The sequence below is a fragment of the Equus caballus genome, chromosome 15, assembly GCF_041296265.1.
Source record: "Equus caballus isolate H_3958 breed thoroughbred chromosome 15, TB-T2T, whole genome shotgun sequence".
Taxonomy (NCBI): Eukaryota; Metazoa; Chordata; class Mammalia; order Perissodactyla; family Equidae; genus Equus; species Equus caballus.
The window spans coordinates 29,185,409-29,304,857 of NC_091698.1; the positions used below are offsets into that span (position 1 = coordinate 29,185,409).

A 119,449-nucleotide genomic window follows, 5' to 3' on the forward strand; every position below is an offset into this window, starting at 1 on the left:
CAATACCTCAGTCTTATCACGGCGTTCTGTCGGGGTACTCGATGTTAACGGCATTTGTTTTCTGATGCCAGTTTTGCTAAACTAATCATAAGATACAATTTAAGCATCTTAAACTCTTTCGTTAACTGCAAGGATAGCTTTCCTATATGGCCTTCATGGGATGAGACACGGTTTTGCTGCATACTCATGTCAAAAGGCAGCTTTTCATTCTTTGCTATTTGGGGTATTGCTGAAGTTTCATTTCATTCTATTTTTGCATGTTGTCCATCCTGAATTCTGTGAGGATGGTGATTCTGTCTGTTATACAGAAAGTCTGTCAGCAAATAATTATGATCCCCGTTTTACACCGACTCACAGGGAGACTGTAATAACATTTCACCAAGTAGGACGGGATCCTTTAAATCCGGTTCCCAAACTCTCCACTACACCAAATAAGGAGGATGATCTGAGCTCACTTTCCAATTGATGAACTTCACTAATGTAAATGAATGTTCTTCAGTACAACACATAAGTTGGTTCCACAGGCCCAGCTGCCTTACTGTTCATTTATGTACTTTTTTCTTCAAGTATAATATAGAATGACAAACCACAAGTGTCCACCTCACTGTATTTTCAGTGAACACCCTCCCACCCCCATATAACATGGCCCAGATTCGGATACAGAACATTACCAGCACCCTAGTGGTCTTCCTCTCCTTCTAGACCCTACCCAGTTCCACCCTCTACACCAAAGTAACCACTATCCTAACTTCTAGCAGCAAAAACTTGTTTCGCCTCTTTTAAAACTACAGAATGAGATCACACAGTGTGTGTCAGCATCTTGTCAGGCTTCTTTCACTCAACATCACGTTTGTGAGATGCACTTTATCATCGTGTGTAGTTGTAGTTTGTTTATTCTCATTGCTCTCTGATACTTCAATTTTATGATATTCCCTAATACACTCACTCATTCTACTGTTTCTGGGCATGGCACATGGGTAGTTTCCAGTTCAGGGCTATTGTAAATAGTGCTGCTGTTTACAGATATACATACTATGAACATATGTGCCCAGTGCTGGGCAACCAGGCATCTTTCTGTATTCAGCTTTAGTAGATACTGCCCAGTTTCCCAGAGTTGCACTAATTTACAGTATACCGGAAGTGTGAGTTTTTGTTCTTCGTATACTTGACACTTGGTATTGTATGCTTTTTTGTAGCTTATGTCTTTATTTTGAATTAATTTCTCCTTTATGGCTCATGATACTTAAAAGTTCAGTTAAATAGCCAGACATCGTATTTCCATTAGAAATGTTAAGAACAAAAGAGAAAAATAATGAGCGCTATAAAATACTTTTAAATGGATTAATAAATCAGTACTTCTAAGTCATCTTCTAAGAAGCAAAAAAGAAAAAAAGGCACTGAAGACAATCCATCATTTATGACATTCTTATTTATTTTAAATTAAATATATGTCCATAAATAAATTAGGAAAAATATTCTGTATCTGGTTTATAGGCATTTCCATATTTTAAATGGAAAAGTTACAGGGTCATAAATATAGCGTAACTCTGTGTTGGTAAAAAATAAACTAATAACCCCCCTATGTACGTGAATACGTATGAGCAATGAAGAAGGATGCAAAAAGGTTTATTATTCTTGTTCATCTCAGGTGGAAAGATGACTTTGACTTTATACATTTTTCTACCTTATTCACAGTTAGAAGCATTTATTCCTGTGAGTCCTGGATCAGCATCAACATCACCTGGGAGCTTGTTCGAAATGCACATTTTCAGGCCCCACCACAAGCCTACAGAATCAGAATCTATAGTTTTAATAATACCCCAGTGTTTCACGTGCACATTCAAGTTTAAGAAATACTACTTAGGTATTCACTGGGCTAAACGGGATGAGATTACTGACTGCCTCCTTTTTCATTAATTTACATTTCTTTGACTTCTTGTAGTGCTCAGCATAGTCACCTTAATGCTAGTCATTGCTTCTCTGTTGTCATCCCTTGATGCCATTATGAAAATCAAAGCAACTTAAAACAAGAAAGCTTTGCAGTGAGGTAGCCAAAAGAAACCAAAGCAAACCACGGTCAATGTTTCTCTTGAGATGAAGCTATTTCATAAAACTTATGATTTCCTTCATCAGCGTGTTAAAATGACTATCAACTTTGTATTGCTTCCTCACAGGGGACACTGAAAAAGAATTTAAGGGCTTCCAAGAGATTCCTAATGTAGAACTAGTAGAACAAGGTGGCTAGGACCCAACTCATGGGAGATTGTTTACAGCACAGAGAATAGAGAAAGTTTGCCATTTCAGGGTCCTAGAGTGAAGAAAACAATCTACTTCAAATAAAAGTGACAAATATTTATGAGCACTGTTGCAAAGCACTGGGTGGATATGTGGTACAAGATATTTATGGCACTGACCTCAAAGAGCTTACAAGCTAGCATATCAGACTAGAAACATGAAGTTGTATTACTACAAAAAAAATTGTCACAGAAGTGTCACCTGGTGTACAGAATTTCCTGCCAAGTGAACTATAGACAACTGGACACATTGCATTTGAGCTCTAGAGTAAAGTCATTCAACAAAGATGTCCACCAGGCAGATGAAAGTGCGAAGCTGGAATTAAAAGACCAGGTGGGGCAGTAAGATCTCAGAGGGAGTCTGCTTGGATGTGATAGTTAAGCCTAGAGAACGGCTGGGTAGCCAAAGGAAAGGTCAGAGCAGAGGACCAAGGACTGAAGTTTGAGGAACTTGGAAAAGGCATGAATAGTCAAAGTTCGGAAACTCAGGAAAGTTCTGGATTATTAGGGAGGTGAGGGAAGGAGAGTTTCAAGGGAGAAACTGGTATTATCAAATACTCTGGAGGTGAAAGGTAAGGATTCAGAACTAGCTATTAGGTATCAATGGCTCTGGAGGGTGCAAAGGGCAGACTGAAGCAGCTTAACGGGCAAAACATTTAGGAAGAAAGTGACGGTGGACGACTTTTTCTAATTAACAAATGATGGGGTCAACTAAAGGGATTTTTTTTAAGTCAAGATCTGTGCATGTTTGCAGAGGGAAAGCAAAAACGCTAGAAAGAGATGGTATACTATAGAACAAAGGAGGTCCTAGGGGGAGATGCAGAATTCAGCGGAGGCCAGAGAGGAGTCAGCCTTGGAAGGGTCCGGTGCATTGTCTCTTCTGAGAAAGGAAAGCTAATGAGACAGAGCCTGAAAACCAGAGGTTTTCAACCTCAGCTGAGCATCACCATCACCCGGAAAGCTTTAAAAATCCTAATGCCCAGGAACACCCCCAAACTACATAAATCAAAACCTGAGGGAAATGACACGCAGGGGTTCGTATTTTTAAAGCTCCCTAGATGATTATAATGTGTGACCCTGTTGAAAGCCACTGCTCTTGACAGAACTAGTTAGAGGAAGTGGAGAGATGAGGGAGCGCCCACTGAACAGCCTTAATCTCCTCATATGGTTGAGAGCGATCTTCTAACAATGAAAAGTTGTAAATGGTGAGTTCCAGGAATGTGGAGAAACTGCGGAGAAACAAGAATGGTGCAGTCACAATTAGAATGCATTTGTGGTAGCCAAGGGAGAAAGGCAAAGGGTCTCTCCGCTAAGTTTGGTGGCCCAAAGAGAGAGCAAAAGCAGTGGTGAAGGGTAAGTGTATAACAGGGATGGAATCTAAGCCAACCAGGGAGCCAGAAATGAATGACGAGGTGAACTGGCAGGGTGGGACAACCAGTGGTCTCAAGAGTGGGCAGTTCTGAGTGCAGAGAGGCAGATGTGGAAGATACGAGCTGTCTTCAGAGGAAGGTTTACCAGCTGAAACTCAAAGGCCACGTATGACGTGATGATGAGGTCCAAGCCTGTGACAAGGTCCAGGGTATGGCTGAAGCAATGTGGAATGGAGCAGGAAGTCTGAGGAACCCAATGTGGAGCAGAAAGGGAGGCAGGGGAGGGAAGTAAAAATGGGCCAGTATAGGCAGCTGCTGTGATTAAAACAGTGACAAATGGCAGAAGGGAGGCGTGTGAGACACGTATTTCAAGTCAACAGTGTCATTCCCAGGCTACATGACTGGCATCATCATCCGTCTCCCAGTGTCCTCATTGCCAATTCTGGCTAACATGGAAAAAGTAACATCTCCACGTGAGGCAGTATTTTCAGGGGAAACAACAAACACATTTAAGCAGGGTGAGGGGAGACGGCTAGAAACAGCAACAGAGGCAATGTCAAGGGGAATTGCCTGCCACAGGGCAGGGAGCACACAAGCAGTGTAAAGAGGTAGTAGGCAAAAAAGGGGCAAGATTAAGAATGGCACGGGGTGGCTGAAAACCACCTAAGAACCTAGATGGGACTCCAGGGGCAGAGGGGCAGAGATGACACAACACTGAGGTGAGACAGGAGATGAAGGTGAGTGTGTCAGGGTGCACACATAAGGGAAAGGAATCAGCACTGGCATGACCAGGTCCACCAGGAACATGGCACATAAATAGGCCCAAACACGCAGACCTTAACCGGACACATACCAACAGTGGGGCGGCAACATGTGCCCTAAGAAACCCACTTTGTCTCCAACAGCCTCAACTCTTTGAACCTCAATGAGGAAGGTGACTAGGACACTTCAGCAAACCGCAGCGCAGATGGGATGGAGGCCTAAGAACCAATATTTCAGTCCTGGAGTACTGCACTCACAGATGAAAATAAAGTTGGAAGTAATAAAGCATTTGGGCCTCAGTAAAATGGAAAAAAAAAAAAATCCCAGCTTTCTGTGGAACAACTTTTCTGAATTTTCTTACATTAATATGGAGCTGCTGTTAAATTTCCTGAGACACAAAATTAATCTTTATAGGGATGAGCAGGGTAGTGTTTTAGAAAACATCTTTTACAAATCAAAAGTAACCAGGGACTTGGTCACTCACTCTTGATTTTTAAATATAGTTGGGATTTATCACTAAACTCTATTCAAGAGGGTTTCTCCTTCGCATGTGTATTCCATAACGACATAAATGAAATTTTTGCCAATAAAAATGTATACTCTGTACTTGGAGTATGTTGTGACTCTTGGAAGTGCAAAGATCTTACATATATGTTATTACCTCAGTTATTTTTACACAGCCTCTTACTTCTCTGAATAGGTCCAGTAACACAGCTGACTAAAAGGACTCATAATGGTCCCTAGGCCAACTCTGCTTTGCCATTGTACCAAAGAACTAGCAGAGATTCCTTAAGAAATAAGACATCTGCTCAAAAACACTAACATATCGGCTCTGAGAATCCAGATCTCTTGATGTAATAAACTGCATGGCAGGCAAGATACTGTTTTTCCTTTTAATAAAAGGTTCAAAGATGTTTAAAATATTTTTATTTTAAAAATAAAATTGATTCATAAAGTGCAAGGAAAAATAATTCTGTCCAGTGTTCTTTATGCATCTTCGACAAGCTGTTGGAAAAAAACAAAGAGGGGAAAAAAAATTAGAAGTACGTAGTGGTTAATTTCAAATTATCCTATGAACTGTAAAATCCGGTGTTACAGGTAAGAAAATAGACCCTGAAAATTCGCACAGCTCTGATGATAAAGCCAGGACTAGATGCACGGGGTCCTGACTTCCAGGCCCTGCTCTTTCCACTTTACCAGGCTGCCGGTAACCTAAGAATTCAGGTTGGAGATTACAAAACGTGAATGCAAAGACGTAGCATGCTGCTACCAAAGATACTACTGAAAAGAATGATAAGGGGAAAAAAGGGTGGCAGAACACCTTCACGGTTCGTTCTTTCTAGTATTTTCCATTTTGAAGTTTACTGTCAAGGTGCAGCGACACTACACGTGGTAAGACATTCCCATTAAACAAGCAGTGAACTGACCTACGACACCAAAGTGCTAATTATTAAGAAAAATAAAACAACTTCCTTCTTCTGGGGTCTGTGGGCGCAAGTCACCTCCTGCGAGCTATCCAACGTCCCCCCACCCCCACGCCGCAAGATGCCCGCCCGACTCTGAAATCTGCCCGTAGTGCGCCCCTTAAGTACTGCTCACCCACACTGCGGCAGGAGCCCGGCTCGACGGGCGGAGGTGGGAGGCGAGCCTGGCTGGTACCTGCGCCGGACCTAGCCCCCGCGTGGGCGAGGCGAGGCGGCCGCGCGGGGGCCGGCGGCGCGGGGTCTCAGGTCAGGTCCAGCTTCTTCTGCGTCACCGCCAGTTTGTCCTGCAGTCTCCGCTTCCTCCAGTCCAGGTAGCGCCTCCGCAGCCGGTTCGCCTGCCAGCCCACAAGCACTCCGGAGGCGAAGGCCAACAGCACGGACAGCTGCAGCGTCCTCTCTGACACGTCCGCCATCACGCCCGCCCGGCGTGCAGCGCGGCCTACGGCGCGGCGGCGGGGTCAAACGGCGCAGCGCGTTCACGCAGGAGGCCGAGGGGGTGGGGCGTGCCCGGCGCGTCCCGCGGCGCGTCCGCTCGAAACTTGACAGGTGCGTTGGTCTCGCCTGGTCCCGAAGACTCGCCCAGGCTTGGATGTCCCCGCCTTTCCATGCTCTGGGCGTCTACACTACTTTCGGTTTGACGTTAATCAGCTATTGCCTTGCATTATTAGCTGCCCTGGGTGGTGCGTCTTTGTATTTTTTCTCAGCAGCAGAATGCGAGCCCCATGTGTAACTTTAAATTTTCTGGCACCCATTAGAAAAAATTAAACAAATAGGAACAGATGAAATTACTTTTAATAATATTTTTAGCCCACTATACACACGATGTTATCATTTCACCATGTAATCGGTATAAACATTATTAGTAAGATTTTTTTTTTTTAGACTAAGACGTTGAATTTTGGTGTAGGTTTTTTAATTAACAGCGTATCTCCATTTGAACAGTAAATTTTCAGTGGAGATACTTGATCAGTATCTAGATTTCATCAAATTTAGTTGAAAAATTGGATTCATGTAGCCACATTGTTCCAAAGACGCATAAAAATTTGTCCATAACTTAGTTGAGCATCGATTTTTAAATTAAAATTAAACTCGTCAAATTTTTTTTAAAAATTCAAAATTCACTTCCTCAGTCACACTTGTCACATATGGGGTTCGTGGGTACCATTTTGGACAGCACAGATTTAGGGGGCCATACTATGCCAGGACTAACACTGAGTGGCCTCTAGGAGCAGGATGCCTCCAGCCAACAGCCAACAAAAAGCTACAACCCTCGTTCTACAACAACAAGGAAGTTGACTGCCCACACCCTGAATAAGCTTGGAAGCTGAATACTCCCCAGTCCAGCCGCCAGATGAGAACACAGCCTGGCTGATGCCTTGATTGTAGTCTTGTGAGAACCTAGCAGAGGACCCATGTGCCTGAACTGCTAAGCCCTGGAAAGCTGATATGATAAATGTGTGTTATTTTTAGTTGCTAAATTTATGGTAATTTGTTACACAGCAATAGAAAACTAATACAGCCATGAAAGGGAGACCAGCATGTGGAGCCTGAACTCTCTTAGATTGGGGACCTGACCTTGCCTCTCTACAGACATCAGCAAATGGACTTTCTTTTCTTTCTTTTTTTTTTTTTATATATCATTTAATTATTTATAAGGTAGGGCTTTTAGTTTCAAGGGCGTCACCCAACCCAAAGTGGCCTAAGCGAAAGGAACCCATGGGCTCACACACCTGAAAATCCGGGGACAGGGTGACTTCAGGTATCACTTATTATGGAAACTCAGATCTTGCTGGCAGGACTCTGTTCTCTCTCCGTATCTCAGTACTGCTTCCTCTGAGTTAGCAAATGGACTTTCAGACTTGAGGCAAAACATATCTTGGTAGGAAGCTGATAAAGACAGTTTGGGGTCTGATGTGAATCCATATCTGCCATGCTTAATGTTCATTTATTCAGCAAATACGTATTGAATGCTGCAGTAGGCATTGGGAATGTCGAGGTGAATACAGCACCACATCTGCCCTCAGCCAGGTAGTGCAGAATGAATGAAATGGAAAAAACAGAATTATGACCCATTCTGATGAATTGGGATATGTGGTTAAGAGCATAGCTTAGACTTAAAAAAAAGGAAAAACCCTCAGAAACATTCTCTCTTTCTCTTATACTCCATCCACTCTATCAACCAATACTGTTGGTTCTCTTTTCAAAATATGGCCAGAATTAAACCACTTCTCATGACTTTTCACTTTACTGCTGCCATTATGCCTAAGCTGCGTTTATCTCTTACCTGAGCTACTGCAATAGCCGCTATCAGGTTTCCATGCTTCTCTATGTGTCCACCGCATGCTGTTCTCGGTATGGCAACCAGCGTGGGCCTTTGAAATCAGGAATCGGATGATGTCACTCCTCTGCTCAGACTCTGCTCAGCCCCTACCGTGGTCCACAAGGCTCTGCGTGATTAGTTCCCCTCCCCTTACCTCTCACCGGCCTGCTCACTGTTTCTTGACTCACAGGCACGATGCTACCTAAGGACATTTGCATGTGTGGTCCCCCTGCCTTGCATACTCTTCTTCCACATAGCTGCATGCCTAACTCCTCACCCCCTTGAGGTTTTTGTCAACTGTCACCTTCTCTACAAGGCCTATCTGACTATTTAAAACTCGCAAACCCAACCAACCCCCACTGTGGCACTCCTAATCTCCATTTTCCTAGTCTATTCTCTTCCCACATAGTACTTACTGCCTTCCACATACTGTAGGATTTACTTATTACACTTATTGTTTTTCTATCCCCTTGCTATCACATAAGCTATTCGAGGGCAGGGATTTTTATCACAATTGTATACTAGTAAATCCCAAGTTCCTACACAAGGGCTGGCACATAATGGACACTCAAGAAATATTTGGTGCTGATGACAGCAGGGAGTGGTCAGGATGGCTTCTGGGTGGGTGGCTGAATCTTGAAAGATAAGTAGGAAAATCAGAAGAAGAGATGAAATTTCTCTGGATCTCAGTTTTTTCATTTGTAAAATAAGGAGTTTGGTATGATTCAATCACTCAGACATTTTTAAAAGCCAGTTTTGGCAGCCTGAGGTTGTGTACCTGGGCCACCAGAATTATTGCAGATTTCAACCTCACTTGGAATTCTTGCCTCCAATTACACATATGTTAGATTGTTTGATGCTTGCCTTATCCCTAAGTGGACTTTGGGCTGCAAATAAGTCAGATCATGTACACTGGAGCCTTGAACATGGGAAAACCTTGGGCACATAGAGCTGGCAGAGACCATAGAAATGCCCTATTTTAGCAGGAGGAAACTGGCCAGAGGGGAGCACAGAGCTGCTAGGGAGGAGGCAGGGGTGTAAGATTTAAAATCCTTCTTAAAAAGCCTGTGCATGCCGGGCTGAGACTTTGTACATTTCTCCTGGGGGCATTGTTTCAATGGCACATTTTAGTAGACTTGGTAATGATCAACCAGCTTTGAGGTGATGATTAAATTTGGATTAACAGGCTGAATAGTCAAATCTAATGAGTTAATTGATTACATGAGTGTCTTTTGAATGATATATTAGCTGCCACTGTTGAGTTGGTTGTTTGAAGTGCCTGCCAAGGGAAAAGATTTTACCGTTTACAGTATTAGACCCTTATTAGTTATAAGTTCATTTAAAGCATTAAATGGAATTGGTTTCCTCTGCAACTCCAGGACCCTAAGCAACAAAGCAGTCATTTTATACTCTGAAGCCCCCATAAAAGGTGAAGCTTTGCCATGACTGGAATGGAGCATTCATCTCAATAGGTCCTTGAGCTCTGGCTCAGAAGACCTCTTGCTGGGCCACATGTCGGGTTTATAGGAGACCATCCTACTGTGCATGTATCCAGAATTATAGAATAGAGGCGACTTGAAGCAGCGCTTTATGGTTTCTGTCAAAGAGAAGAATCAAGGCTCCGCTTTTCCCACGGTATCCCTTGCATTCTTGCCTATGCACTGGGAGGAAATGATTCACACTTGGAACTCACACACCCAGGCACATCTACTTGGTAGATTTTATTCAGAGTGAAATAGGCAGCCTTTTTTTGGGGGGTGGGGCAGGGGAGTTGCATGATCCTTTTTGCATATTGGTAAAATTAATCTGATTTCTGTTGGAGAATGGATTGGAAGATGCCAAGGATGGAAGTAGGGAGACGGGTTAGGAAACTATTCCAGTAGTTGAGACAAGAGGCAAGGGTGGCATTGTCTATGGTAGTGGACGTCGGGCAGATTGGAGGTTGACAGGTTTTTTCTTTCAGCACTTTAAAGGCATTGTGTTCTCTTCTGACTTGCGTAGTTTCAGAAAAGAAATCTGCTGTAATCCCTATCTTTGTTTTATCTGTAGATAATGTGTCCTTTTTCCTCTGGCTGCTTTTAAGACTTTCTCTTTATCAGGAGATTTCAGCAATTTCCTTATGTTATGTTTTGTATGGTTTTTCAAAGTTTGTTCTGTTTGGGATGTGTTGAGTCTCTTGAATCTGTGAGCTTAATAGTTTTCACCAAATTTGGGAAACTTTTGATGATCTTTCTTCAAATATTTTTATGCCTGGGGCTTCTTTTCTGTGACTTTAATTACATGCATGTTAGACTGTTTATTATTAGCCCATAGGTCACTGAGGCGTTTTTTTCTCTCTCTGTTCAGCAACCTCATTTTGAGTACTTTGCCCTGCAAATTCTAGCCACTTCTTTATCCCAGAACTCCAATTTCCATCTCCTCAATTCGGTTTTGCCCTCACACTGTGGACTAGAAACTCTGTCCAGAAAGTAATAGGGCAATAACAGGGCTGACCTCATTTGTTTCCCTTCTTTCAGGGAATCACAATTCTGTTCTCTCTGATATACCATATCTGAAATTAGTTGTTTGATGTATTTTAACTTTTTAATAGTTTATGGTGGGAGAGCAGTTCCTATACCTGTTACTCTTTCATGGGTGGAGTGGACACGGTTACATATTTTGAGTATTTTGGTATGTTTATTTGATTGATGTCTGGCTTTGCCCACTAGACTGTGAGTTCCATGAGAGTGGAGGCCATTTTTTGTTTCTGTTCACCATTGTATCCTTGTAGTATGTGCCCAGTAAATACTTGTTGGATGAAATAATTATTTTTGGATAAAAAATAAACATTTACTTGTAATGAGAAATCACAAAAGTCATAGCTTCAAAAAAATTGACAAACATCATCAACAACACAAAATCCAGACAAATAATATAATATTATAATTATGTTGAAGGCAGAGGCCACTTCTTAAAATCTAAAACGAAGAAGCTGGATTTCTTGCTTTGTAAGTGGGTCAGAGCGGTACTTTTAAAGCACAGTGTCTCTCAGCTGTGCAGAGTGTTGTTCCTGTGGAGGGTCTTGGAACACAGAGTTCAGGGATTGGTGGCTTTTCAAAAGTGAGAATGTTTAGGGATCTTTTTAAACTTTTAACTGTGAAAGCAGGTGACATCGTTGGTGACTGGCTGACTTTCAGGAGCTTGTTCATCGAAAGGAGGCCATTGCTAGTCAGCTGGTTTTCAGGAGTGTGATTACTGATGCGAGGTTGTCACGGCTTGATTAGGATGCGTTTAAAACTGGTTATAGTAGTTATTTGTTGTTGTTGTCAGATAACAATGATTTTTTTCTGGAAGGACAGAAAATCTTTCTCTCAGTCCCCCTTTTTAATCCTCCATCAGACAGACTTGCAGAAAATACTCTAGGAATGATCCAGAGTTCTATTGCTGTTCCTGATTCTTCTTGAAGGTGAGGTTTCATTTCCAGAGGTCTGGTTTTCAGTTGAATATCAGTCAACATGTTTTGTCTTGGTTTTTCTTTGATCGATGTGCTTTTGTGACTCTGGACAACAGACACTAAACAACTATGACACAAACAAGAATAATTAAGAATATTTTAAGATGGCACTAGAAAGTGCTTAGAAACCATGACCCAAGATTTCCCAGGCTTGAGGACAAGTCCCAACAACTTCCTGAGTCTACACTGGGTGGCCAGGTTGCCTTTCCCTTCGTTTGGATATAGATTATTTCACCTCACCTGTGGAACAAAATCCAGGTAAATAGGAAGTATTATCAACAGCGTGAACTCCAGGTTATTCTGCTATCCATAACTAACTACGTTGAGGCCTCAGGGCTGGACTCAATTATTTATGATGTCAGCCAAAGTGAGATTCAAATTTTTGATGATCACCTCAAATTGGCCAAATCTTATAGGCAGAATCACAATCCTCAGGAGTCTTTCATAAGGTATTATTATTTATACCTCTAGGAAAAATAATAAAGTTGCTAGTTTGAGAGTGCTACAACAAATGATAGTAATATGAGAAGGCAAAAGTTACAATATTTCATAATTCATTTACTAACTAGCAGAAAAATGATAGGTGTTCTCAGTAATATGAATTGCATATGGTACCATCAGATTTAAAAGTTCTAGTGTGAGATCTGAAGATACTGCCACTAATTTAGCTGAGGCTGCGTTTGCTCCAAAGCAAATAGGATGCACCGTAACTACAGCGTCACAAGACAGGTTGATAATAGGCAAGGGATCTTTGATATGTGCCGTGTTGAATTAATAGCTTTGGATAGTAACCTAACCTTTCCTTTCATTGCATACAAAAAGAAGGTTTTTGATAATCTGGGAGATCCAGTAGGTGATTGTAGAAGGGATGTCATGAGATCGCAGAAAGCCTTTTCCATTTCTGCCTTCCATGGGAGAGGTTCTAAGATGTTTGATTTAGTCACGTTGCATAGAGTCCTGGCTATTTCAGAGAAGTTTGATACCCGTTGTACATAATACCCAGTTAATCCAAAAAATCTTTCTGTCTTTTAGTGGTTGGTCTTGGGTAATTTTAATTAATTTGTAATCTCTCCTTAGATACTGTCCTTCCTTCAGCTGATATGTCTTGGCCGTGTCAGTGAGTAGATGTTTACAGTCATTCTTAGAATCATGCAGATGAGGGGAACCGAAGACAAGACCATTTACATACAGGATCAGAATGATCACCTATGGGAAGAGGATATCCTTAGAATCTTGATTTAAGACTTGGAAAAGTGTGATGAGGTTTCAATGAATTCCTGGGTCCATGTGTACTATTAATTTTCTCAGGTGAAAGAAAGTCATGTGGACTATCTTTATGAAATGGGACACTAAAGAAAAACATCATAAATATAATACAGTGAAGAGAGGATGGGATTCAGGTTAGGCACTACTGGGAAGCGAGGTGTAACTATTTTGCTAATTGCGCGCAGATCCCAAGCAAATCTATGTTCTTGACCATCAGGTATTTTAACAGTGAAGCAGATGTATTACGTGAACTGGGACCAGGTAGAATTATTTGGTTACTGTAATGCCCACCAGCAGTGGGTTTAGGCCTAACTAAACAATCACATTTGATGACTATACTAGGCCACACTTAGCATTGGGTTTGCTAAGAAGGATAGAGGTCAGGATGCAGTGTTCTGACCTGGCAGTGACAGGTGTCTTCCTTCAGCAGGAGCCTCATGGCAGTGCACAGAGCATTCCAAGTGGAAGCTTAAATGTGAGAGAATGATATCACAAAAGTGGGCACCAAGCTCGTGTCCCAAACAGGAACTGATATCCTGTGTACAGTTCCATAGGCAGAGCTTCTAGGGCCACAAGTCGCCATACTCAGGGAAGCCCAGAGCCATGTTTTCCACCAGACATTTATACTCCATTCATGGTCTGTGCAATCCAGATGCATTTTACCAATCAGGGCTCATTTTTACCATTAGCAGTGTAGACATTCCACTTCTATCAGGCTTCTGGGGAAAAGGGGCTAGAAAATTAACCCAAGGTGAGTTTTTCCTCTAGAGAAGAATTTTTGTTAACCTTTTGCTCACAGGTCCAGTTGGCCTAAGATCTTCCTTTGCTTCAGCTTTAAGAAGATAATAACATTGAACAGAATAAATTCCAGAAATAGACTCACATAAATGTGGTCAATTGATTTTTGACAAAGATGTGAGGGCAGTTCAGTTGGTATAGGATAGTCTTTAACAAATGCTGGAATAATTGGATGTCCTTGAGCATATTGTGAACCTTGACCCTCCACTCACACTGTATATGAAAATTAATTAAAAATGGGTCATACATGGAGAAAAAGGAACCCTCATACACTGCTGGTTGGAATGCAAAATGGTGCAGCCACTATGGAAAACAGTATGGAGATTTCTCAAAAAACTAAAAATAGAAGTACCTTATGACCCAGCCATCCCACTACTGGGTATCTGTCCAAAGAACTTGAAGTCAGCAATTCCAAAAGTCCCATGCACCCCTGTGTTCATTGCAGCATTATTTACAATATCCAAGATGTGGAAGCAACCTAAGTGCCCATCAACTGATGATTGGATAAAGAAGATGTGGTATATATACACAATGGAATACTACTCAGTGATAAAAGGGATAAAATCATCCCATTCACAACAACATGGATGGACCTTGAGGGTATTATAAGTGAAATAAGCCAGATAGAGAAAGACAATCTCTGTATGACTCCACTCATATGTGGAAGTTAAAAATGTAGACAAAGAGAACAGATTAGTGGCTACCAGGGGAGAGAGGGTGTGGGGGTGGGCACAAAGGGTGAAGGGGTGCACCTACAACACAAGTGACAAACATTAATGTACAACTGAAATTTCACAAGGTTGTAAACCATCATAATCTCAATAAAAAGTTAAAAAATAGTCATAGATCTAAATGTAAAGCATAAAGCTATAAACTTTTAGAAGAAAACATAAGAAAAAATCTTCATGAACTTGGGTTAGGCAAGGAATTCTTATTATGATAAAAAGTACAGTCGATAAATTGAACTTTATCAAAATTATACACCTTTGTTCTGCAAAAGACACTGTTAAGAAAATAAAAAGTCAAAGACCAGGAAAAATATTTTCAGATCACCCGTACGACAAAAATTGTATGCAGAATACATAGAAACCTCTTAAAAATTCAACACTAGAAAACAAATAGCCTGATAAAAATGGGGAAAGATTGTCACACTTGATATACGGAGAAGATATACAGAAGCTAGGCACATGAAAAAAAGTTCAATGTCATTAGGCGTTAAGGACAAGCAAATTAAAACCACAATGAGATACCACTACACACCTATTAGAACAGCTAAAACATTTTTCGAATGACAATACCAAGTATGCTGGCAAGGATTCTGAGAGATTGGAACTCTCACACGTTGCTAGTGGGAATCCCAAATGGCACAGTCACTCTGAAAACAGTTTGTCAGGCTCTTATAAAGTTAAACATGCACTGACCAATTGATTCATCAATTCCATTCCTAGATATTTGCCCCAGAGAAATGAAAAGTTATGTTTACTCAAAAATCTGTACAGGAATGTTTATAGCAGCTTTATCCATAATAGCCAAAACTTGGAAAAGGCCCAAATGTCCTTTAATGGGTAAATGGATGATTAAACTATGGTACATCGAGACAATGTAACAACAAGGAATGCTCTCGGATGCATCCAGCAACAAGGATGAATCTCTAAATCATTTTGCTCTGTGGAAGAAATCAGATTCCAAATTATGTGATTCTATTTATAGGACATTCTGGAAAGGCAAAACTGTAGGTCGGAGAACATAGCAGTGCTTGCCGAGGGTTACGGAAGCGGAAGGATCTGATACAAAATGGTAGCACAAAGGAATCTTTTCAGGTGATGGAACCGTTCTGTATCCCAATCGTGGTGATGGTTGCACATATCTATATGTGTGTTAAAACTTACAGAATTGTAAATCTTTTAAAAGTTAATTTTACATGTTCACTTAAAAATAAAAACTAAAAGGTAAACCCAACTGATTTGAAACTATGCCTACATAAATTCTGCACACAAATGTTTATAGCAGCTTTATTCTAACTGCCAAAACCTGGAAGCAGCCAAGGTGTCCTTCAATAGGTGGAAGGAGAAACAAGCGGTGCCATAGCCATACAATGGAATATTATTCACCAATAAAAACACATGGGCTGTCAAGTCACAAAAGACATGGGTTAACCTTAAATGCGTATTGCTGAGTGAAAGAAGCTACTCTGAAAGGCTCCATACTGCATGATTCCAATTACGTAGCGTTATGGAAAGAGAATGAAAAATCAATGGTTACCACAGGTTTGAGAGGAGGGGGAGGATTGAACACATAGAGTGCAGTGGAATTTTTAGGCTGATGAAACTATTCTGTATGATACAGTAGTGGTGGATACATGACATTATGCATTTGTCAAAACCCATAGAATTTTACAGTACCAAGATTGAACGGTAATGTATGAAATTTTTTATTGTGGTAAAGTATACATAACATTAAATTTACCACTTTAATCAGTTTTAGGTGGCGTTGAGTATATTCACAATGTTGTGCAGCCATCACAACTATTTCCAGACCTTTTTCACCATCCCAAACAGAAACTCCATTCCTACTAATAGCTCCCCTGACTCACTTCTCTCCACCCTCTGGTAACCTCTGTTATACTTTCTGTCTCTATGAATTTACCTATTCTAGGTACCTCATATAAGTGGAATCATATGATATTTGTCCTTTGGTGTCTGGCTTATCTCATTTAACATAATGTTTTCAGGGTTTATCCATATTGTAGCATATATCAGGATTGCATTGCTTTTTCTGACTGAATAATATTCCACGGTATATTTTGTTTATTCATTCATCTATTGATAGACACTTGGGTTGTTTCCATCTTTTGGCTATTGTGAATAGTGCTACTATGAACATTAGTATGTAAATATCTGTTTGCTTGCCTGTCTTCATTTCTTTTGGGTTTATACGTATAAGTGGAATTGCTAAATTATATGATAATTCTATGTTTAACTTTTGAGGAAACTCCACTATGTTTTCCATAGAGATTGCCCCATTTTACATTCCCACTAGCAATGTACCAGGGTTCCAATTTCTCCACATACTTACCAAGACTTGTTATTTTCCTTTTTTTTTTTTAAATAATAGCCATCCTAATAGGTGAAAAGTGGTATTTAATTGTGGTTTTGATTTACATTTCCCTAATGATTAGTGATGTTGAGCATCTTTTCATGTGCTAATTGACCAACTGTATCTCTTCTTTGGAGAAATGTCTATTCAAGTTCTTTGTCTACTTTTGTGTTGGATTGTTTGTTTTGTTGTTGTTGAGTTTGGTAGCTCTTTATATATTTTGGATATTAATCCCTTATCAGAGATATGCTTTGAAAATATCCTCTCCCTTTCTGTGCATTGTCTTTTCACTATCTTGATAATGTCTTTTGATGCACAAAAGTTTTACATTTGATCAAGTCCAATTTACCTGTTTTTGTTGTTGCCTTTGCTTTTGGTGTCATATATAAGAAATCATTGCAAATCCAATGTCATGAAGATATTCTCCTATGTTTTCTTCCAAGAATTTTATAGTTTTGGCTCTTATGTTTAGCTCTTTGATCCATTTTGACTTCATTTTTATATATGGTATAAAGTAAGGGTCCAACTTCTTTCCTTTGCATGTGGATATCCAATTGTCCCAGGATCATCTGTTGAAAAGATACTCCCTTCCCCATTGAAGAGTCTTGGCATTCTGGCTGAAAATCAATTGACCACATAGGTAAGCATTTATTTCTAGACTCTATTCTATTCCATTGATCTGTGTGTCTGCCCTCATGCTAGTACCACACTGTTTGATTACTGTAGCTTTGTAGTAAGTTTAGAAATCAGGAAGTGTGAGTCCTTCGACTTCGGTATTTTCTAGTTTTTCTTTTATTGTAGACATCCTCCTGGACAGGAAGTGGTATATCATTATGATTTTGACTTGCATTTTCCTGATGACGAGGGATGTTGAATATCTTTTCATGTATATCTTCTTCGGAGAAATGTCTTTTCCCTACTTTTAAAAAATCGGGTTGTTTTGCGCCCCTGTTGTTGTTATTTAAATTCTGTGTATATATTTAAGCCCCACAAAACCATTATTGTTTTACACAGCCAATATTCATTAAGATTCACCCACATGTTTAACCTTTTCCTTGCTCTTCATACCTCCTTGTATCTCTGTGCTTCCATCTGGAATCATTTTCCTTCTGTCTAAAAACTCCATTTAGTATTTTATTTGGTGCAAATCTACTGCAAAAGAAATCTCTCAACTGTAATTTGCCTAAAATATCTTTATTTCACTTTTACTTTGGAAGGATAATTTTCAGGGCATAGAATTGTAGGGTGGCAGTTATTTTCTTTCAGTGGTTTGAAGATATCATTACCTTTTCTTCAAGCTTCCATTGCTTCTCTTGAGAAATCAGCCATCAGTTCTACTTTCGCATCTTTCATGGTAACATGACTTTTTCTTTTTCTTCTGACTACTTTTAGGATTTTCTCTTTTCCTTTAATTTTTAGTAATTTTATATGCTATACCTAGGTGAGTTTTTATTTGTATTGATCCATCTTGGGTTCATAGCGCTTCTTGAATCTGTGACTTGACATGTTTTTATCAGTTTTGGAAAATTTTTGGCTGTTGTATTTTTAAATATTACTTTTGCCTGTTATTTTTCTTCTCTGCTCTTGAGATCCCAATATGTTAAACATTTTTACTGTGCTGTATATGTACCTTATGCTCATTTCAGACTTTTTGTCTCTTCATGCTTCAGTGTGGATATTTTATTCCAATCTGTCTTCTTTCACTGATTCCTCTTCAACTGTGTCTACTCTGTTGTGGAACCCTCTTGTCGACTCTTAAATTCAGTTATTTTATTTTAAAATTCTAGAATTTCCATGTGATTCCTTTTTATGATTTCTGGTTCTCACTCAGGATACTCCATCTTGTCATTTAATTTATTGTACGTATTACTCATAATTATCTCAAAGTTTCTACTTAATAACTCCAAGTGTCTGTATTTTCTGTGGGTCCATTTTTATTATGTATTTCTATTTTTGTTTTCCATCAACTTTTGTCTTTCTGTGTGCCTAGTTACTTTACATGAACTGCTTGGCGATAAAAAATTCTTGATAATTTGAATTGGGTGATAATACCTTAATTCAGAGAGGATTTATATTGCTTCTGGTGCAAAACTTATTATTCTATTTTCCCTCCCTATTAGTTTATTAACTAAACATTCTTTTACTTTTGATATTGTCCTTAGAGATTGCAGCATTCATCTTTGACTTATTAAAGACTAACGTAAATTAGGGATTGAATGAAATAGGGATTGATCGACATAGAAGGTAGGCTTCAGTTCTTGTGAAGGTGGATCTATTTCTGCGTCATCCTTACTTATAGGGTCTCACCCGTTAGAGTTCCTCCTGAAAGCCTGGAGGTGATTAATGGGGCTCTTTACCTTTGGCAGGTCCTGAACTCAAGTTTTTGTTCCCCCAGCCCCGAAAAACTGCCAGATCTCTGTTCAGCTTCCTAGCATCTCACCTGCTGCTCCTTGCTCAGTCTCTCAGTCTCCACTTGCCACTTGGCAAATGCCTTGAAGGGAGAAGCCGTGCCAAGTTTGAGCTCACTCTGGGTTCTTTCTCTCCAGGATGTTGGCCCCCTGCAGCTCCTTGCTGCCTCAGATCTTTTAAAAAATATGTTGTCAGAATTTTCCAGTTATTCTCAGCAAGAAGTTTGGCTGAAACAAGCCATTGCCAGAAGCAAAGTGACATATTAAAATTGGACATATTAAAATCTAATTGTTACACCACTCTTTCAGAGGGATTCATTAGAATTCAAATACCACCCTCCATCCCACCATCCATTTAAAAAATACATAAACAAACCCTTCTTTAATAGTATATTTCCAGAATTTTATTCTATTTCAATATGTATTTTTATGCTTATAAGTAATTTGTTCATATGTATCCTATGTGTAATGGGAAAAAAATATATATGTATACACATACATGTTCACATGTTTAAAATTTTTTCTGGATATGGTATATACATATATACATGTATATATATACACACACACACACACACACACACACACACACACAATGGAATACTACTCAGCCATAAAAAAGGATAAAATTGTCCCATTCACAACAACAAGGATGGAGCTTGAGGGTATTATGTTAAGTGAAATAAGCCAGAAAGAGAAAGACAATCTCTGTATGACTCCACTCATATGTGGAAGTTGAACATGTAGACAAAGAGAACAGATTAGTGACTACCAAGGGAAAGGGGTGGTGGGGGGTGGGCACAAAGGGTGAAGGGGTGCACCTACAACATGACTGACAAATAATAATGTACAACTTAAATTTCACAAAGTTGTAAACTATCATAATCTCAATAAAAAGTTAAAAAAAAAATTTCTGGCTCAGAGTCTTAAAGTGACTTCTGGATTAAGTTATTATTGCAAATATTAGTAGAATACAATTAATCTAAACATAAATATTGCAATTTTGATAAATATTAGACATAAAAAACTGTTATTGGAAGTACACAACTCATTGATATGGACCAGGCTGGTTTTTTCCTTTTAGTTCATATATCTATGAATGAATATTGCTTATTGCTAGCAGTTCAGCAATAACTTTATCCTTCTTATAAAATAAAGTAGTCACAGAAGCTATTTTGCATAGAATCATGGGATTCTAGGGGAGAATTCGCAAATTCAATTAGGCAGAATTCTTTGGAGTTTCTTTATTTTCTCAACTGAAACTACGTAGTGACTATTTCTCTACTGAACAGAGTAGAGTGGAAATTTCCAGCCTCTGTGCCAGTTGGTCTGGGTTCACAATCTCAGTGCCACCACTTTCAAGCTGTGTGACGTGGGGTGGGTTGATTCTCCTCTCTGAGCCTCTGCCTCCTTAGCTCTAAAGTGAGGATGGTCATCAGTACCTGTTATGGGCTGAATTGTGTCCCCCTTCCCCAGATTCATACGTTGAAGCGCTAACCCCCCAGTACCTCAGAAAGTGACCCTATGTGGAGTTAGGATCTTTACAAAGGTAATGAAGTTAAGATGAGTTCATTAGGGTGGGCTCTAATCCAATATGACTAGTGTCCCTATAAGAAGTGGAAATTTGGACCGAGACTTGCATAGAGGGAAGACTATGTGACGTTACAGTGAGAAGACAGCCCTCTACAAGCCAAGGAGCGAGGCCTCAGAAGTAACCAGCCCTGCCGACACCTTCATCTTGGACTTCGAGCCTCCAGGACTGTGAGAAAGCACATGTCTCTTGTTCAAGTCATCCTGTCTGGTTACTTTGTCATGGCCGCCCTAACAAACTGACACAGTGCCCCCGAAGGGTTGTTAGGGGGTGTGTATGCTGGTAACTGGCGTCTAAAGGCTGTGCTTTCTAAATCAGATTCATTCTCACCCTGCAGAGGTGTGATCCCCCCGCCAGCAGTGATGCTGCCAGGAACAGGCATTCTCAGGCGCAATTACCAGCCTTTATTTTTTCCATTACAGGAAATACTTTTTCATTAAATAGACAAAATTGCTGTTTAAATTCCACCCCAACCTCCCAGTTGATTTTACCATACACAAACACATAGAAGTAATATAGAAATATAGTTAACAATAAAACCTTAGAGAAAAGTGTAAAATAAAGGGAGAAAGTCTGCCTCCCTCCATGCATCTCCCCCCTGCTGTGTGCTCAAAGGAAAGCACTGATTACAGTTTACCCCCATTTAATACCCTGCAGATCTTTTTATCGGCCATACAGATCTGCCTCAGTCTGTCTCCCAGGCTGTATAACACAGCTCATATAATTCTGAGTGCAAAGGTCAGATGGGTCCAGAGACGGACGTTGCTGGAGAGACCTGGCTGCTTTCTCCTGTCTGCTCTGCTGTCCCCAGCATCATCTTCCCCTGAGGCTGGAGGCTGGCTGCAAGAGGGTTACCAGTAGCCGTTAGAAATACGTCTTTTTAAAATTTACATTCATAGGAGAAGGGGAGGGAAGAGAGAGAAAGACACCTCCACCTCTCCCCCTAAGCCCATAGCTTTTTTTTAGTCAGGCTGAGCTAATTTAAGTCCCATACTTCCCTTGGACGGGTAACTGTTGCCAGGAAAATGCCTTGTATAGATCCGCCTAAACCAAGCGGGACTGTCCTCTTGCGACAGGCAGAGTCGAGGCCTGGCCTGAGTCTGGGATCCTGGGAGGGAGGGGTGTGGATAGTAAGTCAGGGGTCAGCAGTGTCTGCAGTGTAGGATGTAATCTCATTTGCACAGAACCGCATACATGCATCTTTAACTGTGTGTAGGTGACGGGAGATGTAGAACTTGGTAAGAGTGGTTATCTTTGATCTGTTGTTTCAACTCTTTACAATTTACATTTTACCAGAGAGAAGCCATTTTAAAAAGACCCCACCATAAGACAACCATTCCATAAGTCACAACTTGGGATAGAAAAAGAATAATTAGCTTTTCTCAAGAGCAGAGAGTTTTACAGTCATCCATACGATAAACAGTTATAAGAAGTAATTATTTCAGACATGAAGGTTTCCTGCCCCCTCCTCTGCCAGGTGCTTGTGGCCTAGGCGGGTAGGACAACATATACAAATAGAAGAACTGATGCACCATGCGGTTGGTTTTCATGAAGAGCGTGGGACCATAGATAGGAAGCAATCTACTGTCTGGGAGAAGTTGAAGAAGGGCTCACAGGGGATGTGATGTTAGAATCGAGTGGGCAAAACCAGAAGAGGTGGGTGGTGGCAAACGCAGGGCCTGGCATGTCCACTAAGGAATTGGGGCCACATGCCATTCTCATTGCAGGCCAGCCTCAAAACTAGAACTCGATTCTAGGATTGAAATGCAGGCCAGTGTCCTGTGTTCATTTTCTCTTACTGTTTGTCACAAATTGCCACAAGCAATTTCTGGGGCTTCAAACAACATCCATTTATTATCTCACAATCTGTTGGTCAGAAGTCCAACAAGGCGTGGCTGGATTCTGTGCTCTGAGTTCACACCACTGAAATAGACGTGTTGACAGAGCTGTTTCTGGAAGCTCTGGGGAAGAATTCCCTTCTAGGCTCATTTAAGTTGTTGGCAGAATCCAGTTCCTTGCAGGTGCCCTCGATCTTCACGGCAGTAGCATCCTGGCCAGGCACATTAGGTCCTTCCTGGCCTTCCAATCTTCCACCTGCCCTCCTGCCTTCCCCTTCTGCTTTTAAGGTTTCTTGTGATTCCATTGGGCCAACCTAGATAATCCAAGATAATCTCACTGTTTTGAGGTCAACTGATCAGTAACCTGAATTATATCCGGCAAAGTCTCTTTTAAGGAGTTAAGTAACAGACTCACAGTCCCAGGGATTAGGATGTGGAATCTTTAGGAGGGCCATAATTCTGCCTCCCACAGTACTGGACTGGACCTAGGCATCCCCTAGCACAGAGTCCTGATGAACCCACAGGGACACCATGCCTCCTGCCAGGTGATCGGGGCCAGTCCCAGCCTCACCAGGCCCCTTCTTCCTCTGGGAGGTGTCAGTGAAGTTGGTTAGTATCAGAGCCCAGGACCACTTGCCTTGCCAGCCAGAGCCCATCTAAGAATTGGCTTGCAGGGGCCCTCCGGGTGGCATAGCAGTTAAATTCGCACACACCGCTCAGCGGCCTGGGGTTCATTGGTCGGGATCCAGGGTGTGGCCCTACGCATGGCTTATCAAGCCAGGCTGTGGCAGGCATCCCACGTACAAAATAGAGGAAGACGGGCATAGATGTTAGCTCAGGAACAATCTTCCTCAGCAAAAAGAGGAGAATTGGCAGTGCATGTTAGCTCAGAGCTAATCTTGCTCGGGGCAAAAAAAGAATTGGCCTGCAAGTGTTTATTATCAGCAGTAGTATTTTAAATTCATGACGGACGTTTGAACAAATCAGGAACAGTCTCATGAAATCTAGATTTCTACTTTCTCTTCAAAACTCAGTAGTTCTGGCAACCCTGAGTTCCTGGCCAGCTGGAACTGGGGGCTGGGGGTGGGGGGGGGAGGGAAGAAGGCTCAAGCCTCACTCCCCAGAGGGATCTGCCCCCAGGGGCCCCACTCTGAGTCCACGCCCAGTGGTCCCAGGAGCTCCAACTAAGACGGGGAGGGAACCAGCGTTTACTGGGCACCCGTCAGTGGCAGCCACTGAATATAACTGATTTAATTCTCAAAAATCCCTGGGAGAAAGGTCTTATTCCCGTTTCACTGACACAGAGAGCGAGGCCCAGTCACACGCCCAGGGCGCACGGTTAGGGCCATTGCCAGGGTGGCCTCTCAGCCACGCCACCGCCAGCCGGAGCTCTTCCCCCGCGGGGCCCCTAGCGCGGCCACCCCCGCCCCCGCCCCCGCCCCCGCCGGATCCGCGTCCCCGCCCCTGGCTCCGGAGCGCGGCCCCGAGGCCGGCCCGGGAAAGGGCCCGAGCCTGGGAGCCCGCCGCGCCCGCCGCTAGCCCTCCGCCCTCGGGGCCGCAGCGGGCCGTCCTCGCCGCGGTCACGTGAAGGGCCGCTCGGAGCGCGCGGAGCCCCTGCCTCCCGCCGGCCCGAGGGCAGAGTCCGCGGCGGCCCCGACGCTCCCGCATCCCGGCCCGGCCGAGATGCCCGGGGCCCGCCGAGCCGCGGGGGTGCGCCGCCCGCACCCGCAGCCCCCAGAGGAGCCGCCTGCTCGGGAGGTAAGGGGATGACCGTCCGCGCCCGCAGGGAGCCCCAAAGGCTTGTGGCGGTGCACCGACGGCAGCGTCTCCTGGCCCCCCAGATTTCCCTCCAGGAAACCCCCAGGGCTCCTCGGTAGAAGGCGAACCCACGAAAAACCCGCGTCGGGTGCTGGGAATGAGGGTCCCGCGTGGGGAAGCTGGCGAGGAGCCCCTCCACCCTGGGGCTTCTTGCGTCCCCTGAGTCCTCTGTGTGCGGGAAGCGCACAGCTGGCTGGAGCGCGTGGGCTCCCCTCCCCGGGCTGCAGCCCCGCAAGTTGGAGTCGTTAGGGGAGCCGTCAGACCTGCACCCCGAGGCCCATCCGGAGCCACCTCCCCCAAGCAGGGGCCGAGCTGGGATCCGCGACCGGGGTCGGTGTTGGAGGTCCAGTCCCAATGTGGCGCGCCCCGGTGCGCCCCCCGGTCCGGCTGGCCCGTGCACGCCGCACTGCTATCCATGGCGGCAGGAAAACGACCGAGGGTCCCATGGCAGGGTAACGCCCGGGAAGGAGGCTGCAGGATGTGGGTCTGGGAGTGCTGATGCAGCGCTGGCTCTTCCGATGCCTTCGGGACCGAGCAGATGGGCTGCACAGCTGCTCAGCTCTGTTTTCGCTGCGACAGCCTGAGCTCCTTTGGACGACTTGGAGCTTCCAAGCAGCCCTTCCCGGGCTGTTTCCTTTCGCTGGACAAGAGCTCAGAGAGTGGAGGCAGGGCTCCAAGGGTAGGAGCCCCGGCTCTGAGTCAGAAAATCTTAGCTGGGGAATGAGGAGATGCTGGGGCTCGTCTCCTCCTCCAGCCTCTGGTTTCCCCTGTGTAAGGTGGGGATGGTAAATCACACCCTACTCGGAGGAGTCATGAAGACCAAGTCAGTCAGGCCCAGGGCACAGCGCCTGGCACAGGGTATTGACAGCCAGGCTTTGAGCCTCTCCCGGTCCATTCATGTGTGCTGCATGTCCTTTTGGTTGTGCAGGTGTGTGGGAGGTGAAAGGTGAGCTGGCCCCTTCAGCTCGGGGCTGCTGTGTGGCCCCTGCCTCTTCTCACTGGGCTCCTGTAGCCTGCTCAAGAGGGTCCACAGGACAGGTTTCTGTATGGCATTTAAAAGCTCTGCCTGGTGCATCCCACCCCCCCCCCCCCCCCGACCCGCCTGGCAACGACGGTCTCCGGGTCTCCCAAAGGGGCCTGATCACTTCCAACAGGTGGATTCTACCAGGTCCCTTATCCCTTAACAGGGAGAGGAACAGGTCAAGGAGAAAGAGGAGGGGAAGGATTCTTCATCTCCAGCTCTGACTCAAGCCGGGTCTTGGTCCCCTCAATCTGCAAAGCGATGGGCGTGTGATTGCTGGAATCTTCAGTGCAAAGAAAATATTGTTAGCTTGAGACTGTCAATCCTCATTCTGTGTCCTTAATCCTTCTTTGTCTAAATAAGAGCAGAATGTAAAGAACTAATAACTTGAAACTTCAAGAAATGCAAGAAGGACTGACAGCCCAGAGTCCTGGCCGAGTTTGTGAGTCCTTTGGCTTAATGCATGCCTGCGGGGGACCAGATATTTATGTCTCTGTGTCTTTCAAAGACCTCCCCCAGGGGAGCAGGCTTAAAAGGTGAGGGGCCTGGTACCAACAGCCTGAGATGACAGTGATGGCTGAGTCATCAAACCAGAGTTGCTCCTGGACCTCCTTCCCTCCCAGGCTCTGACCTCGTGCTTGGTGGTCACTATGACCTGATTGACCTATTTGAAAGTTAGTTTGGGGTCACTTAACAAGAAACTGTCTAGTCACCTGAAACGTATTTCCACCCTCTCCTTTGAGGTAGTATTTTTAGAGCCCTTTTCTGCCTGGAGTTTGTTTTGGCAGCTGCTCAGATGGCCGTGCACGCCTCTGGTGCGTTTACCAGCTTCGAAATAGAAACAGCCCAGCGCTCGTGATTCTCCACTTTACTGTTGGTTGCAGTTACCTGGGGAGCTTTTAGAAGTATGTCTGGGCTCAAGCCCTTCCCCTGAGATTCTGATTTAATTGGTCTGGGTAACAGAAACTTTAAAGCTACCAAATGATTGGAAAGGGCAGCCAGGGCTGAGAGCCTGTGACCTATGCTGTTTCTTTGTGACTTAATGTGATCACTTCTTGATTCATTGTGCTTCTTTTTGAATGTTCGTATTCTTTTTTTGTTTTTTTGAGGAAGATTAGCCCTAAGCTAACATCTGCTGCCAATCCTTCTCTTTTTGCTGAGGAAGACTGGCCCTGAGCTAACATCCGTGCCCATCTTCTTCTATTTTATGTGAGACATCTGCCACAGCATGGCTTGACAAGCAGGGTGTAGATCTGCACCCAGGATCCAAATCAGCGAACTCCAGGCCACCAAAGAGGAACATGTGAATTTAAGCCCCGCTCCACCAGGCCAGCCCCTGAATGTTAGTATTCTTAAACCTGTTCTTCAGGTCTTAGACTACCCTGTCCTCGGCTCTTGGTCCCCTAGTGTTCTCTTATAGCAATTTGCAGAGAAGTTCTTTGCAGGAGGAAAATAGCCGTGACCAGGAGGGCTTGGGAGAGCTGCAAGCTGAAATTATGTGGTCACAAGCTGAAATGCCCACAGGGGCCAGGCAGCAACATTGGCCTAGGTGGGAATGACTCAGTTGGGGAAGGGAGTGGAGTTTGTGGTGACCTGGAGGGCATGTCCCCTGTCCAAAGAAGACCACAGCTATCCACCTCCAACTGGTTGTGGCCATACAGGCTATCATAGATTGCAAAAATGTCCACAAATTCTTCCCATCCCTGGATGCTTTCTCCCTTTGCAATGTGCTCTTGCAACTCCTTACCTCAGGAGGTGGAGTCGATTTCTCCAGCCCTTGAGACCAGTGACCTTGAGACTTCCTTGGGCCAATGGGACATTAGCAGATGTGATGTAAGCAGAGGTATGAAAAATACTTGAGCATCGCTGCTTGCTCTCCTGATGCTCTTGGGAACCCATGGACCACCACCGTGTGAAAGCCCCCTGGCTAGCCTGCTGCGTGATGCATATGGCCAAGACGTGTGAATGTGGCTGTCCTGGACTGTCCAGCCCCAGATGACCATAGAGATCAGCTAAGTTGGCCCAGACCAGAAGGACTGCCTGCGAGACCCACAGAATTTTGGAAAATAATAAGTATTTGTTCAGGTGACTGAGCATCAGGGTGGGCAGCAAAAGGTTACTGAAATACAGCCCAGCGTTGCCAGATGTTATGCTCTTTTAAGGAGAAACCAGAAGTTCACATTTTTGTGTAAGTTCCAGTTTTTAAAAAATTTGAATTAGTAGCCAGCATCCATAAAGCACTCTCCGAGCCAAACAAAACACATCTTTAGGCTGCGCTTGGCCTGCAGGTTTCTGGTCTTTCTGCATAGAGGGACATGGGTGTTTATACTAACACTGAATTGCCACCTAATCTTTCCCCCTTCTTGCCCCGTCTGCTGTGCCCCAGCTTACCCTTAGCAGCTGTTTCTTTGTATGAAATGCCCACAATATATTTCCCAACCCCGGCTTCTCATGGCAGTCTCTCCATATGGAAACGGAAGCTGTTGGTGTTGCCAGTCTTCATGGAGAAAGTGACATTTGAGCTGGGCCCACAGTGAAGGAAAGTGGAAAGGACATTCCTGGTTTTGAGTGAGCATGAGCTCAGACACGGAGTGGGGCTGGTGGTGGGACAGTGGACAACGAGTCTACCAGTTTTAGCCAAAGAAGAAAGTTCCTGTAAGGAAAGTGAGGGAGACAAAGTTGGAGAGAGAGGGGAGATTGGAGCCCCAAATGCTAAGCCAGGGGTTTTACATTAGATTCTGTGGGCACTCAAAGAGAAGTCACTTGAAGCTTTTGAGTGGGGGTTGCGTGGGAAAGCAATGGTCTATTCTATGCTGTGCGTCACTGTGCCCATAACCTGTGGGAGGAAGGAAGGGAAGCAGAGAGAGACAGACAGAAGAGATAGTACTTGTAGTGACAGAAGCATTTAACTTAAAATTTATGGTAATTTCTCTTTACCTTAAGTTAGGGTTAGTTATGTTAATTTTCATGTATATCTAAACAAGACATATCAGCTTTTTTCAAAGCAGTTCTATCAAGAACTCTGTGTTTTGTCAGAGTTCTTGTTGACTGACTCAGAGGTGTCTGGAGTTTACGGTTGTTTATTCCTGCCTCGGGGGCTTAGGGACGAACTTCCTTGCTCTCCACTGAAAGCTTCTGGAATCAGTCTTGCTCTCCCTCCTGAACACTCCCCTCCCTCTCTCCCCAAGGGGTTCTGAGTTATTCACCTTCCGCAGAATGAAGGCTTACAAAGTCGGAAGGGTAGGAAGAGAAAACACAAAAATCTTAAGTACAATTTTAAATCTTGGGGAGAGGAAAGGAAACATCACCGCTATGAAAAAAGCAGAAAAAGAAAATCAAGAGCAGTCGATCATTGTCACAGTGCAAAGAGAACACAAAACATACGAGAAGCAGAAATGAAATGGCCGTAGTTAGACCAGTAATTTTCAGTCTTGGCTGCACGTTGGAATCACCTGGGAAGTTCGAAAATTTTGTCCTGGGTCCCACCTCCAGCAATTCTGGTGCAGTTGGTCTGGGGAATGGGATCTTTAAAGGCAAAAGCTCTGAAGGTGATTGAAATGTGCCCTGGGAGTTGAGCATTACCCCCCTGGCCATCACCAGTGCCGCCCACAGGCTGGGCTGCTGCTTTAAGGCAGGAAGCCACACGTAAGCTGCAGCTGGGGGAACATCTGCTCTGTGGTCTTTGCCCTTTTCATGGTAAATATGGGCAGTGGTTCCCACGTAACCTTGAAAAGTATGTGCAGTTTTGGAGCAGCATGTCTCACCTAAGCCACATTCATGGGATGGGTGGAAACACTTTGTTTTATGGGAAGATACAAGTGGCCTTAATACAAGTGAGAATGCTCGTGACAATAGGTCTGCGTGTTGAGAGTACTTCCTCCCAAGCAGAAATGGGCAGGAGACAGACATTGCACACAAATGGGATGGAGGGAAGGAAGACAAGTAGGACCAGGAAGTATAGCCGACAAAACTTGAAAAGGTGACAGAAATTGGAAATGTGATAGTTGGTAAGAATGGGAAAGCTTTGAAATGTTAATGTAGAGGTGAACTAGCTATTATGCAAGTGTCAGCGTATTTAAATATAACAGGCATGAGTTCAGATGGCAAGGGGCTTGGCAGGGGTGCCCTGGCGCTTATTTCATTCAGTGTCGGGAGTCTGGGTGATGGCTGATGGAGGTAACCCTCAGGGCCTGCCTGGCTGAGGAATTGCTGCTGAGCATTTTTTTCCATTCTCCATCTAGAGCGTGTATGAATGACCTCAAATCCACCACTGCCAAACCGCTCATGTTTGTGGACAAACGGTTTCACTGGGACTGGAAGCATGTCATCTTTTTGGGGGGACTAGTAGTGGCTTTAAGAGATTTTGCTTAAATATATATTTTAAAAACCTTAGTATCAGAATTATTTGCTGTCCCAGTATGATCTTTTTGAGGCTTAATGCAATTTTCTTCAAATTAGTGTGCATTCATTAAGAAAAATCAACTCATTGATGCTAGGCATTTCCTACCTAAAACAGATTTCTAAGCATATCCTGGGGAACTCTCGTGTTCCTCAAGGTTCCAGATGTTTAATGGGAAAATATTTGGTAGTAATAGATTTTTCTACTAAAATATTTTTTAAACAAAAGAAAAGTGTGTGATAAATGTTTAACACATTTATGTGGTGCTCCTTGGTTTTTAATAACTTGCCTGTAAGAATTGCCGTATCAGCCCTGAGAATGCGTGCAACTCAAAAGGTGGTGGGTTCTTGCCGCAGTTAATTCATCTGTGAGATTATTATTTCACAGTGATTTTTAATCCAAACATTTTTTAAAAAATGTATTACTTTTATCATAATTAGTTTTATACACATTTTTTTTTAAAGATTGGCACCTGAGCTAACAACTGTTGCCAATCTTCTTTTTTTAAAAAAATATATTGCTTTTATCATAATTAGCTTTATACACATTGTTTTCTTTTGCTTTTTCTCCCCAAACCCCCCCAGTAGACAGTTATATTTTAGTTGTGGGTCCTTCTAGTTGTGGTAAGTGTGACCCCGCCCCAGCATGGCCTGATGAGCAGCGTCGTGTCCGCGCCCAGGATCCGAACCCGAGAAACCCTGGGCTGCCCGCCGAAGTAGAGCGCGCAAACTTAACCACTCGGCCACGGCGGCCCCCTGGGCAATTTTTAACAGCTTTATTGAGCTATGGTTGATACACACTAAACTACATGTTTAAAGTGTACAGTCTGACGAGTCTTGGCCTATGAATACACTGTGATATTAACGCCACATTCAAGGGAGTGCACATATCCGTCGTCCCCAAAAGTCTCCTTGTGCCTGTTTGTAATCCATCCCTCTCTCCATCCCCTCCTCCTCCTGTCCCCAGGCAACCAATCCAGTTTCTGGCACTATAGATTAGTTTGCATTTTCTACCTTTCTATAGATGGAATCCTATAGTAAGTACTCTTTTTTGGGGGAAGAGTTGGCTTCTTTCACTCAGCATAATTATTTTGAGATTCAGCCATTTTGTTATGTTTGTCAGTAATTCATTCTTTTTCATTGCTGAATAGTATTCCATGGTATGGTTGGAATCCATATTTTGTTTATCCGTTCACCTGTTTGTAGACATTTTGGTTGTTTCTAGTTTTTGGCTATGAAGCTGCTGTGAATGTTAGTATACACATGCAACTTTGGAATGGCGTGTCTAACATAAGCCACATTCTCAGGTTGAATGTGCGAGTCTTTCTGTGGACGTATGCTTTCTTTCTCTTTGGTAAATACTTGGAAGTGGAATGGCCAAGAAACTACCAAACTGTTTGCTAACATAAATGCACCATTTTCCATTCCTACCAACAATGTGTGAGAGTTCCGGTTGCTCCACATCCTTGTCAACACTTGGTATGGTCAGTCTCTAGTTTCAACCATTGTGGTGGATGTGTGGTGATATCTCACTGTGGCTTAAGTTTGCATTTCCCTAATGACTAATGATATTGAGCATCTTTTCATGTGCTTATTTGCCATCCATATATCTTCTTTGGTGAAATGCCTATTAAAAGACTTATCTGGATAACTAATGTTTGTGTTTTTAAGGCGATGTAACTTATTTTTTTTAAAGTGTTGTAATGTGAAATAAATTTAGGAAACACAGTTCTACTGTGTCTACAAATATCTAGTATAAATATTAGATATGAAAATTAGATATAAAGTTCAGAATGTTTTGACCTCTCTGAATACATCACGCATTTTCAAAATTGACTTACTTGCGCAGTGCAAGGTTTCCATTTCAATCCTGGCAGGAAGATGTCCTCTGTTTTAAAGAGCTAACTCAGGTAATCAGTTGGATAATCAGGTTGTTTTTCCTTCTGAAGTACACAGGAAGGTCTCTGTAGCTAGTCTGTGTGTATTCTTTATCTGATTTATGCAGAATGAGAAATGTGAGTCATCTCAGATGGGGACCAGCCTTACTGTCATGGGGAAATGTCAACTAAATTTCAACATGCCCCTTTGGCTGATTGGACATTATCAACCACTTTAAATCATATTAAAGTTGGTGAGAAGCAGGAAAACGTGTATGCTTCTGTGCTATTTTGAGGCGTATAAATTGTGTAACTTTCCGGGAGGCAATTTGGTAGTACCTATCAAAATAGGGAATGCACATACCTTTCATCCAGAAGTTATGCTCTATCCTACAAGAACACTCATATGGCACCAAGATATGGATGCGTATATGTGTGTGTAATATTTATTTAAAAATATTCAGTGTAGGGGCTGGCCCCGTGGCCGAGTGGTTAAGTTTGCGCGCTCTGCTGCAGGCAGCCCAGTGTTTCGTCGGTTTGAATCCTGGGCGCGGACATGGCACTGCTCATCAGACCACGCTGAGGCAGTGTCCCACATGCCACAACTAGAAGGACCCACAACGAAGAATATACAACTATGTACTGGGGGGCTTTGGGGAGAAAAAGGAAAAAATAAATAAAATCTTAAAAAAAATAAATAAATAATATTCAGTGTAATTCTGTTCAAAATAGAAAAAGAGAAAAAGGAAACTACCTAAAGGAAGAGGTATTTATTAAAAAGAATGAGGTAGATCTATAAATACTGTTAGAAAATTTTTTTTCCAGTATATATTGAGTGAAAAAAGCAAGCTTTGTGTCACATGAAAACAATTTTATAATTTTTTTTTTGAGGAATATTAGCCCTGAGCTAACATCTGCCACCAATCCTCATCTTTTTGCTGAGGATGACTGGCCCTGAGCTAACATCCGCGCCCATCTTCCTCTACTTTATATGTGGGACGCCTACCACAGCATGGCTTGTCAAGCATTGTGTAGTCCACACCTGGGATCCGAACTGGTGAACTCTGGGCTGCAGAAGCAAAACGTGTGAACTTAACCACTGTGCCACCAGGCCAGCGCCCAATTTTATAATTTTTAAATTCTGTGTATGTATAGGGTGGAGTCATACCTCAAAAAGGAGTTAGGTTCAAAAGTCATCAAGAAAGGAAATAACTTACTTGCCAAAATGACCCTTGAAAAACCTCTAACCACCCATCAAGTAGCATAAATATAATTGCATGTTTATATATTTGTGCACATATATGTAAATACATATTTATATATATTGTGTCTGTAACCCTATATATGTGTGTATAAATATACCACTGAAGTACATGTACATATACTATTCAGTGCTTTCTTGTTTTTGTTTCCTCCTCTGAGCCTATATTTGAATTCAAGAAAGTTAGGTGTGCCTGTGTCTCGGCCCCTCTGTAGGGTTGTCAGTGCCCAGGAAAACGTCTGGCAGTGTACAGACAGTACTGCTGATGTTGGTTGCTCCCTCAGAGAGTGGCGCTGAGGGAGGAGCTGATGGGGAACTTCCTTTTATACTGATACATAAATATCAACAAAAAAGCAAAGTGTTCTTTCCTACTCTGACTATTGTGCTCTGTTACTTTCTCCCAATGAGGAACAGGACCTTCTCCTGGCAGCTGCCTATGTTTCTGATGCCCAGTACAACAGGAATATTCCATTTGAGACATCTCCTCAGGCCATCAGGTAATGAAAGTGTTACACTGTCACGTATGGAACCAACCATCCTTTAGCACTTAATATTCTTGAACTGAACCCAAGCTGAAGACACTGTTTCCAGAAATGTCTTGAGAAGTGTAGAGGGCATGGCACATAGATTTGGATAAAATCCAGTGCTTTTTAAATTTTAAGTTTTAAGAGCACGGTGCCTCAGACATAGGGAAGCATTCAATAAATGTATTAAGGCCAGTTACATGAGTGAGTGGCTAACATCCCAGAGAGGAGACATGGCACCCAAGCCAAAAACATGTCATCGTCTTTTCCTCCTAGACATACTTGTCCTCTTAGAGCTGCCTAAGTGGAAAGAAGACTTTTTCTTTTTCCTTTCTGTGGCCTTTGGATGAGATCTGTACATTTGTTCTTTTCATGAGAATTCAGCTTTTTCTCCCTCACTCCCTAAGAGTTGAACTAAGACCAAAGATTTGGCTCAGAATAAGGGGAAAACATTTTTTATTATCAGGGCTAAGCATCAGTGCCCCCAAGAGCAGTGAATGCTTCATCCTTGCGTGCTGTCGAGCAGGTTGGGGGCACTGTGCCCCCAACAGGAGGAGAACCGTGTAACAGTGAAATCTCTCCGAGTCCACCATGTCGAGATGAGATGACGCACAGTATAAGTCAGTCAAGCTGCCATGCCACAAAATAATAGGTCACTTTAACTGAGGGTTTCCTCGGCATCAGTCACTGTTCGAAGTCCTCTAAAAGCACTCTCTTCTTATCGTTCTGAAGAGGAGGGCACTATTCCTAGTTTGAGACTGCTAAGAGAATGTGCTTTGAGATACGAAAATATTCTTGATATTTTTTCTGTTAGCATTTTGTAGTGTGTGCTCACTTACAAGCTGCCCCTCGCTCCCTAGAATTTAAAGGAAATGTGGAAGAGCCGTCACTTAGTATTTCACCTGCCGACAGGCTTCTGGTGGGACGTTTGAGTGCTGTTGACCTCCTGCTCCTTGTGTATAACCGCCTTTGTGTTTTCCTCTTCAGACTTTACTATTTCTATAACCACTGGACAATGCAAGCAGCCACCTACTTCTTTATTTGCATAGACCTTTCTCTCGCCCTCTTCGAGGAACCTGCGTTGTTTCCACTGCCTTTCTTGGTGAGCATTCGAAACAAAACGGCCAACTGGACTCTGCCATAGATGGGCTGGGCCCTATGCCTCTTCTCCTTTTTGTTCCCTCAAATTTCAATAAATATGAATTTGGCTTTATTTATTTATTTTATTTATTATTTTTGAAGAAGATTAGCCCTGAGCTAATATCCGCTGCCAATCCTCCTCTTTTTGCTGAGGAAGATTGGCCCTGAGCTAGCATCTGTGCCCATCTTCCTCCACTTTATATATGGGACACCTACCACAGCATGGCTTCATAAACAGTGGGTAGGTCCTCCCCTGGGACCCGAACCGGTGAACCCTGGGCCGCCAAAGCCGAGCATGCGAACTTAATCACTGCGCCATCTGGCTGGCCCAAATTTGGTTTTATTTTTATTGCTGGGGGTTGGAAGAATTCTGCCTACTCCCTGAGCTGATGCTTTAATCATAAGGCATTTTTAATGGAGTGGACGTTTTTGGTCTTCTGTGCATACCAGGATAAATCGGAAAGACAAACGATGTTTTAAAACCGTATTTAACTAGTACGAAGTACATGATGTCATGTTATAGTGTAATATGTGACTTGTACTTGCCACATTTCTGGCTTTTTTTTGTAGTCATAAACCATTAGAGTATTTATCGGGGCTTAGTAGCTGATCACGTGTGATTTTAAGCAACCCCTCTGCCGTCCCGTCCCTGACGTCCCCTTTTCTGGGGAAATGCCTCCGGGTCCTCTGGTGCTGATGCAGCCCCTCCCAGGAAGCCCTGCCAGTTGGGTCATGGAATTCCTGGTTCAAGGGCAGGTTTCCTTTTAAGAGGAAGAAGCCATTCCAACCAGCAAAGAATTTTGCTGCCACTTTCAGTGAAATTAAGGGACATTGCTGATTCTCAGAGGGTGGCATCAAGGTGGCATCAGGGGGTATCAGAGAGCTAAAGCTGAGCCTCCGCATGACAGATGCTGTGCTCAGGCTCTGTTTTCTGCGTGCAGGCCACCTCCATAGTGGAAGTCCTCTGCCTGACCGCGTTCTTGGGGAGACTTGTACATTTTGCGAAAGTCACTCCTCAGATGGTTTTCTGGAAGGACACAAAAAACATCTGCATCATGCTAACGATAGTGGTGAGTGCTCATTACAGTGCCTTTAAGGGTTTATGGGCAAAGGCAGAAACTATGAAGAGAGAGGACTTGATGCATTTGACTCGGTTAAAGCAACAGTGACAGACTTGGGCACGGCCGTCACCATTAGCGCCTGCAGACCACATCTGGAGATCCAGTAGGGCACAGTGGGAGTATTCTAAGCTATCAGGAGCGCTTCCAAATTAAAGGGAAAAAAGAGAGAAACTCCAGCAGTGCTGAAGATAGGTGACGACATCTCGCAAAAGAAGAAATAAATAATGGCAGATATGGTAAAATGTTTAACTTCACTAGTTAAGGATATATATTAAAACAACAATAAACTCCCATGCGTGCCTATAAAACAATGTTAGCAAGATGGAGAGAAAACAGAACTCCCTACTCCCTGCTGGAGGGACGAGTAAGCTGTCTTTCTGGACGGCTGTTTGGCAGTTCCCATCAGAAGCCTTCAGTGTGCACACTCCTGCATCCTGGACGTGCATTCCTGGGAATCCATCTTTAGGAAAGAAGCATGTGTTCAAAGATTTAGCCACAACGCTGGTCATGGCTGAGCTGTTCAAAATATTGAAAAATTGGAAGCAACTCGATTTCCTAGCAATATATGTGTGTTGAATAAAATTTCGCACATCCACACAGCCCTATAAAATAGTGTTAAAGGAGCATATGTATCTCTTATCAGGGAGGGGCTCTTATCATCCATTAAGTCAAAAGAGCAAGTTACAGTACAGTTGGATCACATCTTTCGTTAAAAACAAAAAAGGAAAGAATGTTATACGTTCATGGAAAAATCTGGAAAGATGTATGCTAAGTAGTTATGCCGAGTGAGGCAGGGTAATGCGTTCTGAAAGGCTGCTGTAACGAGCAGAGAGGCCACCTCCATCATTAGATAAGGGTAATTTATACTTCATCTATCAGCCCAGCAGCTAACACCCCTGAACCATGGATCTTTCCAGTTAGCCCAAGGCCCAGTCTCCTTGCCCCTGAGCCATCCATTCTCAGAGCTTCCACAAACACTTGGTGAGAGAGGGCCCCATGCTGTAGCTGATACTGGTTTCCCCTCTCAGTTTCTTTTCTCTGTGGCCAACTGCTTGCTAATCCTTTCCACATGAGTGTTTCAACTCAAATACAGTGGGACCAAACCCACCCTCTTCTTCCCCTCAGCTCCCCTAGCTGTTTTCCGTCGTCTGTGGTGCTTTGTCTCCCATCACCCTCCTAGTCAAGATGCTCTCGCTTCCCTCTCGCACCCGGCCTCCCCAAGCCCCCCTCACGATGCCACTTGCACTGTTTCCCATTCTCCCTGCGGGGACCATAACAGAGGATTCTGATACGGCTCCTCATCGTCCCTCTGCTGCGCGCCGTTCTGTTCCCACGATGTAGTCCAGGTCCCTGTCACCCCTTTCGAGAACTGCCATGGTCACCTCAACCTCGGATCCCTGACACATGCATTTCAGATGCCGCTGCTGATTAACTCTCTGGGAGCACACCTCAGATCACTTCCCTCTCTTGCCCAACAATGTCTCCGAGCTCAGCAGACTGTTGAGCTCCAAGCCCCACCAGTCCTGCAAACGTCTTTCACACGGTGCCCTGCGCTCCAGCCGGCCCAGCTGCCTGCTGTCTGACACGAACCGCTGGCTCTTCCTCTGCTTGCTTTATCTCTTTTGCCTAGAGTGTCTGCTGTCTTTTCTCCCCTTTTCTCTAACTATTTGTTTTGGGCATTTGTTTTGGGAAAACTGTACAGAAAAGGAAGGAGGGAGGTTATTTTTGGAAGAAAGAGAAATCCAAACAGTATAGAATGTATAAAATGGAGAAGTCAGCCGGGCTCTTCTCCTCCCAGAGGTGTGTCCTTCTTTCATGACCCTTTCTGCCGCATGGCCCCTACCAGGCCAGGGTCTGTGTACCTCTTTATCTCCTAAAAAGTCAGGTCGTGGTGCTCCCCCACATGAGATTACCCAATGGCTTTCCGTCTCACGGCAGAGAAAGGCCAAAGTCCTGGTCACAGTGGGGCTCTGGCTCCCTCCCCCTTTACCGTCCACCCTCACCTCCTCCCACCCTCGCCCTCTCCTGCTCTCTCTGTGGTGCTGCTTTGGCCTTTGTACCTTCCCCTCCCGCTTCTGCACCGCCTCCCCTCCTGGCCCACCTCCTCAGAGCAGCCCCCCTTCCCGCACGCCCTCAGCCCTTTGCCTCGCCTGGGTTTTCTCCAGAGCAGGCCCCGCCACCTGCTGCAGAGCATATTTATCAACGTTACTCTTCTTTCCTGCTGGAATATGCGCTCTGTGAGGGCACTTTCCATCTAGCCCTCCTGCTCTCTCTCCGGAGCTGGAACCACACTACACAGATGAGGCACTCCGTAAACACGTGTGGAGTGAAGTGAACGAGGACACACTCTTGCCCCGTCCAAGTCTGTCCAGCATCTGTTACCAGGAGGGTCTCACTCCTTTGCCCCCATTGCCCTGATATGAAAGACTTCCTGGCTTCCGCAGGTCCTGGGAATAAGACTTTACCTTTTTAGCCTGGCCCTCAAAGCCGCCTGCCATCAGACTTTGTCACTTCCTGACCCCCTGTCTCCACCCCCAGGACCCTCTGCTTCCCAAATGTACCCGATAGTTCTTCCCTGAGACCCCCTTTACTGTGCCTTCCTGCCCTGGCTCTTGACCTTTCTGAGTTTTGTCCTTTTTTTCAGAGGAAGATTCACCCTAAGCTAACATCTGTTGCCAATCTTTCTCCCTTTTTTCTCTTTTCTTCCTCCCCCCACAAAAGCCCCAGTACATAGTTGTGTATAGCTGTAAGTTCTTCTGGTTCTTCTGTGTGAACCACAGCATGGCCACTGACAGACCAGTGGTGTGGTTCTGTGCCCAGGAACCAAACCCAGATCACTGAAGCAGAGCGAGCCAAACTTTAACTGCTATGCCATCAGGGCCGGCTCAGTTTTATCCTTTTAAAGCTCTGTCTTTGCTTTAAGATTACATCATGGGGTGCCTCCTCCATGGACCCTCCTCAGAAGTCATGACCTTGGCGGTCTGCTCATCCCTGCTCTGCTGGGGCAGCCACGCCAGTTCCCTCCAAGGGGTGCCCAGTGCAGCAGCCAGCACCACCTCTTTCTGTCTGTCCCATCTTTCCTGCCGTGCTGGATCTCGCTGGATCTTCTGTGCCTTGGCACCAAGGGGACCGAATTAACATTTCTGATGATGGTAGATTATTCTGTTTTACTTATATTTGTCTAAAATGCACTGGGTTCTTCTTTTGCCCTGTCCCCAGGTGATCACAAAACCTGACATTAAGAAGGATCAATAAGGATTTTCTATATTCTAGATATTCTCACCTCTCTTACTAGACTAGACAACCTCTTTTATATATCAAGTTCAAGAAAAGTTAAAGTTAAGTAGGATGTAGTGTGAGAGCATGTAGCCGTGTGGGTAACTGCAAGGACTCTGGTGTCAGACTGCCTGGGCTTCAGTCTCAGTCCTGCTCCTTATTAGCTGTGTGACAGGGCCACATGCTCACCCTGTCTGTGCCACAAGCACCTCCATCCAGGAATGGTGCCCACCTTAGAGGGGTGGTGAGGATAGCAGAATAATTATGGAAGATGCTTTTTATACTCCATGGCACGTAGTAAACACACAAATCACAGTTGCTGTTAATGTCATATTACAAAACTGGAATTATGCTGTTTATCAAACTTGCTTTTTGACATGACGTATTGTGCCCCTCCCTCTGGCCAGTGAACAGGCATCCACACCATCACTTCGTCTGTCCCCAGCAGCGTGGTCCTGACATTCCTGTCCCGTGTCTCTCACAGCTGACCCTGATCGATCTGATTGTCTATGGGTCCCTGGAAGCTGTTAACATCCACAGCGTTCGATGGTCAAGGGCTTTAAGGCCAGTGTTCCTAATTAACTTCCCCGAAAGTCGTCAGGTAAGAATATACTCTGGCATACACAAGGGCGTGGCTTTCATTTTCACAGAAAATTGGCTGATTTCTTGTAAATGAAATTAAATTTTGTCTCCGCAGATCCGCAGGGCTTTCCGAAGCATCCGGAACACACTGCCTGATATCCTCTATGTCTTTCTCCTGTTTCTCTTCAGTGTGCTCATGTTCTCCCTCATGGCCTTGAAGCTTTTTGGGGATAGGTGAGCACGCTGCTTTGGAAGTTCCTGCCTGTGAATTCTCCCAGGTTTGGGTTCAGCCTTTTGGTGGCAGAATCTGTCACCGGATGCCATCATCCTCATTCAGACACTCCAGGAGTGCTCTTGAAAGGGAAAAGTGTATTTGTGTGTGTGGGTTTTCACTTTGTGCTTTTGGTTCCTCCTTAGGGGTCTTAAAACAGTGGAAGGGTCGCCCTACTTCACGAACATCCTGGACATAGCGTTTGAGCTCTACGTGCTGGTCACGACGGCAAACAGCCCCGATGTCATGTACGTGCATCCCCAGTGCAGGTGCATGGACAGCTGTTCCCAAAACAGAGTTCACTTTCTTAAAAGCAGCTGTCGCCTGACACTAGCAGGGCCTGCCTCTGGCAAACGTCAGCAAGGTGAAGTTCCTGGCCCTCCTTGTGTTCTCTGGGGTCTCTCCTTCAGACCCTGGGCTACCTGCTGTGCCAGCAGCCCCAACGTCCCCTCCTGTACGAAATCTAGTTTCTGTTATAGGTGCACTGAGCATGCATCCTGATTTAGGCCTCTTGTCTGGTGCAGTTATTAATGGTGCCCTTTCCATTCTCATTGTCCCAAAGTGGAAAGAAAATTATCTGGCTCACCAGCAAGGCAGTCTGGGGTCCCTGCAGAGTCTTGGGTATAGACTCAAGCCGTCCTTCAGATTCCCTCTGTAATTCTGTGCAAGTTGCTCTCCTTTCTTGGCCTCAATTTTCTCACTGTGAAGGGAGGGGGTGGTAATGGGGGATCTCCAAGGTCCTGCCTGCTTAGAAGGTGGGCACCCTGATAAGGCTCTAAGAAGTTCTGAAGGCAAGTTTGGAGCGAGCCGTTGAGCATTAGGGATGGTGATGGCTTTGAGGCCCCATCACACCATATGGGGGAGAGTTAGAGTGACAGAATGTTTTCCTGTGCCTGGTGCACATGGGTGGTCCACATGGGATGTCACCCAAGGTCAACTTTTTTGCACTGTGGACCTAGGGTATGAGAAACCATGAGAGAGAAATGATTTCCTTCTAGGATGCCTGCCTATGACTTCAACGGGTGGTATTCTCTGTACTTTATAACCTACATCATCATCAACACCTACATCTTCATGTCCGTCTTTCTGGCCGTGGTCTACAACAATTACAGGAAACACTTAAAGGTAACGTTCGTGAGCGGGGGTCTGGGGTGAAGGACAGGCTCCTGGACTGGGAGCAGTGGCAGGGAGGCTGGCAGATGCATGTGCTAAATATTTGGAAGCGTCCTTTTTCTTTTCACTTGGGTGAATCTGAAGACTTCTTTCGCGTCTTACTGTCTTCTGCTGAGTGAGTGAGTTCTTTACCAGTCTCTGCAATGGTCTGACAGTGTGTCTGAACATCGTGGGCAATCGCAGGTCCTCGCTTCGCTCCTTGCTCTTAATGCATCAGGTTGCTTATGGCTCCTTGAAACGTTTTCTGTATGACTGGGGATCGGGCTTATTCTCCAAGCTTCCACCTCCTTTTCTCCCTCCAGCAAAAGCAGAAACTTCTTAAAGCCAACAGTGTCTGCCCTGGTACCTGCCTGTTTGATTTATGTCTGAGAATTCCTGGAGGTGTTGGGTGGGCAAAGGCTTCTGAGGATGTAAGGCGGAGGATGTTTTATTTATAGCCCCGAATCCACCGGGATACCTCCGCGAGCTCACCTGCCCGCCCTGCGCTGCCACCCAGCGGCACGCATCTGCTTGGCTGTTTTCTCCTATTGTAAAACTAGTGCACAGAGAAGCCTTTCATCAAAGGATCATTTTCCTTTAAGGGAAGACATGGCCTTTTGTTTTTTGATCCTCTTGGTTCTGTTTTGAATTTTTCATTGCCCACCAGGGGGCAAGTAGAAAGTAGAGAACTTAAATGTTTGCTGCTGAGGAGAAGCGGGTGGCGGGGCTGAGTGTGAGATTTGGCCAAACTGGCCTTTGAAGGTGGCTGGCCTGTCCAGGTCCTGAGGAGTCTATGCACCACGGGCACCTCAGCTGCCCTGACCCCAAGGCCAGGCCTCCCAGAGACCCTCCTCCTTCTGACCTGCTCCCTCTGGGCAGAAAGAGGCTGTCTCAGAGAGACTGCTGTGCCTCTCTTCTCCTTCACTGCAGGACAGAACTGTTGTCATGCCTCTCCTCCCCCAAGGAAGTGTTTCTTTTAGTAACACTCCTCAGAAATTAATCTTCTGGAACATGGATCAGTCAGCAAACACATCTGACACATGCCTTATGTGCCCAGCGCCATACAGAGTTCTGAGGCGTCAAAGATGATTAAGACACAGCCCACGCCCTTTGAGAATTTATAGTCTAGCCATGGTGGCGATGATATCGGGTAACAGGCTTACAGGGAGCAGTAGAGGTGGGCACTGGGTGGCAGATTATAACCTGAGAGGGCTCCCCTCTTCTGGAAGGTTCCCTGTGGTCAGGCCAGATGGCAGCTCCTGGCAGGCCCCAGCTGTCCTTTCCGCCCCAGACCTCTTTCCGGACCTTTTCCAGCCAAGTTTCACTTCCCCAACACTCCTCCTCGTCCTCTTCTCTTTCTTGGTTGACTTAATGGTGGACCTCTCCTCTCCTTCTCCTGGTCTCCCTCTCTCTCAGGAGCATACCTGATTTCCTTCCTTTCTGGAATCTTCTCTCCTCCTGGGCAGAGTGGGGTTGGCACCTGTCTGCCTCCTGCTGCTGTGTTGCTCACCACACAGATTACCCCTCACGGGCTCTTGGTAAGATGCCTTCTTTTATGCAGACGGGTTAGCTACGCGTACCTGGAGCCGGGAGGGGTTATACCTTGCTTGGTACTGGAATCATCAGTGCCTTCTCTTGGGCTCTCTGATGACCTTGAAATGTGTAGTCAAGAAATGAGGGTTTCTTGAATCTTTCTCTTAAAAAACACAATTCTGTTTTTTAAAGAATGAGATTCGCAAACTGGCGTACCTGAAACGTCACAAAATGATAGAGGCTTTCAACCTTCTGAAAGTCCAGGTGGGCACAGAGTTTGTGGTGAAGGAGGCCCAGTGGAGGCGGCTGGCCAAGGTCGTGGCGCCGGACATCAGCAGTTCCCACCTGGAGCTCCTCTTGAGGGTCTCCGACGAGGGACAGAAGGGGCACGTGGGTAAGAAGCCTTGGCCTCGACTGTTCTTCCCTGGGTGTTCAGTAGCAGGGGTCTTCTAAAGGGATGGGTGAAGCGGCACTATTGTTCTTTATTTTTTTTAATTTGCAAATAAAAATGCATATGGACACTCCCTGCTGGCCAGAATACAGTGGAATTAGGGTCCTCACGCTGTGCTCTCACAGGGCTGTCCCCGTGTGTGTTTGTCAGCGTGTAATGAGCCATCCAAAAGCCCTTACCTTGTAACACGGTCATTCACTCCGGGATTCTGTTGAGCTAACATCTGTTGCCAATCTTCCTCTTTTTTTGCTTGAGGAAGATTGGCCCTGAGCTAATATCTGTGCCAGTCATCCTCCACTTTATATATGGGTCACTGCCACAGTGTGGCTGATGAGTGGTGTAGGTTTGCACCCAGGATCCAAACCCATGAACCCGGGCCACCAAAGTGGAGTGTGCCAAACTTAACCACTGTGCCACAGGGCTGGCCTCTGGGATTTTGTTTCATGGAGGTCATCTAAAGTATGGAAAAGAGCTATATAAATAAACATCTAAATTGCATTCAGCATTTGAAAGTAAAAAGTTAAAAGTAACTTAAAATGTATGTGTTAGTGGTTGATAGTTGTTATTAACAACGCTTAATACGTGTGGCAGGCTCTTCACGTGTGAGGCCTTGCTGTGATTGCTTTCCATGCACTGTGTCTATGTGGTCCTTCCCCAGACTCACTGAAGTGGGGGGGGATTTGTTAGCCACATTTGTCACTATGGAAACTGAGACTCAGAGAGGTTGAGTAGTTTGTGAAGGCCTCTCAGCTGCAAAGTATTGGTACAAGCCATCTGACTCCAGGGCCCGTGCTTTCTATCATTGTGTTAAACTGCCCCAGATTCTGATAGTCACTTAATGGGAAATTTTGGTGACATTAAAAATGACTGTAGGGGCTGGTCTGGTGGTGTAGTGGTTAAGTTCACATCCACTGCTTCAGCGGCCTGGGTTTTGTGAGCTCAGATCCTGGGTATGGACCTACATACCACTCATCAAGCCATACTGTGGTGGCATCCCACATACAAAATAGAGGAAGATTGGCACAGGTGCTAGTTCAGGGACAATCTTCCTCAAGCAAAAAGAGGCAGATTGGTAACAGATGTTAGCTCAGGGCCAATCGTCCTCAAGCAAAAAGAGGAAGATTGGCAATAGGTGTTAGCTCAGGCCCAATCTTCCTCACCAAAAAAAAAAAAAAAGAAAGAAAGAAAAAGAAAAAGAAAGAAAATGACTGTGAAGATGAGGTAGCAATGTAGAAAGATGTGAGGTGACTGAAATATGTCCCAAACACCCTCATTTTACCAGTTGCAAGAAAAGTCTAGATGGAGACACACCAAAGTGGAATGGTAGGTGTGATAGGATGTAAACTTACATGAGGCAAAGACTCTCAAACTCATCCAGCAGAGCCAGAGGTTTTGTTAGGACTCCATGCACATGTGAGAAGAAAGGAATGACAGTGATTCATCCTCCGGAACTTACGTGAGAAGTCAATCCAGTGTCCAGGGGGAAAAGAGAAATGTATAGCAAGACCCTGTGAGTGGGTGGTACCCACGTCTTCCAAGGAGAGTTTTGGATCCAGGTGGGCGAAGGCTTTGCCCGCCTAAGTCAGCAGGATTTGACAGGTGCCCTCTAGGGGGCCCTGAGCGCATCCCTTCAGCCACCGGCTTGATGTCATGGCTCCCAGTGTCTGGTCGGGAGCCAGGCTTCTCAGGCCCTGGACAGGTTGCTTTGGTGCCCTGCGGCGGATGCGCAGGGAGTCGCTGTGCCAGCCAGCATGTCAGGGGGAGGGCTCTGCTCATGGTGGGGGCAGGGCGCCTGGCGGCTGGCAGGTAGCCCTTGAGCGCGGTGCTTCACCAGCTGTGACAGTGAAGCCATTTAGTACCCAGCCTGTTATGGACCGATACTTTGGTAAAATACAGCAACAGTGAATAAGCAGAAAAAGGAAATAAGATGCATAAACTCCAGGTCCCGATTTTTCATTATGAGAGTCAGTGGACATGAAATGATCCTGTCAATTGTCCTGCAAGTTTCTAAATTTTCAGACTTATCTCATGGAGGGAGGGGAACACAGGACAGGCCACAGTGGCCCGGGAACTGCCCTTTGAGGAGCCCTGCGCTAGTACTTAGAGGGGGCCGGGGGGCCAGGCCCCCGGATCTCCCACTCCAAGAACTGGCCCAACTTCAGGCCCTCTGTCTTTGAGAATGCCCCTTTGATGAGTCAGCTCGCACCTCTGCTGCTTCCGGGTGGTTGAGACTCCGAAGATACTGATGAAGCTTTAGGGCTTTATGAACTTTCTTTGCAAGTCCTTCTGTAAAGTGAATTCCTGGATGGCTATTGAAAGGTGAGGTTTTGCAGACCCAGGGATGGGGGCTCTTAGGAGTCCTGGTCTGTGAGGCGTGGTGAGGGAGGCCTTCACACGGGTCTCTCCTGGTCCTCCAGAGAAGATGCACTTGGTCACCAGGACATACTCACATGAACAGCGTTTCTCCGTTTGTAAGGTCAGTCTAACTGTCGACGCTTGTTTCCCAAGTGGGAGGATGCACTGCTTTCGTCGTCTCGACAGCCTCTCCCCTGTTCTGGGCTGACAAACAGGGCGGCTCTCACCACGTTGGTCAGCTGTGTAGGATAATTATGAAGCACACCGAACGCAGCTGAGTTCTTCTGGCCCCATGTGTACCATTCGGGTGTACCATTCCGTGGTACCTCTGGAGAGTGCCCACAAAGATCTGGGTACAAAAGACGCCTGCCTGTCTGCACAGGTTCTTCTCTGAGTGTGGGCTGCGGCCCTGGACAGGGTGACATCTGCACGAGTTACCAGAGGAGGCTGGTCAGTGACAAAGGGAGCCTAGACTGCAGCCTGGCTGAAGCCCTGGCTGTGCCATAGAACGTGGTCATGCTGGTCAGAATGGCTACAGCTCAGAGGAAGCGTGGAGTGGTCGACATTTTACTTCCTGCAGTGGGGGGAGACCTCATGTCTTTACAGTGGTCCACGATCATCCAAGAGAGAATGAAAATCGGTGTAAGTGTTGCACACTTGTGAGAAATGTGGGCATCTGCTTGGGTGAGGCTGCAATTGCAGCTCCCTGGGCAGAATGCAGAGATGCCAAAGACCAACCTTCCGTCCCTCCCGTGAAGCCCACGATGGGCCTGTTCTGAGCTTTTCTCTATTAACGTTAGTGTACTTCGTTATAGACACATACGAGTATAGTCATGCCAATCGGTATGCTGCAATGGCAATATGGTTTATAGCTTGAAAACTCTACTTCTTAACATAATTGATTTTATAGTGTGATATAAGACAATTGTTATATAATATTTTAATTTTGGTATCATGAAGGACAAAAATATTTATACATGGGGCATAGCATTTTAATTTCTTGGCAAGTCTTTAGGTAAACACAGATTATTGACTATTTATCTCAATATTCATTAGTGCAGTGCCCCGATCTCAATTAGTACTTCGAGAAAATACATTTGAGGAACCATAGGTAGTTGACTCACTCTTGGCACTAAGGACTTGTGAGAGAAGTATAAAACTCTAAACGCTGTATCCACATAATTTAAGGGAGTAAGTCTGTAAGGCCTTGTAATTTACAATATCATTTGGGATTTACAAAAGCCAATTGATAAATACACAAGTTTTTAAATCACAGCACAGTTTAAATCATGTCACATGGTTCTAATCCATGTTTAGTTTGTGGACACCTAAATGTTCGCTGAGATCATGATGCCGAATGACCCGTCAGATAAGGGGGAGGAATATGAGGAGTTCCAGCCATTTTAGCCTCTTTGGAGAAAAAAAATTTGCATGCACTAACATGCCGTATTTGCACTTGTATTTACACTGGATAAAGTCAGGAAAAAGACACGAAGCCACGTTTTAAACCTTAAATCACAAAACAATTTATTACTTTTCCTAAATAAATTCGGATTAAAATTTTAAATTATTTTAATTTGATTTATCAAGTCATTTTATCACATTTTAATTTTTTTGTCAAAAGTCTTCAGATTGTAAATTTGTAACCAAATCTTTAAAATGTATGTTTTTACTGAAAAAAATAATGAAAGCTTGTTTTTTCCCCTAATAGCCTTTTTGCAACTAATAATTGCTGGCCTGTTAATTTGCATATCTTTTCTTTATTTTTTTTAACTCGGTAGAGACACTAAGAACATTAACCAAAGTTAGAATTCCCTGGTTTCCATTTGATTTTAAGAAATTATAGAAATACTATTTAAATTAGTATTTTGTTGTTTTACATATTTTATACTTGTGGGGGCCAAGTTTATAAACCAACTTGTTAATTCAAGGTTTTATCTGGAGAAAATCATTCTAAGACCTAGTTCACATGATACTTAATTTGTTTAGCATTTTTAATACATTTGTGCAAGCTAAGAGTTTGTTGCAGATTTTTTTTAAAGAAAAAATGGTGATCATTGAGCTTGACCTTCCTTATTTTCTTCACCCTGGTGAGTGTTTTTGGTTGTCTGGTTTATTTTTTGAGGGGCAGCACATTTGAAGCGTAAAGAATTTTTCCTTGATTTCTTACTTTGGGGAGAATCTGCAAGTCACTACTCGGAATGTAAGGAATGGATAGTATTCACCTTAAAATGATTAAATTAACAATTCCTTGAGAAATTGTTCCCTGTTATATTAGTGCTCCAGGGCTGCCACGGCAGGGTACCACACACTAGGGTCTTCAACAGCAGAAGTGTATTCTCCCTCCGTTCTGGAGGCTAGAAGTCTGGGATCAAGGTGTTGGCAGGGTCGGCCTCTCTCCTTGGCTTGTAGATGCTTGTCTTCTCCTGTGTCGTCACCGCGTCTTCCCTCTGTATGTGGCTGTGCCCTCACCTCCTCCTCTTATAAAGACACCAGGCACATTGGATTGGAGCTCGCCCTCATGGCCTCACTGCAACTTCATCTCTTCTTTAGAGGCCCCGTCTCCAAATACAGTCACACTCGGAGGTCCTGGGGGTTGGGACTTCAACATGTGAATTTTGAGGGGCCCCAGTTGAGCCCTCAACTCCTGTTTTGCTGGTTCTGCCCATAGGTTGTTGCCCTTCTCTAGAGCTCTCTTCTGTGCCAAGTTGACCTTCCCCCATCTGCCACACAACTAACCTGCGAAACGCGAGTGTTGTTAATCTTCTCAGTTTATCAAAATCTCAAACTTATGCATTGGCTCTGGGAAGACAGAGCTGCCGTGGTTCTCGTTCATCGGCTGCAGAGTTTCCCACTCACACAGATGTGAGTCCAGCAGGCCTAAGGCTCCAAAGCCGCAAGATGACAACACTGACAAAACTCACACGTGTGTACAGTCGGCCACCGCATAACGATGTTTCAGTCAACGATGAACCACATGCACGATGGCGGTCCCATAGCATCAGTACCATAGAGCCTAGCCGTGTAGTAGGCCATACCATCTAGGGTTGTGTAAGTGCACTCTATGATGTTCACACAATGATGAAATCGCCTAACAGCACATTTCTCAGAACGTATCCCCCTCCTTAAGCAATGCATGACTCTTGTTCTCTTACTTTCTACACAGCAGTGATTTCTGATGCCTGGGTGTCCACAAGACTCCTTTGTTCAGCTGACACTTTCAAAGACAGTTTTAATAACAGGAAGTCAAACAGAATTACATGTTTCCCAATGGTCTCCACGCTGCACAGGCAAGAGATGGCAATACTTCTGTGAACATCGGCACTTTTCCCCTTGATCAGCAGTTATCAGCATTTGGGGTTTCCAAGGCTGAACACTGGCATTCTGTTAGCGCCAAAAGTGTTAAAACTGAAATCTACCGTAAAACTGAGAAACATAAAACTTACAAATATGGAAAGAAAGGGGCTGAATAGAATTAATCACAAAGAGAATATGGAACAAGTAAAGTATCTACAAAGAGGGTTGGGAGACTGGTCCACAGGCTAAATGGGGCCCACGGCCTGTTTTCGTAAATGAAGTTTGCCTGGAACACAGCTGTCTTCCTTCATTTATGTGTCGGTTATGGCTGCTTTCATGCTGTAACAGCTGCAGTGGGTAGTTGAAGTGGAGACCATGTGGCCTAGAAAACCTAATGTGCTTATTCTCTGGCCCTTTACAGAAAAAGGTGGTGGACTCTGATCTCCAACATAAAATATCAGATGGGTACAAATCCCTTCTTAACACAAAATTCCTATGGTTTTGATTCTCTTTGTCCTTTCTTGTTCTGTCGACTCTTCTGAAGTAAGAGATTGACATCTCAACCCAGTGAGACTGGTGGGTTCTCTGTTGGCCGAGGTTATTTAATGACCGAGGTTTTGGCTGGATTCCTGTCAGTAGATCACTCTGAACACTATTTATGGTTGTCACATCAGTGTCTCCCTAACCTCCAATGGTGGGGCTTGCGTAACCCGGGTCCCTGGGTCCAAGTTATCATGTCACCTAATTCTCCGTGGCTGCACTTCCACCTGAGTGGTTTTACATGTCTTTAGCTATTGAGCCATGTCTGTGTATTTTCCTTCTAACTCCAAAGCCCAGGAACTTAGGTATCCTAAGATAGCTAAGTGTCTTTTTCATACAACTTGATGGACTCATGTTCTTTCATGCTCTAGAACCATACAACTCTTAGGGAAAATAGCAACATGGATGTTTAATATCACTAAGGCTCTGTCTGGTTCAGGCTCCTCACTCAGATGAGGCCACACTTCTGACAGGGCTGAGGCCTCTTCTCTGCCTGGGTGTCAGTGGATGGCAGTTCCACAACGTCTTTCTTGCATAAAACACACTGTGGTGGCACCTGTAGAACCGTGGTTCTTTGTCATTTACTTCTGAAAACTGCAGTGGAGACCTGGACATCTGCCAGGCCCACTAACTGGGAAGCTTCTAGGACTTAACTCCCTGCCCCAGTCTTTGACAGCTGTCTCAAGTGTACCTGATGTGCACCTGCCATTTATTGCAGCAACTTTCTTTAGGTTTTCGAAAGCACCCAACTTAGTTTTCAAAGAAGCAGCGACACTTTGCATCTTCTGATTTCATCCATTGGTGTGATATTTTTTGTGACCAGTTGACTCGTGGTCAGCTCCCAACCAGCCTGGTTGGGGAGAGGTGTGTGAGGTGATGGAGAATAGCCTGCTGGCCCTGGGCATTCAGTGGGTCTGGAGAGCACTGACTTAGCAGTTGAGTGGGTCCAAGCTGGTCAAGAAAGCCTCCACTGTATTTGGCCTGGGGAGCTGGGCCAACTTGTGGAAGCTGTGGGTTTGAGTGAGTCTTGTGAAGAGGCAGAGGGGGAGGGTGGGCAGAAGAGGGGGTAGGGGCTCAAGGGGAAGGGTATGGATTACACCTACCTTGTGGAGAGGAAGGGGAAGTGGGAAAAGTAGGTCAGGCAGATACTGAAAGCAGTGATGGCCCGATGAGGAGGACAGCAGCGTAGAAGGTTGGGAATGAGATAGTGGCAGTTGTGAACTAGCAAAATCACGCACTTAGCTTGGCTGCCTTGGGTTGGCTGACTTAGGTTGGCTGCCTTGGGTTGGGGGCCTTGGGTTGGCTGAGGGTCTGAGTGAGGACAGGTGGGAAGCTTTGCCGCTCTCTGGCTCTTTGGCCTTGGGCCTCCATCCTTTGAGGCTTCCGATCTTCACCATGAAATGCAGATCCAAGAGTCTGTGCGGACTTGCCTTCATCCTTTGGACCTTAGTTTCACCAGTGGCCATGTGTTTTGGGGTCGTTTTTTCATTGCAGACAAAATGAACTTTCTACGCTTGGCCGACCTCCTCAACATCCAGGTAGTCACCATCAACATCAAGAGACACCCATTGGAAGCTTGGATGCCTCGGGTATACCAGTCGTCTGCAAGCCTCTTGGTCCAGAGGATGGTTCGGCACAGGCAAGTGAGATGGGGCCAGTTTTCTCTGAAGTTGCTTTAAAAATTGAGGGATCTGTTCATGCTGTCTGGACTGAAGATGTTTCATCAGTGAAGCTGTAAATCATCCCTCTGCTTGGTGCTTTGGGTTCCCAGGGAGGCAGGGAGAGGATTCTGTACATGAGGTGTTTGGCCTTAGCCAAAGGGACAGGCTTCTAGGTATGCTTCCTTCTGCACTGTTTCCTAAGATGCTCAAGGGCCACGGAACAGATGTGCTGAGCCAGAAGCTGATCAGTCTCTGAATTCGGAAGGTTCCAGTCCCATCGGAGTCATTAGGAAGTTGATATCAAATATGGCACTTGGGCTCTGTGAAGTATATGTCAGAACTCACAAGTTAGAGTCACTGGAATGATTGTTAAGAAGACCAATTACTCCTTTTATTCTCAAGGCGATGGACTCCAGAAAGAGTCATTTATCCTGGTTGGAGATCTTTTTTTTTTTCTTTTTAAAGATTGGCACCTGAGCTAACATCTGTTGCCAATCTGTTTTTTTCTCCTTCTTCTCCCCAAAACCCCCAAAATGTAGTTGTATATACTAGTTGTAGGTCATGGAGATCTTATTTTTAATATGGATCTCCTGGAATACCCAATCATCAGAGGCTCATCCTCTTGCTTTCTTTGAACTTGATGTTTCATAAAAGTGAATGGTTCAGAAGTCCTTGACAGTAGCTCGGCCTGTGATGTAGGTGAATGTCCTTTCTAGCTGCCCGTACTTTATATTTATCAGTTCTTTATGCAGAGGCTCCTTTCTTAATCCCAACATTGAACTGCTGGTGAGTGTCATGTGGTGGATGTTTGCGTGTCCATATGTGACTTCCAGGGCTGGACCCTAGAGTCTGTGCTTCGTTCGAGGAGAACCGTGAAGGAGGAGCGCCTCCTCTGTCTTCCCCTGGCCACGCCCAGGGTTTACCCAGGATTCCCTGCAGCACAGGGACGGGTGCCTGAGCAGGGCACCCTGCTCTGTAATTGAAAAGTTGAGTCAGAGCCCAGCTACCATACATTTTCACGCATTTTTATCCCAAACTTGGTGAGGAAGATGGACATGCCAGCCCCCTGGAAGGCTTGTGTGCATTAGGGGTAAAGAGGTTTTCAGAAGCCTTCTTGGTTAAGGATGTTAATTTCCTAAGGAGTAGAGGTGTAATGATCTCATTACACCCTAAACCTCTCCTTAACCTTCGATTCTGCCGAAGCTTTCATCTGATCCAGGTAATATGCCCCCAGAGGGGAACCTGGGAAAACCACGCCTCTATCCGCCCCCTCTTCAATTTCTTTGAAATGTCTTCATTTTCTCCTTGGCGGGAAGGGCTGCGCCAATATCAGTGGGAAGCAGGTGAATTTTAGGGCCTGGTCGTGCTGGAACCTTACCTTAGATGAGGACTGTGTGTGTGTGTGTGTGTGTTTGGGGTGGGGGTTGGGGGGGTCTCATATTCGGTCCCCTTGCTGGGCAATGAAGCAGGCCTGGTAGAGCTCTGAACATGATCCTTTCACCGAAACGCATGACGACAGGATTTCTTCTTTTTTCCCTGATGCCAGGGTTTTTGTCTGGGTTTATGATGTCATCATTCTAGTCAATGCCATATTCATTGCCCTGGATGAGAGAAACCCCTTCATCTCCTATGCAGAATGGCTTTTCCTTTCTCTCTATATCATTGAGATTCTCCTGAAACTGTACACGTATGAGCCCAGATCCTACTTCGGAAGGAGGCAGTTCTGGAACTGGTAAGCATTCATGTTCTGGGGAGGGGGGATGAGGCCATGGGCAGAGAGAAGGGGGCTTCCTGTCACAATGTGGCTAATATGATTGTAATTTTCCAAGCTCCATCTGCCTTGTTTTCAGGCCTCTTGTAATGAAATCTCGGGGGCGGGGAACATCTAGTCCAGTGAAGGCTGTTATTCATGGTGTCGGTTTGAACGGACTCGCTAAAATTAGAATCGCAGATCACGGCATCTCGGATTTGAAAGAGATCTTAGAACATGGTACCCAATGAGGCAATTCCTTCCAAAGCTGCCCCAGTCGCTCCCTGGTCTTGTTATCGGAACCGTTGGCCTGCGTGGCTGGACAATGAGGACTGTTAGCAAGCCTTTTCTGGGCTGGATGTATCTCCCTGTGGCCTTTTCTACTCCATGCTACGTACCCCCTAGTCTCAAATGTCGCTCTCATGCTGCAAACCAGCCCATCCATCTTGAGTGCCACTGTGTGCCAGGCCTTGTGGGACACAAAGATACAAGGCACAGGCCTGATTTAGGTAGTGCACAGCTTGGCAGGGTTGCATCTCTGTGATCACTGCTCTCAGTGCCAGGGGACTCGCTAGGATGTGTGTGTGGCCAAAAGGGGACTGGTGAGTGTTGTCCAATGTTTGTCCTTTTGCACCATTATCAGGAAGAAAAGTAACAGTGTGATGAATTTCCTCTTTAATTACAAAGTGACAATGCTTTTAGTAAAATTAATACCAAAAAAGATTAATACCAGGAAAGATGGTGTATTCTGAAAATATGTCAAGGTATTCTTACAAGTATAGAGTTACTTTGGAAGACAGAGTGACATGAACGAGCTGATTCCTGCAAATTCCACTGGATGCTTTGTTGGGTCAGTCACTGAGGTATCATTGGATTGTTCAAACGTAGTGTTTCTTGCTTCATATCCACTGCCCTAAAAATTATGGAAGTCAGTTTTATGGCTGGATCATTGCTTTGCATCAGATACTGGACACAGTTTTTTGTGTCCGGAGCGTGACAGGCGTTTCCCTTGAGTCTTGACCCACTTTGCCTCTGTGTTGTTAGGTTTGATGTGCTGATCATCATCGCAGCCCTGGTGGCCACAGTGGCCAACACCACCATTCAGTCAGGTCAGTGTTGCCGGCTCTCAGCATCTCCACCTCCCGGGGTCGTGTATCCAGTCAGTAGTCTTTGCTCAACGTCCACTGTGCACCATTAAGGTGTTTGGGGTGAGGCAATGGGGGCACCAGAGAATTAGTAAAAGTGTTACGTGCTCTGGAGAGGGATGGTGCTTCGCTTGTGTTCAGCTGTCTACTAGAGATTTCATTTGTAGGCGTCCGTCACACCGACTACTCACCTGGTCACCCCTCTCCCAAACCGCCCTCAGCCTCAGGGCTAACCTCCACACCTTTGGCCCTCTGCCCGTCTTGGCCCCCACGGGGTCCAGCCACAGCAGGAAGTCTGCGTCGTCCCCTGCCCAGCACCCTTTTCTCTTTTACCCTCCTCCAGCTCCACCGCATACACCACCCAACCACGCACACCCCTTCCTATAGACAGCAGGTGGATTATCTAGTCTACACCTCCATGCACACTCACGATGCCTTGCTCCAGGGGCGGGAGGACACGCTCAGGTCCACACTCGCCCGGCTTTGATGTGCTGGGGGAGTTAGCGACTCGAGGCAGCACTCGCTCCTTCATTGCTCAGAGCCATCGTTCTGTTCCTGACGTGAAGCTGCATCCTTCCCCAGGACCCACAGGGTCCCCGGCCTCGTGGAATAAAGGGGACAAGCCAGAGGCGCTCAGAAAGTGGAATGTTAGCTGAGTGTGTTCTTTTTGCAGCAAGAAAATACAGCAGTCAGCAGATACTGGATATCGTCTTGATATTGCGAATTCTCCGGCTCTTAAGGGTCATTGTCAGCATTGAGAGGTAAAGATGGAGCGACACTGGGGCCTGGTGGAAACCAGCCTGCCTGCGAACTAGAAACACGCCCCACTGTGAACCCAGAACGTAGCTCGTAGCTCGTCTAGAGGACCTGGGTTCTCTGGGGGCAGTAGGGGAGGGAGGGAAGGCCGTGAAGATGGTGAAGAGCCTTGTGTGGCAGCTCCCTGAGGGCAGGAATTCTGTCCTCGTTTTCATCCCTGTGACCTGGCCCCTTAACTATACGTGGGGCCTGGTGACTGAATACGGTGGTCATACTGGCAGCTAACACTTACTGAGAGTGCTAACCGCTGCCTTGTTAAATCCTCTACAACCCTTGATAGAGCGGCTTTTATTATCCCTAGTTCACAGGTGATGATGGTGAAGCTCAGAGAGGTTAAGTGACTCTTCCAATGTTGCACAGCTAGAAAGCGGCAGAACCAGCACACAAACTCGGGAGTCTGACCCCAAAGCTCAGATAAACCCCACCCTGTTTTCCGTAGGCTGGGACTGAGCTATGCCCCCAGAAAGTGTTCCGTTGTCACCCTCAGCCTCCAGGGCAGCCTTCAAACAGGCTGGATCTGGGGGAGGAAAAAGTGGGGGCTGGGCGGGCTAAGCAGATGAGGCTACATGGCTTTCTGGCCTCACCGCCCCACTGTGTCTACCAGGGAGGTTCTCTGGGAGCACCTTGCTTGTGTTTGCAAACCTGCCTTGCTTTGCTCTGGGACAACTCCTCCTGCCTCAGCTGGGTAGGTGGACTGATTCCCACAAACTGTACAGGCAGATTGCTGAGAGCATTGAAAGCAGAGCCAGGCCGAGGGAAGGGTCTTAAAGGAAACAGGCTCGTGTGGTGTCAGCTTCACGTCTTCCCTTTGCCTAGTGTCGGAAACTGTTCCATCCTAGATTCCGGGTTATTGTGACCACCTTAATTAACATCGGCCCAGCGATGCTGACGTTTGGCGGACTTGTCTTGGTGAGTGGCTGCTCTCATTACTGTTTAACCTGAAATTAACAGTAAGAGGTTCATTCCTGGCAACTCTCAGGAAGCCTTATTTTACGTGAGGGAAAGAGAAGGAGGTAAGTGAAGGAGATGCATTGGTTTCTAGTAGCCATTTGTAGAAATGTCAAGCGTGTGGAAACATCGGGTGTGTATCCGTGAAGGTACACTGTCTGCTGTAACCAACACCAAAACTTCAGTGGGTTAACACCGTCATAGCTTCTTTCTCACCCACGGTCCAGGTGGGCATTTCTAGCTAGCAGAAGGTTCTGGGGAATGTAGGCTCCTTCCAGCTCGAGGCTCTGCCCCCCGGGGTTCAGATCCTTCTTTGTTCTGCTCACAGAGAAAGCCCGCCAGCTCCTTGAGGTCCCCAATGGTATGCATGTAGCCACACGAGGCTGCAAGGCGCTGGGGCCTCCTGCTCAGGAGTGATTCCGCACTATAGATGAGGGAGCTCGAATCTTGGTGAACACTCGGCTTTAGGGATCTTATTTATCTTTTCTGTTAGAACGGTAAAAAATTCAATTAGTACTGAAGAATGAAAGGTAGATTGCAGGTCACCCGTTCCCGTCCCCCACATGCCTGTTTCCCAGAGGCAAATATTGTTAAGACTTTCTTGTTACTCTTCCTGAATATTGCTATGCATACAACAAGTACATTATATCCAGGTGTGTACATATCCATTTTATTGTGGTGTCAAATGGGATAATCCGCACAAAATGCTGCACAACTTTCTTCTATCTAATATCTTTGTTCTGTGTCCTGGAGGACACGTGCATCCATGTAAGCTCTGCTACGATAAAGTGTCCTACCGAGGGAAGACTCCAGGACGCGTCTGCCCAGCCCCTCTACTGACGGACCACTGGGTGCTTCCACCTTTTCGCGTCACAAATGATGTGGTGACGACCATTCTTGCATATGTATCTTTGTATGCTTCTGTGAGTGTATCTATGGGGTGTGTTCCTAGAAGTGGAACTGCCGGGTCCAAAGGTAAATGTGTTCAAAATTTGGATCGATGGCGGCAAGTTGCCTTCCAAAGATGTGCTCCCCATATATTCCAACGACACTGTGTGACAGCCTCTGTTCCTCTTCACCCCTCACATCTGGGGTTTATTAAACATTTCCGTATTTTCCAATCTGATGAGTGAGAAAATGGCACTGTGTTGTTTTGACATGGATTTCCTTAGATATTCACGAGACTGAGTGTCTTTTCTGTGTGTTTTGATTACTTGTGCTTATTTTTCCATGAACAGCCTGTTCATATTTGCGGTCCATCCTTCCATTCGTTTTATTTTTATATGACTCTCAGGAATGTTTTGTCTATTAAAGAAATAGGTCCTTGGTAAGTTGCATGCAGAGTAATTGCTTTTCCTTATCTGTCACTTGTTTTGTTATACATGAAGGCCTTTTGCTGTATTTTTCTGCCTGTATGAAAGTTTAAATTAATTATACAGTCATATTTGTCAATATTTTATTTTATTTTATAGTGTCTAGGTTTTATGTCATGCTTAGGAAGGCCTTTTTCTACTCATTTTTTTTCTAGTTCTTTTATGGTTTATTTTTTACATTTAACTCTTTGGTGCCTTTGGAATTTATTTTAATATAAAAAACAAAGTAAGGATCCAATTTGATTATTTTTTGTCCCTAGAGGACTAACTATTATTTATTGAGTATTTAACACACTAACTTGTGAGCAGCTTCGTTTTTGCCTTTGTCCGTGGAGCCCAGGAGAGGTCAAGGTGTGGTCCCGCTGGCCGTGGCCTCCATCCCTCCCCGGACAGCTCAGGCTTCTCCAGCAGACTGGCCAATCGGCCAACCCCTCCCGACCCTTTTCCTGACGCTGTGGAACTCTTGGTTGGGGAGGGCAGCCATCCTTCTTGGAGTAAGAGTAGCTGCCCTTTCTCCTGGGCCCTTGGCACAGGGCCGACCAGTGTGTCCAGTGCCCCCCTCTCCTGCGTGCTCCTTGCCCCTTGACTGCAGCTCCAAGTGCCCACTGATGACCAGTGCCATCCTAGGTGGTCTACTATGTGTTTGCTATCATCGGGATGGAAGCCTTCCACAGCAAAGTCCAGTTCTTCGACCCGAATTTCACCGCTCCCGATGCCCTGGTGTGTGGGAACCCAGCCTTGAAGGACTCGGCCTTTGCCCGGAACAGGTACTGTAAGAACAACTTCAACGACCTCGCCTCCGCCTTCATCTTGCTGATGGAGCTCACGGTGGTTAACCAGTGGCACGATATCCTTTCTGGGGAGGCGTCTGACTCACGGAGGGGCTGCCTGCTCTCTGGGGTGGGCGGTGGGATGCCGAGAGTAACTGCCGGGAGAGGATTACGTCTTGGCGTCCCTGAGCTCAGGGCACCCACCCAGTTTCTTGAAGGTTTCATTCCTTAGCTTCGTACTCCTTGCAGGCGGCTTTGCCCTCGTGACTCACCAGGCGGCAAAGTTGTACTTCGTCGGGTTCCACATCGTGGTCGTCATCCTCATTGTCAAGTGAGTTCAGTCTTGCCGCATTGGCAGGTCCGGATCTCCTCTCTCAGATGTGTAACCACTTGCACCTTCCTTCTCCCTTGTTCCATCCCATGTGGGTGGATTGCGTCTCCCTGCTGGATGCTAAGGCCCTGGAAGGGAGGGCTCTTACTGTCGTTCACATTTGTGTTCGTCACAGTGTCTGCCAGCGCTGTGCACATCTGTGTGTAATACACATCTCATAGCCTCACTATGACGTCATTAGCGCCAGAAGGACTCTGGGGCCCTGGCCAGTCTCCCTACCCTTCCCCACTGGCATGAGTCACCTTCAGAGCATCCCTGTGCACTGCTGTCCACCCTCTGCTTAAATCCTCCCAACGGCTGGGACTCGTTCGAACCTGCGAGTCAGTGCCCTTGTTGTCCAGCTCTGGTGCTTCCCTGACCTTACGGGCAGAAGGGAAATGCGCCGCTGGGAAATTCTCACTGGTTCTGGTTCCGGCCTGACCTGCGTCCAGGGGAGAACTCGGTCACTATTTGAAAGCTGCTTTGACACCTCACCACTCAAAAAGCCTCTCCTTCCAGCTTAAGAATCTCTGATTCTAGCTCCCTGGGTCCTCATGGGACCTGAATTTGAGTCCCTTTGACCCCTGGGGTTCTCTGCCGGAGACATTTTCTGGATGTCATACTGCTCTTGCAGCCTGGGCGCACCATTCTTGGGGTGACATCTGTACCAGTGCCTTCCCTGTCACATCAGGGTGGCTTTGGCCACCCTACCGTGCTGCTGACTGTATGAAGAATGCCTCAAGAATGTCCCCAGAGAGGGATGGAGGGGGAGGAGCTCCTGAAGGTGGCTCTGATCAGGCCTGCTTGTCCCACACAGCCCGAAGGGAACATGTAGGGAACAAGAGAGAAACGCCACCCCAAGTGGTTCTTCTGGAGGTGGCCGGAGTGCTAGGAGAGGTTGAGGCAGCAACGTGACAGGCTGCAGGGCTTCCTCGGCCCCTCTCCTCTCGGAAGCCTGTGGCTGCTCTGCCAGCCCTGGGGGACCGTCCTCGGTTCGCTCTCATTGCCTTTCTCAGAGGACCCAGACTGTGCAGAAACCTGAGATGTGCATGGAGAATTGTCTACAACAATTATGTGGTCTAAGCTTCCCCTCCGACTGTATTTCCTTCTTCGTGTCCACTGTTGGCGTAGGCTGTCGGGAAGAATGATTTTCCACGGGAATGGAAGTCGTGTCCAGTCCTCGAGAGGCGTTCTGTCTGTTGTCTCTCTCCTCTGGGCTGCATTTGTTTTGCTGCCTTTTTGTTTGGCTGGAACGCTCTTGGAGCCAGGATTCCCTGTCACCGAGACCACGGCTGACGTGACCTAACCCCCTCTACCCCTTCCTCTCTCAGTATTTTCATAGCGTTCATCTTGGAGGCGTTTTTTGTGGCGTATTCATTGGAAAAGAGTGAAGTAGAAACTGCTATTGAGAAGAAGATTCAAGAGCTCGGAGTGGGAATCCAAGAGTGAGTTGGGTGCTTCCCCTGAGGCCTCACAGGCGTTTGGAAGTGGAATGTACGTGGAAGGTCTGGTCATGTTCGATCTCTGAGTGCCCCAGTCATCAGCCTGGTCTGGAGTGCCAGTCCTCGGGATCCTTGCTGGCTGGAGAGCCCTGGATGTGGCTGGACAGTGACACGGGGCCATGGCTGGGAGGACACGGGAGGGACTCGGCTGAGGGACCTGACCCTGTTCGTGTTGTCTCTTCCTCCTTGCAGGGAAGCAGTGCAGGATGGGAAACTCGTTGACAACATGGACACCAGGGACAGTGGCTTTAGTGGGGACGATGGAGACAACAAAAGGAAGGCCTTGAAAGGATTGTACTTCAGAATTGCATCAAAAAGTAAGTTTTAACCCAGTGCAAAACTTCCTCCACTCTATGCGTCTCACTGGACCCAGTCGCCAGTGAGATGTTTCCACAGTGCAAACTGACCTTCAGTGGCTTCCCGTTGCTTAAGGATAAAGACAAGGCCCCTGCCATGGCCTCCATGGTTCGCATGCCTGGTTTCTCTCAATATCTCAGCTTCTCTTGCTTCCCACCATGACCTGCCATGCCTGTTGCACATGAGGTGCACATTTATTGTTGAGCGACTATTGGATCACCATCTGTCTTTCTTGCAGATTCAAAGCTCCACATGTGCAGGGCCATGTTGTTTTTGTTTCCCATTGAATCCCCAGGGCCTCACAATGTGCCTACAAGATGGGGCCCCTCAACAACTATTTGTTTAATTACTTTATTAATTCTCAATGAATGGTTGGCTAAGTTAACCCAAACCAGCCTGGATGTCAGTATGGGCTTCGGCTAGGACACATACAGTAAACTTTGAGGGCTACAACATAGATTGCAGGAACAGTGTATGAGCATGCAGCCTCTGGAAGGCGGCTTTCCTCCTCCATCCTTCAAGAAGGACCTTCTCCTTGGTCTCCAGAGCCTTCAGTGGCTGAGGAGCTCACTGGGACCAGCACTGGGAGAGATGCGTGCTTCCTTCCTGACTTTTCCCTCCTTCCTTTCAAAGGGTGCTGGGCTGCCATGCTCAGAGCATTGTCTTTGACTTGCAGCCATCCTTCAGGAAAGCCTAACTCTGCCCAGGCGGGATGCTCCCCTCCAACGCCAACACGGGCAGGTGCCACGTGCCTCTTTCTCCTTCCTCCTAGAGTACAGGACCGTGGACGCCTTGCTGCAGCAGATGTTCGAGTCTGAAATTGCTCCAGAGGATGAAGGCCCTCCCTTGGATGAGATTCTGAACTTCTCACCCAGCGACATATGTCCCAAGAATCCCAGTTTTGAAAACAGTGCATGATGCTGGGCTTGCACGGACCCCACTGCTGGAAACCAAGATAAGCTGCCGTCACTTTTGCCTGTGCTCTCTCGAGATTCTTTTTCTAGCCCAGGTTCCCTGCTGTGTCCTGATAAGCCTGTGCCTCGGCCTCACCTGTCCTGAGTGGTCAGCTGGAGGTGTGGAAAGGCTGCCTCTGTGTGCCCACCTGGGCTTGTTCTGAGGCCTGATCGTGGAGATAAAGAGAGGAAAATTTAGGAAGACTGTGAGGAGAACTTCTCCTACACATGTATGACACGTGTAAAGTCCTTTCAGGGGAATTAAAGGTTTTCATGTATTTTTATATATTTTGCTATTCTGTTAAACGAATACTGTACTACAATGTTATATGAATGAATTTTGAATATTTAAATACGATAAAGGAATACGTTCTAGTACAGTAGCTTTTAGAGGCAATGTTTATTCGAAATGAAGAAAAATATGAATGTGAAAATAAAATTCTCTTACTACTGCTTCTTTTTTGAGGGGAAGCTCTCAAAGCTTAATTAAATTACAATTATAGCAAGATTTTGAGTAAGTCACCCCCTGAGGTCACTTTCCCCAGCTGGAAATCTCCCAGTTCAGTGACTGCAGATTTTATTTGATTTAAGGATTTTTAATTTGGGGTAAAATACACAACATAAGACTTACCATTGTAACCATTTCTAAGCGTGCAGTTCAGTAGTTTTCAGCACATTCACGTTGTGCAGCTGATCTCCAGGACTTTGTGGTCATCCCAAATGCATCTCTGTCCCCATTCAACAGTAAGGCCCTCTTCCGCCTCCCCGAGCCCCTGGCAACCACGTTCTACTTCCTGTCTCTGTGAATTTGACTACTCTAGAGACCAACTGCATTTTGAGTAAGTATAATCCTGTCTGGAGTCATCAGGGTTGTGACTTCTCATCCTGCACCTTGTTACAGGCTCACCATATGGCAGGGGAATTGGTGGGACACGCCTCCCTGACCTGAGGTCTCTGCGTGCGGTGAGGCCAGAGTCCGGTGTCATGTCCGTGTCAAGTGTCAGGGTGGCAAGTGAAGCCAGCTTGGGAGGGACTTCTTTTCCTCGGTTCTCAGGGTGACCTCTGCTGTAGGAGCAAAGCTAAGGCTTCGGGCACAGACAGTGGGTGGACTGTCTGGCTTCATACCCTGCTCCCTGCCCACCAGGCCACTAACCTCTCTGCGCTCCGTTTCCTCCCCTGCAGACTCAGGATGAATGGTCCCTCCCTCCCAAGACTTGGGGGCTGGAGGAGGCTGAGGGCTGGCAGATGCCTACTCCACGGGATTTCAGCGTTTGCTCTCACGCAGATTGCTGTTCCTGGTTTCAACCACCCCTGGCGTTTGGCACTGGTGGGCGCTGGAGAATTCCATTACCACGACAGTCCCGGGGGGCGGGGCCGTGCTGACCCAGCGGGTGGGATTTGTGGCTCCTGCTAGCCTCCCAGACCTCTCTTATTTCTTTGCATATCAAACGTTTATTATTATGTGAAGTATTAAACCAAATGTACTGAGACAACTTAATTTTTTAAGTTTGAAAATATGGGGGGGGCACTTACTTTTTAATTAGAAACTATGCAGTCATTGTGAAAGATTCAATACAGAAATGTAGTAAAAAGTCAAAAGTTGCTCTTTATTCTTCCTTCTCCTCGCCGCCTCCCCCTTTCATTCTTCCACTTACGGGCCGGCATGCCATTTCCAGTGGGAAATGCTGAGTTTGTTGTTTATTCTTCTGGAACTAAATCTGCCCATTCGCAGTCATGTATATTATGTGTATTAATACATGGTATAATTGCGTCTTTTATCCTAAGTGGGATGTCATGACATTTTCCATATATATTCATGTATATTGTTCAAGAACCTTCTTTTTTCCCCGACCAGCAATTGTTTCATGGTGAGAGATATATACACACACACACACAGAGAAAATGCTGCCTGGTGTTCCATGCCATCAGTGTTTCATGCTTTATTGAAGGATTCATCTATTTGTGGATTGTTCCGCGAGTTCAACATTAAACGATAATGGAGTAAATGTTGTTCTGTAATTTTTCCTGCCTGTGAGCCCTTCAGTAGGAAAGTCTTAAGTCAGCCTTACTGGATCCAATGACTACTGACTTGCAGCAGCCCTGTGGCCACCAGGGGGCCCCACTGTCCCAGCCGCTACACTCAAGTCTGCGAGGAAGGGGGACAAGGCGGAGTTGTAGCAGCGATTGCCGCCTTTCACCAGGGCTTTCTTCTGCCTTTCAGTGAGCTAGTCCGCCCCCTGTTTTGGCACACGGGTTCCCAGCTGGGCACTTCATTCCTCAGTCCCCCTGCACGGGGAGGGGGCGGCATGATTGTGTCTGGCCTGTGGGGCGTGAGCCCAACTGGGGTGTGCACCTTGCAGGTCTTGCCCTTGGGAAGTCACCCCTTCTGCCTTCACTTCTTGCGGCTGGGAAATGGCAATAATCAGAACACCTTGGAAGCCTTCTGCGGAGGATGGCAGAGTTGGTGCCAGCATGGGATCGCTCACCCTGACTGTAACTGGAGATCGAAATCACTTCTGCTGCTCTAAGCTACGTGTGTGGGTTCTCCATGACAGCTCCTTAGCCTGCCTAGAGCCTGACCAATCCAGAAACATTCCGGAATGGCACCAGCGCGGCAGATGGATTGACCTGAGGGATGAAGGAATAGGAAGACCAAGCACAATGACTCTGAGGATCAGTGGCAGAGAAAGATGTAGAGTAAAACTTCTGGCGGGTGTACTTATATATTGTGCCAAATGCCCAACTCTTGAGGAGCTCTTATTTCTGATAGGCACAGGCCACATTGTGGTTTCTTGGGTATGTCTTAGGGAACAATAAGTTTTAGAATCATTGCCTTAGACCGCAGATACGATCCAGGGGCAAAAGACACTGGTAAGAGGAGTCTCTGAATCTCCTGAGTAACGAGTTTTCTTTTTAGGCTTTTTGGTAAGGAAGATTGGCAACAGATGTTAGTGCAGGGCCAATCTTCCTCCTTTTTTTTTCTTTCCCAAAGCCCAGTACATAGTTGTATATCCTAGTTGTAGCTCATTCTAGTTCTTCTACATGGGGTGCTGCCACAGCATGGCTTGGCAAGTGGTGTGGAGGTCCACACCCAGGATCTGAACCAGCGAACGGGGGTCCCGGAAGCAGAGCGTGCGAGCTTAACCACTCAGCCACGGGGTCAGCTCCCACGGGCCTTATTCTTAGCTAAAACTTAGAATGTGGAGCAGGGGTCCAAGAACAAGTGGGACATGCCTTGACCCAAGAAAGGTACTAGATCTGAACCGGGGCTGGGTCTAGCCCATGTTTGAGCACTTAGGATGAGCTGGGCCCTGTTCATCTCAAGAGACAGGGGATGAATGAGACCCGGCTCTGTCCTCGGGGAAGCTTCAGCCTCATCAGTGGATGAGCTGGGAGGTTTGCTGCCCTCCGGATGCTGACTTCTGTGTATCCACTTCAGTTGCCCTTTAGATGCAGAGCTTTTTTCCTTGTGCAGTAAATTCCATGTGTGTGTGTGGGGGGGGGTGTGTGTGTGTGTAATCCAGACAACTAATTTATGATTAAATGAAGATGATCACTAGAGTTTGTACCAAGCAATGGACAAAAAAAAAAAAAAAAAAGGATGATTTGGCTGAAGTGCTTAAAGTAACTTACTTTGTTCAGATGGAGCCTTCCTCCCTGGGGACAGGGTGTTGCTAGGGAATCAGACTGAGAAGTTTTATGTAAGTGGAGCCCTTGGCACAGATCGGACGCCAGATGGCGACAGCAGTGCTGAGAGGACACTGTGGCCAGGTTGAGGTTGTTGGTGTGAATAACGTGGAGGGCACTTTGGAGGGTGATATATAAGTTGAAGATCCAGTAACAGCAAATGGTGGGGACACAGCACACATCAACAGGAGCTGGAACCCAAAGCCAACTGTCTTTCCTGCCAAAACTGAAGGCACTCACAGCTGCCTTTCACAGATGGACACCCTTAGCTCTGTTTAGAGAAACAGCACCCTTATCTTTAGTCTTGGTTTCCTTTGAAAACATTTTCAAAAGGAAAAATACCCCACAAATCTGGCTTTATTAGTGTTTGGTTGTTTCCATACTTTAAGAGTAAATTTAATGTTGGTTTGTCTGATGAGGTCTGACCTTGGCTCATTTCCAGCTTCCTTCCAAGTTCAGCATGTGTGTAATCAATCATGTAGATTACATTCTTTATTTTCAAAATAAGGACACATTTTGGAATCCCATTCTACTGATTTATCCCGCAGACACATTTGCACATACACTTTTTTGTAGCAATAAAGTTGTGAAACCAATTAAGTGTTTCTAAATAGAGGATTGCTTAAGTAAATTATATAGTTCATGCGTGTGGGGGAACGGCATAGAGCTGGACCAATATGGATGGAGAAATGGGCAAGAAAACTCTAAAATAGTGTTATAATTCACATTTGTAAAAAGAAATGGCTGGAGACTTCAACATGATTGAAAATGCCTACGTCAGACTGGCCTCACCGAGCTTACGGGATAACCATCAGAAGAGCCCCCGCTAAAGCAGAGACAGGAGGCCCAGCACCGCCATGGCGCAGCCCTCTTCTCATGCTCCTGGGCGAGGGCAAGGCAAGAGGACTCCCCAGCAAAACACCGGGAAAGAAAAAAGAAGCACTATTTTCATGAGAAACTTCAAAAGAATCAAAAAAGCTTTTCATAGAAATCAACAGGCTTCATATATTCAAACTACCAGCTAGGAACAAGAGGAAAAAACTAGATCTGATTTAAAATAGTAACCAAAAGTTTAGTCCTAAGTATTTAAATTAGTACTAATCTAAAAAAATTAGAGGACGTTTTTTATTTCTCAATTGAGGATGGCATTTTAAGATACAAAAGCCAAAAAAGCCATTTAAAATTTTATGATGAGTACAAAGCAAACTTTAAAAAGTTTCTTCATGGCAACAGAAATCTTAAGAATTCAAGAGACAGGGGCCAGCCCGGTGGCACAGCGGTTAAGTGAGCACGTTCCACTTTGGCGCCCCGGGGTTCGCTGGTTCGGATCCCGGGTGCGGACATGGCACCACATGGCAAGCCATGCTGTGGTAGGCGTCCCACATATAAAGTAGAGGAAGATGGGCACGGATCTTAGCTCAGGGCCAGTCTTCCTCAGCAAAAAGAGGAGGATTGGCAACAGTTAGCTCAGGGCTAATCTTCCTAAAAAAAAAAAAAAAGAATCCCAAGAGACAGATGACAAATTGGGACAAATATTTTGCCTCATAAACAAAGGGCTCCTACAAGTTAACCTGAAAAGGAACAATCAAAATGAAATGTGGACAAAAGATAGAGTTCACATAAAAGGCGAAAACACATAGCTCTTGAATATATTTGGCCTAATCCAGAAGAGGCTGCAAATAAAGACTGCAAGGAGCTGCCATTTTTCACCTGCAGAGTGGCAGGGGGCAGGCCTGACCTGTCCGGTGGGTGGAGCTTGGGCAGCAGAGACGGTGGAGACGGTGGTACAGGCTGGCACGGCCCCGATGCGGGCTCTGTGCAAATATTGATACAGAATTTTAAGTGCACTCACCTTTGACTCAGCATTTCCACTTCTGGGAATTTACACTACAGATACATCATCTAACCAAATATTATAGCCAGATACAAGAAAGAGACCACTCTATGTGTAGTTACATTCTCCGCTATACGTTAAGTGAAAAAAAGCAGAATTATGCTAGTTGTATGAAAAATATAAAATATAGAAATATGCATGGAATCATTTTTGGAAAGATTTAGAAGGGTTTGGGTCATGGTTGCCTCTGGAATGGGGAACCTGGGGGCTGGGAATGAAGGTAGGAAGCAATTCACTCTGTATTCCTGAATCTCACATTTGTTTCCATCATAATGGAAGGAAAGGGGGGAGGCGCAGAGGCAGGAAGTTCAGTTCAGTTTATAGTTTTGAAGCTACAGGACCCTTCTAGCTTTATAAGTCAATAAATGCTAAGTTGCTGCTATAATTTTAGAGATAATTAATGATTTATACAGTTTATAAGACTATTTGCAACATCTGAGATATTCCTCTGAATGGTACTTTTAAAATAAAAGCAGCTTCAGATTTCTACCTGTAATATTTCCCATGGGTGGCAATGAAGGACAGGTGTAATAACAGGCCGGCAAATTTTATTCATAAAAACTTGCAGTCAGTCCCTTGGATATATTTGGGAAATTTTTATTTATTTCACACAAATATAAACCCTCAAGTTTGGGAAAAAACCTGTCATGAACTTTTTCGGCTTAAAGTGAACTGGTCAGTGTTTAAAAAGGGATTTTGGAGAATGTCCACATGCAAGTTCTTCTCACGAATGCCGCTGTCCCTGCACCAGCCCAGGTGCCCCGCCACGGCGGGGCCTCACTGAGTTGCATATTCCATTGAAATATTTTTAACAACTAAGTCACATGGATATGTTTTGCAGATTTTATTTATAACAAACATTTACACAAACAATGAATGTGGAACCGTCAAGGTTCAAGGTCAGCAGGCCAACATTTGTAAAGTGATCTTTAGGGAGTGGCCATATTTTATTTTCGAGAACGCTTGCATTCCAAGAGCAGGACAATTAGCCTATTACGTAGAGTCTTAATCTTGTTCGTATAGTGTTCCTGAAATACATTCTTCAGCTTTTGCCTTAACAAATCCAAAGACGGAAGATGATGACAGTCTGGTATATTCAACATGATGTGAAAAAATTCATTCCACACATCCAAATGAGGGAGCCTGGAGAGACAAAGCGTAAACGGGAGAGAAAATGCAGCAGCCAGCATGCGGGCACCCACCCCACGGCCGGCTTCCACAGGCCTGGGCAGCCGGATATGACAACTTTCACCTAAAGGCAGCTTAAGGCAGCAAGAATCGAAATGTGGAATCTATTATAAATAAGGGAAATTAAAGATCCAATTAAATGTCTATACAGACCTTGTTCTAAAAAAGTGATTTAGGTAGTCTTAATTTAATAACAGCTCTTCAGTGTAAAAACTTTCTCAATTTTTTTTAAAGATTTTATTTTTCCTTCTTCTCCCCAAAGGCCCCCAGTACATAGTTGTATATTTTAGTTGTGGGTCCTTCTAGTTGTAGTATGTGGGATGCCGCCTCAGCATGGCTTGATGAGTGGTGCCATGTCCGTGCCCAGGATTCGAACCGGTAAAACCATGGGCCGCTGAAGCAGAGCGCGTGAACTTAACCACTCGGCCACGGGGCCGGCCCCTTAATTTTTTTTTTTTTTTTAATAAAGAAAATTGATCTGCTTTTGGCTAGTGGTATATACCATACTCTGATAATCTGGCCTCGTGGTTCTGACGAGCCCAAGTGTGTAAGTGCCAGGACCAGGTGGACAGGCTGGACGACCCAGAATAGAGCTGAGGTTCGGAGTTCCGACTACGGTAATTGTTAAAGTTAACTGCAAAAACTCCAGAACATGGAGATGAGGTGTTGGGAAAAAAGGCAGAACATAACTAAATTTGCGTTCCAGACAGAAAATTCAGCCTATTACGATGAGGCTGCTGAGGGTTAACGTAACACTCTTGTTCTACACTGGCAGTCAGAGATGGAAGCCTGAAGAACTCTCGTCCTTTGATGATGACAAGAGAAGGAATAAAGTATTGGCTAAATTTGATGACTCATTACGCAGAACAAACCACAGCTGGTGTAGGTTTTCTGCTAGGATCCGAATCTAACCTTATGCACAGACACTACATTTTATAAATTACTGCCAACTGTTCTTTTTTGTTGTGGGGGTGCATGGGTGTGTATGTAAGCGTGAGGGGAGTCCCAGCTTAAATGTTTTCAAGAAGGTATAAACAAGTAAAAACCCATTAAGCTGTACACTTAAGATGAGTGCTTTTCTGCATGTCTGTATGCCTCAAGAAAAGAAAAGAAAGTCTAAGTGATAGCAGGGACATGCGCATACCACATGCTCAGCTTAAACATTCCCAATTGTTTATTCACACGACATTGTATCAAGAAAGCCATCTGTGTTGACAGCAAGAGTTCTAATCTCGTCATTAATTTTCACTATGATTTTATAGATGAGAAAACAGTCTTAGAAAATCCAAGGTTACACAGCGATGGGACTTCGAACCCTATCCTGCGATGGATAGCTGCCGCCTCAAATCACTTCACCATTACCAAGCCCCTCACACACGTTGTTTCCTTTGCTTTTTATAAGAAGCATCTGAGGAATGGAGAATCAGTATTATGGCCATTTACACAGGCAGGAGAACAAACCTGCGGCTCAAGGACGCCAGGTCCTTTGTCTAGAGGGTAAAGAGAAACCTCTGAGCGTGTACAGGCCGCCAGCTGCTCGGCCAGGAGCTGTCGCTGGTTCTAGGAGGGTGTGGCCGCCCCACTGTCCCATACGGGGACACACAGGTCGTGCAGCTCTGTGACTTGCTCTCTGCGCCCCGCGTCCAGGACTGTGCTATTCCACCATCCTTCCCAAGGCACGGCCTTCCACACAGCGGCACAGATCCATTTTCCACCAGACGGAACCAACATTTCACTATATTCTCTCTTCACCGTAGCACTAATGCTAACACTCACCTTCTAAAAAGACCTTCGGGCTTCCAGACTCCTCCTTCATTTTTCACTTTCATGTAAGTGCCGAAAAGCATGCAGTACACTGTTGCAGCAACTCCAAAGTAATCAATCTATAAAGAAAATATAGGTCTACAGAACTCAAATAGTAAGTTACACACGAGTGTATCGAAATGTCTGACTTACGCAGCAGGCTACATAATCGCAGGATTTTACTTTTTAAGAATTTTGGAAGCCGTCTGTTCAATGTCCCACTGATCTGCCACACTGAGTGCCCGTCTAGGCTTTGCTGGAGGCTTCCACGGACCGCAGGTCACCCCCGCCTCCTGAGACAGCCCCTTGGAAAGCTCTGTTCTCCTCGGGCTCCTGTGTCCTTCTCAAGTCCTTCGCTGTCACACAGGGGCAGACAGGACACTCTAATCCCTCCTGCACGTGGAGAGCCTGGAAGTCCCCCTGACTCCTCCCCCTGGGACCCTGCCTGCTGTTCCCTAACCGTACGCTGAAGCCCCTTGCTGTGCGACGTGCTCGTCACTGAAGACGACACGTGAGCAGGGTCTGAATCCACAGACAGAAGCCCAGACCGCTCGAACGAACTAGGTCCCCAAATTCACTCTGAAGATGCAGTAAGTATGAGAGAGGAAAATATTTCCAAACTCTCCCTCTAGTTCCATACCTGGTAGTTCCACGGTCTGTTGCTCAGCATCTCAGTACACTGAAAACCAGATGTTTCACACTTTCCTGTAAATACAGTTCCTTTTGGAAAAAGTTTCATATCTATACTCTGACCCAGGTCAATCAGTGTCAAGCCAGCGAATAAATCATCATCTTCGCTGTCCTGTTCCAGAAATCTAAACACAAACAAGGGCCAGGCTGCATGAGCACAGATAAGACAAGGCGGCTGGGGAAATGGGAAGAAAAGAGCCCCATTGAAAGCGCAACACTTGCCTGCTTCCAAGTATGAAGTTGTCTGGTTTGATGTCTCCGTGAACGATTTCGCAGCTGTGGACTTGCTCGATCATGTGGAGCATGGTGATGGCAAAAGAGAGGACGAGCGCTGGAGGCATCACTTTCTCAGGGGTATTTTTATAGAGATTAATGGCATTCTAGAAACAACAGAAAGCGGACTCCTGAGGTGGCTGCACAGGATGAATGAAATTTCAAGTCAAGAGCTTTGCCCCCGCCGACCACTCCAATAAAAGCTCCGACTATAAAAGGCCTGTGCGAGGCACAAGCCAAAACAGACTTCAGACTCATGTTCACAACGTCAAAGTGAATACACTTACTAATAATGTTCCATAGCTGTAGAGATCTCCCACCAATACACTGCCATTCTGGAAAAAGTGGGCAGAATAGAATTTGATGAACATATGTTGCACACTCGGCTCTAGTCTCTCCATCAGCTGGGTCCCGATGTAGAACTCCCAGGGATTGGCGGGCTTCTGGACCTGGAATCATACGTGACATTCATATCCAGTCTCACAGTCTGGAAAATGACAGCAAGAGAGAAGCTTCCATCCCAATAAAGGACGTGGGGCAGAAAGCGATGACAAGCCGTGAGCTGTTGCTGAAGTATGGGATTGGCAAGGTAATTTCAGTGGCAAGGCAATCCTGAACCCTTGCAGGATAGTTTTGTTTCTCAAATGCTGACTATAATAATAAATGAAACCACCACTGTCTTGAAAAAGAAAAAAAGAGGCCGACAAATTCAAGTTCTTAACATTCATTTCCATATTATACAAAAACTTGCTTAGATCATTTACCTTTAAAACAAATTTCTGTTTCTTTTTGGTATCATTCACATCTCCATGAGTAACTTCATAGACTTGGGCAAAAGCCCCTTCTCCAAGAAGGTGATCAACGTAGACCAGCAAAGAACCTTAGAAGAGAGAGACATCAAAGTGAAAAAAAGGCTCAAGACATTATACACTTTATCAAAATGAAATGAAGGATCTGTCAAATTGTCTTGGTGCTTGAATTGCTTTAATAAATAAAAATGGACAGAGCTCCCTTAGGAAATGGTTTCCAGTCTCAGACATAAAAGTTAAACACCTGCCATAAAATAGCTTCCTTTTAAATGATGTGATGGAGGAGCAAAAGCCACCCTGCTGGGCGCCACCTGGTGGCAGGACCTTGGGCAGTGGTCCCCTTCTCACCAGTGTCCTCATATTTGAAGGGGTAATACCTGTGCTGCCTACTTGGCGAGACTGTTCTGATGTTAGAAAGAACAAGTAAAACTCCTCTGTACAGGGCTACACAAAGCTCAAACATGCATTTGAAAAATGCAAGTGTTGGAGGCTGGCCAGTGGCATGGTGGTTAAGTTCACACACTCTGCTTTGGTGGCCTGCAGTTCACAGGTTCGGATCCTGGGCGTGGACCTAGCACCACTCACCAAGCCACACTGTGGTGGGACCCCACATAAAATAGAGGAAGACTGGCACAGATGTTAGCTCAGGGCCAATCTTCCTCACCAAAAACAAAGAAAGAAAGAAAGAAAAATGCAAGTGTTTTACACCAGAATAAAAAGGGCAAGTATAATTGTACCAATATTTCTGATAAAAAATTTTTATTGAAGTAAATCTTTTATTTTAGAGTTTTCAATTTACAGAAAAGTTGCAAAGATAGTACAGTTTCTGTATGCTCTAAACCCAGTTTCCCCTATTGTTAACTTTTACATGACCTTGGTGCCCTTATCACAAGTACAGATCCAACATTGGCACGTTACTATTAACGCCACTTTTTCCCCCCCTTTTTCTCCCCAAAGCCCCCTGGTACATAGTTGTGTATTTTTAGTTGTAGGTCCTTCTAGCTGTGGCATGTGGGACGCCGCCTCAGCATGGTTTGATGAGCAGTGCCATGTCTGTGCCCAGGATCCGAACCAGAGAAACCCTGAGCCACTGCAGCAGAGCGCATGAACTTAACCACTCAGCCACGGGGCCGGGCCCTCAACCCCACATTTTATTCAGATTTCACTAGTTTCCCCCTACTGTTCCAGGACACACTCATCAAGTCTCATTAGCCTCCACTAGGCTGTGACAGTCTCTAACTTTTTGTTTTGGATGACCATGACAGTTCCAAGGAGAACTCGTCAGGTAAGTTTGAGAATGGCCCTCAAACGGAATTTGTTTTGATAGTTTTCAATAACACTGGGGTTATTGGTTTTGGGAGAAAGACCACGGAGGGGAAGTTGTAATAAATTTTTAAATTAATTTTTTAAAAAAGACTTCACATGTTCAAAATCAAATATAAAAAAGTAGACTTCTGGTTTCTAGTCTGGCATCTAAGGAGCTCCGAAGTCATCACTCCACCCTCTCAATAAGAAAAAGCTGAACAAACTGAAAACCAACAACTCTTCTTAGATCCATTAGAGAACTGAGGTCACAGGGCAAACTGCTGCCCCCAAAACTGCAGAGACAGACAGGTGGCTACAGAGATTAAGAGCCTGCCAGAGCAGAGGCCCAGGAGCAGACACCACTGCTGGAGACAGTACTGGGCAGACTGCAACAGAATGAACTGACGTCTCAGACTTATTTAAGAACAAGTCTCTAGGGAAACCCAAAGACAACAGGGGAGACAGAAATAAGGACACAAAGGGAAATTTTAGCCTCTGATAACCACAGTGACAGTAAACAGTAAACAGCCTAATTTCCAGCCAGATAAGCATAAATCTTACACTAAAAGCCTATTCATCTCAGTTCCTTTTACCTGGTATATCGGGTCTGGCTTCTAACAAAAATTAGACAAAAACACAGTTAGAAGAGACAGAGCAAGCATCAGAACCAGACACAGATAGGGCAAAGATTTTGGGATTATGAAACCAGGAATTTTAAAAAAGTATAATTAATATGCTAAGGGCTCTAATGGAAAAAACAGACAACATGCAAGAATAGAGCATTAATGTAAGCAGACAAATGGAAACTCTGAGAAACAATCAGAAGGAAATGCTAGGAATAAAAGGCGCTATGACAGAAACGAGGAGCGTCTCTGACGGCCTCATCAACAGGTGGCATGTGGCCAGGAAAGCAGTCAGTGAGTTTGAAGACAAGCCAATAGAAACTTCCAAAACTGAAATGCAAAGAGAAAAAGAAAATGAAAAAGGACAGAATATTCAAGAACTTGGGACAATTACAAATGGTGTAACATATGTGTAATGGGAATAATAGAAGGAATAAGAAAGAGAAAGGACCAGAAAAAATATTTGGAGTAATAATGGCTGAGAATTTTCCAAAATTAATTACAGACACTAAATCATAGATCCAGCTCAGAGAGCACCAAGCAAGATAAATACCAAAAAATCTACACCTACGTATGCATATTCAAACTGCAGAAAATCAGACAAGAAGAAAATATTGAAAGAAGCCAGAGGAATAAAACCACCACACTTATAGAGAAGAAAGGACAAGAATTACATTGACTTCTTTTCAGAAATGGTACAAGAAGAGAGTAGAGTATAACAAAGTGTTGAAAGAAAAAACTACCAACCAAAAATTCTGTATCTGGCAAAATTACCCCTTCAAAAGTGAAGGAGAAAGAAACTATCTTAGACAAACAAGAATCAAGGGACTCTGTCAACAGAAGACCTGCCTTGCAAGAAATGCTAAAAGTTCTTCAGAGAGAAGGAAGATGATATAGGTCAGAACTCAGATCAGAAGAATGTAGGAAAAGGAATAAATGAAGATAATAAAATCTCTTACTTTTCTTATTCATAATTGATCTAACAGATAGTAGTTTGTTCAAAATTAATAATAGCAACAATGTATTCAGTGAGTATAGCTTATGGAAAAGTGAAATGAGTGACGGTGATGTTAGGAGGCAGAAGGGAGAAACTCGTAATACTCTGCTCTAAGGTCCGTGTGCTACCTGTGAAGTGGTGCCGTGTTGTCTGAAGGTGGACTTGGATTAGTTGTCAACGTATATTGCAAACTCTAGAGCAACCACTAAAGAAAGAAGTATAACTAATATGCTGAGAGAAGAGAGAAAAGGGAAATCATATAAATACTCAATTAAAACAAGAGAAGACAAGATGTGGTATATATATACAATGGAATACTACTCAGCCGTAAAAAAGAACAAAATCGTCCCATTTGCAACAACGTGGATGGACCTTGAGGGAATTATATTAAGTGAAATAAGCCAGATAGAAAAGGTCAATCTCTGTATGACTCCACTCATATGAGGAATTTAAACATGTGGACAAAGAGAACAGATTAGTGGCTACCAGGGGAAAGGTGGGGGGGTTGGGGGTGGGCACAAAGGGTGAAGGGGTGCACCTACAACACGACTGACAGACAATAATGTACAACTGAAATTTCACAAGATTGCAACCTATCATTAACTCAATAAAAAATTTTAAAAAAAACAAGAGAAGACAGAACAAAAAAGGAAAGAACTAGGGCGATGAATAGAAAACAGCAATAAATATAGTAAACATTAATCCAACTACATCAGCAATCCTTTTAAATATCAATAGACTAAATATACAAATGAAAACAGAGACTGTCACAGTAGATAAAAATACAAAAGCCAATTATATGTTGCCTACAAGAAATACCCCTTAGATATAAAGACATAGATTAAAAGTAAAGGGATGGAGGCAGACATGCCATGCTAACATTAATCAATAGAAAGCCGGAGTACGCCTATCAATTTTAGACAGAGCAGGCTTCAGAGCAAGAGCGAGGAAAACGGGGATAAAAATGGGCGTTATATGATGATGATAAAGGGGTCAGTTCTCCAAGAAGACATAACAATCCTTAATGTGCATGTGCCTAACAGCAGAGCATCAAAACAGTGAGGCAAAAATTGACAGAACTGCAAGGAAGGAAAATAGAAGAATTCACTGTCATAGTTGGAGATTTCTACATCCCTCTATCAGCGATTGAGATCCAAAAGGCAGAGAATTGGTAAGGGCACGGTTGACACGAACAGCACCATCAATCAACTGGATCTAACTGACATTTATAGCATACTTCATCTAACACTAGCAGAATATACATTCTTTTCAAGCTGAAACAGAACACTCACCAAGACAGACCACATTCTGGGCCATAAAACTAACCTTCACCAAAAAAAAAAGAAAAAAAAAACTTCATACAAAGCATGCTCTCAGATCACAATGGAATTAAACTAGTAATCAATAACAGAAAGATAACTGTTAAGTCCCAAAACACTTGGAGATTAAACACACTTCTAAATAACCCAAGTCAAAGAAGAAATCTTAAGAGAAACTGAAAATATTTTGAACTAAATGAAAATGAAAACACAATTTATCGAAATTGTGGGACGTAGTGAAGAAGTGCTTGGAGGGAAACAGAGCATATTCCAGCATACTAAATGCATGTGTTAGAAAAGAAAGATCCAAAGTTAATCTTAGTTTCCACATTAGGAAACCAGAAAAAGAAGAGCAAATTAAGTGGAAAGTAAGCACAAGAAAAGAAATAGTAACAATCAAAGCACAAATCAATGAAATTGAAAACAGGAAATCAATAGAGAAAAATCAACAAAACCAAAAGATGGTTCTTTGAAAAAATCAATAAAATTGATAACCCTGGGCCAGGCTAACTAAGAAGAGAGAGCGGATACAAATTACTAATATCAGAAATGAAAGAGGGAACATCACTACAGAGCCCAAGGAAATTAAAAGGATAATAAAGGAATACTATGAACAACACTATGCCCACAAATTTGATAAATTAGATGAAATGAACCAATTCCTTGAAAGCCACAATCTGCCAAAACTCACACAGGAAGAAACAAACAATTTGAACAGGCTCATATCTAATAAAGAAAATTGTATCAATAATTAATAGCCTTCCCAAACGGAAAGCATCAGGCCCAGATGGGCTCACTGGTGAATTTTACCAAACATTTAAGGAAGAAATTATACCAGTTCTCTATAATCTTTTTCAGAGAATAGAAGCAGAAGGAATACTTCCTAACCCATTTTATGAGGCCAGCATTACCCTAACACCAAAACCAGATGGAGAAATTACAAGAAAACTACAGAGCAACATCTCTCATGAACATAGATGCAAAAATCCTCAAAATATTAGCAATTCAAATCCAAAAAGGTACAAAAGAAGTATATACTACAACCTAGTAGGATTAATCCAGGCATGCAAGGCTGGTTCAACATTTAAAAATCAATTAGGGTTTACACATGACATAAATCACATCTTACACCCATAACAAAATTTACTAGCTTGATTATCCTCTAATTACTGTTGTAGCAAAAAAAGGGAATAACGGAGGGAAGGAATTAACACTACTAAGTGCTTTTCTACATGGCAGGGACTATGCTAGGCTCTTCCATGTACATTAGCTGATTACTACAGTAGTTCACTGTAGAACTGAGGAATCTGAGGTTCAGAGAGGTAATAAATCACTTGCCTGTGGATGGCTAATAAACAGAGGAACTGAGATTTTAATACAATGTTATATGTCAATTATATCTCAAATAAAAAAAAAATATTTTAACCCGAACCTTGCTGATACTCCAATCTGAGAAAACCAATACTGTAAAAGAATCTCTATTTTGGCCACCAATCTCAATATCTAATCAGTGAGAGTCAATAATCACACCATGTACTGGATGCCAAAGGCTAGTGGGCTATATGGACAGATCAAAGGAAAAAGACAAGAAACACAGGGAACCTAATGAACATCTCAGAATTAACATGTCCGAAACAAACTTCTAGATGTGCAAAGGCAAGTCCACTGCTTGGTTTAGAATATAAGATAGAGGCTAATCTGCTATAAGGAAAAAGTCTAGACAAAGAGGAGAAAAGCCAGGCTCAGGGAAATGATCTAGAGAAATTCCCCATGATGATGAATGGCTGATAGATTTTGACCACAGTGGTGTCTAATCATAAGTCTTATGTTGGTGTTCACCTGTGCTGGGCTAGCCTGGAATCTCTTTCCCTCAGTCTCCAAACCTTTAGTAACAATCTCCTACAAAAAAAAAAAAAAAAAAAAAATGAAAAAGATAAAGAAATCAATTAATGTAATCCATCACATCAACACACTAAAAAGAAAAATCACAGGATCATATCAATAAATGCAGAAAAAGTATTTGACAAAATCCAACACCCATTCATGATAACAACTCTCCAAATGAGGAATAGAGGGAAACTTGCACAACTTGATAAAGAACAGCTATAAAAAACCTACAGCTAACATCATACTTAATGGTGAGAAACTAGGTAACTGTTTTCCTGCTGCCAGCAGGAACAAGGTGAGGCTCTCCCCTCTCACCCCGCCTATTCAACATCATACTGGAAGTCCTAGCTAATGCAATAAGACAGGAAAAGGAAATAAAAGGTATACAGATGGGGAAGGAAGAAATAAAAGTCTTTGTACAGAGGACTGTCTACATAGGAAAACCAAAAAAATTAAAACAATCTCCTGTAACTAATAAGCGATTATAGCAAGGTTGCAGGATACAAGGTTAATATACAAAAGTCATTTGCTTTCCTCTGTACCATAAATGAACAAGTGGAATTTGAAATTAGGAATACAATACCATTTACATTAGCACCCACCAAAATGAAATACTTAGGTATAAATCTAACAAAATATGTATAAGATCTAAATGAGGAAAACTTCAAAACTCTGATGAAAGAAATAAAAAAAGACCTAAATAAATGGAGAGGTATTCCACGTACGTGGATAGGAAGACACAATATTGTCAAGATGTCAGTTCTTCCAAACTTGATCTACAGATTTCAATGCAATCCCGGTCAAAATCTCAGCAAGTAACTTTGTGGATATTGCCAACTTATCCTGGAGTTTGGAAATGCAAAGGCAAAAGACCCAGACAGCCAACACAATGCTGAAGAAGAACAAAGTTGCAGAAATGACACTGCCTGACATCAAGACTTACTATAAAAGTTACCACAATTAGGACAGTGTGATAGTGACGAAAGAATACAGCAATAGATCATTGGAACAGGACAGAGAGCCCAGAAATAGACCCAAACAAACAGAGTCAACTGATCACTGACAAAGAAGCCAAGACAATTCAATGGAGAAAGGAAAGTCTTTTCAACAAATGGTGATACAACTGGACGTCAACAAGCAAAAAGTGAATCCAGACACACACCTTATACCTTTCACAAATGTTAACTCAAAATGGATCAGAGACCTAAATGTAAAATACAAAATGGTAAGATTCCTAGAAGATAACATAGGAGATATCTAGGCGACCTTGGGTTTGCCAATGACCTCTTAGGAACAACACCAAAAGCTGATCCACGAAAGAAAAAAACTTGATAAACTGGACTTCATTAAAATAAAAAACTTCTGCTCTGTAAAAGACACAGTTAGCAGAATGAAAAGTCACGCCAGGGACTGGGAGAAAAATCTTTGCGAAATACTTATCTGATAAAGGACTGTTATCTAAAATATACAATGAACTTTTCTTTGAGGAAGATTAGCCCTGAGCTAACATCTGCCACCAATCCTCCTCTTTTTGCTGAGGAAGACTGGCCCTGGGCTAACATCTGTGCCCATCTTCCTCTACTTTATATGTGGGACGCCTAACACAGCATGGCTTGACTAGTGGTGCCATGTCCGCACCCGGGATCCGAACCAGTGAACCCCGGGCCGCTGAAGCAGAATGTGCAAGCTTCCATGGGGCCAGCCCCGACAATGAACTTTTAAAACTCAACAATAAGAAAACAAGAAACCTGATTAAAAATTGGGCAAAAGATCTGAACATATACCTCCCCAAAGAAGATATAAGTGGGCAAATAAACACATGAAAAGTTGTTCAACATCATATGTAATTAGGGAATTGAAAATTAAAAACAATAATGAAATACCACTACTATAACGGATAAAACCTAAAATACTGACCATACCAAATGCCGGTAAGGATGTGGAACAATAGAACTCTCATTATTGCTGGTGGGAATGCAAAACGGTACAAACCCCTTTGGAAAACAGCTTGGCAGTTTCTTACAGAAGTAAACATACTCTTACCATACAATCCAGCAATTACACTCCTTGCCATTTACCCCAATGAACTGAAAACTTATGTCTACACAAAAACTGCACAGGAATGTTTACAGCAGCTTTATTCATAATTGCCAAAACTTGGAAGCAACCAAGACGTCCTTCAATAGGCAAATGGATAAATAAACCATGGTACATTCATACAATGCAATATTACTCACGGATTAAAAAGAGCGAGCTATCAAGTCACAGAAAGACACTGAGGAACCTTAAATGCACATTGCTAAGCAAAAGAAGCCAATCTGAAAAGTCTACATACTATATGATTACAACTATACGACACTCTGGAAAAGGCAAAACTACGGAGACAGTAGGAAAAAGATTAGTGCTTGCCAGGGTTTCAGGGAGAGGGAGCGAGGGAAGAAGAGATGGGGCGCAGGGTATTTTTAGGGCAGCGAAACTGTTCTGTATGACACCATAATGATGGATACACGCTGTTATACCTTTGTCAAACCCCATAGAATTGACAGCACAAAGAATGAATTCTAATGTCAACTACTGACTTTAATTAACAATAATGTGTCAATATTGGCTTATCAACTTTAACAAATGCACCACACTAATGCAGGATGTTAGTAAGAGGGGCATCTGTGTGTGGAGGGGGGTGCGGGCGGAGGTGGGTATATGGGAACTCTCTGTAACATTTCCCCTCAATTTCTCTGTAAGCCTAAAGCTGGTCTACAAAATACAGTTGATTAATTAAACAAAAAAGTGTATTGTGAGAAGTCTTGCTCCCATTGTTAGCCACATCCCCCCCATTTCCCACTACCACTAACAGTTAACCATTTTTATTGGTTTTGAGAATCCTTCAAGAGTTCTCTGGAAATACTATCAAACATGACTATATATTATCTTCTTCCTTTTTAGGAAACAGAAAGCAGCACATGATGCGAGCCTGCCTTTCCACTTACAGCATGTTTTGGAGCTTGCTCCCTCTCGGCACGGAGTGAGCTGGATCTGCTGTGGAGGTGTCCCGTAATTTATGGAAGCGGTCCCCACAGACACCTATATTGTTCCAATCTGCTGCGTTTAGACACACACATCATTTTGAATTTACGCAAGTATATCTGCAGGAAACTCTTAAAAGTGGATGTCTGGGTCTAAGAGCATACGCAGTTTTTATTGTGATAGATATTGCCAAATAGCCCTCTATGAGTTATAGTCCCAATAGCAATCAAAATCCTGCAGTCAGGGCTTAACAAAACGTTCTCAGCTTAATACTATAGATAAAACTATCGGAGGTCAGGGGGTAGGGGTGGTGGTGGTGTCAGGAGGAGAATCACACACACACACACATGAGTTACCATCATTTTCCCATAGAGAAACAAGAGCTTCAAGTCATAGTACTCACACGGTCCTTACCCAATTGAAACTCAGTCTTGGGCTTGATGGCTGGAAGTTTACACTGCCATTCAAATGTATTTGGATAGGAACTCACTGGTTTAGAAAGCCCAGATAAGAGCTTGAGAATCAGCTTATCATCCCACGGGTTCTCAACAGTGACTTCTTCAAGGAATGGGAACAAAAGATGAAAATGAATTCAGTACCCAAGAATTTTACCAAAGAACTGATAGATAAAGCAAGTGAAGACATCCATTAAATAAGCCTTCAAAAGCTTTATCTTTAAAGAGCACTGATTCACATAAGAACCATTTTCAAAAGTCAAAATGAGTAGTTCTGCGCAGTTCATTATTTGTCATTTTAGATCTACAAATTTAGATCAAAATTCAGTTGTGACAAAGGAAATCAACAGCAAGGGCATCAGTTCCACTCACCTGGAACTGCCAGATTCTGCCTCGAACACAGTTATGAGTGCATGTCTTAAAGGCAGGCTTGGATACCAGTTACTTCTAACGTGCTCAGGTATTTATTCTTTAAGTTGCTTTTCCACTTACACCCACAAAACACATCACCTTTTAACACCTACACTACCTATGGGTGATTTGTATGCATGAAATGTACTTTGGGTCCACAAAATGGAAATCACTTCTAAAGGTAATAAAAAAAACTTCTAATTTAGAATGCTATAAAAAATTCTATTAATAGCAGCTATCAAAGACAAATTCAGCATGAGTAATACTTACTTAACACTCAGTACTTGTAGGACACTGTTCTGAGTACTTTCCATTTAGTAACTCACTTGGTCCTTATAATAAGACTCTCAAGCAGGCACTACCACCACCTCCACTTTACAGAAAAGGAGAGGGCCACCAAGAATTGAAAGGATATTGGTGAAGATCACATGACTGCCTAAGAGGGGGAGCCAGGATTAGAACCCGGGCAGCCCATATCCAGAGTCTGTGCTCTTAGCCACTGTGCAAGAACATTTCTGTGCAACCTGGGGGTGAAGGGTATTTCTTTAACCGAGCCTCAGTTTACTTTTCTGTAAAAAGGAGATAACAGTATTAGATTAAATGCCTGGCACATAGTAGGCCCTCAAATTCCAACTCCGTCTTCCAGCAGTAGTTACTCTGATACTTTCTAAAATTAACATGGATGATGTGCCCTCCAGGCTGCTACAGCACTCACTGCGATGCAGTCACGCAAGTTTTGTCTGAACCTGTGTCTACACATCAAGTCCGTGCTCTTTGAGCTGCTTTCATGGAACAGCTTTTACTGGGCCATTGTCCTTATTCAGGGGCACAATTAACATTTAGCGTCTGTTCATACTTGGAGCACCGGCATCCCCAAGTGAACCAGTCTGCATCTGTTCTGCTTGGAGCCCGGCGCTGGCGTCTGGCGGATCCTCTGCAACGGCAAGGTCAGCGTCGGTGAGTTTACAGGCCTGCAGGCCCCGCTCCGCCTCGCTGGTCAGCACACTGCTTGCAGCAGCCTGGCCCAAATGGAGCAAGGATGCCGAAGATACGGCTGTGGGGAACGCTGGTTCTCGGCTTTTCTCCTGAATTGGGCTGGATCTCCTAAAGGGAAAGAGGAGAAGAAACAAAACACTACATGATTACAAGCGTATTGGACTTGATCACACCAAAGTCCCACAAAACAGTTTCCTTTTCATTCTAGGAATGACATTTCAAAATCGTCTCACCAAGAGTTGATCAAGGTATTTTTGTCAGACCAATAAACATATGCAAACACACGGCTAGTACAATAGGAATAGAAATAAAGTCAAAGACGTGGTACTATCTTAGACAGGTGAGGGGTGCGCTGGGCATTCTTTAGTAGGAAATGTTAGGAGGAACGGCTTTATCCTCAAGCTGCCATCCAAGCATCACTACTGAAATCAAGACAATATTTACTTTATTCCAAAAATGGCTTCTTTTATAACATCAAGACAAACAGAAAACGTCAACCGCAATCCAACAAGCTAACACCAGTCAGCACATCTCCACACACACGTACCGACAGCTGAAACTCACCATTCACAGACTCTCTATTTGTAAATTCACCTACATGCTGAAATTTATTTGTACCCCAATCAATACTCAGGGTGCTTTTGCAGTCATCTGCAGACACGCAGAAAAGTGATAAATTTGAGTCACCCAACGTACACGTTCCCAGGTGAGGTCGAGAAGGCGATACTCTCCCTTGTGGTTTCAGCTCTCATACTGTAAACGTGTCCCTTCGCAGTCTACTTAGCAACATGGGTTTTGCATTTAAAATGGTCTTCAAGTGCAGTGCTGCAGTGCTGTGTGTGTTCCTACGCTCAAGAAGGCATGAGTTATAGTGCTGTCGGCCGTGAGTTCAATGTTAATAAATTAACAATATATATCAATTAAGGTGTCTTTAAACAGAATGCTGTGAGCAGAGGCTCACAGGAACCTGCCTGTGTGTCTCCCCCAGGAGCAACCGTTCAGTGTTTGCTGTCTGAGTGTTTGAAGTAACTTTACAGAAGAGAACCACTGCAAACAATGACTTGACTGTACATGCATCTCCAGCTTTATAGCCACATACACACAAACACAAGTATAAATAGAAACTTTCATACAAATGAATTTATACATGCAACTTCATGTTGCATTTCCACTTCCTGACACAACAGTGACACTACAGTGAATTTTTTAAAAATAAACTAATTTTGGAATAATTTTAGATTTAAAGAAATGTTGCAAAGGTAAGAGAGAACTTCCACATCCTCCACCCAATTCCCTCTAAGGTTATCATCTCATGTTCTAGTGGTACCTCTGTCAAAACTAACAAACCAACACTCGTTACATTACTGCTAACCATCCTCCAGACTTCATTTGGATTCCAGTTTTTCCACAATGCCCTTTACGCGCTCCAGGGTCCACTCCTGGAGACCATGCTGCATTTCCTCATCAGTCTCCGTCCCCCTCCTCATGTGTGACAGTTTCTCAGTGTCTCCTACTTCCCCAACACCGTGTCCATTTTGAGGAGCACTGGCCGAGTATTCTGCAGTAGGTCCCTCAGTAGAGGTTTCTCTCATGTTTTCCTCATGACTAGAGTGTGATTATTGGTTTTGGGGAAGAACATCAGAGAGGTGAAGTGTCCTTCTCCTCGCGTGCGATCACCAAGAATTACCCCTGGTGATGTCGCCTTAATCACTGGGTGAAGGCACTGTCTGCCGGGTTCCCCTAAGGTCCTACCCTGGATTGTCATAACTGTATACCATTCGACCCAGCGCACGTATGCCAGCATACAACAATTCCTTGGTTCTTAGATATTGAAAATATTTCCAATGTTTTATATTACAACTAAACAGGCATTAAGGATATCCATACACACTGACAAGGTTGTTTCCAAACCCATGTACAATGCTATTAGCAACCTGGGCGCCCAAATTACTGTGAGTGCATAAATGATTAACAAAACCCTTTTCCCTTCTCCACGAGAATTTGAGTTTTGGTGAACTTTCTAGCTCCTCTCCCCTGAAAACTGAAAAGACTATCACTGTCACCATTGCTTACAATAAAAAGTAACCCTCACTAGTAACCGTATCTAAGCAGGGAGAACTACACATATGTGCTGGGAATCTGTGGCTTCAGGCGCGATGACTCTTGTAACGGGCCCGTCCCTCGTGGGGACCCTGGAAGCTAAATCTATGAGTGGTGCCAGAGCCACTGGCTTTTGGGGAAATAAATCTTCTAAGCCGGGAAGCTTCTGCGCCTTGTCCCAAGTGAGTCTCGTTCCCCTGCACTGAACTGTCACGGGGCGCTCGGGGGCGGGAGGCCTCAAAGACGACAGTTTCTCGCACAGTTATGCACGCTGCTGGCACCTGTGATTTTTGCCTTATTACTTCTAAGTGAATCTTATGCCAAGTGTGTCTCATGGTAGTCTTGTGAGCCAAAAGTTTAGCTGCCTGAAGGAAGATTCCTCGTGGGCGGTACAGACTATGCCCATTGGGTAGAATTTTATTTATTTATTTTTTTCTGCTTTGTCTCCCCAAACCCCCGCTGTACACAGTTGTATATCTTAGTTGCAGGTCCTTCTAGTTGTGGGATGTGGGACACCGCCTCAACGTGGCCTGACAAGTGGTGCCATGTCTGCGCCCAGGATCCGAACCCTGGGCCACTGCAGCGGAGCGCGCAAACTTAACCACTCGGCCACGGAGCCAGCCCCTAGAATTTTAAATTAAAAGACAAAATCTGTTTAATCTGCATTCATTTTACTATTAGTGAGTTAACCATGTTCTAAATGGTTACTCATTATTTTCTTCTTCTGTAAATTCTGCTCATGTCCTTTATCCAATCATTTATTTACTAGGGTCTTTGTTCAAGAAGAGGTTTTTGATAACAAGAGGCAGTACAGCATAGAGGCGAGAGCGAGGGTTCTGAAATCAGAGATATGAGCTCAAATTCCAGTGCTGTAAATTAGAAGCCACACGCCTTTAGATCAATTATTTAGCCCGGTAGACCTGGTTTCCTCATCCACGTGGTGGAAAAGAATAGTTCCTACAACTAAAGTTATTGTAAGAATTAAAGGATACAGGACATGAAAAGCATAGCGCTGTGCTGAAATATAATAAATATTCAAAAGATAGTAGCGACTTTTAGCCTCCATTACATACACCAGCCTATTCCAGTACGCTGGAATTTTATCTCTGCAAAGCATTAATGTAGGGCAGGTCTGCATTTTGGACCAATCCCTAAGAGGCTTAAACATTCGATCTTCCTCCTCCTAACAGAGAGTTATTGATTTCCTCAATTATAATGGGTATAAAGAAGCAATCATGTGTTTGCTCAGTTCTGCAATAGTCTTTATATGTCAGGGTCTTTGGTAAGAGTATGTGCAGTTTTGCTCCCAATAATGAGTGGAAGTCAGCCGCAGACACCTTCCCCACTGGGACTCTCTGCCACTCCAGTGCTTCGCTCACTGCCCTGACGGATCCAGTGTTTAGGTTAATCATCATATTTATATCCACAGAGTACCTTCTGACTCACAGCTGCGAGTCAATACAAAGTCTATTAGCCCTTAAGGGTTGGCATTAGGGATTCCATTACAGCTTAAAACGCAAAGCAAGAATGAAAATGATGAGTGACAGAACCACGTACGCCCTCACAGTACCTGAACTTTCTGTCTTTTAAGGGTTCCACCATGTTTTCTTCACAAGCGTCCAAAGTCACACGGGTGCATTGTTTGGCTACCACATTTTCTGAAATATACAGAAAATTAGAGACATAATCTATGTGCATAGGTGCACACATACAATTTTATATGATTATAAAGTCCAGGATTCCTTTTCACGCTGACTTTTGTTATAATTTCAAAATAGTGTTCCATAGTAAAATGTGCCACATTTTAAAAACGGAAAAAGACATCACTTAAAAACTTCCACTACTAACACATGTGAGCATTTCAACTTTACACATCTAATCCAAACAATCCTTCAGGAGAAAAGGATGCAGAGAGGAGCAGGTCCGCTGGCGTGGGCGGCGGGCACACCCTGCTGCAGGGGGCCCGTCCACAAGGGCGTGAGAGTGAGAGGCTGCCGTGCGCCCGGCGGGCGGAGATCTCGGTGTCTTTCAGTCTCACCTGCTTTATTCAGCGGGCTGGCAATCAGTTAAGCGAACTGATTTATTGTGTTTGTACCAGGAAGCTACCTGTCAATACTTAGCTTCACACTCTTCAACTTACAAAAAGAAAAAACCCTCTCTAAGAACAGACGACCTGGCTGGGGCAGAAGCAGCCTTCCCTTCCACCAGGCGGGGCTCATACCGTGCAGCCCAGTGTGGCCCCAGACTACATCTTACCAGAGACTGCCTCACCCAACAGGTGCTAACACTTTTCAGTACCAGAGCACCGGCTTCTGTTTATACAACCAAAGTGGCAAATTCTCGAAGAACAGCCAATACTGACTTTTTGAAAGACTCCTAACTGATTAAACTAGTTTCCTGAATGGAAAAATCTTTACATTTTTTTTTTTTTTATTATGATGGCACTTGGCAATTGTTTGTTTCAACTGAACTCTCCTTTAAAATTCAGAAAAAAGTATAACATATTGGGTTAGTCCTCTAAGAAAAAATTTTTACTCCTCAGTAAAAAATGTTTAGGCCCACAGGCTCGGGCTCCAGACGACAACATGCCCCCGTCCCGGGGAAGGGAAATCTTCAGCAGCTCCTTCATTGGTGCTCTGAACAACTGCTATTTAGAAAACAGTGCCAGCAGTGGGAGTTTGGCTAATCAATTAGTAGTCATCAAAACAGTAAAGTGGCCCCAGACCTCATACATTTTATACTTTGGTACTTAATAGGTAATAATTATCTGTATGCAATAACTATGTCATTTATTAAAGCTCAGTTCAGACATAAAGATCTTTGATATGGGAGTGTTACGTTTGGGAAAATAAGGACCATTTGTGAGTTTTATCATTACTCTCTTGAAGTCAGATCACTGAAAAAAAAATAAGAAAAAATGATTTTGAGTATAGTTCTTGGCTACAACTCTAACATCATAAAATTTGTAGATACATATCAAGTACTAAAAATTTGCTATTTGATACTCAACAAAGTAGAAAATATAAATGTTCATTATTTTTAGCATTCAAATAACTTAATCTGTCCATAGCGGCCATCTGGTTTGTTGTAAAACATGAAATAAACCTAAACCCTATACAAACGAGTTGTCCTTTGTCTATTTGCCTTTAAATGCCTCTGTAGGTTTTTCTCCTGTTCTTCCTATAATCTAAGTTACTAAATTTGAAAATGCACAGACTTTATGAAGACGGTTCGCCAAAAGAAAAATCCATAGAGATAATAAAGCGATGAACGCATTTTTAAGTTTCCTCTTTAGGATTTTCAAACTTCCCACTTAGAATTTTCAAGACGAAAACTAATACTGAAAGAACTGAAGGTGGCAGAAGACGAGACTCAGAGTGTAGGGCACACCTTTATCTTCTAGAGCGTGCACTAAGTCCCCCGCAAGCTTGTGGAAGGGGGTGGACGCCAGTTGTGCCGCAGACGTGAAGTCCCCAGGGCCCTTCGGACTGGGCGCCAGGGCTCTGCTGCAGCGGACGCCCCAGACGGTCGAGTCGTCCAAGAACTCCTCGGTGTGCGGTGCTTCCTGCAACAAAAGGTGAACTGGAAAAAGCAGCAACCTCCCCGTCTCGTCCATGAAATCAACACATTAATACTTTAAGATTTGGAGAAATGAGGAATTAAAGAAGAAACAGATGTAACCCCTGGCTAACACATGAGGACATCGTGGTTCTGTTCTTTTCCCAGAACTGGGACTGTTCCTCTTTAACGTGCCCCAGTGGGGTCGTACGGCACACAGGGGCCACGTTTTTGTTTTTCAATTTTTACAGTTTTTTTAAATTTGTAAAGTCTAGGTTTACAGAGGAATTAGAAACATAGGACAGAGTTCCCATATATCCTTCATCAAACTTCTAATGTTAACATTTTATGGAACCTGGTACATTTGTAAAAATTAAACCATACTATTAACTAGAGATGTTACTTGGATTTCATCCTTTTCCTGCTAAAGTCCCTTTATCTGCTCCGGGATCCAAGCCAGGATACCACGTTGTATTTAGCCATCATGTCTCCTTCGTCTCCACCAATCTACGCCCTAACCCTACACACAGCCTGGCACATAATAGATACTCAGATAATTACAGAATAATGTTTCCCAAAAACCCTCTCTTCCTATAACATTGTATTTTTCAGCACAGTTTTATATACACCATCTCATTTAATTGGCTCAATCATTTGTAAAATGAAGAGGAAAGGGTTGTAAGACCCATTTCATGGATGAAGCAGAGATTTACCGACCTTCGGTTTTGAAGGAAATCCGCTTACAGAGCGTTCCCCAAAGGTCCTGGCTCCCGTGGGTTTACTCTTAGGCTGTGGTAACCTAAGGGAAGATTTACAAAATTATAAGTAGTAAAATGTGCTAAGGACATAAATGCTACCATTAAGTGTGAGTGTTAGAAACATTCTGCACTTATCCTATTTAACTAGTTAATATTTATACACAGATTCCTTCCTTTCACAGCAGTTGTAGCAAAACTGAGCACAAATTGAATTAACATAACTGCGTATATAAAAGTAGTTCTACAGTTACTTAAGTGAGGGTAGAAAATACAGAAATTTCTATCACACTGAGTTGTAAGTTTTAGGAACAAAAAAGAAGTCAGGGCCACGGCCCACAGAAGGTCATGGATGCCATCCATCTTATTTATTTCCAGCGCTTGGTCTAGCTGTGGAATTTCTCTCTGAGAGCTGGTCAGGCCCTTTCTCCTTTCTACCTCAGTATGAATCTCTTCTACACCGTGACACCTTTAATTCACGCTGACACCTCTCTTCCTACAGTTTACACCATTCATTGTGAAAATTCCTGGAGCTACCCACTCCACCCCCAGATAGGGCTCGCTAACGTACCCTCCCTCTGCAGCATGACCCAATATAAGCCACTCCCTTCCTATTTTATCAACCCTGCAGATATAAACAGAGCAAGCATGGATATCTGTACTGGTGAATTCATTCACATCTAATACAACTTCAAACCTAGAGAACCCCTCAATTCTCTGTTTATAACCATGCTGTTTTCCTTTTTAACACATGCTTTTGCTACGGGAGGTCTGCTTTCTCGTAACTCCTGAATAGCACTGAGGATCTGGAGAACTTTAGCCACAACCTCCTGGTCATGTGGTCAAAGGCTCATCAGTGGCGGCACTGGCACTGGGACCCAGAGCATCTGATGCGCAGGCCACGTTCTCCCACCACCTCGAGTCCCAGAGGAACCTGTGCAGCCTCCTGTGTCCATGTGACAACATGCATCTCCCTCAGTGCTATTTTAACTAGATTTTTTTTACCCGTAATTTTCTTTGTTTCCATCATCAAACACAGGAAAAGCAGATGACAAAGAAGAGATAATCTTGTTGACTCCCCAAGCCCCAGAAGACCTTGCATTTTCTGCAACAGAGAAAAAACAGCATTTAATATTGCATTAGGGAAAATATACTATCCTTTATGCTAAACTTCAATTATAAATAAGAAAACGGAATAACAGCTTACAGAAAAGAACTGTTACCAGTTTTTCAAATACTAGATAACAAGATAAGTCACTTTGTATCAAAAGGAAGTGACTTAACCATGGTCACAGGGGTTACTACTCAAACTTCCAGGTCCCAAGTTCCTACCACATACAAAGCCTGTGTCCATCATTCGCCTAAAACACTGCTGCTGTCGCCTGACTCACTGACTAAAGCTCCCAGGGGCTTTGTTTTCCATTTCCTGTAAGGAAGAATTAATCTCCTGGCTTTACATTTCAGGTCCTCCTGAGTCTAAGTGGATCCTACTTATCTTGATCATGATCTCTCTCCGGCATCCAGCACGAATCCCCTGACTTTAGACCCCGCCTCAGCCCTTCCTCCACCAGGCAAGCTCTGGTCGCGCCTCAAGTACGCAGTCTTTCCTGACCATTCCCACCCACGGGGATTGTGTTCTCCTTTTACTTACTATTATTGTTTAAGGAGCAAAACAAATCTGTGACACACATTGAGCACCTTGTCAAACAGTCCCATGGTTCTCATTTCATGTATTCCCTACCCTTATGTGACAAGCTAACCAAGGGCAGGGCCACTTCTTGTAGAACCCTTGACATTTCCAGTGGCAACCACCCACAAGGCCGTGCACTTAGTAGCTTTTAAACAAATTGTTATTACTTTGAAACTGGGCTTCAAACGCATCTTCATTTTGATCAAGAGATGGCCATTCATCTTTGTCATCGGAAATATCAGGAAGTGTGGGAGCTTGAAACATATTCATGATGAAACCTTAAAATAGAAAGAGCAACTGTAAAGAGGGTTGCAACAGAGCTTTCATCAATTTGTTGTCAGATGCCACACATTCCAACAAAAGGCCTTACCTAACGCCTCCTTCGTGTGCACGGTGGGTGACGGCTGCACTCTGGAAGGTGTTGCCTGAACCGTTCCCAGTGATGTGTTGGGAGTTGTGTGAAACGAACTTGTGTTAACAGCCTTATGTGTTTCACACCCTATTAAAGGAAGGGGGACAAAACGCAGTATCAGCAGGAGAATCAGAACAATTTAGAAGGCACACAATTTAACAAACTTATCACAATGAAAACATTGTATTATTGTTGATAATTATCACTGAAGGCTTCCATTATTATACGCTTTCATATCTTTTGTTTTTATGTTTATAATAGTCCTAGGAAGTAGATAAGGCAAGAATGATCCTTTTGTAGAAAGGTAAATGAAAGCTCACAGAGATTAAGTGACTTGTTGTAAGATCATATCCCCAAGAAACACACGTTAATGGTCACATTGTAAATCTGAAGATGGGCTTTCCATCTCATCCGCTGGAGTGCAGGCAATGGCGTACACAGCGGCATACAGGCCCTGCACAACCTCGGCCCTGGTCACCCTGACCTCACCTTTCTCCTTCTTGCCCTGCTCACTCCAGCCACTTCGGCCTCTCTGCTGTGCCTAGAACACACCAGGGGCATTCCCACCTGAGGGCTTGGCACCTGCTGTTCCCTCTGCCTGAAACAGGTTCTCCAAGCTGGCCGCATGGCAGCTCCCTCCTTCAGGCCTTTATCTTAATGTTACTTTCCTTGTGGGTGTCTTTCCCGGTCACCTTGGAAGTGTCAAGTGCCCTCCCTAACAGCAACACTGGTGATTTTTGTTCGTGACTACATCCCTAACTACCTAGAATGGGGTCTGACACTTAGCGAGTGCTCAGTAAGCCTTGCTTATATGTAGGTGCCTCCAGCTATTTCGAGTAGCTCTGCTCCCCACTGAAGTGTCACTGGAAAGGATGTGACAGTAACATCGGGGGAAGAGTGAATGCCCAATCTGTGTCTTATTTACAAAATTCACCTTTTATGCAAATGCCTCTAACAAAGTACTACTACATAGAAGTATAACTCTCCCAGTTAAACTTTCAATCACCTTGCCTACATCACAACATATGAAAGATAACTCTTGCTGTGGATTAATCTGCTGAGAAATTTAATAGGAAAGTTTTCACAAATCAAGTTTCGAAGGATTCCAACTAATAAGATGTGACTGACAAATGGATTTCTCCCTTCCTCGGAAACGATCTGGGGCTTATCCAACCGCTACATCTAAGAATAGGAAAGCTAAACTCGGGCTCAGGTCCGAAGCCTTCATGAACCACAGCCACCACACAGACCTCTGAGCGACCGGAGGGGCCTGCAACAAATTCGTTATAACTAAACATTACCTTCTTTGATCTCTGCTCCGCTCTGTGGCTTAAGTTCGTGAGTATTTTTATTCACACATCTGGAAGAGAAAACTCGAGACACTCACTCAAGAAAGAACAGTAAAAAACGTCAGCAATTACAAGCCTGTTGTTAAAATACAGATGGAACTGCTGAGGTCTATAGTGTAAGTAAATAAAACGTTTGTTTCATTTTCTCTCACTTCCTTTTGAGGAAAAGAATTCTTACAGATAAAGGCCAGGTACTAAACATTTGCTTGACACAGTGATCCTGTATCTTGACACCATGATGATCATTCCTACATGTGGTCGGGCAGCACAACACCTCCCCTAATTCAAATGATCCCATTTATTACACTGGCTAGGGGCGAATCCCCGGCTCGAGGCCTGGTGCCCAGAGCAGCCATGCAGAGCCACGGAATGGAAAGCCCCGTGTGCCCCAGCTGCACAGGCCGCCTCTCTTGTGACGAGCCAGAAGCCACAGTGCATTGTTCTCCAGACTTTCACAGTTACCAAGAAAGAAAAAACGTCACCTAAGACATATCACAGCTTGTTTTAAGTACAGTCTGGACCGTGGACAGTCCTGAGTGCAGTGGACTTCACCTGTCTACTGAGCATTGCTAGAATTGCCTTAGCGGGCCCTGTTAAGATAGAAAGTAAAAAGCGCAAAACACTTAATTTTACAAATCGCCACTAAACTGTCAGGAAAACATGAGTTTTCACATAAGATTCCAGAGAAAGGCACCCTTACTCTGCCACGGTCAGCTGTCTAGGCTACTGAGAGCGCAGTGGGGCGGGGGGTGTCCATTCAGTCCCTCACCTGGGCCAGGCCAATCGGAAGTGCTTCTGACTGAGATCTAAATGCTCACTAGGTTAAAGACTCTCACAATTTTATAAGGGACAGCTGTCTCGGGCGCCCACAACCTCAGACTCCATCTCCCTATGGGGCCTGTCACCGCTGCTGTTTTTACCACTGTATAATTGATAAATTAACTATGAACTAATGGAGTCGCAGCCCCCACACAACAGTCCTCGTCTTACATCCATGGTAAGATACAGGACACGGGTCTGAACTATTATCCTAATGTGAGTGAAAAAGCATGACGATCTTAAATCTTATTTCCAGGAGAAATCACTGACAAAAGTTAATCTTGGGCCTTGAGGAGAAGCAGTAACAAGAACTGCAATCTGTGCTAAGGGGTTTAGCCCAAGGGGAGAATGTGAATTATACTGTAGCTTTTATTTTTTTTTAATCAATAAAATTGTATGCTTAAAAAAGAGAGAGAGCGTGCCAAAGTGAATGAAGATAAAAATTTAAACAAGCCACGTGACATCAATTGTAATCTCTGAAATCTAGGAGAATCCCTCAAAATTGGGGAAGAACCTGCACAGCAGTGTATAGATAGACTCGGGAATATTGTGCAACGGATATTAACCCCAAACTGCTTCCGGTGGGAAGACAGAGGGAACATGAGAAGAACACATGTCAAGAAGTGTGTGGATAATAATAACCCCTACAAGCCAGTAAGCAAAGGCAATTTCAGTTTAACAGCTGTATATTCTTCAGTTACAAAAAAACTACTGAGTTTCAGGGTATTAAAAATTTTTAGTTCAAGAGAGAAGTATGAAGTAGAATAAACACTCTAAAAGAAGCATGGAATAAGTAACTGAAAGATTTGGGGCTAATGTTTTGGTAACTTGCTTTTTCAACAGGGTGCCCATCTAAAAATTGTTTTAGAAAACAGGAATCATCCATGGCTCACAGACTGCTCTTGATGCTGCAGTCTGGAAGGAAGCCGACAGACGGCACTCCATCACTCCCATCTCTGGGACTACCTTCAGCTTACCTGGCATCTTTTCCTGCTGCTGCAAACGCGGCATCTGTCACTGGCTGGGCCGTCAGAGGCCCAGGAGGAGCTGCGCTCTGGCTGACGGCTGGGGACACCAAAGGAACAACAGGAGGTGCCTGTCTGGGTGTCTCTCCCACGTTCTCTGAGGTCTGCTGGCTGCTGGCTAGAAGAGCTGGAGCTCTCAGCTCCTTCTGGGAGCCTACGCTTGGCCCCACAGGCGCCAGATGAACCTTCATGTTAAGCAAACAAACAAAAAAGCCATGAAGTCCAGAATATTACTAATTAGGTATTGCAACTTTCCAACTGGCATCTGTCTTCGGTAGATGCCTTTCCCCTTGAGGTAGCCCCTTGCCCCGTCAGGAGTCCTGAAATGAACAGTCAACAACAGAGGTCAGGCCACACAATGGATGCGTTTGTAGCATCTTAACCACAGACACAATCGGCAGCTCTCTCTCCTAGCACTGAAATAACCAGCCCCTATTGTTCTATCATTATTTAAGAACTGTCTTATTCCTCTTTACTTAATTTTGGGAAAAGACCAACAAATCAATGCTATCAAATGCTCATAATGGTGTTCCTTCCATTAAAATAATAATTGCCACAAAAGCATGGCTCACAATGGGAAGGATAACAAGCTCTTGACTGAAAACCTTTGCTTTTCTAACCACAGGTACTTGGACTGAACTTGGCCACTCTATGTTACCAAGTTAAAAGACAGAAGAGTTAATTCCCCACCATTTCAAAGTATTCTCACACATTGTTAAGAACAGCACCAAATGTCTAGGGCAAGAATAGTTACTTCATAGACAAATGGGAAAAATATAAAAAGTCCATTCTCATTAATCACCAAAAAAGAAATTTAAAAATGACCTATACCATTTTCTCACCTATCAAACTAGTAAAGATTGAAAATAATCGTAATATTCAATTCTGAAGAAGTATTTTTCAAAAAGAATAATCAGACTTTCTTTACCAAATATCAAAACACACAACTAAACTGTGGTAAATACACAATATAGAATGATCAAGAAGAAACCAATTGACCAAAACAAAGGTACAGATATTTCAGAAATGGATCTTGTATATAAAAATTTACTATGTGATAAAGACATTTTTTTTTTTGAGGAAGATTAGCCCTAACTACTGCCAGTCCTCTTTTTTGCTGAGGAAGCCTAGCCCTGAGCTAACATCCATGCCCATCTTCCTCTACTTTATATGTGGGACGCCTACCACAGCATAGCATGCCAAGTGGTGCCATGTTGCACCCAGGATTCGAACCGGCGGACACCGGGCTGCCGAAGCGGAATGGGCAAACTTAACTGCTGCGCCACCAGGCCGGCCCCTGATAAAGACATTCTAAATCAATGAGGAAAGGCTGAGCTGGTCAATAAACGATTTAGAGACAATTGGCAATCTACCTTGAAAATATGTCCTTATGTCATCCAAACACAAAAGTTAAGTCCGTAAAAGGAGGATTCCAGTTAAAGACAATGGCTTGAACATGCGCTTTATCATTTGTTCCCTCCCAAAACCTCACCAAAATGACACAGAAGAATTCTTATACCTAAAACAGCAATTGGAGGAGGCTGATCTCTGGAGAAGTTCAGAAATTTATTTATTTATTTTTCTGCTGAGGAAGACTGGCCCTGAGCTAACATCCATGCCTATCTTCTTCTACTTTATATGTGGGACGCCTGCCACAGTGTGGCTTGACAAGTGGTGTGTAGGTCTGCATCTGGGATCTGAACCAGTGAACCCCAGGCCACCGAGGCAGAATGTGCAAACTTAACTTAACTGCTGCGCCACCAGGCCTGCCCCCAGAAATTTAGATTTCAGAATGGAAGTGAAGGTGGAGCTGAAAACAGGAACATGGTAATAGTAAGTCTGTCTCAAAAGCAGAGCCTGAGTCCCATTCTTGCAGGTGCATGCAGGGGCTTAGTCCCCTTGCCCCACCTGGCAGCAGACTGGAGCTTTCCTTCCTGGAGAAACTGAATCAAATGGCCTCTGGACTAGGGCAGAAAGGTGGTGGTAACAGAGACCACACTAGAAACAAAAGGACCGAGTCAGTTTACTTCCACAACAGTGGGACCTCTAGCCCCTGCCCTTGGCTCCCCAAATGCTAGCAGCTGAGTTTATACTCTCAAATCAAAATTAAAGATGGCTCTTCGGAATATGTCTGCGGAAGAAAAGAGACACCTCCCAGTGAGGCTGAGCAGTCAACTAGCCCCTCACCACCCAGGGCTTCCGATCAGCCTTCTCAGGCCTGCTTTTGGATGAGCTGACAGTAAAGATCATCAGAGATATGATAAGCTTTCAATACGAAGCACAAAGACCAAAACAAATAAATGACATTTACAATAAAGGAATTTATAAATAAAATAAATAAAAGGAAATAAAGGACTCTGAGATAGGGGAAAAAAACGTTAACGTCTTTAGCCTGACAGATAAGCTACTACATTCACAGAAGAATAAGCAGCTATGAAAATGAACATTCAAAATAAAAAAGCTGTTTGATCCTTAAAATGTGATCAGAAATAAAAGAATTTAATAAGATGGCCATAAAAAGTTAGGGAAATCTCCCAGAAAGTTAGGAGGAAAAGGCACAAAGACAGAAAACTGGAGAACAAAGTTAAGAAAATCAGAGGATCAGTCTGGGATAGTCTACTTTTAAATATGAGTTACAGAAAACAAGAACGTGCGTGGGCAAGAATCACTAAACAAGAAAAAAAAGAAAAATCAATAAAACCCCCCAGAACTGCAGGACTACAGTGCTCAAGTACTGAGTGTAACGGAGGGAAAGATCAACACCTGGCACATCACCATCATGTCACAGCACGGGAAGAGGCAATCTGAGGCACATCTGGAGAACAGCAGAGGTCACATTCGAAGAAGCAAGTTTCAGAATGACGGTGGGCTTCTCAGCACCAACATGGGAGCAAAAGCCTAGAGCACTGCCTTCAAAACTTCTGAGGGAACATTTCCCCCCGAGAATGTCATGCCCAGCCAACCAACCACCCCAGGGAAAGGGTAGAATGAAGACGCTTATAGATGTGCGAGAGACCTCATATATACTTTTTTAAAGAAAGCTCTTAGAGATTGTGCGCCACCAAAACAGGGATCCACCCCAGGAGAGGAGAGAGGGAAGGACGGCTGCTCCAAAGCCCGCGTGGAGGAGGAGGACAGAAGGCTCGGGGAGGCATGCGGCCAAGAAAAGTGAAACTGAGAGCGTCTCTGATGCATTTGAACAAAATGAAAGGATATTTCTAGTTTTTTCAGAGAGTTTGGGGATAAATGTCTGCTGCACCAAAAAAAATATAGCAAAAGCAAAAATGGGACAATCATTTTAACAATTTCTTGGAACTCTCCAGGGACAACATAAATTATACAAGAATGGAAATCCAAATAAATAAGAACAAACAATCCAATAGAAAAATGGACAAAGTCTATCAAAGTCAATTTAAAGGAAAAAAGGACAAACAGCCACTAGCTGTATTTTAAAGAGTCCAAATTCACCGGTAATTAAAAAAACACACATCAAGTGGTTGAAAATATTTAGGACAGCTAACATTAGCCAAGCGTATAGAAGAAACAGGGCTTTTATTCACTATTATTGGAGTGTTAACACAGTAAATTTTTGGAGGGCAGACGGACAGTATTTTAGGTGCCCAAACTTCAAAGGCAGCAATTCCACTTCTCTGCATCTTTTCTAGAGAAATAATCTCATTTGTACAAGAACGCTCACTGTAGCACAACTGGCAACAGTTGCCACACAGCACGTGCCCTCCTTCAGGGTATGACAGAGACTGTGCTGCAAGCAGAATGAGTTAACTCTCCATGTCATAACAGTGAAAGATCCGTAAAAAGCGATAGCAGGAAAAGCAGAAAATATTTACATAGAAACTTCAACTGTATTCATATTTATGTGTGTTCACACACAGTAAAGGTCTGGAAAAATACAAACTACAGTAGCTAGCAATGAAGGAGAGCATCATTTATATATACTATACACACATGCACATATACATATATACAACACATATTAAGTTTTTTAAAATCATCATATAGTCGTGTATTTTTATAATTTTTAAAATATGTAAGAAAATAAGGTGTTTTATCTTCATTGTATCCTATATCGCAGACATACACTATGTGAAAACTTAAGCAACCCATTATATAGATAAAATTCATTTATTCTCAATCTACTCCATTCATTTAATAATTTTAAGAAAATATATGTGGCTCTAAAGCTTTCGCCACCTCTCCCCTCTTTCAACGTGAAACAGTGGCAAACAGGAAAGAGATGACAATTAATTTGTCTAGAGGACAAATTAATGAAATTATATTCAAATCTCATTATATAATAGTTATTGTACCAAAAAAATCAGAAAAAGGACTATATAAATTAATACATAAATAAATAAAAATGTACACATATACAAAAACATACTATAAATTCTGTTCAGTAACTTCCTTTTCTCATTCTACATTTTGAACGTCTTTCTGTGTCAAATTATTTTAAAACTCAGAAAGCTAGTGGCTAAATTATCATCAAAATTAACTCTAAAGACAGGGCATAGAAAGGAGGAAGTAAACGTGGGAAGGAGTTTCACGGGGCGTGGCAGCGTCAGCGAGGAGCACGCGTACCTCAGGCCCCTCCTGGACGGCGGCCGGGTTCTCTGCCATTCGACCCAGCTGCTTATGCAGTTCGTCTATCTTCTGCTTTAACAGCTGCTCTTCAAAGGCGCTTGCTTCTTTCCTCTTCATATAATGTCTGTCTTCATTTACTTTAGGAAAGATCAAAACTGGTTTGCATCAAAGTTTAAATTCAGGCCATCAGAGGAATATACACAAAATGAGTGAAAGGTTATTTTTAGGATGTTTCTTGTTTTTACTAGACTTTTCCATGTGTCTTGGGTTATTAGAACTGAAAAGTGTATTACGTTTTAATTATAATTTTTACCTGCCCTCAGCATGGTTACTGAAGTTCAGGGCATGTAAGTTACAAAAATTTCCATGCTGATCAACAATAATATTTGGTAATAATACAGTACAATACTACGCACTTTTGTAAAACAATCATGACCGTGGAAATTATCCGAAAATGGAACAGCTTTTAAAAGATATAAATCTCTAGGTGCTTTCTAAGAAGAAATAAAAGTAAAGTGCACTGAAATTATATTGTGGGTCATCCCACTTCCATGACGGGTTAACACAACCATCTCATGTACAAATCAAATCGCCCAGCTAAGTCTTTAGGTCACGGTATGTGAAAGAAAAAGGTACCTGTGCCCCGCACAGAATGGGCTCCTCCATGAGCGTGAACAGCATTAACTGTTCTCTCAGTCACCGACTGAATGAGAAAGTGAACAAACAAGGCGGGCCAGCAGAGTGGCCGCAGTACAAACAACTAGATGGTGTGAAAGCCCCGAGTGGAACAGGGTTCACTTTCCTCTCTAAGGTCCACGTTGTTATAGCAACGGCGAGTGCAGACATTGGTATCAGCACTACGGTTTTCCCCGTGAGGAACAAATCTGATGCAGCCCGTGGTGTAAATAACATGGCCCTCAACAGAGGACTCCTTCTGAATGTCTCATTGGAGCAGCTGCACATCTCAGAAAAGCTCTTCAACTCCAGTTCCTAACTTAATCTTTTCACAGTGCAGACAACTGATTAGCGATCTAGAATTGCTATCCACAGAAGTTCAAATCCAGACAATATAAATATCTAGTTCACCAAGAGCTAAGGCAACACTGTATGGATATCTACGTTAGTGCTGCTTTAACTCTGGGATTTGCTGTCAGGACAACTTAGTTGTCAAGTTAGTTCTTGAACAAACATAGCTGCTACTCTAGTATCTAACAAAGATTTCCAGGCCTCTGATAGGATGGCTGGAGACCTTCTCGCAGATTCTTTCAGCATAGTCAATTATCTGTTAAAAAATGTAATTACTCCAGAAATGAGGATTATTTTAAGTGACATAAGAATATCCCAAATAATAGGAGTGCAAGTACCCCACTGTTCATGCTTTCTCCGTTGATTATATTTCTGGGCTCTCAGTTCTTCAAAGGAAAATTCTGAATCTCCACGAATAAGCTTCTCTTTGCAATACATAACAACCTGCTGAACATCAGCGTTGGCTGCCAAAGACGGCGGTACAGAATAGCCTGATTTAGAAATCATGATCATCCTTTGTTCCCTATAATGGGGAAAAATATATTATTTACAACGTATACTGAGGCAGCTCTTGAAGGAAACTATGTAAAAGATTAACGCACTGACTGTACTTACGTATTTGAGTCTTTATCACAAGCTGAAGAATTCACTCCATAAAGTTCTGAACCCTAAAAAGACAAAAAAGAAACACTCACTTATCTGAAAAGAAACCATGACTCAAATTATTTCACAAAACAATATGAAATGCTTAAGGGTCCTCTTAATCATCAAGTAGATTTACGTGTGTGCTTCAAAATGATGATTAATATCTGAAGCTTTAGTTTGCAATCTTAATATTATGAGAACTTTTGAAACTAGAGTCCAGTAAGAAAGCAACTTAAAAAAATTTCTACTTGGTAGTAGAGAAGGGCACTTATTTTCTTTTGAGCCATAGTCTAGGAGCTGGGCCACTGTCCCTAACTCTTACGGGATTAACATTCCAAATAGATACATTTAAAAAAACCATTAAGATTTTCTTCTGGTACTATTCTACCTTCAGGAGTTCCCAGTGCTAGCATTCATCTGCTAAACAAATATTTAATGAACACCTCAGGGGCCGGCCCTGTGGCCAAGTGGTTAAGTTCGCGTGCTCTGCTTCGGAGGCCCAGGGGTTCACCACTTCGGATCCTGGGTGCGGACATGGCATTGCTCATCAGGCCATGCTGAGGCAGCCTCCCACATAGCACAACCAGAAGGACCTACAACTAGAATATACAACTATGTACAGGGGTCGGGGGGGAGGCTTTGGGGAGAAGAAGAAAGAAGGAGACTGGCAACAGATGTTAACTCAGGTGCCAACCTTAAAAAAAGAAGAACACCTCACACATTTCATGTGCTGAGCCAGGTGCTCAGGTGCTGGGACTATGACAGTAAACAAAGACCCCTCTCTGCTGTCTGGACACTCACAGATGGGGCAACAGGAAGTAATGAGGCTGGCAAGCATGTGTAGGACGTAAATTGGGATAGTTTGACTATCTATCACAGTTAGAAATGAACATCCTACTTCTAGGAAAACGTTATATTAATACAACTTGCACATGTGCACTAAGAACAGAGGCATTTCCATTGGATTTAGCTTAAAGCAGCTCCCGGCAAACTCTGAAAGAGCAACTGTACTGTGAAGAAGAAAGATGCTGAGAAACAAGGCTGAGGGAAGAGGGACCTGAGCATTTTTACACGTTGATAGGTCATCAGGGCAGAAGAGATTCCCACAGGGCAAAAATCCCAAGGGAGATGGAAGACAAGCACGGTGGAAGGCCGCCTCCCACACTGCAAGAGCAGGGCAGGGCAGTCACATTTACTGGTTTGTGCGGGAAAACTGACAAACGTTGTCTGATTCTGCTGTCTCACTGAAATAGTATTTTGTCTGCTCATAAGGAAGAGGTTAGAGGTAGCCAGGTCCCACATCTGAGGAGAGGGAAGAGAAGTTTAAAATCGCTCTAATTTGGCATTAAAGGGCGAAATGGGAAACATAAGAGATACATAAAACATAAATGAGCTGGGAAAATGGAAACGTAATTGCTGGAAGGAAGGAAAGCCCTGGCTGGGGTTACAGGCACCACGTGTGAAGCTCTGCGATTCTCAGCCAGGGCTCAGGAGCTCCGGGTGGGTGTGATCCACAGGAGGGATCCTGGCCCCATGCGAGGGAGGCCAGCAGAACAAAGGAGAGAAGCTGTGGGGAGGAAGTGAACACAGGAGGGTGTGTAGTGGGGGTCCCCAGGTCAGATCAACGCAGGAAGTTATGGTCAGATAATAAGTTCTTTAAGTCTAATATTTGAGATCAACAGTGGTAGATGACAACAGGCCAGCAAGCTGCCACAGGTGCAGGTGGCTGACATGGAGGATGGAGGTTAGAGTCACGCGAGACAAGTCAAAGAAATGAGATGCCGAAGTGGACACGCAAGGCAGCAGGCTGACTGTTCAATACCCTGTCCAGCTTCCACACAACCCGCAAATGTTATTATTACCTGATTCTTAGAAACGCTGGCTGAGTTATTTCCTGGATTTGATTTTGATGTCATCATTTGGTTTAAAACCTGATCATTATGTAGAGGTTCTGAGGTTCTAGCTATGGGGGGGGAAGGATGAAAGGTAAAGGGGAAAGGTAAAACCATATTAAATAAAATCACAAATACATCCCCCTAATCTTTCAATAAGCAGCATAAGAAATAAATCAACTCATTCACACCATCTCAGAAAATGTAACTAAAACAGTTTTTAGATGAGAAATATTATAGAGACAATTTTCTGATCAATTCAAAATGCACAAAGAACCTGAAAGAAATGTAAACTCTAACTAGTTATTTTAAACAACAGGAGAGGATAGTAAATGATTATTGCTGAAACGTAATCTTCATTTCTAGGGGAAAAAAATGACTATATTTCTTTGAAAGTTGAACTAAACACATTTGCTTCAATTCAGAACAGATGGACTCCAGAGTAAGCAATGTCCTCTATTTTGAGCAATCTTGATTTTTTTTTAACCCTAAAAACACAATTAAATCACCAAGTTATTCTGTGGGTGCGCTCTTTCAATGTGCTGAGACAGAACTCCTGCTCTCCAGAGCTGGGTAACGGGCATTATTATTACCAGAGTACCTTCCCTGTTACCTAAGACAATACAGTCAATCAATGCTGAATGGATTTGTTTTTTAAGGAAAAAAAAAAAGCAGTGCAAATCAGAGACTAAATTATCAACAATTGAGACATTTTAGAAAGCATTGCTTTACCTTGAGCCGGCAAATGGGTTTTGGTGAGGCGTGTTTGAAACAACCTAAATGACAGAAGAAAGGCGTTGATATAGATTATAGACTTCAGTTTAATACATATTTGTATTAAAGCAAAAAGTATATATAATAGCTTATTATAAACTAGTAAAGACTGATGTCAAGAGAGAATGTAAAGCTGAATTTTAGAGTTGCTTCAAAATTTAAAAAAAAATTTTGGGATTATTTTCATATCCAATACACTTATATTAGAGAAATTCCTCCTTTGGCCTGAGCAAGGGGTACGGTCAGATAAGCTGGTTCACAGGCTGCTCGAGAAGGGGAGGGCAAAATCTAGTTGACTCTTTGAGTACATAATTTGGTTACATGTATCACAAGCCTTAAAACTCTTCCTCCAGCCTCGGACTCAACAGTTTGAATTCTGAGAACCTATCAGAAGGAATTTGAGAAAAATAGGAAATAGATTAGGAAATACTCTTATGAAGAAGGAAAGAGACCTGACACAAAGCTGGATACGTATGTAGAGCATGCTTGCAATTCTATGACAAGGAGAGAAACAAATGTCTGCTAAAATAAATGCCAGGTTTCCTCTGCTTCTTTAGTTTTCTGTATTTTCTGAATACCCTAAATGATAAATGAGTATTTAATCACAGCAAAAGTAAAAAATTGTGAAAAACAAAGTTATTCATTAAGATATTCATTATGTTGTTCCTTGTAAAGACCAAAATGTTGGAAACAACTTAAATGTTCAGTTGGAGAACAGTTAAATTCTGACAACTCTGGGACAGATTTCCTAACTACTTTTTAAGTACAGAAAGTTCCTAATTTCTTAAGAGCAGTATGAAGCTCAGTATATATAACCACACATACAGTATGACTTACTGTTAAAACACACAAACACAAAGGCACACACACAGGCCTAGGAAGAGATATTGGAAGGAAATGCACGAAAATGTTAACAGTAATATTTGTGAGCAGTTGGTTTTCCTTTACGCTACTCTGTATTATCCACATTTTCCACAATGAGAAGGATTTTCCTGTATAAACAGGTAATAAAACGTTTTAAGCGCAAACCGTACATCTCAGAGCAGGAAATGCCATGTGGAGTCTTATTTTCAAACTACCTGTACTGCTGTTGCAGCAGCTCGCTAGGTTCAGCCTGGTTTTGAATTCCTCTCCGAAAAACAGCGCTGGCGTGCTGTAGATTTCCTTGGCCTTCCAGATGCCCAGCCCAGGCTACGTACAGCGGAGAGGACAGGGTCCCGATCCCATGGTTGTACAGAAACTCAAAAAACTGATGACGGTCACTGTTGCATTCAGCCTAGAAAACCCCAAAGCAGACAGACATCAGGACACAGGACTGCGAGTCCAGATGGGCGGAGCGCAGGCTGGCCCCAGTGTCCAGTCTTCACGGCGGCTTCAGGATGCACCGCGGAGGGCGAGCCCTGGGTGGCTCTCTGATGGCGAACCTAAAAGTTAAGCTCACTCCTTTCCTTGACATTCAATGCCCCCATAATTACCCACGCTATTTCCCAAGACAGCAGGCTCTATAATGACTATACAAGTATTCTTTCTGTCTTAACCTGAGCTTGCCCAAGTTCCACTGGGTGCCTCTAACCTTAGTATCTAGTAATTCAGTGAACAAGCCCATGCTTACTCTAGCCATGCCATTCATGATTTTATTACTCGTGTCCCCAGGCCTTTATTCCAAGATGAAAGAGACCCAACCTTTAAGGTCTAACCTGAGGCAGCCTTCTCTTTTTAGTACTAAATTAGTTTCTGAGAGCTCATATTTTCTTAATTATTCATGATGAATTTAATTTATTCCCAGGAACTCTTAGTACCTGGGAGTGCCCGCCTACCTCCCTTCCCCTAAGCACACTTCTCATCCAACAATCCTTCTTATAATTTAATAGTTTCTATCTCGTGTTGTAACATTTAATGACTTGATACACAGAGAAAGAGGGTTTTAAAATTAAATCCCTAAGTCCATAATATAGAAGCTAAAAAGTTCTAAAATACACATCTCTGGCCACATAACTTTTAAAAATTTATGATTGGAAACATAAGGAATTAAAGAAAAGACAGTCATTTTGGAAAAAAGCAAAAGTACAATATGATTATAGATTTTACTATACATCTGAAAGCATACTTACAAATTTCAAACAATAATTGATGAATCTTGAGTCATTGTGGTATCTCTTCTTATCTAAAAATTCCTTCATTAAATGTTCTAATAAAGTTGTCAAGTAGTCCTTATTTTCAGGAAAGTTATTTTCTACCCACCGAATGTAACTAGAAAGATAGAGGTAACGTTAATTTTCAGGACAGCATACAGCTTGTTATAGGAAAAAAAAATAAACTCAATGCTCACCTTTCCCATTCACCAAGTGGATCATGGCCCTTGTAGCTCTGCATATGGGCTTCAAACATTCTAGAACCAGAAAAATATGCACATGGGATATTAGCGATAATTCTTAAAAGCAAAAGATTTTATATTTATCATTCATACACCTTAAAATGGAAATCTTAAATATCAATTTGTATGCTATATTAAAATCAAAAGAGCATTCACTCAGAGGTGGTCAGAAAACTCAGACGCAGTCAGTGTTTTTCCAGAAGAAGATAAGACTCAAGGCCCCTGAGCTGAGCCCTAGAGAGAGGCAGCTGGAGGAGTCCCCAGCTCTGGCCCCAGGGTCTCCTCCTCTCACTGAGTCCCAGCGTCACTCCCACCATGAGAGGCAGCACCCAAAAGTCTGCTGCTTCTCATCCCAACGGCGGGACCCAGGCGTGGCACCGCCTCGGACCCCTCTGTGCTGCTCAGGAGTGTGGCTGAGACATTGCTGGAACGAGATTTGAAGAGCGCTTGTGAATGGCTGCCAGCAGCCCTGGGTACCACTAATCGGGGTTTCCAGATAGTCTGCTTTCCGGGCCTCAGTGGAACACAGCGTCCCTAAGGAAGAACACGCGGTGGCAACGCTCGCAGATCAGCCACCACAGTTCCCAGAGAACCCAGCTAGCCCCTATTCCACACACCCAACCACGGCTTAAAAACCAACCGGGCCGGGTATAGCTCTCCACCGCAGCTCAGGGGCTAGTGGGGTAAACGAACACAAAGAAACAGGTAAAAGAATGCCAGGTGACACTAAGCACTTAGGGAAGAAACGAAATAACCGGAGAAGGGTAAAAATGGGATATGCTTTATAATTTTTAGATAGAGTGGTCAAGGAAGGCCTGCCTTTCTGAGGGGGTGACATCTGATCAGAGGCAGAGAGCCACGCCACTATGTAAGAGTGCTGAGCTAGGAGACGGTGGGGTTGACAGGAGCTAATTTGCATTTTCAAACAACCATTCTGTCTCTCCAAGTGAGGAAGGGGGTGGGGGAGGAGAACAGAAGAGGGAAACCAGCTGGAAAGCTACAGCGCAGTCACGGTCCCAGCTCCCAGCGACAGGGCAGTGAGATGGACCAGTGTGGGAACAGTTACAAGGATGGAATCTGGGGTGTTTTGGAGAAAAAGACAATGGGACTTGCTGATGGCACTGCATACTGGGTGTGAGAGAGTCAAGCTAAAGAAGACCTCCAGGTTTTCTATCAGAGAAATCACATGAATTTTGGAAAAAAAGATTTAAAAGTAGTACTTTCTTCTAGCTATCATATCAGAATACAAACGAAATCAATGTTTCTTACAACTCAAAATCCAGAAGCCACAAAAGAAAAGCTAAAGTCAACTATAAATAAATAAAAGGCTTCTACATGTCAAATAAACAAAACAAACGCCAAGCAGAGTCAAAAGAGAAATGATAAACTGGGATAACAAACAGAACTTCCAGAAATTGGGGAGGGGGGGGAACCAAAATTTAAAAAGTGAACAAAAGGCATTCCACAGAAAAATACTCAATCTCTCTAAGAGAAATTCACCTCACTGAGATACAATTTCTCAATCACCAGACGGGCAAAAATGTGACAACAGTGTCCAAGAGAGGCAGTGGAAACGGGCACTCTTCTCCTGCTTGCAGGTGGGAGTGCCCTCAATCTCTGCCACAGGAATGGGTAACAGCTATCAAAATTATGAGGGATTTACTTTTGATCTAGCAAACCCACTTCTGGGAATCTAGAAGACAGATAATCGGTGTATGTGCAAAAGGCCACGTGAACAAGCTTTTTCACTGTGGCTCTATTTGTAACAGCAAAAGATTGTCAACAACCCAGGTGTTCATCAATGAGGGACTTTTTAGATCAATTATTGTATATGAAATATTATGCCAGCGTAAAAAAGAATAAGAAAGAGCTCTGTGTACGGACAGAAATCTCCAAGGACAGTGTTAAGCAAAAAAAACAAAAAAAACAACAAAAAAGCAGTGTATACAGTCTGCTATGTTTTATGTGAGATAAAGACAGGAATTGTACACACACACATACACATAAATATATAGCTATATTAATATATTATTATAATATAATCATTTACATTTACAAAAAGAAACTCTTGAGAAATAAACTAGAAAAATGGTTAAATATGAGGGGATGTGAGAGTAGACAGGTGCCAGTCTTCCTCTGTTTTGTATGTGGGTCCCTGCCACAGCATGGCCACTGACAGTGGTGTGGGTCTGCGCTGAGGAACCAATCAAACCTGGGCCACTGAAGTGGAGTGCACCTAACAACCACTAGGCCACTGGGGCTGGCGCCTCTAAATCTTTTTTTAACCATATAAATGTATTACTTATTTTTAAAAAATAAAATTATTTTTACATTTTGAATCACCCTCTCATACCTCATAACGGATAAATTGCTACAAGGTCAGAACCTTTCTCCCCAAATACATGCAATAATAGGCTGCCCCACAAAAACATTTCACCTTCTGATATCAAGCACATTTTCCTAGTAAAATGGCCTAAATCCACGGTAAGTTACCACTAAAACACCCAGTTCATTAAAGCAAATTAGTGTTTAGTAAGTCAAAACAAGGTCAGAAATTCCCAATTTCTCTTTTAAAATGAGGGAAAACAAATTTCTAAAAGTGAAATCCTTTGCTGGCTAGATTGAAGGCTAAAGAAAAAGTCTTAAAGCAAATGGACTTTTGTTTTGACTGTACTTAACGACCTCAGCCTTCTATCCCAAAGAGAGATTACCCGGGTGCTGATAAAACTAACCAGTTTTACTTGCTATCACATAAGATTTAACTGCTTTTGAAACAGTCTGGATAAATCACCTAAGTCATCAAGCAAAGGCATGGAAATTTAAAAAATTGTTAGTACGCTGACATAAATGACAATAAGCATAGTTGTTCTTAAAGTGCACGTATTCAAACACTTTTTAAAACTGACTGTGGGATTATGGGTAAGAGCAGTTTTAAGTTCTTTCCCTGTAGGAGGCTTTGAAAGTTTCTAATGAAACCTACACATGAAGTTTAGGTTCTTTCGTTGGGTTCCATTTTTGTCTCCACGGCGGCGATCTGCCCAGAGGGGGGTTCCTTACAAAGAATAAATGTGAGCTCCGAGGGTCTCACGAATTGCACGAACCCCCCAGACTGGTCTCAACAGAGAGCATCTGCTACGTGGCCCAGAGTCCCATCAACGACTCACAAGTGGCCCACAGCCTAGCTGGGGTGGGGTGGGGATGCAGTGGGGTGGGGACAAACTGCAGAGCCGGGGGGGGGGGGGGGGGGGGGGGCCGGGAGGGGCTTCAGGGAGGCAGGTCTGGGGCGGGCCGGGCCGAGGACCCGCAGACCGCCAGGCCCGAATCCGCGGTCGCCAGGCCCTTCGGCGCCCGCAGCCGGGGGTCGCGCCCCCGTCCCCCCGCCCCTACCCCCACCCCCGAGACCGACACTTACCGAATGGCATTCTCCAGGTTATCACCCATGGTGAGAGGACGCCGGCCAGCAGCAGCCCCGCCGGCACCGCGAGCGAGCAGCCGCCGATTTGAATCTCCCGCGCAGCCGCAGTCGCCGCGACGGGCGTTTGCAGGGCGCCTGCTCTCGGCCTCGGCCGCCGACCGGCTGGCCAATCGCCGGCGCCGTTGCCAGGAGACCAAGTCCCGCCTCCGTCCCCCGCGCCCGCTGCTCCTTCCGCTTCCCCGCCGCCGCCCGCCCGCTAGCCCGAGAGCTCGCCGCCGGCGGGGAGAGGGCTGGGGTCGCTGGTGCGGCGCGTGGAGGGCACGGAGCCTTCAGATCCGTGCAGTGAAGCCTGGAGGTCTCCAAGGGTCCCAGCCTGTCGCTTTCATTTGCTATCGCGGTGTGGTCACTCGGCCAACCCCGCCTAGGGTTTCCCCTGGGTCTTTGATGAATTCAAGCTGGATTGACTCACGTGTAGACAATGGGTTTTTTCCTCAGCCATCCAAGTTGCACCTGGCTTACATAATTCACGATTAAGCTCTCGTCACAGGGAAGGCATCATAGGAGAAAAATATCTAACTTGAGGTCCCCGAGGCGGAAAAAATTGTGCCTCGGCCCTTGGGTCCTGAGAGTCGCGCTTCTTCGACCCCTTTGCTTAAACAGATAAACCAGAATCATGATGCCTGGTTTATGGAAAGAAGAAAAATAATACCATTTGTAGAGTCGAGACTTGTTTAAGGCTTCAGAGCCCAGGGGGATATTCCGACTGGGCGCCCCTCCCCATTTCCCGCAGGTCTCTCTGCTCAGCCTCCTCGCTGTGAGAAAAGGAGTCAGATGCTGGAGCCCAGGAAATTTTAGTCCCAGACCCTAAAACGCTGTCGCAAAGAACTAGGGAGTGGTTCATCAAAAACCCAGGGAAAAACCTAAGTGGTGGCATATGAAAGTGGTGGGCTGGTACCCTTGGAGACCTCTAGGCTTGATTTAGCTGATGTGAAAGGCTCCGTGGTTGCCCTGGAGCAAATGAGGGCTCAAGGACTGGGGGCTTCCTACATCCAACTGGTAATTAAGATAAGAACAGAAGAGTTTGGGGAGATTATAGAATGCCAGCTAGAAGGCTTTTGACATCTGTGGGACTAGGAGCTCTGGAGACCAAATTCTCAGGAATTATGAAACGTAAAGAGAGCTCTTTGTAAAGGAGTCCAGATGTTTAAGAAGAAATATGTAATATGCTGGTACTTCCTACTTAAGAGTGAGTTGGAAAAGAGTCAGCGTAACCTTCTCTGCCCCTTGGTCTTTAATAACTTCCCATTCTACCTCTCAAGGTTGTTTCAAGAGCCACTTGACAATGCAAGTAAAATATAAAGAGCTATTCATGTGTTCCTTTTAGAGAGGCTGTGTGGATGTTTCGCTCTCTTAGGACCCTTAAGTTTTGTTGCTAATGCTGACCAGTCAATTCCTACTCCTAGCGACCCTGTGTGCAGCAGAGCGGAACCCTACCCAGTCTTTCTGCGCCATCTTCTCACCTTCTGGCGCTATATCACACAATGCTCCACTGCTTTTCATAGGGTTTTCATGGAAATTTTTTTCAGAAGTGGGTGGCCAGGACTTTCTTCCTAGTCTGTCTTAGTCTGGAAGCTCCATTGAAACCAGTCCACCATGGGTGACCCTGCTGGTATTTGAAATATGATGGCATAGCTATCAGCATCAAAGCAACACGCAGCTGCCAGAGTATGACAACCAGCAGATGGATAGTGAGGTTCTGTGGCTGGAAATGACCCTGGTTGTGGCAGTAAGAATGCCAAATCTTGACCACTAGACCACCAGGGCTGGCTGCCCTTAAGTTAAACACCTAAAAACAAAAATTAGCAGCTTCTGGAAATCCTGATGCTCTCAGAGTCTAGACTTTCTTTCAGGATGTTGTTCAATTTGAATCTAGACAAGTATCCAATTTGTAGGGCTTATTATTCAGAGGATGCTCACTCTGGGGTCATTACGCAGGTGTTAAGTTATGCTAACCATCACAGGAATTAACATTTTTGGTCTCACTAATTCAAGTTTTCAACTTGTGTCTGATAGCAGCTCAATCAGTCATCAGTCAGGAAGTGTTGACGGATCATCTGTCGTGTACTAGGTGCTAATGGATTTATACTTAACTACGACATCGTCTACCTCGAGCAGATCCTGTCCTTAAGAAACTAGTGGTTTTGTCTGGGAGATGAAGATACATTCATAGAAAACTGTTTCAAGGTGGTATATAGGTGTATTAAGTGCTAAAGTGTTCAGACTATCTGCTCAGGGAGTCCAGAGAAGGGAGGGGGAATGGGGCCTGTCTGTGAGATGAAGCTCCCTGGGGAAGGTGAGGCTTGAATGGGGCCTTGAAGTGGGGGCAGGTCTTCGTGGGGGAGGTCATTTCTGGCATAAATCAGGATTACTGAAGGAGATCACTCTTGAGGACTCCTATTAATGAGTAGTGGAGATTCTTTTTGAAAGGCTGGTTCCATAATTTGATGTCAAATCTTGAATGGTAGACCAAGGAGTTTGTACTTGATCATGAGAGTACCTGGGGCTTTTGGGAACAAACACTATTGTGGTCATAGGACCTCATGGTGGTTATGCTTAGCCCTACTCTGTTTTCTAAAAGCCACAGAGATTGTCTGCCCTGCTTCACTTCTGCCACCAGGAGTTTCTCTCCCAGAGACTTGTTTATGGAGGAAGGTAAAGTATTCTGGATGCCTCTGCCACACTGCCCCTTAAAAAAGGCACAGTGACCCCTTATAAAGCCCTGTCACTGTGGGCATTTCTAGGAGCAATAGAAATAAGTACTAGGGCTGTCACCAGTTATTAGAAATTGACATGTTTCTAGGAATAATTTCCTGCCTTACTCAATGACTTCCCTTTGTCCTTACTTATGGAGTCCCTCTCTGCCATTATTCTTATTCTGAGGGAGAATTACATGGACCCTCCCACATAATGTGTTCATCTTAATGTCCCTATTAGGTTAATTGACTTGGTGGTATTTGAGATTTATTGGGAACAGTGGGAGGGGTGGGCAGTAGAGGCACTGAACAGTAATTTGGAGACTTGAAACTGGCATTGGAGGCAGAGGGAATGGAAGGTAAAGCTGGGAATCAGAACTCATGGAGGGAGAGTTCTCAGAACCCAATGATGTTTTCAACATGTAAAGAAAGGAAAAGAGGGATAATTTGGGGGCCTAGGAAAGCTGACAGAAGCAGGCCTTTGAAGCTGAGGAAGGCTGCTCCTTTCTATTTAGATATGTTAAGTTGGAGGGATTACCAGGCATTTGTCCTTCTACAGAACACGACTAGGCACAGTGGAAGGAAAACAGAGGCAGACCTTGTTCAAAGGCTCCAGCAGCTTATTGAAGGATGTTTCATGGGCTGTTTCCTAAGCTTAGAATGATCTTTTTTTTATCTCTACATGTCAGGGATCAATGAAGAACTTCTAAATAGTTTGATGAAGAAATAGTTTGATACTTTGATGAAGAAAATCTGTAAACCCCAAGGTGCTGTCAATTTATGTAAGTCAATATAAGCAGAAAATATCAAAGGGCTGGCAAATATGTTATTCATTTTTAAAAAAAATTTGCTAATTGGGAGCTTGTACCATTGACAACATTCCAAATTCTGTTTCCCTTGGGAGAATGGTACTCTCTCAAATTTCGCAGATGGGATTGAGAATTATTATAGCTGTTTTGGAAAGTAATATCAATATCTGTTGACAAAAAACAAACAAAACCAAGCCAAGCCGTTACTCCCAGGAAGAGAATGCATGGAGTAGAGCACGCCAGGAGGGTGAGGGGGTGAGTCCAGGGTGTGTGCCACTCCCAGGGCAGTGGCCCAACGCTGAACACAAAGTGTGTGCTCAGACATCAGGGACGGGTGTGCCAGTTGTGGATCACTCTCATCATGGAATATTTTACACCCATTAAAAAAACTGAGTCAGGTCTATAGCAATGACTTGGAGGCATTTGCCTTATGTTCAATCACATATGAAGAGCAAGAGGCAGAGGTGAAAATTTAATCCCAGTATTGTGAAACAAAGGTGAAAAATTCATGTTGCTATATGATTACATAAACAAGGAGAAATAATGTGAAAGGGCTATTTATATATTTATTTTCAATATGAATAAATAAATATTTATTTATTTGCAGGTTTGATTGCTGGGTTGCTTCAGAGAGAGCAGAGATGGGTAAAGGAGGAAGTAGAAAGAAGAGGGGAAGTGAAAAATTTCAATAGTTATTAAACTTTTTGAGCAAATGCAGCATTGAAAAGAAGGAAGAGGAGGGAGTGACATCAGCATAGTGACAGAGTCAGCTCTTCCCTTAGACTCTCATCAGTAAGATACAATGAAAAGGACACTCATAAGTGAACAGAGGATATTCACACAATATAATAGACATCTGAGAGAGACACGCAGCCATATGTCTGAAGGTGGAGGTGCTGGACCCTCTGAGAGGCAGTGGAAGGAGGCAAGGGGGTCTTCTCTCCCTCCCCAAACAGCAGCAACCTAGGGCATGAGACTGGACACAGCTCTGAGAGGAGAGGAGGGAGGAGGCATTCCTCTGCTGGAATGCCTTTGTTCTTGAGTTGCCTCCCAGCCCATGGGAAATCTCCACACCACGGAGGCGAAGCAATCATGGGGGCTTCTTCACCAAACTGAGCAGCCCAGGAGGACAGACAGCAAGTGCACCTGGGATCATGCACATGAAAGAAAGTGCCCCTCCCCCTGCCTGGTTCACCAGCTTGGCCATTCAGCCAGAGCAAGGGAAGCCTGCCATAGTGCCTGTGCATAGCATTTGTAAAGCAGCGGCAGTGAACAGGCAAATGCAGATGGGCTCTGTAAGCATAGCTTCTAAATGACAGGCACAGCTGCCAGGAATTACATTGGGCTCAGAATACACAGCTCCTGCTCCCCCCGCCAATGGCAGCAGGAGGAATCTGCAACCAGATACTACCACTATGCAAAGGCACAAATTCACCCCCTCAAATAATATGAAGAGGTGTATTAATACTCTAGGCCAGAAGGAAAACTACATGCACCCAGAAATCAATCCTGAAAGAAAAGGAATTTACAATCTAAATGACGGAGAATTCAAAATAGCTATTATAAGAAAACTCAATGAGTTACAAGAGAACTCAGAAAGACAGTTCAATGAAATAAGGAATAAAATTAATGAACAGAGAGAATGCTTCACAAAAGAGATTGAAACTATAAAGAAAAACCAGTCAGAAATATTGGAGATGAAAAACACAATGAATGAGATAAAGAAAAATCTGAAGTCCTTAAAAAACAGAGCTGATATTGTGGAAGACAGAATGAGCAATTTAGAGGACAGAAATATAGACATGCTTCAGATGGAGGAGGAGAGAAAACTAAGACTAAAAAGTAATAAAGAGATTCTCCAAGAAATATCCAACTCAATTAGGAAATGCAACATAAGGATTATAGGTAGTCCAGAGGGAGTATGGACGCAGAAAGGAGCAGAGAGCTTGTTCAAAGAAATAATGGCTGAGAACTTCCCAAACCTGAGGAAGGGGCCAGAATTACAAGTAAAAGAAGCTAGTAGAATGCCTAACTACATCAATGTAAAAAGACCTCCAAGGCATATATTAGTAAAACTGGCAAAAGTCAATGACAAAGAAAAAATATTAAGAGCAGCAAGGCAGAGAGACTCACCTACAAAGGAACCCCTATCAGGCTTGCAGTGAATTTCTCAGCAAAAACCTCACAGGCCAGGAGAGAGTGAAATGATATATTCAAAATTCTGAAACACAAAACTTTCAGAATACTCTATAGCCAAGAATACTCTATCCAGTGAAAATATCCTTCAGATATGATGGGGAAATAAAAACTTTCCCAAATAAAAGAAAGCTGAGGGAGTTCACCGCCATAAGACCTCCCCTACAAGAAACGATAAAGAAGGCCCTCATACCTGAAAAAAAGGAGAAAGGGTTTACAAAGCCTCGAGCAAGGAGATAAATAGGAGACAAAATCAGAAAATTGCAGCTATCAGAACAGCTTAGCAAACACTTATTCATAACGTTGAAGATAAAGGGAAGGAAAACATCAAAAATAACTATAATCACTTCATTTTAACCACAGACTCACAACACAAAGTGGAATAAGTTTTGACAACAATAACTTAGATGGGGAAGAGGAAAGGGATGGAATCTGATTAGACTAAGGAAATAAGAGGCTATCAGAAAATGGACTGTCTCCTCTATTAGATCTTTTACACAAATCTCACAGTAACCACTAAACAAAAAATCAGAAGAGAGACACAAATGATAAATAAAGAGAAAACTGAGAAAACTGTCATAGAGAACTACCAAACTGAATTGGCAGTTGGAAATACACGGGACAAGAAACAAGGGAAGTACAAAACAACCATTAAGCCCTCATATATCAATAATCACTCTAAATTTAAGTGGATTGAGTTCTACAATCAAAAGACACATGAGACTCTAAGCTAACAGCAAACAAAAGAAAGCAGTTGTTGCTATACTTATGTCAGACAAAGCAGACTTCAAGATAAAAAGGCAATGAGAGACAAAGAGGGGCAGTGTACAGTTGATAAAAGGGACATCCCACCAAGAGGACATAACACTTATAAATACATATGCACCTAACACAGGAACACCGTAGTACATAAAGCAACTATTAACAGACCTAAAAGGAGAAATTAACAGCAACACAATAATAGTAGGAGACCTCAAACCCCACTTACATCAATGGATATATCCTCCAGGCAGAAAGTCAACAAAGAAATAGTGGAATTACATGAAAAACTAGACCAGATGGTCTTAATAGATATATATAGAACACTCAATCCAAAATCAGAAGAATACACATTCTTCTCAAGTTCACATGGAAGATTCTCAAGGATAGATCATATGTTTGGAACCAGGCAAGCCTCAATAAATTTAAGAAGATTGAATTCATGTCAAGCATCTTTTCCAACCATAGTGCTATGAAACTAGAAATTAACTACAAGAAAAATGCTAGGAGAGGGAGAAAGATGTGGAGACAAAACAACATGCTGCTGAACAAACAATGGATCACTGGAGAAATTAAAGGAGCAATCAAAAAATATCTGGAGACAAATGAAAATGAAAATAACCATACCAACTCATATGGGGTGCAGTAAAAGCAGTCCTAAGAGGGAAATTCATAGCAATACAGGCCCACCTTAACAAACAAGAAAAATCTCAAATAAGTGATCTTAAACTACACCTAACAGAACTAGAAAAAGAAGAACAAACAAAACCCAAAGTCAGTAGAAGGAGGGAAATGATAAAATTTAGAGCAGAAATAAATGAAATAGAAGCCAAAAAAAAAAAAAAAAAAACAAAACAGTAGAAAGGATCAATGAAACTAAGAGCTGGTTCTTCGAGAAGGTAAACAAAATTTACAAACCCTTAGCCAGACTCACTAAGTAAAAAAGGGAGAAGGCTCAAATAAATAAAATTAAAAATGAAAGAGGAGAAATTACAACAGATACCACAGAAAGACAAAGGATTATAAGAGAATGCTATGAAAAACTGTATGCCAACAAATTGGACAATCTAGAAGAAATGGATAAATTCTTAGACTCACACAACCTCCCAAAACTGAATCAAGAAGAAATTGACAATCTGAGTATACCACAAGCAAGTAAAGAGATTGAAAGAGTAATCAAAAACCTCCCCAAAAATAAAAGTCCAAGATGAGTTCACTTCTCTGGAGAATTCTACCGAACATTCAAAGAAGATTTAATACCTATCCTTCTCAAACTATTCCAAAAAATTGAAGAAGATGGGAAGCTTCCTAACATATTTAACAAGGCCAACATCACCCTGATCCCAAAGCCAGAGAAGGACATCATAAAGAAAGAAAATTATGGATCAATATCACTGATGAACTTAGATGCAAAAATCCTCAACACAATATTGGCAAACTGAATATAGCAATACGTTAAAAGTATTGTACACCATGATCAAGTGGGATTTATACCAGGTACACAGGGATGGTTCAACATCTACAAATCAATGAATGTGATACACCACATTGACAAAATGAGGAATAAAAACCACGTGATCATGTCAATAAATGCAGAGAAAGCATTTGACAAGATCTAACATCTATTCATGATAAAAACTCTCAATAAAATGAGTGTAGAAGGAAAGTACCTCAATATAATAAAGTCCATATATGACAAACCTACAGCCAACATCATACTCAATGGGGTAAAACTAAAAGCCATCCGTCTGAGAACAGGAACAAGACAAGGGTGTCCACTGTCAACACTCTTACTCAACATAGTACTGGAAGTTTTGGCCAGAGCAATTAGGCGAGAAAAAGAAATAAAAGGTATCCAAATTGGCAATGAAGAAGGGTTGGGGAGCATCCTACTCCTTTATCAGCTTCAATTCCACTCCCCGATCCCCTCCCCAACTCCCACACTTCTTTTTCTTTTTTCTTTTTTTTTTTTTTAAAGATTGGCCCTGAGCTAACATCTGTTGGCAATCTTTTTCTTTTTCTTCTTCTTCTCCCCAAAGCCCACCATAGTTGTATTTTCTAGTTGCAGGTCCTTCTAGTTCTGCTATGTGGGACACTGCCTCAGCATGGCTTGAGGACTGGCACTAGGTCTGTGCCCCGGACCTGAACCGACAAAACCCTGGACCACTGAAGCGGAGTGCGTGAACCTAACCAGTCGGCCACTGGGCAGCCTCACTCCCACGTTTCTGATGAGATGTTTGGAGATTGATGTCAGCTTTGGACAAACGTATGTTACCTGTTAGTCCGAGGTTCTGACATCAGCCCCAGAGTGGGGTTGCTTTCTGGGAGTAGACTTGATGCTAGGGCCCAGCTTTGCCTTCCTGTTTCAACATCCTGCTGGGCTCCCAGTGTGCTTTCAGCCAACCCTCTACAAGCCATAACATGGTACAGCAGGTGTGTGACTGGTTCTGGGAGCAGTAAAGAGGGAGAGGAGGTCTCTCTGGATGGGTGAGTTGAGGCAAGTCACTAGACCTGACCCCTTAAAGCAGGACTTCTTTAGAAGATTACAATTTCTACAAGTGGTGGTTGTATTTTAAAGGGCCCTTTTTCTTTCATTCTCTATCAATTTTGTTTTAAAGCAAAAATAGAGCATTTGTTGACTCATGTAGCTAGACTTTCCAAAGGAACAGTTGGCTTTCAACCCAGTTGGATCCCAGAACTCAAACACCACCACCAGGATTGTGTCTCACCCCAGCCCCCAGCTCTTTGTGGCTTCAATGAGATCACAGCAACTCACCGTTCACATGGGCCTTTGAGCACAGGAGTCCAGAGAGAGGGAAAGAGAAGCTCTTTCTAATGTTTATTTTGAAAAGACATGCTGATTAGACAGCCTGCCAGGGGCAGAGACACTGAGAGACAGACTGGGAGAAAATATCTGCAGAAGACGTATCTGATAAAGGACTATTATCCAAAACATACAATAATGAACTCTTAAAACTCAGCAATAAGAAAACAACCCGATGAAAAAATGGGCCAAAGACTTTAACAGACACGTCACCAAAGAAGAGAGACAGATGGCAAAAAAGCATATGAAAAGATACTCCACATCCTACGTCATCAGGGAAATGCAAGTTACAACAAGGAGATGGCACTGCGCATGTTTTAGAGTGGCTGAAATCCAGAACAATAACAACACCAAATGCTGGAAGGAGGTGGAGTAACAGGAACTTTCATTCCTTCATTGCTGATGGAAATGGAAAATGCTATAGCTACTTTGGAAGACACTTGGCCCATTTTTTAATAGGGTTGTTTGTCTTTTCATTGTTGAATTGCATGAGTATTTTATACATTTTGGATACTAGACCTTTATCAGATGTATTATTTGCAAATATTTTCTGCCATTCTGTGGATCGTCTTTCACTTTCTTGATAGTCCTTTGATGCATAAAAGGTTTACATTTTGATGAAGGATACCTTATGTATTTTTTTCTTTTGTTGCTCATGCTTTTGGTGTCATATCTAAGAATCCATTCAAGGTATAAATCCAAGTTCATGAAGATTTAGAACTATGTTTTCTTCTAGGAGTTTTATAACTTTAGTGATTTTTTTTTTGTGCTGAGGAAGACTTGCCCTGGGCTAACATCTGTTGCCAGTCTTCCTCTTTTTTGTACATGAGCTGCCGTGACAGCATGGCCACTGGCAGATAAGTGGTATAGGTCCACATCCGGGAACTGAACCCGGGCCCCTGAAATGGAGCATGCCAAAATTAACCACTGGGCTGCTGGGTATGGTCCTAATTTTAGCTCTCAATATTTGGGTCTTTGATTCCTCTCAAGTTAATTTTTGTATATGGTTGAGTTAAGCTTCCAAGTTCCTTCTTTATTATGTGGTTATTCAGTTTTTCCAGTATCATTTGTTGAAAGACTATTGTTTCCCCAATCAATGGTCTTTCCCTTGTTGAAAATCAATTTGCTAGAAATTTCTGGGTTTATTTTGGACTCTTGAGTCTACTCCGTTGATACATATGTCTATCCTTATGCCAGTATCACACTATTTTGATTGCTGTATCTTTACAGTAACTTTTGAAATCGGGAAGTTTGAGTCTTTCTACTTTGTCTTTTTCAAGATTGTTTTAGCTCTTCTGGTTCCTTTGCAATTCCATATGAAATTTGGAT

General features: G+C 43.8%; 3 protein-coding genes across 7 annotated transcripts; 1 reads left to right on the forward strand and 2 right to left on the reverse strand.

Moving 5' to 3' along the window:
* Positions 1 to 5,336: 5,336 nt before the first annotated feature.
* Positions 5,337 to 6,346, reverse strand: MTLN (mitoregulin). The gene is made up of 2 exons (NM_001433649.1): positions 6,026 to 6,346; positions 5,337 to 5,431 (listed from the first exon to the last, which is right to left on the reverse strand). The coding sequence occupies exon 1, from the start codon at positions 6,321 to 6,323 to the stop codon at positions 6,153 to 6,155; it is 171 nt and encodes a 56-aa protein (NP_001420578.1). The 5' UTR covers positions 6,324 to 6,346; the 3' UTR covers positions 5,337 to 5,431; positions 6,026 to 6,152.
* Positions 6,347 to 24,275: 17,929 nt separating this feature from the next.
* TPC3 (two pore channel 3) lies at positions 24,276 to 62,988 on the forward strand. 5 transcript variants are annotated; one of them, XM_023618423.2, is made up of 19 exons: positions 24,276 to 24,478; positions 33,504 to 33,592; positions 34,607 to 34,721; positions 35,701 to 35,829; positions 39,641 to 39,757; positions 39,854 to 39,972; positions 40,156 to 40,257; positions 41,008 to 41,134; positions 42,887 to 43,088; positions 50,832 to 50,976; positions 52,545 to 52,730; positions 53,793 to 53,857; positions 54,567 to 54,654; positions 55,549 to 55,618; positions 57,658 to 57,877; positions 58,041 to 58,131; positions 59,502 to 59,615; positions 59,865 to 59,989; positions 60,802 to 62,988. In XM_023618423.2, the coding sequence occupies exons 1-19, from the start codon at positions 24,404 to 24,406 to the stop codon at positions 60,945 to 60,947; spliced, it is 2,325 nt and encodes a 774-aa protein (XP_023474191.1). In that variant the 5' UTR covers positions 24,276 to 24,403; the 3' UTR covers positions 60,948 to 62,988.
* Positions 62,989 to 67,392: 4,404 nt separating this feature from the next.
* BUB1 (BUB1 mitotic checkpoint serine/threonine kinase) lies at positions 67,393 to 109,123 on the reverse strand. Its single transcript, XM_023618702.2, has 25 exons — positions 108,777 to 109,123; positions 105,320 to 105,379; positions 105,102 to 105,240; positions 104,070 to 104,266; positions 102,949 to 102,992; positions 102,187 to 102,287; positions 100,295 to 100,347; positions 100,018 to 100,202; positions 98,651 to 98,790; positions 94,004 to 94,236; positions 92,160 to 92,218; positions 90,817 to 90,945; positions 90,614 to 90,724; positions 89,762 to 89,861; positions 88,719 to 88,800; positions 87,834 to 88,008; positions 86,014 to 86,101; positions 82,204 to 82,451; positions 80,896 to 81,039; positions 71,282 to 71,397; positions 70,805 to 70,966; positions 70,467 to 70,624; positions 70,195 to 70,369; positions 69,528 to 69,634; positions 67,393 to 67,706 (listed from the first exon to the last, which is right to left on the reverse strand). The coding sequence occupies exons 1-25, from the start codon at positions 108,803 to 108,805 to the stop codon at positions 67,511 to 67,513; spliced, it is 3,231 nt and encodes a 1,076-aa protein (XP_023474470.2). The 5' UTR covers positions 108,806 to 109,123; the 3' UTR covers positions 67,393 to 67,510.
* Between the last annotated feature and the right edge of the window lie 10,326 nt (positions 109,124 to 119,449).

Bases quoted from the DNA above. Each gene is read 5' to 3' on its own strand.
- TPC3 (XM_023618423.2), top strand. From the start codon at position 24,404: ATGCCCGGGGCCCGCCGAGCCGCGGGGGTGCGCCGCCCGCACCCGCAG. The intron at 34,722-35,700 runs GTGAGCATTCGA...TTCTGCGTGCAG, and splicing joins TGTTTCCACTGCCTTTCTTG to GCCACCTCCATAGTGGAAGT. The intron at 43,089-50,831 runs GTAAGAAGCCTT...TTTTCATTGCAG, and splicing joins GGGACAGAAGGGGCACGTGG to ACAAAATGAACTTTCTACGC.
- BUB1 (XM_023618702.2), bottom strand. From the start codon at position 108,805: ATGGGTGATAACCTGGAGAATGCCATTCG. The intron at 89,862-90,613 runs GTAATAACAATT...TCTCTGTTGCAG, and splicing joins GTTTGAAGCCCAGTTTCAAA to AAAATGCAAGGTCTTCTGGG. The intron at 71,398-80,895 runs GTAAGGACCGTG...CTCTCTTCTAAG, and splicing joins CAAGACTGAGTTTCAATTGG to GTTCTTTGCTGGTCTACGTT.
- MTLN (NM_001433649.1), bottom strand. From the start codon at position 6,323: ATGGCGGACGTGTCAGAGAGGACGCTGCAGCTGTCCGTGCTGTTGGCC.